Genomic DNA, 143,009 nt, shown 5'->3' on the forward strand with positions numbered 1-143,009 from the left:
TATTAATCCTAATGGAGACAGATTATATTATTTGTTTTGTTCCCCAATTGTTGGCAGATACCAGATCAGACATAAGCAATTAGACAAGCACCATATTACCATTGTGTGGTTTATCTTAAAACCACATTTTAAATCACTATCCTTGTGGTCTGAAGGAAGCGATTTTATTTATCTGAGCCAAAAGAAAGCTTTGGCTTTGATTGATTCAGTTTGAGCTGAACTAAGTTTGCCTTAGCTGGAAGTTGCCTCTTCATCTCTTGTAACTGGTATATGACAATGACTTTACATTGTCAAAATTATTTTACTGGAGCTCTCTGTAGAAAATTTTATGCAGTCAGTCAAGCCTGAGAAAGATACATCTATTTGAGTTTTATGACACTTATGACAAGGGAATTTTCAAACAATTATAAGACTGTTAATAATCAGATATGGAAAGAAGCAAAAAAGCAAAATGAAACCACTAACAAGATGGTTTATTAGGTGATGAGCTTTCGTGGGCCAGACCCACTTCCTCAGATCAAATAGTGGAAGAAAACTGGCACAACCATATATATGTTGGTATATATGGTTGTGCCAATTTTCTTCCACTATTTGATCTGAGGAAGTGGGTCTGGCCCACGAAAGCTTATCACCTAATAAACCATCTTGTTAGTCTTTAAAGTGCTACATAGTCCTGTTTTTTAATATACTAAACTCTAGAGTAAGTGTACCCAAAGATTTCTTAGGATGAGGAAATAAGATTTGGTTATTTCCAAATCTTAGGTAGAACCTGAATTGAGCAGTGCTAAGGCCCTATAAAATATCTACACTAGGGTTCCAGGCCCACTTACGGGATGGGCAAAAGGGGCAGTTGCCCCGGGGCCCAGCAATTCAAAAGGGCCTCGGGCTCCCAGCCTTTATCGCTGCTACTGCAGCAGCTGGAGCCACGGGTCTTTAAATCACCACCTGAGTGCAGAGCCGCCCTCACCGTGCCTAGGATTCCATGGAGCCTGTCAGCTCTCCCATAGGATCTGTAGCACGTGCTATGTTCTAGTGCAGTGTTTCTCAAACTGTGCTCCATGGAGCCCCAGGGCTCTGCGAGACATCTCCAGGGGCTCCATGAGATTGACAAACTGAAAACATCGATAGGTACAACACATACAATCAGTGGACCGCTGGGGCTCTGCATAAAATTTTTATGCATGTAAAGGGCTCCAGAGCCCAACAAGTTTGAGAACCGCTGTTCCAGTGTACCAAATCCATGGTCCATCTGCTTTTCTGCTCTTCAGCGTATCCATGTTATATCAAACTATTCGCTTAGCTTTACACGTATAGCTTAGCTGTTAGCTACTGAATGGACCTTCTACTTATTTGGGCATGCCTGGGAAGAGGCTGGTCCTCTGTTCCTTAACATCAGGTCTTCAAGGAAAGGTGTAAGTATGCCAGGCTAAACAATCCTTTATCTTAGAAATGTTGCCAGAGGGAGTCCTAGGATTGTATTAAGTTCTTGGCATCTTTTATTTCCTGAGGTTTGGTATTCTTTCATTTGTTTTAATAAAGGTTTTAACTAATCAGCATTATCCTCAGTTCAAGTGCCCTTGCCATGCACACTAAGAATCCTTTTCTGAAACAGAGTTCTCGGGGTTCTCTCTCACTCTGTAGCCTGTTTTGGGATAAGAACCTAAATATCTTCTGGTTAGATGTGTCCTGTGGCAAGCCATAAGCCATAGCCCATAAATTCAGGTTAACAGGACTGACGCTTGATTGTGCCAAGTGTTATACAAATATAAACATGCTGGAAAATATGAGTCAAATAGTTTCTAAGGCCACATTACACTAAAGCCTTATATTGGTATAACTGCATTGCTTGATGAAGCTATCTGCAGTGGTTAAGATATACTAACCAAAACCCCCACTGCAGATAGCTTCTCCTACTATCAACATATCTACAGTCTTTTATGGAGGTGGATTAACTATGCTGACGAGTAAAAGATGGTATATAATGTACCAGTGCAGCACTTTAAGTGCAGACCTTCCTTAAGAAGAGAAGTTACTTAAGAAGCCTGGGGATAGAGGGATGCAAAGAAACATATGCCACCAACACAATATCTATAGACAGTTGAAAATATTTATCTACATAATATTCTAGGAATGTCATTCTGAAGCCTAAAATGCCTGTGCAGTAAGTATGAAGTGGTGGAAGCAACTACCAGCACATCTAAGAGCTTTTCCTGTTCATAATATCACCAACTTCAATCATCAGTAGGTTTTGCAGTCAGTTACTGTCCAGTTTCTACATTCTCAGCAATTTTGACATTACAAATTGCATCCATGTGGCATACAAATACAATTACAGTAATGCAACACTAAGGCTGTGTCTAGACTGATCGCGAAAATGGCGATCAGGGCTTTTTTGCGCAAAAGCGCGTCTCGATTGGCCACGGATGCTTTTCCGCAAAAAGTGTTTTTGCGGAAAAGCGTCCATGCCAATCTAGACGCTCTTTTCCGAAAATGCTTTTAACGGAAAACTTTTCTGTTAAAAGTATTTCCGGAAAATCATGCCAGTCTAAACGTAGCCTAAGAGATGATGATTGCTCTATGGGAGTAGCTGAAAATGTTGCTGTTCAGGGATTATGGGTAGAGCACAAATCTGAGGATAACATCAAGACCATCCCTACCAATACTGGTGCCTTATGCAGCCCAGCATCAACATGCCCCCCTCCCCCGCACTTCCATCCTGGATGGAGGACTGGCCATTCTGCAAACAGGGGAAGACGGCTTTGGGAGCAGCTGTGGGGGGCAGGAGTTGCAAACTCTCCTGGATCAGATAACATTGCCGCAAATGGTGTCTGGTCTGCCTGTTTGGGAGAACTGACAGTCCTAGGCAGGAGCAGAGCAGAATGGGAGCCTCACCTGAAAGCCTCAGGTGAGCAGATGGGCGACATGGGTAGCAGCAAGCAGCATGAATGCACACCATAGGAGCAGAGTGCAGCTTCACAGCCCATGTTCATGCTGCTCCTGGCAGTCTGGTGAGTGGGAGCTGGGCCTGACCACAGGAGCTAATGCAGAGCCTGCAGGTGGTAGGGCCTCCAGGTGATAGGGCTGAGGGCCATCAGGGCTGATATGCAGCACCCCAACTGCATAGAGCACCGTGAAATTTGGAGCAATTTTAAGTCCCGAATTTTGTGGTGTCCAATACAGATGTTTTTCGTATTGGTAAGAACCACACTGGATATCCACTTCATATCTGTGAGTAGCTACATCCATCAGGAAATATGTGACAGGAGAGGGATCACGTGAGGATTACCTGTTGTGTTCCCTCCCTCTTGAACATCTGGCAATGACCACAGTCAGCAGACAGGATGGACCTTTGGTCTGACTTAGTATGGCCGTTCTTATGTTGATTTTTTTTTGCAGATCAGTGTGGACACAGATTCTATTTTTGTATTTAGTGCCCTGCTGATATCCATGGATTATTTTTGCAGATTGTAAATTGGATGTGGATGTAGATTTTTCATCTGCTTAGGCCTCTAGAAATGGAGGAAGCAGTTAGAGCCAAATAGCACAGGGACACTTTTAAAAGTGGAACATTCTCCTCATTTCTAAATGGCTTTTTAGAAAGAAAAGTGAGACCGAATATCGACAGCAAATTCTTAGCAGCTCCATGTAGGGTTGCAAAACGCCATTTAATTGGTTAACTGATAAAAGGGGGAGCAGGTGGGAGGGCCACTCCAGCCCCCCTTCTAGCCCCAATCCCCCGCAGGCAGGGGCTGCTCTAGCCCTGGGGGAAGACCCCGGCGGGGCTGGAGCTGCCCCGGCCCCCACCGGTTAACGTTTAACTGGCAACGCTGCGCTGGTTGCCCATTCACGACCCTAGCGCCATCGCGCCTCCAACAGCTCGTGACGCTCGCAGGCGGCCAAGGCGGGATCCAGCTGCTTCCCTGCCGCAGCGGCCCGACTGCTTCAGGCAGCATCGTTTGGACTCAGCACAGGAGGGGCGGCGAACGGTTCGCTGAGGGCGGGTGTGGGACCCTCCTTCCCCGCGCGGCCGCGAGAGGGGGCGTTTCCCAAACAACGGCTGGGGCCCGCCCGGCCGTGCGGGGTGTGACGCGTCCAGCGCGGCAGCCAATCGCGGGGGGCGCGGCGCATTCGAACAGGCACGGGCGCTGAGAGCGGCTGCTGAGGCGTAGCTTGGGGGCCGGTAAGTGAGGCTGCGGCGCGGGGCGCGCTAGTTGCCCCTTCCCGAGCGGAAGTGGCCTGCCAGTTGCCTTGCTCGGCGCTAGCCCGGAAATGGGGGTTGGTAGCCCTGGGGCCGGCCGCCCTCCCCAGCAGGGACCTGGGGTCCCCGGGGGCGCAGGCTGTGGCCGGACTAGACCCTCTCTCCGCTGAGGGGAACGGCCCGGTAGCTCGTGCCTGCTGGGAGCGCCCCGTCACTTGCCCCTGCTCCGACACACCCGGGCAGGGGCTGGCAACCCCCTCGCGGCCCTGCTTTGCCCACTCCGGGGAGCCGGCGCAGGGCAGTTGGGTGGTGCGTTCCCCTGCCCGGAAAAACAGGAGCGCACGGTGTATGGGAGGCCGTTAACCACGGAGGCAGCTTGGAAGGGACATAGTGTTAACCTGGCCTGCCCAAGCCAGGCACTCACAGCCAACAATGACACGTTTATGTAGGAAATGTTTGCAAACAAACAACCATTGCCAGTACTGGGATCTTCGTTTTGTTAAAACTTAGTTTTGGGAGGGAGGCGGGAAGTTGATAGCTTTGACAAGTCATGGCCAAAGGTTGTGTCTTTAGAAACGAGTGCTAGTATTGGGGATATTCATAGATTTGCACCCGTGCATTTGTGCACAGTTGGAGGGGTAGCTGTTTTGGGGAGCATAAAAGGGAAAGTTTATAATTATAAAAATTTGCAACAAATTGTCTAACAGTCTTTTTCTAAAGAGAATGGTTTTGTTTGTCATGGTAATAGCCTGTTGATCTCTAAGTTTAACCTAATTTTAAGCACTTAAACTTGATATTTAAATTAAATATCTCATTTATAAATGTATATTTTCTGTATTACGTAACTTTCAAAAATTCATAAAATGGAGGCAGCTAGAAACAGATTAATCTTGCTGCAGAAGTAATATTCTTTAACAAGCTATGTTACTTTTCCTGATCCTATGAAGCTGTATCTTCAATCCAAAGCATTTAAAAAAAACACATTAAAATGACATAAGGATAATGTAGAAGTAGCTGCCACTGGTTCCTGCCTCTCCCCTCTGCCCCGTGTATGTAAATGTGTAACTGCTGAAATTTCCAGTGGTTACCCATTTACACCAATACCTGATAGTTAACATCTCTACTAGCTATATCAGTAGCTCTCAACCTTTCCAGATAACTGTTCCCCTTACTGGTGTCTAATTTGTTATACCTCACTTAAACTACTTGCTTCCAGAATCACAAAAATACATGCTATTACTGAAAAATTGCTTATTGTCTCATTTTTACCATATAATGGCAAAAAAAAAACCAATATAAATGTTATAATTAAATTTCAATATATCTTGCATGGTGCAGTAGAAATAAGTTAGTTTATGAAAGTTGAGTTTGTACTGACTTCTCTAGTTGTTTTTTATGTATCCTCTTGTGTAACTAGGCAAATAGCTAGCTAAGTTGATGTATTCTTTCGAAGAGCTGTACATGCCCCCATGGGTAGACTTAGCCCTATTTGAGAACCACTGAGCTAGTTTCAAGTAGGGATGTTAGATACTGATTAATAATTGCGGTTACATTATTATTCAATAGTTCCCTGCTCCTGGCCCCACTCCTGGGGAGCCCTCTGTGACCCCACGCTGCTGTCTCTGAATTAGAGGCGTCGGGGGGACTTGATTCATGCAGGGAGCTGGTGGCTCCCCATGCATCTTGGTCCCTGCCTGCTGCCCCGCACTGCTGCCACTGCTGCTCGAGTTCCCCATAGACAGAGGCTGCCTCCTTCCACATTCGCCCCCGCTCTGCTGCCTCGGATAGGAGGCAGTGGGGGAGGAGGAGAGAGAGGGTTGGTAGGCTTGAAAGCCAGTTTGTTGAGTGTACTGGCTCCCGCTTGCCTCCCTTAGGCTCTGCGCTGCTGCCTATCTATGAGAGGCAGCAGTGCGGGAGTGGGGGGACAGGTGGCTCCATGGGATCCCGTACTCACAGGGAGCTGGCTTAAAAGCTGTCTACCCATGGGCACTACTCCTGCCTCCCCACTCTCTTTGCTCCCTTTGGAATGGAGGCAGCAAAGGGGGGGAGTGCATGTAGTTGATAAGCTTAGGCTTAATGGTTAACCTTATCAGTTAATTGTGTAGTCAGCTAGAAATTGACATCCCTAGTTTAAAGCTAGTAGAGGTATGGGTATGTGAACTGCAAATCATACCTATCACTGCAGTGTAGACATACTCTTAGACATGAATTGCTAATGAATGTCTCAGTTTGGCCAAATCTGCATCCAAACAAAGTGAGGTGCAATGTTGAGGCCAGTAGCAGTGTAATAAAATATATTTATTGTATCTTTTTTCAAGTGAGGTAGAAGGAGAATACCATTTGTGTTAATCACCAGACTGAATATATATTGCCCAACAAAGGACTTGAATACATTGCAGTAAAAATAACATTCTTCTGGATAAAAATAAAGATGTTTGCTTTGCTTTACAGATTCCATGTAAAAACTGGATGGCAGCTCATTCTGTTGTAGAGAAGATAACAATGAAAACAAGTTTATTTTGTGGCAGTAGCTTGAGTTATATATTTAAAATCCTAAAATTGAAACGTGCGTGAAGCCAAAATGCCCATATACACAGTTCCTAGTAGAAACAACACCAATGTGCTTGGTGTTTCTCCTTTCCCAAAAAATCCTCAACCAAATACCTTTGCTAAAAGCATCAGTTTTGGACAGCAGCTTAAATCACTGATACCAGAAAATAAAAAAGATAGTTCACTGTCTGTGTCTCTGTCTAAAACCAGTGAAATAAATAGGACCTATGTGATATCTGCCTGTAAAAATGTGGGTGATACGTCAGCTGTGTTTAAACCTGAAAGTAGGTTAACACTCCAGAGAAGAATTGGAGCAAGCAAAAAATCCACTTCTACTGATAAACAGTTGGAAGAAAACACAACACAGGATGTTGAAAATACCCAAGTAGATGGAAGACTTACCTTGCAGAGACGTAAGAGGATTGGATCAACAGAGAAACATAAAACAAGTAAGAACAGTGACCCTGAGACAGAAAAAAGTGATTCTTTTGCACGGCCAAACAACAAAAGTATGTTCCCACCAGGCATTAGTAGTAATAACACCCATTATGTTAAATCTTGTACTCACTTAGCTGATGGTCAGACAAATGGAAAGAGCTGCTCTGATCTGAAAAATAAAGATTCCCTTGCTAATCTTAATGCTTCAAGTGGAAATGGGTATAGTAAATGTTTGAAATATAGGGAAACTATTGCTGATGCCCAAATTCAAAATGACGTTCCTGGATCAGCACATGTAATAGCAACAAAACTTGTTAACAGGACCCCAGGGGTGAAGCTGGAAGAAAAAGATAATTTTAATGAACTATCTGGAAAGGAAAGGATACAAAATTCAGTTGCTAAATATGGCAGTTTGGAAACACAAAGAATATCCAGGAAAGGTAGTACAGTAGGAGGAGTGAAGGCTACACCACTTCTGGATACCAAAAGTTCAGCTACAACTACTCTTCAGAACAGGAAACCTTGTTTTCAAGTTATACAGAAAAGAACCCCAAATACATCAAACTCTTTATCCATTAGTAGAAGTACCAGGGCAGAAGAAAGTCAAATATTTATGCGACCTGCCACACTCAATGTAGAAACTACAGCTCAGAACACTTGCTCAGAGCAAAATCCTATTACAGCAGAAAACAGTAAAGTGACTGTGGCTGTGCGAATAAGACCCTTCAGTGACAGGTTTGTAATCAACTGTTTTCAGAGATTGCTTTGGACAATTTTATACAATTTATACGGTAAATATTCAATAGAATTGTTCTAATGGTATAAGTAATATAGTTTTTAATTTATTAGTAATGTTTAATTGTTGGTATTTACTGTATCATTTCAGTAGTCTAGGCAGACAGAATGCATGGTTCAAAAAGATATAGAAAGTATTTTATTTGACAGTATTAAAAATCTTCAGCTTGACTTTAATGTCTGCCTTTAATTTCATCATAGGTCTGTTTTACACACTAAACTGAATTAAATTAGTGGTATCATAAACCTAAACATTTTTATATATATCAGGTAGGCAGCATGCTCTTTCTCTTAACATATAATGTATGTTGAAAGGTCTGAAAGGTGTTAAGAGAAAAAGCTTTAACAAGCACATGGATGTGGTTCAGGCTAGAGGCTTGGAAACCACTGGTAGAAAATGTTACAGGTCACTGCTCCATGTAAAAGTCTTATTTTTTTTCTGCAAAATAAAGCAGTTTTTATTAGATGATGATCTACAGAAAATAACTGATTACAAAATACAATTGACGTGACCATCCTAATGTACTTTGTTTCTAATGCTATATTTATCTGTAAGGTTTGTTTTTGTATCTTATTCAGAGAGAGAAAAGAAAAAACTTTCCAGGTGGTGTCCGTGAGTGGTCCAGAGACAGTAGTACAACATCCAGAAACAAAACAAGTGTACCACTTCATTTATGACTTTTCGTTCTGGTCTTTTGACAATTGTCATCCTAACTTTGCAAGTCAGGAGATGATATATAAAGCACTGGCAGTACCACTCCTAGAAAGAGCCTTTGAGGGCTACAACACCTGTCTTTTTGCTTATGGACAGACTGGTTCTGGAAAATCATATACGTAAGTTTCTTTGCAAATGGCATGATTTGGAAACATTTTTGTTGGAGATGAATATATGTCACCTGGACTTGCTAAAAAAGGCCTAGTTTAAATTGATTTGTAAATTACTGAGTTCTTAATTTCTATTAAAAGTGTTATATTTAAAACAGATGTTCAAAAGCTTAAGATAATCAGAGTTGGACAATTACTATTAACATAATACATTATTATGCTAATATATCAAGGGCAATATTACTTCCATTGTTTGAGCAAGCAATTAAAGTCTAAGGCATTGGTTTCAGTTGAAGCAGAATTAATATAGTATGGCCAGACAATATTGAGAGAACCATAATGAAAAAATCAGTAAAAAATGTATGTCTCCTAAGAATCGTGTTGTAGATGTGATAATGAAATATGTATCATTGTGTCTAAAGGATACTGATAGCACTTGGCAGGCAGATTTATCAAATCCACAGAAGCTTTTGGAGAGAACTGCTTCCAATCTGAAAACTTTATTAGCTTTATAAAGTAGTAAAGTAATGTGGGATTTTCAAGCACGTTATCATTGGCTTAACTTGGTTCAGTGAAGTTAGTAGGAACGTTTTGGTTAAGCTAAGCACTTCTGAAAATCTGACACTTGTTTATTGTAGTTTGTCATTTTTTGGTGAAACTGATGTCACGGAGAGCGTGGTGCTTACTAAAGAAGCCCTTCAAAAGGAAATAGTTATGGCTGTTGTTGCTCTGGTAGGAAAGGAAGGAATGATTTAAGGTTTTCCTGGTCTTTTTAAAACACTAACAAACAACTCCCCCTCCCAATATTTAAAGAAAGTCAATGGGAATTTTATGAAAGACATTTTTATCTTGAAATCTAGTCATTTTAAAAAATATATATACTGTATCTCCCACTGAGTTTTTTCCTAGCCTATTGTTGTGGGTTTTACAGTCAAATATTAGGCTGTCTTCACTAGAAATGCTGCAGCTATGCTACTAGTTCTTTAGTGTAGACCCTTGCTACAGCAACAGGAGGGTTCGCTGTTACTGTAGTTCTTTGACCTCAGAGATGGTAGCTGGAGCAACAGAAAAGTTCTTCTGTTGATCTAGCATTGTCTACAGTGTGAGTTTGGTCAGCTTAATTTTTGGTGTAGGCTTTCCTTAATCCATGTTTACGCTACGAGACAAGGTTGAATCTAGAAAAGTTGATTTCTGGTCACCCACTTTTGCGAAGTTCAAGGTCCACATCCCTGCTGTGCACAGGAGTTCAACGTAGTTCAAACTAGCACATCCCCATTAGGGAGATTGCTGTTGACTTTCAGCACAAAGTACTGTAGGTAGCTATCCCACAGTGCCTGCACTGATTTGCATTCTGGTTTATGCTCCCTGTGTACACTTGGACAAAACTGTAGCGGGTGGTTATGGCTCATGTTGTCAGTGTCCCATAATGCACTCTTTCCCCCACTTGCTTGAGATCAAAGGGAAACAGCCATTTCACACCCTTTTCAGTCCTGGTTACCTGCACACATGCCATACCAGCACGAACATGGCCCTCTTGTGGGTCCTGTTTTGCGTCAAATCATTGTGATGTTGGTGTCTCTCTTGATGCACCTAATGGTACAGTATTTCAAGAGCCTAAGCATGTCACTTCACCAGGAAGAGGACAAGGAGGAAGCGCTTCCATGTTGAGGTGCTATGGGCATACTGTACAGGCAAACCCGTGTGTTGAGCTAATTGGAAACGCAGTCAGCAATCAATCCTCTGGAAACAGTGGAATGTTGAGTCTGGTGTTGTTAGACAAGCAAAGACTGATGGGACTGCAGATTGTTGTAGGAATGGGATGATCAGCAGTGGCTGCAAAACTTGTGAATGCACGTGACCCCTTTCATGGAATTTTGCAAATCCCTTTCCCCTGCCCTAAAGTGCAGGGACACCTGAATGAGGCACGCTGTGACAGTGGAGAAGTGCATGGCAATTGCCCAGTGGAAGCCTGCAATGCCAGACAGTTACTGGTTGGTTGGAAATCAGTGCGGAGTGGGGAAATCTACAGTGGGGGCTGTTGTTGTACAAGTAGCAAAGGCAATCAATACCAGTCTGATACAGAGGATAGTGACTGGGAAACGTGGATGGCTTTGCCACGATGGACTTCCCTAATTGCAGTGAGGCGATAGATGGAATGCAAATCCCCATCTTGGGCCCCAGCCATCTTGCCAAGGAGTACATAAACCACAAGAGGTACTTCTTGATGGCGCTGCAGGGGCTGGGGATCACAGAATCAGTGGGACATCGATGTGGGATGGTTAGGAAAGGTGCATAACTGTGTGTATCTTTAGGAACTCCTGCCTCTTCAGAAAGATGCACGCTGGAACTTTTTCCCCCAGACCAGAAATCAGAAATGCCAAAAGTGCTCCTTGTTGACCCAACCTATCCCTTGTTCATGAAGCTGAAGGTAGACAACCTGGACTGCAGTAAGGAGCAGTTAACTACAGGTTGAGCAAGTGCAGAATGGTGGTTGAATGTGCTTTTGGTCATTTAAAGGAAAGGTTTAGGAGTCCCCTGACTAGGATAGAACTCAGTGACTGCAACATTCCCTTTGTAGTGGCAGCCTGGTGTGTGCTCCATGATATTTGTGAGAGTGGGGGGGGGGGGGAGGGGGAGGAAGCTATCTGTCAGGGTAGGGGGGCTGAGGCAGAGCACATAGCTAGAGATTTTGAGTAGGCAGACACCAGGATGATGAGGAGAAGACAGCACAGGGCAGTGTGAATCAGAGAGGCTTTGAAAGAAAGTTTTTGTGAATGACCAGTTTTGAGACTGATGCATGTTGCTCTCAACAGGGTGCCCCCACATTCATTGTCTGTAATCCCCCACCCCACCTCTGCAATACAAGCAGTTAAGATACTGTTGTTTCATGCATTTTTATTTAGGGAAGACAGCAGGGACAGAAAAGAAGTCCATGATGCGACCCAAAAGTGGGGAGAGATCAGAAATGTGAGGATGACAGCCTTTTGCCTCCCCAGGCCCTAGAGGTTGAGTGTGAGGCTGCTCTTGAGTTCTTCCCTCCTCCCTCTGTGTCCTCGAGCCCCTGGGGGAGGAGGATATGGAACTCGGGAAGGAGGGAAAGTTGTTTTGCATGGGGTGGAGGTACGGTTGGGGTTCCACTCCACACTCCATCACAGTCTTCAGGGATGAAAAGAGATTGTCCTGATGCTTCGCTTGCAGGTCCCTGCATGCTTTCCGGCTGCTCTGCTACTCTCTCCTGCTACTCTGTCCCCATCTTCTCCAGGAATGTATTCCTCTACTCCATTTACTCCTTGAACATATTTTCTCTTGCCTGTTTTTGTCTGTGAAATGGTGCAAGGCAGACAACTGCTGGAGTGGGCGAGTACAGAGCAAGCTGCCTGCTGTTCCTGCTGTAACAAAAAGTTAAAAGGGCACACATTGCAGGAGATATATTGTGTTAAATCTATCCCTAATCCAGTGTTTCCCAATTTTATTTGGCCGAGGAACCCTTTTCAGCTTTTCAAGGAACCCCTAGGTTTTTCAAACAAAAATAAAATAAAGGGGGGCTGGGGAGGAGAGAGGGACCCACCAATGCATGAAAATCACATTCCTTCCCCAAGACACCCCCCGCCCCCACTCCTCACCGCTCTTCCTGGAGGCCTCATCCGCTCTGTTCCTCTTCTCTCCATCACTTGCTATCCCCAGGCCTTATACACTCTCAGTAGGTTGAGACAGGAGGTGTGGGGTGGGAATGAGGGATTTGGGTGTGGGAAGAGGTGAGAAGTACAAGCTCTGGGAGGGAGTTTAGATGCAGCAGAAGGGGATGCTGTCTCGGGGAGGGGGCTCTAGGCTGGGGAGTGTTGGGCTCAGGTGGAAGGCTGGGGTGCTGAACAAGCTATGGGCTTGTGGATGTGAGGGTGCAGGAGTTTGGGCTGGATATGTGAGGGACTCGGGGCAAGAAGATTGTGAGTATGATGGGCTCAGGACACAGATTTGTGATGTGTAGATGGTGGAGGAATGTTATGGTAGAAGACGGAGGATGTGGAGACGCAGGAGTTGGGTGATTTTAAGAGGCTCAGGACGGGGTTCCAGGGTATGATAGACTCAGATTTGGGGTCAGGTGTGCACGAGTGTTATGCTGCAGTGAGATGGGGGGTTTGGTCCCAGTTGGGGGCTTGTTGGCCAGGCTTCATTTTTAAATAAAATATTATGTCAAACTCAAAAGGTTTTAGCATTGTCTTTATTTATGAGAGGGGCAGGGAACCTGTTTTGAGTCAAGGGTCACTGATTCACAGAAAAGTCAGTTGGGGCCACACAAGTGAGATGCAAAAAAACCCAAACAACTCTCCAAAAACCCCCAAGCCTCACTAATATGGTCCCAAACGTGCTGGTGGGGGCGGGGGACAGAGTGCTAGTGGGTGCTGGGGCTATGGAGAGGGTGCTGCTGGGTGGAAGGATGCTGGCTCAGGTGGTGGGGTGCTGGGGAAAGCAGGTGGCAGGGTGCTGGGGTCAGGGACATGGTACTGCTGGGCACTAGGGTCACTGGCAGGGTGCTGAGATAAGAAACAGGGTGGTGCTGAGTCCTGGGGTGTGAGGCAGGGTGCTGAGGCCAGGGTGGTGCTAGGGTGGATGGCAGGGCTGCCAAGGAGCAGGATAGGGATGGGGTGCAGGATCCGGGAAGGAGGTCGGGGGCGGAAGGGGTCAAGGTCTGGGTGGTAGGTAGGGTGCAGAAGCAGGCTGGGTGTAGGGTGTCTGGCCAGGGGGAGGGAGCAGGAGCAGATTGGGTGTAGGGTGTCTGGCTACGAAGGAGGGTGCAAGGAGGGGACTTGGGTAGGAGCTGGACTTCCCTGATCTGGTGCCCTCTGGACCTAACTGGTCCCAGATGAGGGATTTTTGGACCAGGGGAGGTCACTTCAGGGTTCCTGGTTCCCCGTCTCTCCCCCTCTCCCCACTAGGCTTCTTTGCACCTCTATCCCCTGCAACCCAACTGAGCTGCCCACTCCTTCTGGTTCCCTGCACCTCCCCCAGAACCATCCCCCACAATCCAAGGGAGTGGAGCACCAGTTCCCTGCAGCCCCTCACAACCCAGCTGAGCTGCCCATCTGTATGCCTTCCCGCATCCACCTCAGCCCAGCTGAGCCCTGCACTGGTTCCCTCAATGCCTCCCGCACAGCACAGCTGAGCCCCGTTTCCCTGCACCTCCCCAAAGCCCCACAAAACTGCTGAGCTAAGCGCCCATTCCCCGCCCCTCCCTCCCCTTGAGTCTAGCCCCGGTTCCTGGCACCTCCCTCCTCTTGCAGCCAAACAGCACCACACACACACACCCCACTCCACAGCCCAGCTCAGCTCCCTGGACCTTCCCTCTCTGCAACCCAGCTGAGCTCAATTTCCCTGTACCTTCCCCCAAACCATGCAGACATGCTGAGCCAGCCCCGATTCCCTGCCTCCCTCCCTCCTCTTGGCTGTGTCTACACTGGCGCGATCTTGCACCAAAGCGGCTGCTCTTTCACAAAAACTTACTGCCTGTCTACATTGGCCGGTGTTCTTGGGCAAGTACACTGACGTTCTCATGTATGAAATCAGGGTTTCTTGCGCAAGAACTATGATGCTCCTGCTCAGGAATAAGCCCCTTGGCGCAACTGTTCTTGTGCAAGAGGCCAGTGTAGACAGGCAACATGAATTTCTTGCGCAAGAAAGCCCTATGGTTAAAATGGCCATCAGCACTTTCCTGGGCAAGAGAGCGTCCACACTGCCATAGATGCTCTTGTGCAAAAGCATAGCTCGCACATGGCAGTGTGGACATGTTCTTGCACAAGAAGTCTTGTGCAAGAAACCACCAGTGTAGATATAGGTGAAGAGTTTCCTCGCATGAGCAAAATGAATTTTGTGTTGTGCACCAGTACTGAGTTCATGTGGCTTCTTTGGATGTGCCGCTGTGGCACCCAAGTTATTAATAAATATTTTTAAACCTTTACCTTTGCCCTCTGCTGCCATGTCTCTTCCCCTTGTTCCATCAGGTCCCCTGGTGCCTGTTGCCCCCCACACCCTTCACCCTCCTTTGCTGTCCTGACTCCTGCCCTTCTCACTGTCCTCAGCCCTCCTGCAACCTTCCCCCCTCCACCAGCCCTTCTCTCCTCCCTGTGCCCACTCCTCCAGTAGCCCCACTCTGATCATGTGAGCTACCCCTCCTCATCCCCTCTTCTAACACCTCCCTCTACACACCTGCCCTGCCTCTCTCCTCTGGTGCTGGTCTCTCCCCTGCAGGTGTCTGCCCATCTGTTTCACTCCCAGAATCCCCTGGCACTTGCACCTTCTCTTACTCCTGTAGCCTCCTGTTGCCTCCCGCTTTCCTCACTGCTCCTGCCCCTTTTTTCCCTGAAGCCCACCCCCTCACCACCCTCTGCCCCCATTCCTCTCATGCCCCAGTGCCCTTACACATGACTTGCTCCATCCCTGCCTTCCTCATGCCTACCCCTTCTTTCAAGCCTTCTCCCAGCACTTCCCCCTCCCCCTATTAGCCCCCAATGCCCTTATCCTCTCCCCTCCCAGCATCACCCTGTCCCCCTCCCACTGACACTTCCCCTCCTGCCTTTTTCTTCATTGTCTGCACTTGGCCCCCTGTCATTTGTCTCTCCTCCACCCTGTTCCTTTGGTGCCTTCCTCTCCTCCTTCCCCTCTGCACAAGCCCCTTTCTCTCCCAGCCCTCCCCTACCTTCTGCCTTCCACTTTGCGGGGCTGGAGCCTGTGCTCCGTCCCCGGCCTCTGAACCCGCAACTCAGCCGTGCGGCACAATGCAGCGCCCAGTAGTTTTAAAATCCCGGGCCATCACGTCCGGGTGTCTCCCCACCCACTGGTTTGAGCACACCACGCAGGGCAGCAGCAGCCAGCAAGGGGGAGCTCAGAGAAGGTTGCGCACAGCAGGGATGGGACAGGGGATAGATGCTCTGGGTTTGGGGTAGGAGGTTGCACAGGGGGCCGGGGCCAGCTCCAGCTCCAAATATTGCTGGAGCATGGGCACCATGAGCCCATACAACTTGCCGCCCATGCCTCTGCTGGCTAGCTGGCTCGCTCTCTTTTTCAGAGGGGGGCGGGGGAGTGCTGGCTCCTCGCGGAACCCCTAGTTTTGCTTCGCAGAACCCCAGGGTTCCGCGGAGCACCAATTGGGAAACACTGCCCTAATCTGTTAACATACAGAGACCTTTGCTGTAAAGACAATGGAGATGTGTTCTGGTGCAAGGCCAAAGTTATGCTGTAAAATGGTCACGGTACAGTAGGTACACAGCTTGTTTTCAAGGGAACATCTGGACTGATGCATTTTGGAGGCAGGCATGGTCAAGGGCCTGCCAAGACTTGATCCTGCAGGCAAGTGGAGGGGACAGGGTTCAGTTCCTACCTGTACCATGGCTATTCTATGTGATTTTTTTTTTTTTTTTTTTTTTACAATTTTTTCAGTAGCTGTTGGGGAGGAGATTGAAGAGGACAGTACTCATCTTCATGTTAAACTAGGTCACATTTTACTGCATTGTTTTAATGTTTGACATAAACTAGTCCACCGTTGGGATTGTAATTCCAGCACAGATTTCTTTATACTGTACTACTGTGACTATCCATGTAAACACTTACCAGCTGGATTCATGTCTTTTTCTTTTCAAACGGAGGCTAAAACTAAATTCAACTAAAGATGCAGTATATTGAAGTTGAGACTATGACTAAAGTAAATTAAGAGGATTATGAACTGAAAATGGTGAGGTTTAATATAGCAACAATCATGCCAGATTTATTTTGAATAGTGGTGATTTTCAAGTGAACTGGTCTCTGTGCATTGATTTATATTTTTTAAATAAATTTTGGTGTACTTTGAAATATGTTAAATATGACTTTCATAAAATTAGTACACTGCAGTAATGAGTTCAAGAAATTGGACTGATAGGAATGACTTGAAAGAGAGCCTCATAAACTTCAATTTAGAATTGGGGGAATAAATTGGGTGGTGTATACTAGAGTTGAAAGGTCACATAGTAGTAACTTTTTTTCTGATCCTTAAATGTGTGTCTGATTTATTTCTATAATGATTTGAATAATTCAGAAATACATCTGGGGATTTTAACAACTGTAACGTGGTCTTACCTACAACATGATTAATATTTACATAAGACAAATATAAATTATCCTCTTTAAAAAAACTACATTGTTTTCTAATTACAGTATGATGGGATTTGGTGAAGAATTGGGAATAATCCCAAGATTTTGTGAAGATCTTTTTACTCAAATAGCACAAATGGATTCACAGAAGGTATTGTCAGAATGTTTGTTTATTGTGAATATATTGAATTAGAAAGCAACCTGTATATTGTTGTCAAGGTTTTGAATATTTATTCTTGTCACTCTACTCTTTAGTGCTATTTTACTTCCTTCAGTACTATGCTTCTGCCTTTAAATTTAATTTTAAAAATTTAAAACCACGGATGTTTCCAGATCAGAGAGACCTGGATTTAGGCAGTTCAATCTGTACTACAGCTTCTATAATGTTTGCTTTTGAATCTTTGTAAGGAAATCTAGCAAAAGGGTTGCCAGGGCAATTGAGCAGGTTAAGATGCTAATTGCTAATCTGTATGTGGTGCTATGTGGTAACTTGGTATGTATACACCTATACTATATATAGAGAAGGACAGAATGAGGTCTTATTTAGTGATTCTTATTAGGGATGTGTATAGTTAACTGGTTGGGCCTGGAGCAGTTCCCCCCTCTCCCTCTCCACTGCAGGCATGGGGCTGTTCCAGCCCTGCATGGCCCACTGTGGGTGGAAGACACTCCAGCCTGACTGGAGCAGCTTCTGTCAGCGGTAGCCCTGGCCCAAGTGTGCTGCAGATCAACTGGAACAATCACTGCAGGCAAGGGTGGACCACTCCAGGCCAGCTGGGCTTGAGCGGCACTCTCTCCGCAGCTGCTCCCCTTCAATCAGTTAACTCGTTAAACATTAGATCCGAACCATATTCTTATCACTAGGAGTTCTTTTGGAGATGTGCTTTGCTTGTTTCTGTGGCTATTGGGATTCATGCTTTGCTAAGATTGAATTTCTAATAATTCTGTGGACAGAGCTTTTTTTCTTCAATTTAAAAATTGAGTTTTGAGAAGTTTTTTTTGGCATTGAAGGAGATATTATGTACAGAGAATTGCTTATAGGACAGAAAAGGCTGCACATAAGTCTTTGGAGACTAAACGTTACATTTTTGTAGGCAAGCTATAAAATAGCTATGATATTTTTCAGAGAAATAGGAAGATTCTTTAACTGACCTAGAATTTCATTATCTATTGCCAAAGTGTTGTTCAGCACATAAGCATACATAAACACATTAGTATTTGCAGCTGCGAAACAGAATTTATAAAAGGATTGTTAGGCATTGAGGAAACTAAGAAGTATATTGCTGAATTCAGCAATAAAGCATATTAAATTATAATTTCTAACGAATACTGGTATGGTCAATGTGACTGTATTATATGCTTATGGGCTTTTAAGTGATTCTGTTGCTATAAATCATTTAAATTCTGTTTTTCTGTGTCAGTTTTTTTCTTTACTTGCCTTTGCTCCTTAACACATTTCAATTTTATAAGTACTAATATTATATATATGAGTTTGAGAAATGGGTTAGTACTTTAATGGAAAAACCTCATTCAACAAATTAAGGTAGTTATACGAGTATGGCTACGAGTTATAACAATGCATGTCCCTTTTTCGATGTAATGTAAAAAATCACCCAAGTGTGCTGACAACACCAGTCACAACCGTTATTTCATGCATTGCATGTATCATACTGTGGAAGCTTAGATTATAAAGGAATATGGGACACCTGCAGGAGTGAATAAAACATTTTTTGTGTATTAAAAGCACAATGTTGACATTTCAGAGACATTTTGCAGCTGTGGGAAGCAGCAGATGGGAAGTGTAGTAAGTTAAAATTTCTTGTCTGGAATCTTGTTACTGTTGGAAGATGACTTCAAAGTGACATCTTGCAACAGTGATGTAGAATACTTGCATGTTACCTTCAATTTATTGACTGGAAATGACAAAAGAAGTCTGGCGTAATATCAGATGTTATTTATATTAGATTTTGTATCATCTCGAAGTGAGCTATTTTGAAGTCTACAATGAGAAAATTCATGATTTGCTCATCTTTAAAGCTGAAAATGGACAGAAGAAACAACCTGTAAGTTACCATTCATAATATATACCTGTAATATATTCTGTCAATATACAACTTGTAGTGGTACCTGCCTTCGAGGATATGGCAAGCTTCCTGTCTGGGAAGCTTGGAAGTTGCTGGATAGGTGGATCATGTAGCAACATTGTTAAATGCTCATTGCTTTCTTCTTGCTTGCTCATCTCCAAATATTTATCTTTTTATAAATGCTCCTACTGAAGGTGGTACACACTAGATTGCTATGAATCATTTTTAGCTATTGTACTCACTGCCTAGAATGTATACTGGTGTGAATTTTAAAAATAGATATGCTAAGTCCATTAGAATATTGTCAAGTTTTAAGATTATTATTCAGCTGTTATTTAACAACCTTAAATTGAGATTGGACTTCCCTAGTCCAGCACCCTTGGAACCTGAGTGGTCCTGAAGGAGGGATTTTGCTGTACCAGGAGATGTGGTTTCTGCCCCCCTCCCGCCCCCCCAGCCCAGCTCTGCTTCTAGCCTGAGCTCCTGGCAGACTATTTTAGAGCTTCCAGAAATTAAAGATCAATCCTTAATTTAAAAATTGTCATGTGATGAAACACCCAGGAATACATCCAACCAAAACCTGCAATCCTATTCCATGCCAAGGTGCTTGAAACCGATAGTTAAACTGTTTCTTTCAAATGCTATCTAATTAATCCCTTCCCCAAAATTGCGATTTGATACTTGGCAGTGGCGACTGCTAGAGAGGGTCCCAAAGTGGGCGCTGGTCACATGACTCCCCTCTCTAGCTCCATTCTTAGCCTGGGAGAGGGCCCTGAGTTGCCTGTCCCCACTCCACCTTATATCCCACCTTCACTCCATGCCTTCCCTCAAGACCCCTTGATGTGGACTTGTACATTTGTGGAGGGGCATGGTGCCAGCAGCAGGGATTCTCATCAACTGCACTCACTTGTGTCGAAGGTGAGTAGAGTGACCTGGCCCCAGCCTGCTCCATTCCCTCAATTTCCAGCCATGTCACTCCGCTTCCTGATGCTGGAGAGTGGAGGGGGTGGTTCCACCCTTTCCTCCAGCCCCTTCCACACATGCAATGTATCGGGGAGCAGAGCGGGCTTGGGCCAGGTCACTCTGCTTTTCAGGGCTGCGTCAAGACACTTGTATCTCCCTCCCCTTTAGAGCTGCACCAGCTAGGTGCCCCCATTCCTTACTCCTCCTGCCCAGTTCCCGCACCCTAAGCCTGCTCCTGCACCTTCCTTCCCTTCCAGACCTTCCCCAGCTCGTTCTTGCACCCTATCTCACAAAACAGAGAGATACAAGAGAGAGTAAATAATTTGACAGGAATGGAAGAAACAGGAGAGGGAGATGACAAAATAAAGAAATGCTGAGAATAAGAAGAAACTCTCTGCCCTTCAATACAAAGCATTTATTAGTGAAATGCATTCATTTGTATTGAGCACTTTTTAAGCACCCCACAGCTCTGTTAAATTGGGAGGGTTATGTTGGATGTTGATTTTAGTAAAATACCAATTAGCTTATGGACTTGAGCTAATTTTTTGTTCAGTCTTAGGAATGTAACTAAGTGCATTGCAGGTATTTTTAAGACTTCAGTGTCAAAGTAGTAAAAAGTGTTTATAGCATATCCCAGTTATGAATTTTCCTCACTCTTTTTCTATCCAAGCATTGTTGCATCTTTGGCTCCATCTTGTAAGCAACAGTATATTTCAGTTTGTGAAGTATTTTGGCTTGGTTACTTTTGTAACTGAGAACTCATTTTTAGTTATCATCCTGGTAAGATAATATAACTATGTTGCTTTAGAGCATGTGTTGATATTTTTTTTTGTAAGACATAGCCTATCCAGCCCCTAAAAAACATTCATAGCATGGCATATAGGAAAAAATGATTTTTTCACTTAGGTATTTTTTATGAAATTGTTTCATAATTGTGACAAATTTAATATATTTGAAGAGCTTTTTCTTTTACAATTATTTTCAACAGCTCCGTGTAAGAGAACATCCAGTATTTGGGCCATATGTGGAAGACTTGACAGCGTAAGCCTTAACTATTATCGTTATGGTAAATATATTGGTCCCATACTGTAATGTGCTAGTTATGGTTCTTGTACCTTTATGCAGTCTCATTGACTTAATTGAGATTCTCTAGCAGGGCTCTTGATCCTTCAAAGACTTGTGCACATGTTTACCTTTTAAAACTGTAAATAATCTTATTGAGGCCATTAGAATTGTTCACTCTCAGTAAAATTAAGCGTGAATGCAAATATTTTCAGAGTCAAGGTCTAAGATCTTGCCCAGTCTCGCTGGGGTAGTCACTTTGGCTCTCATGGTGTCTTGATGAAGTTAGGCCTTAATGTATGTTTTTTTGTCCGTCCATAATTCAGTAAATATTTTTGAAAAATTAATTTTTTAATTACTTTTGTAAAAATAAAATGAATTGGTTTGAACCAGAGCTATTTATTTGTTTTATAGGAACATGGTCAGTTCTTATTCTGATATCCAGGTAAGATGATGGTGATGATGAGGAGTAAATATTAAAAATCAGTCTTTTAAAAGCTGCAGGTAAAAATCTCTTTTTGCTTCTTGATTGGTCCTTTCTTTCTCCTGAATGCCTGTTTTTGTTGATGGTAAAGATAAGAGCTTACATTAGCCTCTGGCATCTGATCTTGAAGCTGACAGCGTAGGCAGACCCTTGTATCCATGTGAAGTTACTTGCAGGATTGGGGCCTAAACTTGTTTAAGTTTAGACAAAAGTAGTAGTAGTTCTGTTTTTCCTTTTGCTAGCTCCAGGGTCTCATTTTGGCCCCGTGATCAGAGGTGAAAATGCATTTAAAAAAAAAAAGTAAAATGTATCAATAATGCTCAAAATGTTGATTAAGTTTGGTACTCTACATAATTTACATCTCAAAAGTGTTTATTGGGCTACCAAAATTTTCTACACTCCTGCCAATACCAGTGTATTCGTTTATTTTACAGATTTCTTTAAACTTTTGTGTTAGCTACTCACAGAATCTTTTTACTTTGTCTTGTTTCTTATCTCTATTATCAGAGTTGGCTTGAGCTAGGAAATAAACAGAGAGCAACTGCTGCTACAGGCATGAATGACAAAAGCTCTAGATCACATTCTGTCCTCACCCTTGTGATGACCCAGACAAAGGTATAGTGTGGGTTAATTTTTCATATTATTGCAATAGTGTAGTTGTGGAAAAATAAATTATCTATTACCTAAAATAATGAAGGGGAGAAGGGTTGTGTTAAACATAGTGGGTTGAATAAAGAAGTAGCCTTGCTTTCTAAGCAGCCAAGTCAGTTTTGTTTTATATACTCTCAGTACTACATTTTAACAAAAGTGCATTCTAAACATATTTAAGCCGTACTGTAAACTTTTAAGGACACTGCTTTTCTAATATTTCTGCACTATATATACTAGTGGCACTATACAAATATTCATGGTTCAGTTACAGCAAGGGAAGAAAATCCTATTATACTCAATTTTGAATGTCTAAGTCACATGTTGTCTCCCACTTACATGATCTGGATGAAGTTTGAGATAATGCAGAGGATTTTGTTGGGTCCTGTTAAATGAGAAGCTGTTGAAACACACATCTGTGCACTCAGGTCAGGAACAGACAGCAGACATGGGCTTCGTGCTCCTCCACCCCCCATTGTTTTGTATAAAGGAGACCAGCATCCTCCACAGAGAGATGAGAGTAGAGAAGGAGGCAAAGTAGATAGATCTCTTCCCAAGTCTATGGGCCTCAATTTTTTTCCCCTCCACAAACTGAGTTGGCCTGGGATAAAAAACAGTTGCCCTGTCTTCTCTATCAGGTCAGCCTATATGTTAGTGTCCTTTTCACTTACTAATGGTTTAGTCTTGCACCAGTGAAGGTCAGCGACAACTACTAGCGACTTCAGTGCATGCTGGGTTGAAGCTCAAGTGAGTAGTAGTCTTGACATGCTCCTGTGCAGAAGTAGCAAAACATACTATAAGTCTATCTTTCCCTTTTCACTAATTCTTATGCTTCCATGCTTGTGTGTGTGTGTGTGTGTGTGTGTGTGTGTGTGTGTTACCAGAAGTCCTCAGGCATTGCTGTCTATTTAATATCCTCACCTTACTCTTTTCTTGTTGAAACTTATACCATATCTTAGATGAGACTACCATTAAAAAAGTGAAATGAGAAAATGTCTGTCTAATTTATTGTTAAAAGTGAATAGCATGATAGAGTTGACTCTTCATGTCGCTTTTATTTTGGTGATGTAATTGAAAAACATTTAATTTTGCAGACTAAGTACAGTAATCTCTTTTTTTTTTCTAGACAGAGTTTGTGGAAGAAGAGGAGCATGATCATAGGATTATCAGTCGCATAAATCTAGTAGATCTAGCAGGCAGTGAACGTTGTAGTTCAACTCATACCAGTGAAGAGAGATTGAAGGTAAACTGCATTTACAGTTTTGTGACAAATGGTTTGTCCCAAATGGCACAGTTGTGTGAGTCCATGAAATGAAAATGCTTTAGGTCTGCACTTGAGAGAAGACCTGTTGGTCTTGGTGTTGAATGAATCTTGATGTAGCAGTATTTTTGCATTGCGCGCGCTCTCTCTCTCTCTCTCTCTCTCTCTCTCTCATATTTTATTTTTCTTGTCTTGTTTTAAAAAAAAAAAGAATGTAGTGTCTGGTGAACCTTCTGTACTATTAATAGTTCACTTCTTGATTTGTTTGCATATCAGTTTCATAAGCATAATTCCCATGACTTAACTTGCTTTCTCTAGAATCTTACACTTTTCCATCTAGAACTTTATTTTTCACCAGTTTTTACTGTTTTAAAATGTATATGAATGTAAATTAGAATTGACCTGTGTGTCACATTACATGTTCCGTATAAATAGCGAATTAACATGGAAAATATCGCATCTGCTTTAACTTGATTTGATTATACCTAAATAAGCATTAAAAAAAAAAGACAGGAGAAGGTGGTTCTCAGTGTGGTTTTTGCATTGGAGGCTTGAACATTTGTGGTTTGTAGTCTAGTGGTCTTCCAAAATGCTAGATATTAAATGCTTGCTTTAACTTTTATCTCATATGTCACACACTCTTTCTAATTTACAAAGCTGAATATTCTTATGTCTGACGCTAAGGATAAACACTTACTTACCTCTAACAAAAAACAGGACAATGTAGCACTTTAAAGACTAACAAGATGGTTTATTAGATGATGAGCTTTCATGGGCCAGACCCACTTCCTCAGATCAAATAGTGGAAGAAAATTGTCACAACCATATATACCAAAGGATACAATTAAAAAAAATGAACACATATGAAAAGGACAAATCACGTTTCAGAACAGGAGGGGGATGGGGGGGAGAGAGGGAAGGGAGGGAAGGTAAATGTCTGTGAGCTAATGATATTAGAGGTGATAATTGGGGAAGCTATCTTTGTAATGAGTAAGATAACTCACTTGGTTAGGTCCTAAGTTATAAGATCAAGAACACATCTTCCTGCTCATTCAGAAATATAATTTATGCTATCATGTGCCGAAAGTGTCTGTCTGCTATGTACATTGGACAAACGTCTCAGACACTTCGCCAAAGAATCAATTCCCACAAAACAGATATTAGACAGGATCACAAAGAAAAAACAGTTTCTTGCCATTTCAACCAGAAAGGACATTGTCTCAACGACTTGATTACCTGCATCCTGCTTCAAAGACCTTTTCAGACCACACTTCAAAGAGAATCCTCTGAACTGTCATTCATGCTTAAATTCGACACTTTATGCCTAAGTTTAAACAAAGACATTAATTATCTTACCCATTACAAAGATAGCTTTCCCCAATTATCACCTCTAATATTATTAGCTCACAGACATTTACCTCTTCTCCCCCCCCCCCCTCCCCCCATCTCCCTTCTGTTCTGAAACTTGATTTGTCATTTTCATATGTGTTCATTTTTTTTTAAATTGTATTCTTTGGCATATATGGTTGTAACAATTTTCTTCCACTATTTGATCTGAGGAAGTGGGTCTGGCCCACGAAAGCTCATCACCTAATAAACCATCTTGTTAGTCTTTAAAGTGCTACATAGTCCTGTTTTTTGTTTCAGCTACACCGGACTAACCCGGCTACATTTCTATCACTTGCTTACCTCTGTTTTTCATAATTCAAAGAAGCTAGAAAGTACAGGAGTGGGGGAGTGATCTGTGTGCGCAAGTATCATTTCTAACTTGCTTTAAAAGTGTCTATACACTGCACAGTCAGAATTCACTCCTTCCTGAGGTTTGGCTTCATTAACAAAAACACATTTTATCTTTTTGTAAACTTATCTAGGTCTTCTCCCTAGCCTTCTCCAGTGTTGCTCCTTGGAACTGCTTAGTCCAAAACACAAGTCTTCATGGCATCAGATTGAAGCTCTTTCTGGGCTACTCTTGTGTCCTTTACATCAGTAGTGGATTTAGTACGCTAGATCTGCATCAGTGAATTAGCATGTCTCAGTAAGGCCACATCTACACTTGCCACGCCAGAGGATTAATCTTCTGGGTTTTGATTTAGTGGATCTAGTTAAGGCCCATTAAATTGAACACTGAGCGTGGTGTCGGTTGATGCTAGTACTCCTTGCAGTTGCGAGGAGTAAGGGAAGCCAATGGGAGCATTTGCTCATGTTGGCCTTCCTCGGTGAAGATGGTGCCAAACTCAGTTTCAGCTAAGCAGGCTCCAGCTACATATTTTACATAGCTGGAGTTGTACACCTTAATCAGACCTTCCAGATCTATTGTAGACCTGGACTTAGCATCTTCCGATAGGACTAGTGCCACCTATTAACAGGGTGGGTTCACAGGAGAACACTGCCAGCTTGTTAGGCTCTGTTTTATCAATTTGTCAGTTTAAAAAATGTTTAGTAATGTTTTATATTCAGAATGATGCATTTTTTTAAATTCTGCTTTATATAGGAGGGTGTGAGTATTAATAAATCACTGCTGACTCTGGGGAAAGTTATTTCTGCACTTTCTGAGCAATCTCTGAACAAAAGGAGAGCTTTTATTCCTTATCGGGAATCTGTCCTTACGTGGTATGTATATTTCATGAAGAGCTATTATGAAGAAATTGGTAAATTCTGTGGAGAACAAAGAAACAGATGAGTCTTAGCAGATTCATGCATCTATAGACTCTCACTTCTACAAATTGTATGAAAAAAAAGTAATCTTGAAAAATATTTTTTCATATTTTGTTAACCATGGGTGTCTATTGTGGGACCAATATATTCTTCCTCAGTTTTCTGTACTGTAGATGAGGAAATGATTATGATGCCTTTTCTTCTCTCAGCAGTGCCCTCACCTCACTCATACAGGCAGTCCCCGGGTTACGTACAAGATAGGGACTGTAGGTTTGTTCTTAAGTTGAATCTGTCTGTAAGTTGGAACTGGCATCAGCTGCTGCTGAAACTGATCAGTTTCAACCGCGGCTGAATCTGGACACCAATTCTGACTTACATACAGATTCAACTTAAGAAACCCAGGCGTCCCCAAGTCAGCTGCTGCTGAAACTGATCAGCGGCTGATTCCAGGAAGCCTGGGGCAGAGCAACTCTGCCTCGGGCTTCCTGTAGTCAGCCGCTGGTCAGTTTCAGCAGTGGCTGACTTGGGGACGCCTGGGGCAGAGCAGCTGGGGTGCTGCCGGGTTAGTCCGGAGCGGCGCTGCGGGACCAACCCGGCAGCCCCCAGCTGCTCTGCCCCAGGGGTAGGCAAGAAAAGCCTGGTCTGCTGGGGGGGGGGGGGGGGCACTAGCTGCACCCCTCTTCCCCCCCCCCCCCCCCAGCAGACCAGGGAGACGGCGGTGGCGGGACCGCCCAAGTCCTCCACGGCTTTGCTCCGTCTCCCTGGTCTGCTGACCTGGGAGACGCGGAGCAAAGCCGCAGAGCACGCGGGCAGCGGAATAGTCCAGGCACGCTTGAGCTGTCCCCCTGCGGGCGTGCTCCAAGGCTTTGCTCCCCGTCTCCCTGCAGACCAGGGAGACGGGGAGCAGCTTTTCTCGCCCCGGAGGATGGGGGCAGCGGACCGCGGTGCATTTGGGCGTCCCGCTGCTCCCGTCCTCCGGGGCGAGAAAAGCCCCGTTCGTAACTGCGGATCCGACATAAGTCGGATCCGCGTAACTCGGGGACTCCCTGTATTCCCTTTTTCTCTCCGCACTGAAGAGATGTCTTTCACATTTCTGGCATCTGTTGAACACCAAATCTCCCTCCCCCAAGAGAGGAAACTGTATTGAATATTCTGTTTGCTGGCCTTGCCTTTTTGTCTCCATGATGACTTATTTCCTCCTAAAGACAGATCTGTCAGCAAGTTGCCAGGCTGATTGAACTAGTTATGGGGAAGGCAGGTCACATTAGACACACAGTTCACGAGAGGAGCTATGGGTAGGACTCTGTGGTCTTACTCCCTTCCCTGCCTCCCACAGCCAGTACCCTTCCTCTATCATTGACATAACACACTCCCTATTCTCCTCACTGGTACTGAACTAGTTCCACAGTGTCATGCACTGGGAATCAGCTAATTTTTTTAAAGATGAAGAACAAACCTTAAAACTATGAATGAGTAGTTCTTATGGTACCATTCGTCTGTCTCCTATAGATCAGCTTATCGAGGCAAATGGCCTGTGCTTATACATGCTTGACACTTGAATTTTAGTCAGAACAGGACTTTCTGTAAATCAAGGGCTTTAGTAGCAATTGCTATAAATACTAAATCTGGAGTGGGAAAAATATAAAAATGCATAGGGAAAGAAGCTTTATTTTTTTATTTTATTTTTTTTTAAATTCAGAAATGGGAAAAACTTGTGCATAGTGTTAACTATTTGTCCTCTCACAGTCCACTGTGATAGCAAGGTCTACTGTCTTGTAAATTGCTCAAAGAACTAGAAATCATTGGCAAATTTTAGAGACCACATAAATTGTATAATTTATGAGATGATGAGACGAAAGTTGGAGAAATGTATTGCTATCAGAATTTGCTGTTAACTGTCATCTGAATTTTAAACCTATTTTAATGCAGTTTTGTCACTAAGAAATTAAAGCAATTAATTGATATGTGACCTACACCCATAACTCGCAATACATTTCATCTGAAATCTTCCATGGTGTTGATGTGCTAGTGAAAATATAAGTTGTCAGGCATTTTTGTTCTGTTATCTTTGAGATGTATGTTTTCTAAAAACAGGAGGGCTTAAATGGAAAACAGAAATGCTTACGTATAATAGTTTCTGTGGCTTGTAAGAGTGTTAAAATATAAAAGGGAGAAGCTATTCAGATGTGTTAAGTAGATGATTGAATTCTCTCAAAGCATAAGAAAAACTTGCTTTGTATCTGTAAGCAGGAGCAGCCACATGATCTGGATTTGGATATCTGTTTGAAATTCATCTTAAAATTAATAGTAAATCATGCAGCCTTTTTTTATTTAATCTTTTTTATTTAATTGTATTATGAATTGTAAGAAATGAATTTGGTTTCAGTCCTGGAAATAACTTTTATTTTCTTATCAATGGAGGTTATTAAAGGAAAGTCTCGGTGGAAATTCAAAAACAACTATGATTGCCACAATAAGCCCTGCTGCCAGCAATGTGGAGGAAACTCTTAGCACTCTTCGATATGCAAAACAAGCTCGCTTGATAATCAACACTGCTAAAGTAAACGAAGATGTGAATGCTAAATTAATTAGAGGTAGGGTGGGATTCTTTCAACTTAATTGTGTATGATAGAGGTTGTTATAGTACTAGCAGTAGGATTGTGGTAATTAGGGTGTAAAATTAGCATTACCCTCATATTTCTACTTTCCCTCCCTCCTTGTTCGGTTTACTGATGGGATTGGGTTACCACTGCTAATTATTTTTGGTATTCATATAGATGTGGTTTTATGTAGAGAGATAATGGGACTGATGACAAAGTAGGATTTTTTTTTTTTTACTTATTAGGTGACTGCTTTTTTTCTTTGTTTACATTAAAAATAAAAATATAAGTAGGTATGAACTCTGCAGAAGAAATAAATATAAACAAAATAAGTATTTAACTGGAATGAAAAATAAAAAGACCCATGATGTAATATGAGAGAGCAAACCAGTTATTGTTTTATAAATTAATAGTTCTTGAAAAACATTTATGCAGATTTAAAAAACCTGGCAATACTTAACTGCAATCTGTCTATATGATCAATTGAAATCTGATGTGTAGTATAATAAACTACCTTCAACTCTCTGGTTGATCAGTTAATTTAGCTAATCCTTCCTTGATACATTTTCAATTGGTGGGACCTGTGTGTTTCAGAGAATGGTGCAATATAAAAGTGAAGTGTTGACTAACGAAAGTGGTTTGCCATATATTAAGCATGCAGTTTAGGAGATTATTTCATCTCTCACGTTTCAGGAATAGTCATGTTAAATAAAAAGTGTCTCTCTCCCTAAAAATAACAACAAATGCAGACTTTTGTGTAGGGATGCAATAGTGTAGTTGATTAACCAATAAGCAAAAGCTTATAGGTTAATACTATGGACCAGTGGTTCTCAACCTTTTCAAGCTTATGGAACTGTTTTCAGTGTATTAACATTTCACAGACCTCCCCTCCCTGTAGGAGTAAGGAAAGGAAAAGAAAAGTAAGGATTGGGCCCACAGGTTGGGAACCACAGTTACAGACTATATGCATCTTCCCCTCCCCCTTCCCCGGGCCAGTACATTTTTTAGTGGCATGGCCAGCAGCCTATGTCAGTCCTGGCTTGTGATGGGTCCAGGACCTTCCCATGCTGCAGCTCTGCATTTAAGAGGTGATAGGCAGCTGGTCCACGAGGGGAGCTTGTTTTCAAACTGGCTTCCCTCGTGGACCAGCTCCTACCCTGGCACTCCACACTGCTGCCTCTGATAACAGAGGCAGCAGTGTGGAGTGGCAAGGGCTCCTTCAGGAATGGGGCTGGATTGCACTGGCTGCCAGCACCTGCCCCGCTCCCGGGGACTATAGAATAGTTGAGGAACCTATAAGAATTCATGAGGTTACTTGACTATTGATTTAACCAGTATTTAACATCCCTACTATTGTGCCTGGAGGGTTGTATTAAAGCTTAGAAAGGATACTTTCTAAATAACACACATTCTCTGGTATTTTGCTAAAATTAGGATAAAATCCTCACACTTTGTGTTTTAAATTTTTTTTTTACTTATTAAAATAATGCTTAATGTAAGATACGATGTTTAGTAAAAAAGATGTTATGTTTTTGTTTTTCACCTGTAGAACTGAAAGCAGAAATTGAGAAACTGAAAACAGCTCGGAAAAGTACTCTTAATTCAGATCCTGAGAAATATAGCCAGTGTCTTCAAGAAATAACATCGCTAAGGGTAAAACTACACCAACAGGAGAGGGATATGGCAGAAATGCAAAGGTGCAGTAGTCATTAACATCTTCTGAATAGTAAGCAGCAGTCTTGTAGATCAGGGATATTTTATTCCAATAAGTAATTTATTTTTATTTCTTTTCCTAATATGCTAAGGGCTTGGAAAGAAAAGTTGGAACAAGCAGAACGGAGGAAATTTGAAGAAACAAAGGAGTTGCAGGTACACTTTATCCACAAAAATTAAACCAGTATAGATTGTTTACCACCAATAAACCTCTTAATGTATAGAACTGGGGTTGTACTAAGAATCACTTTTCTAATCTATATTCCTTTTTTGTGCAAGAAGCAGTTAATAATGTTCATGGTCTTCAGTGCCTTAAAATTAAATACCTACAGCACAGTAGGCTGTCTTTAATGATGTACTTTTGATAAATGTACACAAACTAGAAGACTTACCCAACATTGCTTGGGTCCTTAATTATTTTTTATTTTTTGTTCTTCATTTAAATCATTGCTCTGGGGATGAGGGGTTCTGTATGCTGGCTTCCCTAGGGAGACAGGACTACCCTAGCCATCTCTCACCGCAGCAGGTTGGGGTCAGGTGAGAAGCACCTCTTCATGGCCACTGCAGCTCCAAGAGTACAGCCGCAGGAGGGGTACTTGTTCCCCCGGTGAGGGCAGGTACAGGTTCGTCTGCTCCCTGCACTCCCCAGCCTGACTGCGGAATGTACTTCATCTCACTCTCTGGTAAAGAGGAACAGCTGACAATGTTCCTGTTGAAATTGGGAGTGGGGGAGAGGAAAAGCTGAAGCCCCCTCTATCCTCCCTAAAAGACGCCTGGTGGGTAGGAGGCTCGAGCTTGGGGCAGTCCCAGACTGGGATGAGGTGGGGGAGGCTGCACAACCCCCTGCACAACCAAACCCATAATTGCTTTTAGGTTATGCTAAGAGGATGCTACATATCAAACATGGTGGTCCTAGCTTTTGTAATTTAGAATGCGTTCTTGAAAAAACTGACAGATTGACAGACTTGCTCACTTACAGACAAACTCTCTCAAATGTATAGTAGCTAAATCTCTAATGTTTTCTTTCTGAATCCATCACATAGAAAGCAGGAATTACATTCAAGATGGACAATCGTTTGCCAAACCTTGTCAATCTCAATGAAGATCCCCAGCTCTCTGAGATGCTGTTGTATATGATAAAAGAAGGACAAACTACAGTTGGAAAATACAAACCAAATTCTCATCATGATATCCAGCTCTCTGGAGTGCTTATTGCTGATGATCACTGGTACGTGGTGCCCCACAATGAAAGGTCCTTCATGTGGCTATGTGGGCCCTTATTGCCCCCCACTCCCACCCAAGGCTGGTTCCACTCTGGCTCCCTGAGAGCAGGACTGGTAGGGGCAGCCAGCCCCGCTCCTGGGGAGGCAGCTTTGCTGCCTCAGCGAAGCTACCTCCCTGGGAGCAGGGTTGGCAGCAGCCCTTGCTGCCTGGCTCCTAGGGAGGTGGCTTCTCTGCCTGCAATGCATGTAAGCGCTGTGATTTTTAGTGGTTTCACAGTTGCATTTTTACATCCCTAGTCTCACTATAGAGCAGTGGTCTCCAACCTTTTTACACCCAAGATCACTTTTTAAGTCTCAGAACAGGCGAAGATCTACTGCCCCGCCCCTTCCTTGAAGCCCCGCCTACATTACATGAGGAAATCTAATGTAAATGCACTGCGCAGGTGCGCAGTTCAGAGAGGGCTCAAGAGCTACTCTTGGAGCCCCTGAGATCTACCGGTAGATCGCGATCTACTGGTTGGTGACCACGGCTATAGAGTGAACCTGGGCTAGCTTAGCATAGCTGGAGTCTTCCCACTGTAAAGGGCTATCTGTGACAGACCCATGTAAATGCATTCACAATGGTGCTGTATTAGCCAGTCATAAGGAAGTGGATTTCTCATGGGATATCTTATGCCTCATATTGCTGCATTAACCTGGACTGCTGTGTGAAATAATTTACAAGGTGCTCATCTTGTATCTCTCATCTCACATGGAGCTGCTGTTTGCCCAGGATGACAGCCATTATGTGGCCTCTTTTTGGGGATTCAGTGAAAGTCACTCTGTGTTGGTATAAAAAACTATTTAAAAAGATTCAATATATGTATATACGTACATATATAAGTATATGTATATAAGTAGAGAGATGTGCATTCTTATATAAGAATATCAGGATATGTATATGCGGTTCATTTTCAGTCAACAGGTTTCAGTCTCTCCTCAGTTATGAATTACATTGATTGAAACTCCCCAGATGAAATAAATTTAATTTCTGAGGTGGAGTTTTATCTTCGCCAAATTATAGAAATACTGTGTAATGTGCAGCTCTCGTGTTCCCTAGAACCACTTATGTAATACTGTACAAGAAATGTAAACATTTCCACATTTAAAAAAAAAAAAAAAAAGCATCTGAAGAAATGTGGTATAATGTGAAGTCCTCTTCATAAAATTTTCCATAACCTCCTCTATTTTAGCAGCAAAGTGTGTTTAGATGCAAAATCACCTCATTCCAAAGTGATGATTGCTAAAAATCCATGTTGTTGAGTCATATAGTGCAATATCAGAATAGTGTGAACTGTATAATCAATATTCGGGGGTGGGAAGAAATTCAATGTCATATTATTTAAAGCGTGAATTTTATGGATATGTAGCTTAATGCTAGCTTTTTTTTTTTTTTTTTTTTGGTTTTGTTTAAGATTAGTTATTGCTGTCATATCTGATGTTTCTCACTTTCAGTGTTATCAAAAATATTGACGGTAGGGTGAGTATTATGCCACTGGGAGAAGCAAAGACATATGTTAACGGGAAACACATTTCAGAGTCAACAGTTATGCATCATGTAAGTTATCCATTGTTGCTATAGAAATATATTTATGCATGGCTTTGCAGACACCTGACATGAATGGTAAATTATCTGTTGATTACTGATATGAGAGAGCTCTTGAATTGCTCATCATGACAGATAATTCAATATTTTTACTTTTTTCTAATTTTGATGCATTATATAGTTGATTTTAAGGTTAGAGACTGATAGTGTGTGTCTATTTTGCAGGGTGACCGAGTGATTCTTGGTGGAGACCATTATTTCAGGTTTAATCACCCAATAGAGGTTCAGAAAGTAAAAATACCGTCTTGTGGAACTGTTCTTTCGTGTGACGGTCCAAAAGATTTTGAATTCGCAAAAAATGAACTTTTGGTTGCACAGAGGTCGCAGTAAGTAGTATGGCATTTTCAGATTAAAAATAAACTACTCATCTGCTGATGCATCATGCTGTCCTCAAGAAATATAAAATATGGGCATATAAACTGCACAAAAATAAATGAAAGTAAAAAAAAAAAAAAAAAAAAAAAAAAAAAGACAAGACAAGGACACTTTTTCCTTCTCCTAAAATCCAAAATTGAAGTTGAATACTCACACAATATTACAATTCTAGTCATGAAATATTTATTATTATATGTAATTAATACATAATTCTTATTATGACACGTTTCCATGATGAGCCTGAATTTTACTCTGAAATCTTTTTCTCACATAGAATCTTTTTGCTTGCCAAAGGAGTAAATTGGGAATCTATTTCACTATGAAATCAGACATTCATAGAGGGTTATTCCAAATACGGATTATGATATGTTTAATGCAATGCAAAATGGGTAAATGTGAAGCTGAGGGATAGCTTCTTTAATTTCAGGAAGTTGGCAGTGGCTTTCAATATTTTTCTGTTTCTGGGGTCATTGGAAGCACACAGATGAGTGGTGGTGACGGCTCTCCCAGGAACTGCAAATAGACAGGGAAGATACGGGGTAGCTATTCATAGGCTTCCTCTAATCAACACCCAATTGAGTTTTGGCTGCAGGCTTTCTCTTTCCACTCTGATGAGGTCAGTGTAGGAACACAAAATACTTTTTACCCACCTTTTGATATAGCAGCAACAGCACTGGGAGAATGTTGAACAACATTTGTGTCCAGCTGTAGATGGTAGCATGAGGTGCTGAGGTGAGACTAGTTTGTGTGATGTGGTATCCTATTGGCCCATTGAAAACATTGCATCAGCACACGAGCCCCACCCAGGACATTTGAAATTCTTTGTTGACTTAAACTTGGATTCTTACAATCCATATGCCTATAGATTTGTGTGTTTCTATAGCAGATGCTATTTTAGAACTGGTCTTGATAAAACAATTCTTGAAATCATGTGTAGTGTAAAAGGCATAAAATAAGGAGGCTGAGTCTTTTTTTTTTTTTTTTCCTTCCTTCGTGTGTGTATATGTGTGGTTTTTTTTTTTTTTTTTTCCCCCTGTGGGAGATGGTTGATGAAGGGGTAGAATGGAAGGGAGAACATATAATCAATAAACTACAAAAACTTAGAATACAGATGACAATTAAAATGAGATACTAAGAAAGGGGAAAAGCTAACATTTTTCATTTAAATTGCTCGCTACTAGACTAGAATCAGAAATTGAAGAGGCACGACTGAAAGCCAAGGAAGAAATGATGCAAGATATCCAAGTTGCGAAAGAGATGGCTCAACAAGAACTTATTTCTCAAAAAAAAATCTATGAATGCAAGATAAAATCACTAGAAGCAGAACTGGTAAGATGCTCTTGCTTCGATGGACTATGTAATTTTCATGCTATCTCTCTCATGCCTCAACATCTGAATCTGTGGCTTTATCTTTACTCTCCTTTGAAGCACTTACAAAAGTCCACTTATTGCACAAAATATTCTGTAATAATGTACTCTTTTTGCATAGGGGTTTCATTCTTTCTCATATTTGCTATTCTGCTAGTCTACGTGTACCTTGGAACAAGGTCTGTTACAAGCAGACTACAATTTTCAGGGTATGCTGGTTCTTCGAGTGCTTGCTCATGTCCATTCCATGTAGGTGTGTATGCGGAAACTTTTTCTCTCATCAGTACGCATTGGACCAGCCAGGGTGCGGCACTGCTACATTGGTGCGTATATACCCCTGCTGGCCCTCCACCACCTCAGTTCCTTCTTGCCGCCCACTATGCTTGCTGGAACTCTTCTCGCTTGCACTGCAAGTGCCTCCTTAGCGGTTCACTTGTAAATGGTTTGCATTTAAATAGTTAATTGTAGTGCACTAGTTCAGTTAGTGTTAGCAGAAGTCTCCCATGATCGTTCCCCCTCCTCCCCTTGAGGGGGTTGCCTGTGCCGCAGTTTCAAGCCTTGTTCTCAGTGCCTAGGACCAAAAGAGAGGGATTCCAGACTCCAACTCCTACTTATAGAGTTGGCTTTCCAACCTTCGGCACTGGCTTCAGCTCCGGTTTGAAGTGCACCAGCATCAGTGTGTAAACTGTCAGCAACTCTGAGACCTTCGGTGGCACTGGGCCCCAGTATGGCACCTCAGCACCACTCTCAATCACCGGTGCTGCAGAAGAAGACCCACAAAGGCAGATCTCCATCCTGGTATGAGCACAGAGCACGTCTGCAAGTAGGACACTCCGTAGCTCCATCATGGCTGATGCATCTGGGTGCTTCTATGCTGGTTAGGTGTCAGTCAAGCTCGGTGAGGGTGGGCAGTCTGGACTTACAGGACATGCCTGTGGAGGATGCAGCCCTCCGTACTGGGCACCTTTGCTGCTGCTTGAAATTTAATAGAGCTGACGTCGTCACCAGGCTCGGCACTGACAGGAGCCCTGTGCCTTGTCACCACAGACAGACATTCAGTACTGATGACCTCACCTACCCATCTGGCACTGGTGCTTCAGACACTGCCACAATCTCCATCCCTATCACCAGGCACTCCTCAGATACACATGCTGCCTCCATCTCCACTGTTCCATAACTGGGGCAAACCAATGGCCATGGCCCACCATCAGGCTTGGCACTGCTCACCGGCATCATCATATGCATCAGCTTTGGTCAGTCTCAAAATAATCTTCAGAGGTAGAGTCAGTGCTACTGAGAACCTCATCCCGCAGGTCTCAATCGCGATACTATAGCTTAGCATCTCACCAGGCATTGGCCCCCACAGTGGCAGCCTCAAAGTCCAGTGGCCATTTTGGACCCCATGGGCCTATCCTCAAACCTAGAGGCAGACAGTTTCTGGTGGGGTCTGCTCTTGGCACTTAGCCTAAGGGCAGATACAATCTTGGATAGGGTGCCTCTGGAGTAAAAGCAGACCCTATCAATTATACCCCTTCCTCAGGCACAAGCATCAGAACGCTGACCGAGCCTGTAGAAGGAGGATGGCAGATCCACCCAGGCCATGTCTAGCCTGGCAACAGTCCTGGTCCCTCCTGAGACCTAAGAAAGCCATCAGGGTAGGGTACAGCTGTCACCTGGGGAAATTATGGAGGACTTGGACCCTATGGTGGACACTCTTACGATGGATGCTCCTGCTAACACTCTTACGATGGATGCTCCTGCTAACATTTTTCATTTAAATTGCTCGCTACTAGACTAGAATCTACAGGGTGGCACTCCTGCTGAATAAGACAGCCAAAATCTCCAAAATGCTGTGGCAAACCTCCACAGAAGGAGGTGGAGCGATGGTATTATGTGCCACAATCTGGCCCACCTAGCAGCACTTTTGGCTTTTCATCCGGGAAAGTGGGGTGGAAAGGTTTTCACAAATGTTTGTTGGGCCATTCCTGAAGGGGACGGAGAGGTTGAACCCCCATGTCCAAGAGCCCCTACTACAGTTGGATCTTAACCTGGTTCTCACAAGACTCATGGGCACCTGGTTTGAGCCATTAGCTACATGCTCCCTAATGCACCTCTCCTGGAAGGTTGTTTTCCTGGTGGTCATCACGTCAGCTAGAAGGGTATCAGAGTTAAGGGTCCTCACATTGTACACAGTGTTCTTTAAGGACAAAGTTAAGCTATGTCCTCACCTAGAATTCCTGTGCAAGGTGGTATCACCATTCCACGTGTCGCAGGACATTTTCTTACAGGTGTTCTACCCAAAACCTCATTCCGCTCACAAAGAACAGGGGTTACATGCATTAGATGTGAGGGGAGTGTTAGCGTTTTATTTGGAAAGGACAAAACCATTTTGTAGGTGCATGCAGCAATTTGTTTCAATAGCAATGATGATGAAGGGCCTTCCAGTATTGACCCAGTATCTATTATCATGTTTTACATCGTGCATGCTATGACCTGGCAAAAAGACCGGCCCCTCCGATCACAGCCCGTTCCACTAGGGCACAAGCCTTGTTTGGCCTTCCTGGTGCAAGTACCCATCCTAGATATCTGCAGGGCAGCCACTTGGTTGTTAGTGCACACATTTACCAACCATTATGCAATTGTGCAGCAGGCCATGGATGAGACAGCCCTTGGTTGGGCGGTATTCCAGTCCATATCTATTTAGTCTCTGATCCTATTTCCATAGGTAGAGCTTGAGAATCACCTACATGGAATGGACATGAGCAAGCACTCAAAGGAGAAAAAATGGTTATTTACCTCTCCTAACCGTTGTTCTTCAAGATGTGTTTCTTATGTCCATTCTAAATCCCACCTGCCTCCTCTTCATCAGAGATTTCTGGCAAGAAGGACTGAGAGGGTGGAGGGCAAACACAGGTATATATGTGCCAATATAGTGGTGCAACTCCAGGAGGCTCCCTGCCTGGCCAAATGGGTAATACTGAGGGAGAAAGCTTCCAGAACTCATGCATGTGGTGCGTGCACATCTACATGTGTTGCTCATGTCTATTCCATGTTGAACAACAGTTATGAGAGGTAAATAACCATTTATTTTAATATAACCAAGCATAATGTATGGTGGCAAAGATATACATTTATGATGCTTTATTGCTCTGCAAGTGTTCTATTCGATAATACAAGTTGAACCTCTCTGGTCCAGCAACATCAGTGGTCTGGCATGGTTTTAGTTAGCTGGATGTCCACTTACCATGGGTGTGGCCAAGTGTTCTGCGGTCCCATACAATTTGTTTACAGCCACCAGTTCTGGCTCTCTGTGTTCTGTGATTGCTCTCATTTTCCCCTAAATGTCTTCTAAAAGCTCAGTAAACAGCGAAAGTGTTTATAATGTTGCTAGACAATATTGATCTCCCATGGGTCGGCAAATTCTTTGGTTCAGCACTGGTCAGGTCCCAACAATGCTGGACTAGAAAGGCTCAACCTGTAGTTGATGTTTGTTGACTGGGATATAACCTCCCATTGCAGAGAGTGTATTTCTCTCTTAATTTATAGTGATCATTAATCTCTTATGGACTGAAAGAACGGACTTTAATATCCATCTTTAGTGGATGGGTTGACATGATTTTTTTTTTCCGGTATCCCATTCATTCTGTCCTTTGATTTTCTAGAGAGAAGAATCTCATAAGAAGCAAATTCAGGAAATGAATAACCAACAGAGTGCTAACAAAATACAAGAACTGGAAAAAGCAAAGCAACATCTTGAGTTGGAAGTACATTTCAGCAAGAAGCGTCTGGAAATGGAGACACTAGCCACCAGACAGGTAATCTGAAAACCATGAATTTTGTCTGATAAATCATATATTTAAACAAACCATTGCATTTTTATTTAACTTAATTGGCTCTCTTAAAAATAGTCCTCTTCAAAATGATTTTAGTATAGATATATCATTTACCCTATGGAGCTCCCCTCTTATTAAATCAGCTGCTATTTTGGGAAATGAGAAATAACGAGGTCTATAATCTCTGTCTATATATAAAAAAGTTTTTCCTGCCAGATGACAGAATATTCCTGCCTGGCAACAGAATGACGTAGTTACGTCATCAGCGTCAACAGGCTGTGTGAAACAAGTGGCTAGAGGGGGAAGTTGGTGAGTGTAGCTAGCAGAGGGTGCAGCCCCCTAGTTGTATGTAATGGTGGCTCATTCGCTTATCTTCCAAATTTAGGGGAATGTTGAGTTTCCCAAAAATGATAGCCTCAGTCGTAAGTATGTAGCCATGCAGATACAATGCCTAGAATGCTCAGTATTTGGAAATATCCGAGAGAGCCAGAATATTTTCAAAAATTGTTTAATTGGATAAAAACATGAAAGGAGGTTGGATAGCACTCCTGAAAATGAAGGATTAATTCTAAATAGCATGAATAGATATAATATCTTACCTTACATTTTGACCCATGTTAGGTTTCTATACGTGCTAAATACAGTAGACACTAAAACTTAATTATTTTTCATAACTAGTGCAAGTTTTTTCATCTTCCAACTTCTGGGATAATTATTTTAAAAAGAAAAGAATCAATATAAAATTTTGTTCCCTTTTTCTTGAATTCAGTAGTTTACTTTTAATAATAAATGCTCCAAGAGATGCATCTGAGCAAGAAATGAAAATTGACAATATTTATGAGGCTTAACTGATGCAGAAGATGGATCAGATTAGAGAACTGTATGGTAGAGCTTGTACCACCACTATCTTGTGTTTCTTTTAAAAGCATTTTCATGTACTTCTCTTATTTAGGCCTTAGAAGATCATACTATTCGTCATGCAAAGATTCTTGAAGCTTTGGAGGCTGAGAAGCAGAAAATTGCCAAAGAAATAGAAACTGTCCAGCAGAATCGCGGAAATGGGAATAAAACTAGTACGTGGTGCGGTGGGAGTGTAGTTGTGTGTAGTGTAACTTTCATTCCATTTATTATTTCCTCTCCTGCCAGGCAGTGGAGAGGCTTTCAGTCCTTCTCTTCCCACTTTGTGGGAGGTTTACTTCTGACAGAGAGATCTCTTTAGACTCAGTTTTCACCATACTTCTTGTGAGAAAAATGCTGCACTTCTGGCTGAGATGGGATTCAAGTAGCTTACTCTCTGATCCTAACATGTTCTCTGTTGTGTTTAAGTTACAAGATCTTTACTTCATTGTTAGGAAGCAGTCCTTGTCCTTCTTGAAACATGCACATCAGGCGGGGCTAGAGTGATATTTTGATCACATTTGGTTTGGCTGGGTGAACATACAAAAATATGTACATTAGTGTACTTCCTCAGCAGACCTAAAGATTCTTCCATTATCAAAGAGCAGGAAACAAAGTTATGGAAGGTGGATCACGAGAGCAAGAAGGCAGAATATATTTTTCTGAAACTATGCTGATAAAATATCTGCCATGATTTATATAGCATTCCAGTTTTGAAATATCCTTTGAAAATGTTAGCTGTCTTTTTTGTGTTTTCAGTTCCATGAGACTGCCTTGTCCACTGAACTCACTCCTTTAAAGGTTTCCTTTTGGGGGGGGGGAGGGGGCTGGGCTGTAATTATTTCATTATATTTCATCGAATTGTCCATAAATGTATGTACTCTTTTTTTATTTAGTTAAGCCTAACTGGGATTCCATGAAACTCTCTCTCATGATCAAGGAGGCCAATGCCATTAGTAGCAAATTAGGAAAGCACACAGTTTTCCGCAGGTGAGTTATCTAATTCATTCATAGGGCACATGTAAAAAATAAACTTTGTTGGATGTGGAATGAGCTTTTTTTTTTTTTTTTTTTCTTTGTAAGACTTTTGCTTAATTGTTCTTAATTCAAACCTGTTCTTCAAACTAGCTTTCCCATGTTGAAACAAAGTATATATTATGCCCTGCTGGTTTGCAAGCTGTTTTGAGTAAACTGATTCGTAATAAGTACACAACAAAATCTTATCTTTAAGGCTTGTCAAGAGCCAGGATCTTGTGTGTTGTTTTGGAATTTCTCCCTTGAATCTGACTACAATAAAAGTAAATTTTACAGAATTAACTTGATTTTAATTAGCCCTTAATATTATTTGTTATTTGATTAGGATAAATTTCTCAAAAGTAATCTTTGTCTGCTTTGATACATTATTAGCTTCTTAGTATTCAACTATTACATGCTTTTGTTAATTTTGGTGATGATGGTTTTTGTTTTTTTTGTAATTAGGTATGATATATCAGAAAAAGGAAATGGCACTGGATCTTCTATTCAAGTGCAGGTTTGTAACATCAAGCTGGGAATTGCAACTTTTTGGAGCCTGGAAAAATTTGAATACAAACTAGCAACAATGAAAGAAGTCTATGAGGTCTGTAACAATTGAAGAAAACTTCACTAATTGTAACTGTTTAGCTTAAGATACTGATGAAATCAAACAGGAATAGAGTCCAGAATTTGTCAGGTTTTAATGAACCAAGCGTCTCTTTATGTAGGGTTGGGGAAATCCTAATTTTTAGTAAGTTGTATGCATTTTAGTTTATACTCCATCCTTTCTCCAGGAAATGATTTCTGGACTAGGATCTCATCTTTGTAGCTGGTATCTGTGTGTATGTGCACAAACTCATACATTCTGGAAAAAAAACAACCAATTGTAAAAGGTCTCATGCAGCGTTGCCTCTAATATTTTCCTACCCCCTGAGCAGAATGAAATTTCTTATGTGCACTGACGTAAAGCTGGTGTATCACACATCATCTTCATATTGGTGCACATAACAAAATTCATGTGGCAGTAGTAGGGTCCAGGGGTTCTGAGTGTGGGAGGGTACTCGGGGCTAAGGTGCACGAGTGTGAGGGTTCTGGATGGGAGTGCAGGGTCTAGGGTGGGGCTGAAGTTGAGGGGTTTGGGGGGTTCTGGCTGAGGGTGAAGGATTTGGGGTTGGGCCGGGAATGAGAGGTTTGAAGTGCAAGATGGGCCCCAGTTTCGGAGAGGGGCTCAAGGCTGGGAATTGGTGTACAGTCTCTGGGCTGAGTGTGAGAGCTTTGAGGTGGGGCCTGGGATGAGGGCTTTGGGATGCAGGGTGGGGCCTCAAGTTGGGACAGGGGTTTAGAACTTAGCTGGGCAGCTCCCAGCTGAGGATGGGAAGGAGGGGCCCCTTTCCTTGGGCTGCAGCAGATCCATGCTAGGGCCAGCCCTGGCAGCTTCTCGGCTTGGGGAGAAAGATCTCTTCTCTGCTACAGCCTCGAGCCTCTGTGTGGGGCTTCATGAGAAGTTGCATTACTGAACAGATTGCGGGGAACTTGGGTCTCGAGTTGGGTATCTTTTTTTTTTCCAAATTTTCTTGGAACTCACTGGGAGTGCTTGTGTCAGTGTGCAATGAACCATGGGGACATATCCCAGTGTGTAATCCACCATTATTCAGTGCCCTCTTTTGGGTGGTAATGGCAATGCAAGTTGGCAGAAATGCAGAAATGAATTCAAGACATAATAGGTGTAATGTACACAACATAACCTTATAAGCAAGAATACATTTTAAAAAGCAAATGCAAGTGTTAAAGACAATGTACTTGCTTTACAAATCAGTTATAAATGTTTATTACACTATTTCTCTTTTAACATAGCTAAAATAACTGGATTTCCTTCTCCTTTCAGAGTATTGGTAGTAACAAAGCTGATGATGTATTTTATGATCCTGATGATGAGTGGGAACCTGACCTTCGTACTACAAACGTTTCTTCCTTTTCCAGAAGGCGGTAATTTTATTTTTTGAATTTATTAATTACAAAATAACATTTTCAAAACTTTGTTGATTGGTATAATCAAATGTCTGAACAAACATGCATGTTCTGTTCTATTCTATTTTGCACGCATGGCAATAGTAATACAATAAATCAAAGTTCAAGTAGTTGTAGAATGGTTGCAGTATGCTTTTATTGCATATCCGTGACTTTCCTGTTGTGAATGTGATATACTTAGAGAGACCTAAAGGGGGAAAAAAAGGATTACTCCTTCACTTGTTACTTTGTCATATGTAGGAGGACTGAAAGATGTAGGCTTTTCTAATGCTTTTTTCCTTTTTTTCCGTACAAATATTCAGAATGTTGAGTCCACGGGTCCTTTCAGAACCCATTCACCTTATGCACACTATACCATCAAACATCTTTTCACTTGTCCTGTCTTAAAATCACAGCCCACACTTTATTTTCCACCAGTAGCGGCCAATCTCTATTGCAGGAAGATCACGGGCCCTGCTAGTGACACAAGCAACACAATGCAGTGATGAAATGAGGAATACTGAGTTTGTGAAGGACGCATGCACCTCATTCTTATGATTACATGCACAGGGCTCATACCAATTCCAAAGGGTCGCAGTCTTCCAGGTCCCATCATATCACAATCACAGCTCTTCGACCTATTACAGCTTTCCTTCTCCATTCAGTACAGCTATTCTAAATGCAGTGAATAAAGCTTGAGTACGTGTAGATAATTCCACTGCCAGCTCTGAGGGGCAAGGTTAAGGTTTTGTGGGCATTTAACTTGTACCTGAATTTTGGGGGGGAAAAATTTCCACACGACAACTTCAGGCCACATTGATACATCATAGATGGGGGTGGGATGGGGTGGGAAGGTGGAGAAAGGGAGACATCTTTAAAGGCAGACTTACTGTATTTAGGTAAAGTATAGTTTTGGGGGTTTTTTTCTATTGGGCATTTTAAAGCTTTAATATAATATTATCAAGTAAGCAGTACATTTAACTACAGAGATTAGTTATCATTTGCGTACAGCGGTTACTTTATAGTCCTACGGTTTGAAGCTGTGTGAGATTGTTTTTTGGGGGAAGGAGGAGAAAGAAGGGGAAACCATCACAGAAATGTATTATGATCTAAACCAAAACTTTTATTTTCAAATAAGGTGTTTAGGTATCAGCAGTACAAAACAGTGTCTCATTCAGAAGGTTCATTTACAATTATATAATTTAAAAGAATCAGTTTAAAAAAAAAAGTAAATTGTGTCTGAGCCAAGACCTTGCACATGAAGTTGTAACCTTGTAACATAATTTGACTGATTTGCAAACTCCTGCAAATAGTAGCTTATAATGGAAATGCTGACAGATCCTTAATTATAGCTTTGCTACTGTGCACAGATATGATACTGTTATTTCTTAGTAAAGCAGTATAGTTCAGCTGCTGTAAATCTTTATATGCATTGTTGACAGCCCAAAGTAAATTCTACCCTGGGGTTAAATAGAACATTATTCTAACCAATATTTAGACTAGAAATAAAGAAACTGACTGTCAGAATCTTTTTAAAGAACTTCTAACAGCAATATTTTTCTCATCTGAAGTCACTTACTGGACAGTACTGGAATGTTATTCCTGTGCACTGTCAGTCTGCTGTGTATTTAATCTGTTTTAAAAAACCAATACCCTGTATAAAGGTGAATTGAAAGAAAAAGCTCTTGACCTGTCAACACCTGAGTTCAAGGTTCTGTGTGTTTTCAGTAACTCTTGGTGACATCACAAATGGTGAAGGAGACTGAATTCAACATGCGTTACAGGGATTTGTGATGTTGCTTACTATAGCAGGGGAAAAAGAATACTAAAGATCCTGGCATTCAGAGCAAGTAAGGATTCATTTTAAAATGTGTAGATTTACATCACACATTTGGAAAAGAATTCTGTGTACTTTTGCACTCTCCCAAAAACATGATGTTAGGTTGGTCAACCAGCAAATAAATCATTGCTCTAGGGTGGGGCTGTAGGTGACTGATCTAGTATGCAGGGTGCCCCAGGGAGAGAGGACAATCCCATCCCTTTCTCACCACAGCAGTTTGGGGCCAGGTGAGAAGCATCTGTCCATGGCAGCTGCAGCAGGCACAGCAAGTGGGAGGGGTGCATATGTGTCTCTCTCTGTCTCTGTCTCTCTCTCGGATAAATAGTAGATAGCTGTCCTTTTCTCCACACCTGCCCCCTGCTATCGCAGTTAGTTATAGCTGTCCTGGTTCCCATTTCTGGCCCCTTGCTTGCCCCTCTGTGGTAATTAGACAGTACACCCAAATAGCATAACTAAACCCTGACCTTATTTTAAGTTCTGATAATAGGAAGCTGCATACCAAATTTGGTGGTCCTAGCTCTTGCTGTCGAGGAGAAGTTCTTGAGCAAACAGATTGACTGACATGCACATACATTCTCAAATATATAGTAGAACTAGAAGTCTTATCTGGCGTTGCCTGGGCCCTTCAGGGAAAATGTGGAAGGATCAGGGTACGAGGATGGGGAGTGCAGCAGTCAGGATGGGCGGTTGAGGAGGGGCTCAGGAAGGGGGGCTGGGAATGTGGGGGTGGTGTATGAGAGGGTTGGGGGGTAAGGAGATGCAGGAATCAGGGGATTGGGAGGAGGGGGAGTTTAGGGCAGGAGGTGGGGGGTGACCATTGGCTTGTCCCCAGGATAAGGGGGACTGCATACCCTGCCTGTCTGCTTGTCCCGAGGGGGCCATGCTGGGAAGGAGAGGCCCAGTGTGGTAGGGCACATAGGCTGGGCCTGATGGTGTTTCCCAGACCAGAGGGCAGAAGTAGGCAGGGGAGAAGGGGGAGTGCACTGGCTGGCCTGTTGCTCCCCTTCCCCCGGCCTGGTCTAGGGCTGGAGAGAAGAGGTATCTCACAGGCCAACTGAGAGGGCGGATGTGCTGCGTGGTGCTGTGCGGGGTGGGTTGTGGCTCCTTCCCCACCCCACCACTGTGGTTTGGCAGGGGCCTTGTATCTTTTCAGGGAATGTAAGAAAGAAGGTTGAGGGGAGTGGGGCTTTACCGCATGTTCGCAAGGAGGTCGCCTAGGGTTTATCTTGCCCAGCAAACATGAAAACTTACAACTGCCTTTTCAGCACTAGGATTTTCCATGTAGTAGATATCATATATTAGCTAAGACGGAGGGTTTGAAAAACAAAACTGCTTTTCTTAGAGGAGACACGATCTCCGTGGTTAGTCTAGCCCAGTGGTCTCCAACCTTTTTATGCATGAGATCACTTGAATTTAAGTGCAAGCCAAGATCTACCTCAAACCGAAATACCCTTGCCCCCACCTCCTTTGTGCCCCTTCTCCGAGGCTCCACCACTGCTCACTCCATCCTCCCTCCCTCCCTCCCTCTCTCCTCCATTCTCCTTCACTTTCACCAGGCTGGAGCAGCAGGTTAGGGTGCAGACTCTAGTCTTCAATTAAGGGATTTGGAGTGCAAGAGGGGCACTGAGCTGATCTTGGGGCAGGCAGCTGGGGTGCAGGAAGGGGTTCTAGGTGCAGGCTGGGAGGATGTTTGGATGCAGGGGTGCTTGGGGCTAGGGCAGGGATATGAAGGGCAGGAGGGGGTTTATGACTGGAGTAGGGTTTCAGGACACGGGCTCCGACTGGACCCTGCTTACCTTAGGTGGTTCCTGAGTGGTGGTACAGTGGGGCTAAAGCAGGCTCACACCTGCCCTGCATTATCACTCCCAAAAGCATCCAGCAAACTCCATCCCAAGTCCTGTTGTGCCCCCAGCCCTGCTCTGTGGATATAGGATACAGGGTGGGAGAGTGCTTGACATCAGTGCTCCTCTTCTCCCTCCCCTGCCTTGGACAGGCTTCCAGGGATGGGGGAGGCAGCTCCAAGGCAAAGGGCAGGAGTTGCACAGCAGTAGTGGGGAGGTGCAGCTGCAATGCTGGTACTCAATGGCCTCTTGGCCAAACTAGTCAGGAACACCTGTCAGAAGCTTCAAGACCTACCAGTAGATCCCAATCCACTGGTTGGTGACCACTGGTCTAGCCTCTTCCCTGAATGCCTGCTATTGTTCAGAACCTAAGGTCTGTGCTGTGCAGGCACAGAAAGAAAAGTCATATTCCTGTTTCCTGTGACTTGATGAAGACAGCCACCCTCTTAAAGAATTCTAGGATGAGGGTGAGACTTGTAGATAAGGTGGAGTGTAGTCTAATACATTATTCATTTGATGGGAAGGAATTGAACTTGGAGGAAGCAGACTGTTGAACGTAAATTCTAGTACAGGCAGTCCCAGGGTTACGTACAAGATAGGGACTGTAGGTTTGTTCTTAAGTTGAATCTGTATGTAAGTCGGAACTGGCGTCCAGATTCAGCCGCTGCTGAAACTGACCGCCAGTTCTGACTTACATACAGAATCAACTTAAGAACCCCAAGCGTCCCCAAGTCAGCTGCTGCTGAAACTGATCAGCAGCTGATTCCAGGAAGCCCGGGGCAGAGCAACTCTGCCTCGGGCTTCCTGTAGTCAGCGCTGGTCAGTTTCAGCAGCGGCTGAATCAGGACGCCTGGGGCAGAGCAGCTGGGGTGCTCCAGTAGCGCCGAGGAGCGGCGCTACTGGACCAACCCAGCAGCACCCCATCTGCTCTGCCCCAGGCGTCCTGATTCAGCCGCTGCTGAAACTGACCAGCAGCGGCTGAATCAGGACCAGAGCAGCTGGGGTGCTGCTGGGTTGGTCCAGTAGCGCCCAGAGCGGCGCTGCGGGACCAACCAGCAGCACCCCAGCTGCTCTGTCACAGGCGTCCGGAGAAAAGCCTAGTCTGCTTGGGGGGGGGGGGGGGGGGGCATACTAGCTGCGCCCCCCCCTCCCCACCCCAGCAGACCAGGAAGACACGGGCGGCGGACCGAGACGCACCGCGGTCCCGCCGCCTGGGTCCTCCGCGGCTTTGCTCCCTGTCTCCCTGGTCTGCTGGAGACCAGCAGACCAGGGAGACGGGGAGCAAAGCATCTGAGGACGCCGGCAGCGGGACAGCCGTGGGAGTCTGGGCTGTCCCGCTGCCGGCTTCCCCCGCGGCTTTGCAAAGCTTCAGGGAAGCCGGCAGTGGAGCAGCCCAGGCGCGCCTGGGTTGCCTCGCCGCCCGAGCCCCCCCGCGGCTTTGTAAAGCCTCGGGGAAGCTGGCAGCGGAGCAGCCCAGGCGCGCCTTGGTTGCCCCGCTCCCCGAGCCCCCCCGCGGCTTTGCAAAGCCTCGGGGAAGCCGGCAGCGGAGCAGCCCAGGCGCGCCTGGGTTGCCCTGCTGCCCGAGCCCCCCCGCGGCTTTGCTCCACGTCTTCCTGGTCTGCAGACCAGGGAGACGCGGAGCAGGTTTTCTCGCCCGGAGTACACGGGCGGCGGGACCGCGAGGTCCCGCAGTCCGTGTACTCCGGGTCAGCCCCGTTCGTAACTGCGGATCCGACGTAAGTCGGGGACTGCCTGTACAGTAAAACCTGCACTTTCTGGAACTTAAGCATAGTTAAACTGTATTGGAAAACTGTAGAAAGTGGCAAATTTTTGACGCCGGGAAAAGCAAAGCAAAACAAAAAAAAAAAAAAAGGAAACTGGTCGTTTAAGTGCTGGGCCACTCCTCAGACAAGTGTGCAGCACATACCTGGGGGAGGGGCAAACGGCAGCTTGAAGCAAGCAGCAAGCATCTTGGCTCCCCCCACAGCTCCTGGCACCCCCAGCAGGCCAGCCTTCCTGCGGCTCCCCTCCCACTCCTGACAGGCCATCTCCTCCTCCCTCCCCCCCCCACACTCCTGGCTTCAACCCCCTTTTACCAGGCCGCCTCCCTGGCGCTTTTCCATCCATGAGCGGAGTGAGTTTTGTCTTGTGCACCACTATTGAAGTCACGTGCGCTTGTTTGGACGTGTGCCACCGTGGCACCAGTTAATAAGCATTTTAAATCTCTCCCTTTTCCTCTCTGCTGCCATGTCTCCAACCTTGCTCTCCCCCCATCTGCTCCTGTGGAGCATGCTGCTGCCACCCCACCCTTCACCTTCCTCTGTTGTCCTGGCACCTGCCCTTCTTAGTCCCCTTAGCCCTCCTGGGACATGCCTCCCTCCCCATTCTCTCTGACCCCTGCACCCACCTTTTCTTCCCCCCTCCTTTAGCCCCACTCTGATGATCCGTAGCTGCCATCTCCATCCTCTCTCCTCTAACACCTCCCTCTACCTACCTGCCCTGCCACTCTCCTCTGCCCTAACCCTCCTCTTGACACTCATAAGTGTCTGCCCTTCTGCTTCACCCCCACAATCCCTTGACATCTGCACCTTCCCTTACCCCCTGTACCTTCCTGGTGCCTCCCTCTTCCCTGACTTCGCCTGCCCTCCCAACACCTGCCCTCCTTGCCCTCTTCCTCCCTGGTGCCCGCCCCCTCACCACCCTCTGTCCCAGTTTTCCTCACCCCTCTGCACCCTCACACATGACTTGCTCCATCCCCTGCCTTCCTCATGCCCACAGCTCCGTTCAATCCCTCTTCTCCCAGCACCCACTCCTCCCCTCTTTTCTTCCTTCCTCTTGCTCCCATTGCCCCCTTTCCTCTCCCAGCATCACCCTATCCCCTCCCTACTCCCACTGACACCTTACCCGCCCCTTGCCCTTTCCTCTCATTGCTGCCTCTTGGCCCCCTGGCATTTGTCTCTCCACTGTCCTGCCCCTTAGTGCCTTCCCCTTTCTTCTGCCCTAGCCCCTTCTCCTCACCCTTAGTTCTCTCCCTGCCCCTTCACTTACCTTCTGCCTTCCTAACCTCTGCCCCTGCTGTGGGGCGGCCACATGGCAGGCGGCTGCCCCCTGTGCTGGGGTTGGAGCCAGGGCCGTGATGCTATTTTTCATACCACATCCCAGGCCTAGTACATGCAGCAGCCTCCTGCAATGCAGCCCCACCTTGGGAACAGCTGGGGCTGGGGCCAGGGCTGCTGTACTAAGAATAGCACCATGGTCTTGGCTCCAGTTCTGGCGCACACAGCAGCTGCGTGTGGCCACGTCCTGTGTACCAGGACTGGAACCAGGGCCATGGTGATATTTTTAGGACCATGGTCCTGGCCACAAACTGCCACGCAGCCCCAGCTGTTCCCGGGGAGGGGTCACAGGGCGGGTGACTGCCACATGTACCGGGACTAGAGACTGGTTGTGGTGTTATTTTTAGTACTGTGGCCCAGGCTTCAGCTCCCATGACTGCCATGCAGCCCATCCTGGCTGAAGCTCCAGTCCTGCGGAAGGGCTGTAGCTAAGGCCAGAGCTAGGGCCACATTGTGACTACCCAGCTGCTTCTGGACAAGGCAGCTGCCCACTATTCAGCCCTGCCTTGGAGCAGCTGAGTCAAATTGTTGGTGTGCGCCTATGCAGGTGCACCCCTTAGAGGGAACTACCACAATCACTACTGGTTCATCTAGAGACTGCTGTTTTGATCCAGTCAGTGCAATATAAGTGGGATTCTCACTAATCTTTGAGGCAGATGTCTGTAGTTTTCCATTGCCCTTCTGGAATAAATGTAAATAAAGACCTATTTCTCTCTTGTGTTTCCATTCCACACTGTCTCATTCTAGGAGCAGAAGTTTCATGATGAACAAGAGAATTTCTGGATGTTTGTCTGACATAAAATTGCAGTCGCTCCAAAATCTACAGACATCACACTTAACAGGTGGTTTTTCTGTTGTATGGCAGATTACCTTTTATTTTAAACTGAGAACCTGGAAACATATAGCTTACTAATAGTAATTTATGCATGTGTAAGAATTTATTGTATAGAAAATGCGAAGTCTGATGTTTTCGAAGTAAAATATCCATATTTGTAGTGGGTGGTTCTGTGGCTGCTTGAAGATATCACAGCAGTGATGGGCAACCTGTGGCCCAGGTCTTCATGCAGCCCATCAAGGTTATGTGTGTGGCCTAGGACACATTTTGTTTACTGTTGGCAATGCATCGGGTTGCCAGATTCTGTTGGTTTCTGTCCATGTAGTTTTTTTTCCTACTGGTTTTACCAGAGTGACACACATGTAGAACAAGGGCCCATTAAAGTCAGGGGCATGGTGATTGCACACAATATAGACTGAGAGCCATGTACTCCTTCCACATCCAATCAAAGGACTGCTGTGGTTCTAACAGCACACCCTTCAGGTTCTAGGTACACAAGCGCAGTTAGCAAAACTACCCTATCCCGAGAGAACATCCTGGTTATGACAGTCTTGTGGCTCACTAAGATGGAGGGCCATTCATGCTACCCACTATCTATCCTTGGTTACCCATCACTGCCTTACAGCATTCTTTGCCTAAAAATCTGTCATCTTTTTTTGAGGGTAAAACCCTCTTGAACAGGGCTTCTTGCCTAACACATGGAGGTGTTTGACTGGAAACTTGCTATATTTAGTTAGGCTTGAAGGTTATGTCGATGCTGTCATCAAGCCTTCCCACCAAGTGGGAAAGCCTTTGCACAGAGACAATCCCACTCTCTCGGCCTCAGAAGTTGGAATCCAGTGGAAAAAATCATTACTTCTGGAGACTACCTTGGCTGCATTGGATGGCCATGTCATCTTAAATGCTCTGACATGCCCCACGCACTCCATAGTGCGCTGCTACAATGCCTTCTCAGCCATTAAATCATGGATTTCCTCCGCCTGATCCATCGAAACAGTCTTCCCATGCTGGGATGAGCAGGTCCCTAACTCACCGAGGGTTTCAGACCCATCGGCTACCTTCACCTAGTTTAGCCGGCCTGTCAAAGCCGTTGCCCGGGGTGTGGCTGTTGCCACGTGCAAAGCAACTTTGCGGAGCCACAGGTGAGAGCTGGCTGCCAGTAAAAATGGGCCACTCCCAAAGAAGTGCGACAAGCCCTCTTTTAGAGGTACTACCCAATTAGAGGTAGTACCATGCAACCCCGTACACCCCTATACACACTATGGTATTGATATCGCTGCCTTGAGTGAAACCAAGCTTGCTGAAGAAGGATTTCTCACTGAACTAGCTAGTGGTTATACCTTCTTCTGGAAACGGAAAGCGCAGAATGAGGATAGGATCCATGGAGTCGGCCTGGCCGTCAAGACTAGTCTGATGAAACAACTTTTGGACCTACCTGTCAGTATTAACGAGAGGCTCATGAAGCTACGCCTACCCCTTAGTCACAAGCAGTATGCAGTAGTCATCAGTGCATACATTCCCCCCGTGAACAGCACAGAGGAGACAATTGAGCAGTTTTATATTGACTTCAGTTCTGTTCTAGTCTCAGTGCTGACCAAAGACAAGTTGATCTTGTTGAGAGACTTCAACGCCCGAGTTGGCTGTGACCAGAGTTGATGGGAGGGAGTGCTAGGGAAACATGGCATGGGCATGATGAACAGCAACGGCTTATTGCTGCTGAGCAAATGTGCAGAACATTACCTTTTCATCAAGAACAGTGTTCAGGATGGCAAACAAATACAAGACTACCTGGATGCACCCTAGATCGAAACAGTGGCACATGATAGATTGTCATTGTTTGTCAGCCTGATATTCAGGATGTCCTTATCACCAGAGCCATGCGAGGAGCAGAGTGCTGGACTGACAATAGGCTTGTCCGCACCATTTTCAAAATACACATTGCTCAGCACTGCCCAAAGTTCATCCAAACAGCCTTTAACATTGCCAGATTCCAGCAGCCTTCTCATCTGCGCGAGTTCCAGTCAAGCCTTGATGAAAAGTTGACTGCCAATGGACCATTGATTGCAGGTCCAATTCAGAAGTGGAGCCAGTTTAGAGAAATGGGGATGGAGACAGCGAAGTCAGTGCTTGGTCCCGAGAGAGGCACCCTGAGAACAACAGTGCTATTGAGGACCTGCTTGCCAAAAACAAGGCATTTGTGGAGTGGCAGAATGACCCAGACTCCATCTCTAAGAGAGACAGGTTTAAGTTCTTCCAGGCCCAGGCTCAGCGAGAAATCCGCAAAATGTACGATCAGTGGTGGGAGAAGAAAGCTGAAGAGGTGCAACACTATGCTGACTTAAACAACCCAAGGGAGTTTTTCAGCTCCATCAAGTCAGTCTATGGTCCTTCTAAGTCTGGCTCTGCCCCCTTGTTGTCTGTAGATGGAGCCATGTTATTCAGGGGTAAGGCTGACATTAATAACGGATGGAAAGAATATTTGTCAGCTCCTGAATCATTCATCATCAGTTGATCAATCAGCACTGGAACAGATTCCTCAGAAGCCAACCCTTGAAGACCTGGGAGATCCTCCATTTATTGATGAAGTTAGAAAGGCCATCAGGCAGATGAGTTGTGGCAAGGCATCCGGCAAAGATGGAATTCTCGCAGAACTGTACAAGGCATTTAATGAGGAGTCACTTAAGGTTTTTCATAATGTCTTGACCAGTATTTGGATAGAGGAAGAAATGCCATCTGACCTCCGTGATGCTGTGATAGTTGCTCTATACAAGAATAAGGGTGCAAGAGCCAACTGCGGGAACTACAGAGATATCTGGCTGCTTTCCGTTGCCGGGAAAATCTTTGCCCACATCATCCTGAATAGGCTGATTTCAACAGTTTCAGAAATGAGTCTCCCTGAGTCACATTGTGGCTTCCGCCCTAATCGCAGTACTGTCGATATGATCTTCGTAATGAGACAGGTGCAAGAGAAGTGCCTTGAGCAGAAGATGAACCTCTAATCTGTCTTCATTGATCTGACAAAGGCTTTCGACACGGTTAACAGAGATGCATTGTGGATCATCCTCAGGAAGCTGGGTTGCCCACCGAAGTTATCTCACTCATCAAGCTGTTTCATGATGACATGATAGGAGAGGTGCTCTCGGATGGTGTGCCATCTGAGAAATTTAACATCTCCAATGGCGTGAAGCAGGGCTGCGTATTCACCCTGGTGCTTTTTAACTTGTTCTTCACTCAAGTCCTCATGCATGCTGTCAGAGACACAGATCTTGGTATTTACATCAGATACCGTTTGGATGGTTCACTGTTTGATTTGCGACGTCTTACTGCAAATACCAAGACACTTATCACTGAAGCACTGTTTGCTGATGACTGCGCCCTTATGGCACACCAAGAGAACCACCTGCAGACCATGATTGACAGGTTCTCTGAAGCATCCAAACTGTTCGGTCTCACAATTAGCCTCGGAAAGACAGAAGTCCTCTTCCAGCCTGCACCAAACAGTGTTCCTCCACAGCCATGCATCACTATTGACGGCTCACAACTGAAGTTAGTAGATAGCTTTAAGTACCCGGGCAGCACAATATCAAGTGATGGATCCCTTGACAAAGAGATTACAACAAGGATCCAGAAAGCCAGTCAGGCACTTGGGAGAGTGCGTATTAAAGTTCTTCAGCACAGAGATATTCGCCTTTCAACTAAACTCAAGGTATATAATGCCATGGTCCTCACCTCTCTCTTGCATGGCTGTGAAACATGGACCCTGTACTGTAAGCACATCAAGTGGATGGAGCAGTTTCACATGCACTTCCTACGATCAATCATGCAAGTACGTTGGCAGGACCGAATTACTAACCAAGAAGTGCTTGATAGAACTAGTTCTACAAGCATTGAAGTCAAGGTCCTCCAAACTCAGCTTTGATGGTCTGGCCATGTTCTCTGCATGGACGAAAGCAGGATCCTGAGGCTGCTGTTCTACGGGGAGCTGGTACGTGGTAGTTGCAAACAGGGATGCCCGAGGAAGAGGAATAAGGACAGCCTGAAGACCAACTTGCAGAGGACAGACCTTCAACCTCCACAATTTGAACTAGCTGCTTCAGAAAGGACTAACTGGTGTTCCCTTATGAGGAAAGCAGTGACAAAGTTTGAGGATGACCGCTGCCAACACCTTGTAGCTGCACGTGAAAGATGACATAGAGCTGCATTCTCTTCTGTCTTGACAACCGGCGCCCCATGCCCTATCTGTAACCGCATGTGTGTTTCGACCTTTTGGCTCTGGAGCCACGTGCGTTTCCACAAATGAAATGCACAACATGTCTTCCTCGGCTCCTGAGAGACCCCCAGCACCACCAAAAAGCTGTCACCAAGCACCTAATGTTGGCTGTATCAGACTGTTGATTCCAATAAAGCCATTAAGTGTTTCTTTGCTTGAGATGTTGCTACTTACTCAACTTCTGACATTGTCTGGTTTGTTGTTTAGGTGCTACAATTTTGGAAATTAAAAATGTAAAACATATGTTTTTCATATATAAAGTTATTTGAATCTCCCAAATATGTATACTTGTATGTATTCCCTCATTTTAGATCAGCTATGCTTTTATTTGATCATAGCTACTGATAAGTGCAATTGGAAATAAATAGTTTTGTGACAGTACATATTATTACTGTAAATTTCCTTTCAAAAATGTTTATTTTCTTGGCATACTTTTTTCATTTAGCTAATAGAAATTTTTATGTACAGGTTGGACCTCCCTGGTCCAGCTCCTAGGGGCCTGAGCTGTCCCGGACCAGGGAGTTTGCTGGACCAGGGCAGGTCAGTGCTCTCCTGATGCCTGTCCTGCTCTGGGCTTCTCTCCTTGGTGCTCCCTGCTCTGCTGCTGACCCCACTAATGCTGGCCCAGCATGGCTCTCCACCCTGCTATCTTTGGGCTTCCTGGCAGGGACCGTTTGGCCACTGCCGGCCTTGCTGCTGCGGGCTGTTCCCTGACTAGGGCCAGTTGGCTGTTGCAGTCCCCAGCTGCGGCCACCCAGTTACACCCCGCCCCCCCCCGGTGCTGCTAGGGCTGCCCCACTGCCACTGGGAATTCTGGGGGTTTCCTGGCTGGGGCCACCAGCCCCACTTCAGCTGGGGGGTTCCCCGGTAGAAGCTGCCTGGTCACTCTGGCCCCACTGGCACTGGGGTTGCCAGCAACAAACCCCTGGGTTGGCCTGGAACTCCTTGGCTACCTGGCCCTACTGACGCCAGGGGTTCCCTGGCCAGAGCGCAAGCTCCACAGTCGCTATCTGGCCCCGCTGAAGAGGGGGGTGGGTGATGTCCCTGGCCAAATTGGGCACTCCCCAGGTGCTGCCTGGCCGAGCTGGGGCTCACCAGCCTCTACGTTCTCAGCTAGCTCCAGGACTTGTTGATCCAGCAAGATCCGTGGCCCTGCCAGATCTCAGATATTGCCAGACCAGAGTCTCCTGGATTTGGGAGGTTCAACCTGTGTATTAAATTTTCTAAACAGAAGTATATCAATTTTTTTCCTAATTATTTTCATCCTTCAGGTTAGATAATAGAGGCAGAAGCAAACCAACATGAAATTATTATAAAAGGTTACATTTGTCTAACAGACCCACTACTTTTATAAGAGACATTTTAATTCATGTTGCTTTTCTATTAATACAGGTCCAGTCAATAAATCTAACAGCATATGTTCCAGTTCTTCTGAATCATTTCTACCTGGAATTTGCAAAGAATTGATTGGCTCTGCATTGGATTTACTAGGACAGAATCATGAAGAAGAAATGTTTATAGCAAATAGTCTTCTGGCCAATTTATTTACTATTTATAGTGGAGTAACTACCATTTCAAATGCCTATGAACAACAAGATGAAGAAAGTCAAGAGAATTGTAAGCATAATATCCTGCACTCTGTTTAATCTGTCATATCTTACATATAGGAAGTATAAATGTTCCTGCTGTTGTTTGCAGACCTGTGATTCTGATTAATCTTCCCCCTCTTTTTTTGTAGTTTTCTCTCTTGATCGTGCTACTCAGTCCTGCAGCATCAGAATTACCTCTGCTTTTGAACAACTTGTGATTCTAAGCAAGCATTGGCTTAATAGTTTACAAAAATGCACTGATTCCATAAAAATTGATGAAGAATTGAGACAGAATATAAAAAACTTGGGAAGTTACCTCCAGTTACTGTTGCAGGTAACGTGGCAGAGCTCCGTCCTCACCTCGGGTCCTGTACTTATAGGCGGATAGTGTTTGCCTCAGGCTTGCTGTGGCCCTCCACATCGTCTCTTGCCCTTTACTGGAGGCAAAGGTCACAGCCTACTGAGCCAGCCTCATCATGGGCCAGTCAAATAGGTTTGAAATGAACCCTTAATGTCAGTTTTAATTAATCCTCTCCATGAATTCTTTATGGATGTATAGGAATACCCTACTTTATACAACTATATTCAGTTATTACTTTCTTTTTAAATAATTGTCTGTTCAGATATTTTTAATTTGATAGGCTTGTCAAAGTCATTCTATAGACACTATGGGTGTTTTCAACTCATTTGTTATTCCATCTTGCTATTCTAACATGTGTTTGCAGTCATAGTTTTTAATCCTGCACTGTAATTGTAGTAGTGGTCACAACGTTTGCTCTGTGTTCGGTTGAAATAATGACTCAGCCACTTACAGTAATACAAGAATATGATGTTGGTAAAGCTTCAAGATAATTTAAACACTTGCATGTGCAATTGAAAACATTTACACTTTCATTGTGGAAGTTTTCTAAATCATATTAAATTACATCATATCAATTATTAAATCATAATTTTCATTTCTCAGGGCTGTTTTTCAGATATATCCTCAATGGTAACAGAAGCACACAACAAAATAATCCAAATAGTGAAACAAACAGGAAAACATATAGGACACTTGACAGCACTTACAGGATCTGACCTACATCTCTCTGAAGAGAACAAAGAAGATGCAACTGTCTCACAGGTAAATACAATACTTAGTTGAATACAACAACTTCTGTAGTTTATATCAGAATTTCTTTTGTACTATGACTACATTAGGTCAAAATAAAGGTGTCTTCTGAATACTATAGAAAGTATACTCTTCACAGTATAATCTTCTACACAAATTTTCTCTTACACTGTGTTAATGTATTAAATACTCCTCTTTATCACTTCAATGTATTATCTACAGCATGGCTACTCAACTTTGGAAGCCCCAGGGGCCACAATGATACAGCACAGGCTGAGGGCTGCAACTTAAGTGCGGTTGCATATATATGCAAATAGCTTTTCACACTGACGGACATGAATACAAAGCACTTCCCACAATGCCCTTGTGCTCCTGGTACCACCTCCCTGGGGCCTAGAAATGCCGACACCCTGTACCTGTCTTTTCCAGCCAGCCTGTTGTTTGCATCTTTCAAAGCAGGGCCGCCCCGAGGCATTCTGGTGCCCCGGGCATGGGTGTGCGGCACCGTCCCCAGGCGCATGCACGGGCCCGCCTGTGGGGAGCGGGCTTGCCCCCCATGGGTGCGCAGGCCCTCCCCGGGGCGCACGGCGCATGCTCGCCCCAGCTACGGCTGCTGACGTAGGCTATGCCCCCGGGGCGCATAGTGCAAGTGCGGCCCATTCCAGCCCAGACGGGCCGTGTAGGGCCCCGCAGCCATGGGGGGAAGGGTGTTGCTGGTCGGCGCCGCAGGGATGCGGGCGGGCCAGCGCTGCGGGAGCCGGGCGCACAGCGCCTGATGGCAGCTGTAAGGGACACTGCGCGCCTCTTACAGCTGCCATCAGGCGCCCCCCATCGGTTGGCACCCAGCTCGCCCATTCCATCCGGCTCTGCCTGGGAGACACCTCACCATTGTGGAGCATGTTCCCAGTGGAGGCCATGTTCAGAGGATCCCACCCACAGGCCGCATGTTGAACCCTGTGTAAACCCAAACCGCACTGCAGGCCGCAAACAAACGGGCTGTGGGCTGCATGCAGTCCATGGGCCACATGTTGAGTAGCCCTGATCTGTAGCATAAAATTTGGCTTTATATAGCATCTTTTGAATGTAGAGTGTTTCTCAAGTCAAGGACTTAGACCCTTTTTATAACCCTGTAGTCATTTAACTGTACTGATACAGCTAAAGTAGAACAACCTCTCTAGATTCAGACTAACACGGCTACCCCTCTGATACTTAACCTCTCTAGTGTGTCTGAAATTATACTGCGAGAAGTATACTTATAATTATTTTTGTATAATCTATTCCTGTATGGGAACAGGAATAAATATCTTTTATAGTGATATATAACAGTAACTATTGTGGCAAAATTCTTACCTCTAACCGAAATAGATGTGCCAGTACAAAATGTGTGGGTAGATAGGCTTCAGCTGTGACAAAGCAGTTTTTGTGTGTTTACAGTGGGTCCAAGGTATTAAAAATTGTTTTACCATTCAAAGGTTAAAACAGGTCAATAGAGCTAAACTTAACTTTTTTTTTGACCTCTATATTGGCAACCTATGTTGAAAGCTTGAAATGAATAAATAATTTTTTGTGAGGTTTTTTTGACTAATATTCTCATTGTAAAAGTCTGTATCAAAAAAAGAATTCTCAGAAACCCAAATAAAAGTTGAAGATAGATTTTTTTTTTTTAAAGGGGAAAGAATTATCAGAACCCTGTTGACTATATTAGTTCTAATTTGGGCATAAATGTTGGTCTGTCTGTGTTGAACCATTTGCTTAATATAGCCAAGTGTTACAAATTCATTGATGCAAAGGTCAGTTTTTAAATAACTCTTGGAATTTTGAATATTTTAGAAAGATTTTATACTTGCCATTTATGATGGAGTAGGCTCAGGACTGAAGAGGCTCTTGGATTCTGTACAGAAAAAAATAAGAGAGATGCAGAAAGAACTTTTGAAACAGTATCCACAAAATGAGGTGAGTGTGTGTTTGTGGCTTGAGGCTGTTTGTTTTTAGTGCTATCTGCTACACTATAGCTCTGTGCCCCCTGGTTGTTTGCTACATTTGCTGACCCCTCCCTCCCTGTTTGAGGGTAGGTGTCTGTGTCTGGCTGGGAGAAGGGTGTGGGAATGGGTTGCAGCCAGGGTGTTTGGCCTGGGGGGAGAGGGTGCAAGAGTAGGGGAGGGGGCCAGGAGGAGTGCACAACAGGAAGATTGGTGCAGTTGTGCCAGTGTTTTTTTTTTCTCAACCAGCCTTGATTCCAGTCAGAAGCATTTACTCTGCCTACCTCTCCTTCTCTACAACCCAATGTTGAGCCTCCCACAACTGGCTCTGTTTCCAGGGAATTTAAACTCTCCCTATTACCAACCAGTAAAATTTGTATTTTTATTTTTTTGTCAAAGGTGGGCATTCATCAGCTCACTTCTTGTAGCAGAGAAGTATGGAACCATAAGGTTCTAATATATGCTGCCCTTCAGTGAAGCTAACAAGCATCGGAGAGAAGACAAGGGGCTTAATGCTAACACTGAGAATTATGATGATGGTGATTCAATCCAAGTGGTCACTTTGCTTAGAAAAACTTTAAAGAGTACTCTGTTGACTTGCTCCTAGAATAAAGTCTAATGTAGACCTATTGATATGTTTTCATTATTGCAAATTATGGTAGAAAATTCATCATTCAGTTATTGCTTGTGCTGTAATTCTCTTTTGAACACTTCCCTTTGTGATTATATGTGCTAATTTTCTTGTCTCTGAGATATGCTTTTACACATTTTGCATTCAAAGTATAGGGAAAAAATGCATCAAAATAATAATTAAAATGTCCTTTGATAGGTCCAAAATCAAATCAAGAATAATGCTATGGCTTTTGCCAGATCCCTTGAAAATACAGTATTGGACTGCAAAAAGGTAAAGAAACCCATTCACAAAATTACATTGTTTAAATGTTAACTTTAAAATTTTTTTTTTAAAGTGTAATGAGAGAGAATAATAAAAATTACTACCTGTATGCATTTATGGACAAGCTAATCTTGCTGTATGAACTTTACATTTTGCATTTTTTTACTTAATTATCTTAACTATTTCATGGCTGTATAAATATTATTTTTGCATTTATTATAATGAAATTTGGTTCATTCTTCTGTTTTACAAATTTTAAATCAAACCTCCATAATACTTGAATTCTTTTGTGTGTGCCAACAAAATGGTGGAAAAACAAGATGTAATTTATTTGGTCTTTATAAATTTTTTCTTACAAAGTCTCTAGTGAGAGGCTAGTAAGAAAACTATGTGGTCGTGAGGTCAGAAATTAAGTATTATTATGGGTTAGAAGCTGCTTCAGTAACAAACACTTAGGAATAAATTGCTACTTCTCAAAATGGCAAAACTAGGTTAGGCGACTAAGGTTTTGGGGTTGCCTGTTGTTAATCTGATAAAATGGATGATGTAGAGGTAGCAGAATTTGTGGGTGGAATTTTTGAAGTTATTTCTTACTAGAAACGAGTGAGGATCTCCAGAGGGACTTAAAGTTTAGATGTTTGGTTATTGTGTGGTGGATTGAAATTCAGTGCTGACAAATGAAAGATAATATACATTGGAAAAAATAATTTGAATTGCTCATAGACATTTTGAGTTCTAAATAGACTATACTGACTTAAGGAAAACACTTGAGGAGACCTTCAAAGGTACCTGTGCCTTTGAAAATTACCTTCCCCCACACACTGTCTCTCTGGACAGTCCTGTAAATTAATCTGCTAGTTGTGTAGCTGCAATTAAAAAAAAAATTTTTTTTTCTAAAGATACATTGATAATGGTGTGATAACATTGTCTAATCTGTTTCATGCTTACCTGGCACAGTATGTCCAGTTCTGGTCATCTCACCTTTGAAATTATACAGCAGAAATGCATGTGGTTTAGTGGCAGGCAACCAAAATAAAACACTGCCAATACAAAGTAAGATGGTTTTGGTTTGTATTGAGTTCATCTGGAATTGATGAATTAAATTATATGTAAATCAATTACAACACTTTGAAATAAATAAAAATGTGTTAGATACTAGGAGTTATACTCACAATGTGCAATAGCTTATGGTCTTGACTGTTAGCACCTTGATTTATTTTGAGTCAAGAATGTAATATTGACCAAGATATGTAAATTATCTATCCCTTGAATGTCAAAAAATGTTCCAGGATCTTATAGTTCCAGCTGGTAACTTTAAGGCTGGCAGGAACTGCAATTCTTGCTAAAACTGTATTTTGAAACATAATCTCTCCAACCACACAACATCCCCAGAATACTTAGCAACAATGAAATACAAAACTGTGAACACTGGTGTGAGAATTGAACCCATGACCACATTTATCATTAAAATTCTAAACAGTAATCATTACTGATATATATTATAGCTTTCAAATAAACTGCTGTTTATTAATACAGAAAGAATTGGGATCTCAATTAATAAAAGAGGAATCTGTCCACCAGGAAATAAAGAAGGCAACTAATCTTGCTTCTGAATACTTGGAATTAGAACAGTGCATAGATAAAGTCTCTCAGATCATTACTACTTCATTACAAGGTATGTAACTGAGCTGCTGTTGTATCAGTAAATTAAACACTAAAGAAGACCTGCAAAGTGAGATGTTGTGCTCTTTTTTTGATTCTTTATTTGGTGGATGTTGGAGATCATAAACAGTGGTTGTTTTTTTTTAATTTGCTTGGTTATTTTTATTAGTTTTTTTTCAAGTAGACGCAGACACATATTCCACTTAGGTATGTACATTCCCAGTGCACCAGAGCTGGAGATATTTGCCTACCAGTAGCCACAGAGAGTTGTTACTTGCACCTCATGGCCATAGTCCCTCCTTTGGCTACCTGAAGCAGTGATTCCCCAACCATCCCACAGTTTTTTCTTGCAGCTTGTGCCAGGAGTCACAATTCTGGGATCTTAGCTTCACAGCCTCTCATATAGTTTTGTATCTTTCCCTTTATGTAGTTAGGACACTTAGTTTTACCTGTAATACTTTGTTTCCCTTGGTATTGCCCTCACTTGAGTTTAAGCATTGTTCTTTGTGTGGGGTGATGCCCATGAAGTGTTTTCCTCTGCCTTCAGGCACACATCAATGTTGCATGTCCTACAGATCATTTAAAAAAATGGGGTTAGTCTGTCCCTACCATCTGGGAGAGACTCACTGTTCTATCCTCAGCAGGGAGCTGCTGCTGTCGCTGAGGGAGAAGTGCCTCACCTGCACCCAGGCAGCTGTATGCATGGAGCCCTGAGCCCCTGGCTAGGTGTGGGGCTGTTTAAGCAGCTGTGGGGCATGCTGCTTCGCAGCCTAGATGTACCCTTGGTTGGGACCTTCACCTGAAGCAGCAGCTGCTTGGACATGGCTCCTGATGCTTTAGTACTGTTGGGTTGGTGATCACCCTCGGGTTCCAAGTGTGGTTCTGTTTCACAGTCCAGAGAATTCATTCTTATTCAAAGAAACACAAGAGCTGTTGACTGCACTGAGGAAAAGGTTGCATAAGATCAATTGAAACTTCTCCTGAAATCCAGGTGACTCTTCTGCCTTCCCCATAAAAATTGTGGACTGCCATGGTGCAAATACCTCTAGTCTTTCTATGACTTCAGTTCCCACTATCTATTGTCTACAGTATCAGAGATGGAGATGACAGTACTGACTATTTCCGTATCAGCAGCATATCAGGCAATTACAGACTTTCTTCACCTTTTGGTTTTGATTTGTCCTTTGGTCCAAGACTTTGCCGGACACTGTCATTATAGCTCCATTGATTGATTGAATGAGCAACTAACCCCACTGGTCTGTTTGGACTGCACCACAGTGTTCCCCTTTCACAGATTATGTAAGCAAGGCTAGTATGGGAAAGGAATCTCCTTGGTACCGCTACATTCATAATCACAAGTTTCTGTGGCCTTTCACCACCCTCAACATCAATATTGTCAGATGCTTCAGCATTGCTGTTCGCGTGCAAGACTGGCATGCTTTGTATTGATGGTATCACTTCTCGCTTCATTATGGGCAATGATCATCTTGCATTGTCTAGTCAGACATATTGTTTCCTGTCCATTTGAACAGTACTCAAACGTACCGTTTGTTCAGCATTCAAGTTAAATTTAATTCAACAATAACATAATCTGATTAATATCCTTCCATGAAGAATTTTTTTCTTTTAATAGCAAGAATATCATAAACTTATTAGCTCTCCAGTGACTGATAAAGATAAACAAGACCCAAATTTCTGAGGTGGTGATAAGCAGGAGAGAGAGATTTTAGTGGGAAAATACTTACAAGCATAAAGAAGCAAGTCATGCAGCTCCATGCGTCACATAACGCAGCTGAATGAGAAGGAAGAGCAGTGTTTATTGGCTGTTAAAAAAGTCACCCTACCAAGATGGCCTATTCACTGAAGATCACTTCTATTTCACTGTGGTCACTAGCTTGAGGAGACGAGCATTGATTGGATTCTATCCAGGACATTTTGATGTACTTTCTACACCTTCAGTAGTCGGGTTAGTATTGAGTTCATTGAGAGTGCACCTGGTAGTGATTATAGGAAACCCTTGCCATTCATGGCGGATGCATTCCTGGCACCACTGTGAATAGCAAAATCCACGAATATTGGGGGCCATGGCTCCTGGCCCCTGGCACGAGTTTTCTGCAGCTCCTGAAACCATCGGCACTCCTGACAGCCACGGGAAACTCACTACAGGGGTTTGGGAGCCTCAGCCATCTCCTTACACCATTCCAGGAGACACCAGCGAATACGGGGAACCACAAATTGTGAGGATCTCCTGTACTGGAATTGTATTGCCATTCCCAACATTCAGAGAAGATTTGTCTTCTCCAATGACATGGTATCAAAATTCTTAAAAGGGGTTCCTTAGTCTACATCCATCCAGTCCATGAGCCAGTTCCTCTCTATAATCTTAAATCAATCCTTGCAGCATTAATGGGGGGCACCATCCAGTCCCGTGGCATCTGGTTCCTTTTTGCTGTTGTGTTAGAAAACAGCATTCCTGGTAGCAATAACATCTGCATGGAGAGTGTGAGAGTTGCATGCTATGTGGGCAGGGCCTGGTTCTGCACAATTGTTCAAAGACAAAGTGACTTTATAGCCACAACTGAAATGTTTGTCTAAAGTGGCTTCTCAGTTTTATTTGAACCAGGTGGTCTATTTACCAGTACAGGTTGGACCTCCTTGGTCTGGTACCCTCGGGACGTGACCTGTTCTGAAAGAGGGAGTTTGCTAGACGGGGGGGGGGGGAGAGGAGGGTCAATTCTGGTCCCTCTGCTGATGGACTCCGAACTCTCTGGGTCCATCAGCAGACCCAGCCAAGCTCCCTTCCTGATCCCACCATTTGTTCAGCATTCAAATTAAATTTATTTCAACAATAACATCATCTGATTAATATCCCTCCATGAAGATGTTTTTTCTTTTAATAGTAAGAATATCAAATTACTAGCTCTCCAGTGACTGATAGATAAAGATAAACAAGATCCAAATTTCTAAGATGATGATAAGCAGGAGAAATATTTTGGTGGAAAAACCCTTTCAGGCATAAAGAAGCAAGTCACCTTTAAGAGAATTCAAAGTATTTGTTCCAACATTAAGAAAGAGAATGTACAAATATTAAGCCAGTTACAATCACTGACATAGTTAATTATTATGTTTTCAAGTTCTTGTTTCATATGACCAGAGTATCATAAGGTAATTTTTCTTTGCATCTAGGTTTCCTTATGTTTAATTATGTGTTGGGTAAGATACAGGAATCAGGCACAAATAAGAAAATTAAAACTATTATTCGCATGTTACTCTAAATTGATCCGGGAGGCTATATCAGCAATTTTTTGTTGTCTCTTCAAGAATTTAAAGATTCCTATGGAAAAATTAGGTTTTGTTAATACACATGGCTGAGGAAAAAACTTTACAAATAGTGGACCAAAAGAATGCTGCTTACTGGGTCTACAGACTAAAACAGTCTGGGGGGCACGTCAACACAACTGAAATATGGAGAAAACTGTATTTTTGTCTTAAGTTTTGCAGCACTATTACTTGTGTACTTTTTACACCCAAAAATTTCATTGCCTGCCCGGCTACAATTAGATTGTTTAACAAATGTGTTGCAATGGTAGAAAAAAATGTGTATCTCTGAAAACTGTAGGTACTGGGGATACTTATAATTAAAAAAAAATAATGGGTACGATATTAAAAAAAGGTTGAGAAACACTGGACTAAAACAATGTCTTTATTCTGTTGATTCACTGTTGATACCAATTCACTGTTGATTCTGAAACCTAATTAAAAAACCTAAGTGTTCACTTCAACCATTTCACTGCTGATCATGTTAAAGAAAACTCTAGCTAGCTTCTTTAGGATTGTAGGTGTACCTTGTGATTGATCAGTCTGGGACTATAGGCAAAGTCTTGATATTTCTCCCTGTCCCCCACCAACTTCTAATGCTAAGATAATAGTCTCACAGTAGATTTACTGAAGCTTCAGAGGGGTAGCCGAGTTAGTCTGTACAGGATAAACTTAAAAAAACAACAAATAGTCTGATAGTACTTCAAAGATTAACAAAACATGTGGATGGTATCATGAGCTTTTGTGGGCACAGCCCACTTGTTCAGTTGACCAGAGAGTTGGATGTCCAGGACCAAAATAAATAGGGGAGAAGAGGGGTGGGGGGTGGAAGAAGGAAAAAATGGGAGGGAGGGGTAACAAGAAGAGGCAGTGGGTAAAAAATATCAAGGGGAAAGCCGAGCTGGAATGAATAGGAGAAACAAATAGTTTCTAAGTACCTAAAGGCTCGATAGTCAAGAGGCAGATAAGAACCATTAATTAGCAAACAACAGATGGTCAGATAGCATTTAAAGATTGACAAAACATGTAGATGGTATCATGAGATTCTACATAGACAACGAACCATTGTCACCTTCATTGTTTACTAACATGCTTTCAAAATACATAATTATTTTTAACGTAAATGAAAGAAAAAGATGTGCGTGGAGGTAACATGCTGCTTAGTTTTTTGCTTTTGTACTCCACAGGATCATACAGAAACACAAATCCGCTTCGAAGCTATACAGAAAAGATTTGCATCTTAGTTGGACATTTTAATAATTACAGTAATTTACTTAGCTTGTCTTCTGCTTCACCAAACAGACCTACCCACACAACAGCCAAGTCATTTATGGTCACTTCTGAATTAGATTCTCAAGCGAAGTCACTCATCATAAGTTTTGAACTTCAACAAGGACATAATTCATTGGCATCTCAGGCCATTTGTATGCAAAATAACAAGACTGAAGAGAAACAACTTGAACTTGGTGAATCTACTTCGAAACCAAAAGGAATTCCAAAACGTGAATATAGACTTCAGACTTCAGCTACAGATTCAGGGGATCTTTCACCCAGTGGGATACAGTGGGTATAAAATTAAGGCATGAAATATTTTAGACTCCTGCATGTTGGAAAAAGTAAATATTATATGGGTTATATATTTTTTTTAAATGAACAAGAGATATGGAGAGCAAATCAGACTTTAGTTTTGGAAGGAAAAATAATATATTGATATATTTTATCATGAGTATAGACTGTATTGTATGAAACTGGAGGGCTTGGAGGTACAAAATGATATAGTATGCTGAGTTGCTTTCTCGATTTACATTTCTTCCAATGCATTACATTAGACTTTTATATTTAAGAAAATTACAAAGGTAAGTATTTTTATTGAAACCTATATCTAACTGTAGTAAATTATAGAGCAACAGACAAGTAGTAACCAGGCAATGAGTTAAAATCTAGTCCAGGAGAAAAATATATACATAAAAAAAAAAAGGTTGAGAGAAGTTAAGAAATTCAATATTAAAAATGGGAAGTCTATCCTCCATTCACAATGTAGCCTCACTTTAATGCATGATGATTTATTAAGAGTGCAGTTCATCCTTACTGTTATATTTTCTGGCTTTTTTAAATTTTTGGTTTGAAAATCTTAATATTTCTCAGAAGTTGTTGGTGTTTGTTTACTTAGGACAGATTTGAGAGGCTACAAAAATTGTGTGAAAAACACATTTGAGGGGATAATTTTGTATAGGTTTATAATCCCTTGGAAAATGTTAGTCAGGGAAGGTTGTAGAGCTGAAATAACATTAATGCAGATGGACTATATCGATGTTGAAAATTATAGCAAAAAAATCACGTTTCTTTGAAGTTTTAAATCTTTAGTACTGTGCATAGCAAGTTACACACACCACTTTCAAATATACAAATAAGTCGTCGTGTGAGTCACTTGAGAATTATGTTGACAATGCAGCCTATTCTTAATATGTTTGACTTGACATGAAAATTTTAGTATGAGACTAGCTCTTTGCAGGTTCACAAAGGAGAGGGAAGTATGCAAGACACTTTTCAAAGAACCTCTAAGCTCCTGCACAGGTTCAGGGCAGAATAATAGGACTCTGGGAAAATCCTATTTACCTTGACTTGAATAAGCTTACCAAACCGAGTGAGTACACAGCCATCTACTACTACTATTACTGCTGCTGCTAGATTTATAAGAATATCTTGGTAACTAGTTTACAGAACGCTCACTATAGTGTTTACTTTGCTTTGTGAGAGAAACTCCGTTGTGATTTTTCTGCAAGGATAAAAACGGATACCTTTGAGACTATTTCATTTTTGTGTGCTCCTATAGGATAGCCAGAGTAGTAGAAGCAAACACGTGGACCAAAATCAAGACCATAATGTATCAAATCTATAAGCAGCTTTTCCCCTCTCCTCTTTTGGGTGCGCTGTTGTTTTTAAAAGTTACAGTACTTACAGGAAAAGCTAATGATTGCTGTGAAAATCAAGGATAATGGTGCATTTGAGAAGTGTTGAACACTGGGAACTGAGAGATCATAATACAACATGTTCTAAACAGAGCACCTGATTTGCTCAGCAGTCCTAGGATGAATGACATTTAGTACCTAATATCAGACCTTTCAATTATTCCGTGATAGCATGTTTCTTCATAGTTTTTTCTTTTCAAGTGTAAAATTTCCCCTCAAAGATACCAAGTTATTTTGCTTGATTAATAAATTCAGTCACCATATCAATGCCATTTTTGTTCCTTTCTCAGCACTTCATTTGCTCTTGTTAGTCAGTGCTTTATTTGGTGATAGTGTGATGGAACAGAAATGTGCCACCCAACTGTGGATAGAATGGATAAAATCCCAGCCCCATTAAAGTCAATGGGAAAATTCCAGTTGACTTAAGTGAGGAATGGATTTACCACAGCAAACAGTGAAGTTTGAGTACACCAGAAATGATCCTCATTGAAGTGATATAATGGAACAAAAGGAGACAGTAACAGAATATAAAATATTTCTATCCTGTGACTTTACTAATTGGATGCTAAGGATTATTATACAATGAGGTTTTTATATTTAGGGAATTGTAGGATATAATCAAGGAAATATCAATATGCCAAAGACTATTTATTCCAATAAAATGGAAAAAAAACATACACTCCTCCTGTTGCAGTTATTTGTGAAATCATCTTGCAAAAAGATATGCAAAATGTGATTTGTACTGTATACAACAGCACCAGAACACTACATGACCTGAAAAATTGGCTGTAACTACAGTCAATAGAAAATTGATCACCTGTTTTGTCAACTAGACATTTGTTTTTCACTTTAAATATTGTCCAAATCTTTTGTGAACAGTAATTTCATGATTTTGACAATGACTATATAAATTGTTTCTCTGGTCTATGTTTCTCTGGTCTTTTGCTATTGGGGAAATAAAAGTTTTGCTTCAGTTGGCAATGCTGTCCTGAAATTTCATATACTTAACTTTTTCAGAATTGTTTTGCTGTGCAGTTATGTTTTGTCTGTGTTTTTAAACAACAATATTTTTACTGTTAGTAGCATTTGTCGTATAACACAAAATATGATATTGACTTAATATCAATAATTGACTTTCCATTTTCATTGAGAAGGAATGTAAGTTTATTCATAGCTTGATATAATATACTGTCAGGAAACCTTTGTGTGACGTAAAAATAATTAAAAATAGAATCAAACATATTACACCTTTTTAAAAAATGTTATTTTGTATTGGACCGTTTTTTTTAAAGAAAATAACTTGCTGTTCAGAATCATGTACTGTGTATATAACTGTAAACTACTGTAAAGTATAGAATCAGATTGTTAAACTGAGATTAAAATTTCCAAATTTAAGACGCTTTGTTTGTAAACGTATTAGTTTCCATTTTTATGATTGGGTTGAGACCTGCCTTTGGTACACCTGCTGCCAGCATAGCACAGCATGTTACAAAAGTCTGATAAATATTCCCCAGTAAGCTAAACAAATGTGCAGCGTGTTGGAGGGAGCGGGAGGCAGAGGTTGGGCTCATTGATATTGAAACAAGTTTCTTTAGTTTTGTTTCTGTTAACACACAGTATTGTCACATAGATGCAGGTTGGGGAGGCCGTTAGAAGTATGACTGTAAGTTAGATCATCGTACTCTAGACATAGCCTATCGGAAAAAGGTATGCAAATTGTGCTCAGCAATTTGCGTACCTTTTTCTGATAGTTTTTTTTTTAAAAGGGGCTTTCCTGAAATTTGGCCCGTGTACGCTGTGCCAAATTTCGAATGAACCTCCTCTTTTGGAAGAGCCCCCCCTTCCTCGTGGAAGGAGGAAAACAGGGACTTCTGAAAGTGTCTGCTCTTCCGCAAAAAAAGTGTTCCCTGGATGCAGTGGAGTTGTTACAGGATACTTCAGGTATCGCAGTAAAACCCCATAGTGTAGACATAGCCTTAATGTATGATGAAATCAGATCTGATTTTAATGTAACAATACCTGAGCTTTTTATATTTTGAGTCAAAATTCGTTGCTTTATTACAGCCTTAGAATCACATTGCAAAACTTTTCCTCTGTGTGCATCTGGGAAGCTAATTAAATCTTTGTTTGTTTGACGTCTCAGTAAAACTTCTTCCTGTGGAAAAGATTCTATCTTGTCTGAAATTCTGTAGCTAAAGCCTGGGATTATGAACACCGACAATTCTCACCAAAGTCAAGGGGAGCTACAAGTGCTTAGCATCTTTGAATATCAGGCCCAAGTATGTATTAGTTATCCTTTTGCAAACCTAATATTCAGCTTTATTAAAATGCAGTCACCAATGGTATGAAAGGGCAGCAGCTATAAAGACAACTGACACAGCAAATTTTGGCCAGTGTACTCTTAGCCTGGCATCAGCATGTTAGTGCTGTGTTCAGTTTTAGCCCATTGTGTTAATTAAATCTCTTGTTACAGTTATACATCACCAAAGTGCTTTACTCTGAGTGTATGTTGCAATTATACTGTAGGTCATTGGGGTGAACTAATGTTCTCATGACATATTGCATTTATATATCAAAAAGCTAGCTGTGGCTCTAGTAATGTATTAGTGTAATAGATCATCAAGGAGAGAAGGCGGGTTATGGTTAATCTATGGCTGTTGAAGTTTGGATCCGGCTAAACAGATTAGACTGATATGAACAGTGGTAAACCTGGGGATGAATAAAGTTCAGGTCAAGACAGGTGTTGATATGGTGGATATGGTATAGCTTGCCTGATGTAGGAAGGTCACCAATGTAGTAGGTCAGGAGTTACTGGCATGGTGTCCTGATAGGTCTCCTGATCTCAGTGATGAGAACCAGAAGGCTGTGTGCATGAGTGTTCAGTGAGGTGTGCCATGTTGACTTGCGCAATTAGTCAACACAACAGACTCAGAGCTCCCAAACACCGCAAATCAGATAAGGATCGGAGGTGCTTGGCCAGATTTATTGGTAAGTGAAGTACAGTAATAGTTGTCAGTTGACTCCTACAAACCACTACACATATGTACCCCTAACAATGGGTCAACTAGTGGGAGGTCCCACTGCCCCTTTGGCTGGACAAAGACTGTCCCTCCCCCCCCCCCCCCCGACACCATTTTATATACAGATACAAGTTACACATCATGCCACCCTCTGATGCTACTTAGATACCACCCATCACCTGGCACCTCGTGGTTGATTAGAACATCTCCATCCATCATGCTGTCAGTTTAGACCTTTCCCTGAGCCTGGGTCGGTATCTGTGGGGAGTGTGGGTACCAAGGTCTTTTTTAGTGAGTTGATGGTACTGTCCTTTTGGAATGTGCTTTCAACTTATGACCAGTACCAATTACTGTTCTAAACCTGGGCTTATTACCAATTAGTGTTTTGTGTACTCAGCCGAGTTTGTGCCAAGTTATGTGAGCAGGGGCCTGCCTCTTGCTCACAGCTTAGCTTTGCTTTCTATTAGCCAAGTTTTGTCTGTTTAGGCTTCAGACCTCAAACCAGGCCTGTGCAACATGGGCTTTTGTTTTAGGCCCTCATCTCTTATTACACCTGATATATTACAGGAATGAAGTAGAGACTGATATTTTCTCTTTGGTTTCTGTGATGCACTAGGCCTTAGTAAGATCATCAACTTATAAAACAAAATAGTCATAGTTAGTTTTTGTTTTTGTGGTGTGCTGGGCTGAGCCTAGAATCTACCTGGGCAGTCCAGTCCCCCTTTTTGTTTTTAAATTATGCATCTAAAATATATAGTACCTGGCCTCACTGAACAGTATAGTACAATTATTAATCAAGACTCACTTTTCCTTTCCCACGCAATACTGTACCATGAAGGGCTAATTAGATTCATGCATGTGACATGGCACAGGATATAATTGAGGAGTTTAATACCCATTAATTAATAAATGAATTAATAATTTTCAAGTAATTTGTGGAAGAAAAAGAATAGGATTTAGTTGGTTTGAATGCAAAGATTAATTCATTCCTGGCCCTATAGTTCTCGCTTGTTTTTGTATTTCCAAAAAGAGTCTACTACGTATTGGCACATAGAGAACCTTCCTAAATCATGACTCAAACTCCACAGTCAGTGAAGACACTGCTAAGTTCCTTGGATGCTGGTGAAAGAACTGCTAATATAAGCAAAGGGGAGTTTTGTTTTTTTTAATTTTGCACAGATACAAGAAGTGGAATATTATTTTTGCAGAATAGTTTAGAGAGGAATTTCTTTGTTTGAAAATGTAATGCTACTCGTTTTATAACTTCTCTAAGGGTAGTACAATTTTCTCCTTAACTGCAAGATAACCTTTTCAAAAATACAGATCCTGACATTTTAGCTGGCAGTAACATGACCCGAGGTGGCAGTAACATGCAGAGCTATAACACAAAGACATCAAGGGGTGAATTCATCTTCTGTGTAACTCCAAAGAAATTGGGGAAGTTAAACCAATCATAATTTTGGCCTACTGTGCCTGAAAAGCCTGTTTAAGTTTGTTTGACATGTGGACCATATTTCTGAAGTCTAGAGTGCTGTGATATCTCGGATGAAGATTCACTTTAACTGGAAGAAAAATGTGAGCAGGAACACCAGACTGGTGTAAAGTCCCTCAGTGTGTATCTTAAAGTACTTTGCAAACCTTTTTCTCTGTAAAAATAAAGCCAACACATTTATATAAAGGCAGTTCATAATTATACCTTTTTATAGAACATTCAGCAAGCTTTTCTAATTAGGGCACACCATTAATGCACTCACCAGTACCTAAACATTTTGAAGATGAAGTAAATCAGCAAATTGCAGCTTTACTTTCCTTTAGTTCAGTCATAGCACCCACAAGTCAAAGAGGAGATTACACTGTTGCATTTATTATTTTTACATTCCCTTAAGCTCTGGTGTGTGAAGGGAGGCCATGTAAGTGAGGTTGTGGGTGATAGTGGGTTTTTTTTTTCTTCCCAACTGTTTTTTCTGTGTGTCAGTGGCCCTGACTCAAAAAAAGGTTCTACCCTGCTAAATTAGACCATTCCTATTACTTTTAAAGTCTGTTTTTTCTTTCTTTTGTTCTCCATCTTTTTTCCACAATAAACTATATGAAGCTATGAGATTACAGCCACACAGAGCCTGATTCCAGGCACAGGTAGTGAGAGAGATGGGGGGGGGGGGGGGGGGGAAGAGTCATGGTGGTGCTGCCTCATATAGCCAGAGAAGGGGCCACAGCCATAATCAACAAGCACTGGCCCTCTACCACTATTTTTTTTTAAACTAGAAGCACCAGTTTATTAAAGAGAATTCAGACACATTTGGGGAGGATCCTGTCCTGCTGAGTCAGCCCATCTACTACATCAGCACGTTTCTAAATCCCCCACGCTCAGGCACCAGGGGCAGAAAACGATCAACTAACACTGCTTATAAGCAGCCTGAAAGAGCCTGTGTAAGTTTAGAAACACCCCTTTAGGAATGGTTAAAACAAAATGGTTTAGAAATATTTTAAAAGTTCCATAAAGGTCTGCCCTGCATAACTCTTCTTTTGGGGCTCTGTGATAAGACTGCTCTACCAGTGAAGGCCACAGGGAGGAGTCTTCTCATCTTTTGTGGCTTTCCAACAAGAAGGGTGGGATTTGAACATCAAAGTGGGGGCTATAAAGCCTCTCAAATGAAAAAGTACCCCACATGTCACCACTGGATGCCTGCAGGGAGACTTGTTTTGAAATGCTGGCTGCTCTTTGGATAAGACTAGCTATCTTCCCACAACTCCTCGACCCCGGACTGTTTCCAGGGTGCCAGACAAGCTATATATCCTCCAATGCCGTTCTCACAATTGTACCACCACGTTGTCAAGGTTCTTCAAGCGGTTACAGTGACACGGCCAGTAGACATGGGAATTCTGTGCTTCTATCATGCCCATGTAGAAGGGGATGACGGTGATTCTGCTATTCTTGGTGGTTTCTCGGTGCATGTCAGACAGCTCTAGCCAGGGATGATTCTTTTCCTACCATGTACATACCGTTTCCCTTGCTACGGAAGGCGGTACTTTTGTCTGGTTGTACATAAGAAACCTCTTAAAGAGTTCATGCTGGATTGGCACCTGATCAGTGATTACGTCTAGGCACAAGTGTCAGGTTCCAGTGCGCTGGGTGTTTGTTAAACACAAGTGGAATACACCTCTGCATCACATGTCAAAGAACCACACTTACAGTAAGTAACTGTTTCTTCATAGTGCTTGAGTAACTCTCCCATAACGAGACTGGCCATACTAAAATTCAGAGTGAACTTCAGGGAGCCTCTGACTCTTTTCCCATGCAAGGAAAGCTCTCTCTCTATAAAAGAGGATTGATTTTTTGGGTGAGGGCAGAGAAAGGAATGTGGATATTCACGTTCTGGTGATGGTGGTGGATAGTGTTGATCAAATAGCAAACACTCTGGTAAGACATTATGATGGACTAAAATCTCAACCCTCTGTGCTGGCTCAATTTCAGTAGTCTGTAGTTCTCATATAAACCACTAGATGGAAGTGTTTCACCATTCTATGCTAATTACAAGGCCTTTAAGAAATGTCTGTATTAACCTCATTCCTGGAAGAAATTTAACCACAACTAAAAAATTAACATTTGTAACGTAACAGCAGAAAGCAGCTTCTGTAAAGTCCTGTATTTTTATATATTATCAGGACGGTCCTTTTCTTTACATAGTTTTCCAAGTAATTATATGTAACACATAATAGCAATTACATGGAATAGCAGGATATACATGGAACAATCATAACCATTAGATAGAAAAATATATAGTGTTTACAAACAGACTGCAATAATACAAAAGAAATTCCTAGTGTTCTTGTTCTCTTTTGTTTGTAACCTAACACAACTGAGTGTATATGTCTATAGTAATTGTAACAAGACTGTCCAATATCACATCTTGTATCAGATTTCCAAATATTAAGCCTCACTACATAGAGCCTTAAGTAAGGACTTCCCTTGTGATACTTACTTAGCCAGTGTGCTAGTAAAATGTTAACTAGTTCTGTTTTACAGTTGGGGAAAGTGAACTATGGAGAGATGAAGCCAAGTATTAAAGCACATGCTTAGCTTTAAGCTCCTTCGCCTGTCATCCCTATTCATAAAGGGCTTAAATATGTCCTTCAGTTGTTTGCTGTACTGGGTTGGGGGACATCTATTTTGTACTTGCGCGCACAGTAAATCAATGATAGAGTGGGGAATAGAACCCGTGAATTTTGGAGCCAAATCACTGTTCTAACCATTAGATAACATCTCCTCCATTCAGAAAAAACAGAGGAGTTTGTGAGCTGTCTTGGACAAGTCGTTGTAAACATGAACTTGTTCTAAATGTTTTTATTCCTGGTGAAATAAAGGTTCATAAATGATTATATCTGAGTAACAAAGAAATATTATGAGGAGAGAGTTGAGTCTCACAAGGAACATTATTATGTAGATCTGTATCTTGTGTAACCTTTCCTTTATTCTTTATTTCAACATAAATTAAGACATCTGTTAACTTAATGTTGCATCATAATTAAATAGTTAATCCTTTAGCGCTAAAGCTACAAAGGTTTGAAATAAGCTCCATGTATCTCTTTCCAGCTTCAGCTATTCTCCTCAACAGACTGACATTATAAACCAGAGGTAGTCTGCATAGGGGTGGGACGTGGGAGGGACAGAGAGCAGGGGGAAGAGAGTGAGTTTTCGGATTGGTGAGAAATCTGCATTTATCCACATCATATACTTTGGACAAAAGTAGTCCAAACTGTCCATTGCTGTGCCTGCAAAAATTTAGACCAGGTGTTCAGAATCTAATTTGTTTATTGTGGTGGTGTGGGATTTTTCATGTATTGGTTTGGCTGCTTTTACCATCTGCCCTGTGAGATGAAAAGGTTAACAAAAATATAAAAACGAAATGAGATTGGCATGAAAAGGTGTATGGTGGTGTAGGATTTCTCTTCCTGATGGGTCTATTTGCTGTTTAATTTGCAGAGTAATTCAACTTCATATTGTATTTATCAGCAAATCAAGAACAGTCTGTTTTGGCGGTGTTAGTGTAGGGAGAGAATTTGTTACAATTTTTGTATGCCTGTCCTCTGGTCATTCTCCACAGACTGAGTGACCTAACCAAACACTGAGTGAGAAGGGTTGTTATCTGGCTTGTAGGGAAAGGTGTGTGGCTCCCTTAAAGGCTAGATGGCCATAATGTGACTTACTGGAGCAGCTACAGGCCAGATTAGTGGGGGAATGCTGACCCATCTTCCTTCCACCCCCAAGGTGGCCAGAAGAGAGCAGACATTAGTTAGGGCCACACTGACCCAGAAAAAGCCCTCTTTTACCTGGACCATTCAAAGCAAGCACCTGCCTCCTGTTCACGGATGTTGGTTATATACCAGGTTTTGTTATGATTTTCTGTTGGTTACTCTAGTTGCTGCTTTCTCAGGAGACTGAGAAGGACTTTTCCATTCCTGACAGACTGGCCAATGTGAGATGGGTTTTTTGCCTTCCCCACAACGGGTTGGATGTTTTAGTTGAGGCAGATGAGACATGGTGATTAGGCTAGGATTGTCATAACTGATTATTTAAATGGGGCAGATGTCCAGTGCAGTGCACTGCAGGGAAGGAATACGGTGATCAGATAAAGTAGACTGGTGAAGGATTTTAAAAAGTGTTCTTTAAAGGAGTAGAGACGGATGGGGGAGTGTGGAGACAGATGTGTGTGGGGGGGGTGTATGTGGGGAGGAATGTTCAGGGCTAATCCTATGGCCAAACGAGTAAAAAACTCCTTTAACCTTCATTGAAGTGGGGGTGGATGAATATCAGGTCCCAGTAGTGGGTTGATTGGGGGTAAGGATGGGTGAAGAGCAGCAGCATTCCTACTCTTGGGGATATGTAACTGATTATGAGACTTCCTGTGCTGTTCAGTTTTTCTGCTGGGTACTCCCTGACATTTAGGAATAATAAGCCTAATTAAACCATATCTAGCATCTCCTGTCCTCCTTCCAGCATAGCAAGACAATGCTTCAACTGTCTGTGTCCCTGAGGGTATGTTTACACTGTGGGGTTTTATTGGGATACTGGTGGTATCCCGGAAAAACTCCACCGCATCCAGGGAATGCGTTTGCTCTTCTGCTTTTTTTTTTGCGGAGGTGCAAACGCGCTGTTTCAGAAGCCATCTTCCTCATTCCATGAGGTTCTTCCAAAAGATGAGGATTTTTTAGGTAGACGGGCCAAATTTCAGAAAAGCCTCTTCTGGAAATTTTTTTTTGGAAAGAGCGCATTTTGCATAGCTTAAGAAAAAAAAAAAAAAGCTGTAGAATAGACCTAGCTTGGGTCAGCATCAAATTGTCACCCTTTCTCCACAACCGGGTGGAGGGTTGCTATGGTGGGAATGAGAAACATATATTTAGCATTTTTCATCTGTAGATCTCAAAGTACTATACAAAGGTGCGTAAATGCCATTATTTCCACATTATAGGTAGGGACACTGAGGCTATGTCTATACTGCAGCCTTCTTCCACAAAGGCTTATGCAAATGAAGTGCAGAGTAGAATATCACTGCACTTCATTTGCATAATTAATTCGCCATTTTTGCACAAAAAGCCTCTCTTGCACAAGAGCTGTTCTTGCTCATTTTTTCAGGAAGAATGGCTCTTACTCAAGAGGGTTTTTTGCACAAAAAGGAGCCGTCTACACAGCTTCTTTCTGCGCAAAAGCCACTTGCGCAAAAATGGCTGCTAATTAATTACGCAAAAGAAGCATAAGCTTTTGCGGAAGAAGGCTGCAGTATAGACGTAGCCTGAGAGAAAAGTTAACTGACTTGCAAAAGGTGAATCAAAGGAAGAACTGGGAATAGAATCTGTATCTAATTAATCTTTCTGAACAGCACTGATACAGGTTCTTCAGTTCACTTTAAATCTACAACATGTTCTGATCTTGACTAGTACAATTACCTTATATTATATTAATTATTGCAGCCTATAGGTCAGATGCACAATTATTGGTCTAAAGGTGCTTAAATTGGTATAATTTATTTCCAGAAACTCTGTAGAATAGTCCTTAGATACTATGATGACAGGTGAAGTAGAAATTACTGTATTGTTTTTTTTTTGTTACCCTGCAGTCTGAGAGTCCTGCACATAGGTTAGCCATGCAGTTTAGGTGGAGAACAGTTTAGCAGCAAGAACAACATGGTTTCTGGAATTCACTAGTAGCCGATATGACAGTACTAGGAACCCACAGAATTCAACTTTCTCTTTTGATGGCTTTTTTTTCTTTTCTGTATGTGAAAGTAGAGTTTGTTCCATACTAGCAGATGAACCCTGTGTTCCTTGGGTGGAAAGAGGGAAATAATGAAAAATATACAGGCTGTTGAGGTGGGGGTGAGGCACAGGGGGGCTTTCCATGGCCTTCAGCAGCCCCCTTGTGGACTGCAGGATGTTTGCGGGGAGGCTCTCAGGGCTGCCTCGCCATCCAGTGTCTCCCCCTCCCTACAGCCTGCAGGTTGTCTGGGGACTGCCCCCTTCTCCAACAGCACCGCCCTCCCAACGGCCTGCAGGCTGTTGGGGAGGCCACGCTCCTGGAGGCTTACAGGCTATTGTTGGGGGCAGGCTCAAGGGACTGCCCCTCCCTTCCAGTGGAACCCCCAGGGACTGCAGGCTGTCACTGGGTGTGTGTGTGGGGGGTGTTCCAGGGGCTGCCACTTCATCTAGTGATACCCCCCACCATGGAGAGCCTGCAGGGAAGAGGTATCAGGTTTGGGGCAAAGAGCTACTTACCCTCTGTGGAGGCAGATAAAATGGCGGCGCTCCAGCACGGTTTGCCACTCTCTTGGTTCTGAAGCTGCCGCCAGTGGCCACTCTCAGTATCCTGTGTCTCCTCTCTTGGCCCTCTTCCTTTTTGTGTAATGGAAAATGGTCCCATTCCTGGCACGTTTTCCAAGCACAACCAAACCCTGACCTTGGTTGAAGTTAGAGTAAGAGGAAGCTGCTTGCCAAATTTTGTGGTTCTAGCTCTTATACAGTTCAGGTGTTCTTGAAAAAATGGACTCTCAGATGGACAGACAGACAGAGGCACTCTAGTGTGAGTGAGTGAGTGAGTGAGTGATTGATTACAACAATTATGGCCCAGGGAAGATGAGACTTCTGTGAAAGATGCAATACATAAAACACATTTATGACACATGGCAGTGCTGTGTTGGTAGGTTATACTGTCCAGTGAACAAAGATAGTTCTATGTGCTACACACTACAGGCAACCAACACCATGTCCTCAAGGAGCATCTACATCCACAGCAGCCATCTGCATCCAGAAGTCTAGACATCAAAGACCCACTTTTCTCAAATGTGCGCGCACACATGCAAAACAGATCTCTTTAGAAAGCTTTTCTTTTTCCTTCTGATTTCTCAGCAGTCAGAGAGAAAAATCCACAGGCCTTTTAAAATTCATAAAGAAATCTCTAAACATTTTATGTTAAAGTAAAATGTAGTAGCAGACCCCAATGAAAGTTCACAACATTTTGAACATGCAAAGCATTAGAAAAGTGTTAAATAATATTGCAGTCGTTGTTTGGGAGACCGGATCTTGTACATGCACTAAACAACAAAGGAAGTTGCTTAGGATATCAGGGAATAATGTGACTTTTTTTTCTGAAAGTCTTCTCTTATGTCTATGCTTCTGGATATGAAATCTATGTATACCAGCTTGCTGGTGGTTGGTATTACCACACAATAATCATCCTAAATATGGAAAACAGAAATTCCCCTGTCATGGAAGGTCTGTTTTCTCTTATCTGTTGTGGGAAAGGACTCAGTTGCCAGGAATATTCAATGGGAACTTAACAATTCTCTTGATGATGTGTCAGTCAGGTAAGATTCCAGCTTGCTTTCCCATAGCTGCATTGACTCTGTAATCGCAGCAAGAAACAAGTACTAAAACTTACTTTAGCCTCTAAAATGTTGAGTAAGAAAGTACCATTTTTACAGTTGCTTTTCTATTCACAACAGCAGTTGAAGAGGTCTGCATTTCTATAAATCAAAATGTATATAAACATTTCCCTTGGGAGCACAGAGCTGTTCTTTTTATAGACAAAAAAGAGGTCAATAAAAGCCATATTCATACTGCATAGTAGTTTATGACTGAGTTATTAGACTCTTGTTAGATTCATCCAATCCTGGAATGCAATGGATCCCTAGTGGCATTATGTTTTCTTAGTAAATAGAAAGTAAAAAGCACATATTCGTGTGTGTGCACACGTTTGATCTTGTTTCTATTGCTTCTATATTTCCAAATGTCACAGTGTTCAGAGCATATTGCTGTATGCTATATTCCCAAGAAGCTAACAGCTAGGTCCACATTATCTTGTTTTTAGTCTGTTGGAAGCAGTATCCTTTGATTTTTTTTCATCTTTATTTTTTTATATCAAAAAATGTATAACCATTCATATTTTAGCCAAAAAGCAAGATCAGCTCTTATATTTGGCTCCTGGGGGTTTCTAACAATGTCACATGTCACTACCACATCTGTGTTAACAATTCTTCAGCCTAAGGATATTTTATATATTATTTAAATTGTGTTAGTGCCCACTATGTGGTAGGTATTTTCCAAACCCAGAGAAAGATGCTCTCTCTCCCTCAGAGTGCACAATATCTTTTTTAAATGGGAAAGGGTTAAAGCAGAAGTTGGCTTTTCTTCCCAGATCTGCTTCTGATAGATTTAATTCCTAGGTATAGCAGTCTCAGAAATTATGATAATCTGAATTGCATCACTTATCGGTTTGGAGGTGAGGCAAGGGGGTAAAATCTCTGAACAGCTCGTAGGCTTCTAAAATGTTACTTGCCTATCTGCTCACCATAATAATTCATTTCATTTTTAACTATGAGTATTTTCAGGCACCATATTATAATCTATTATTTTTATGATGGTAGCCCCCACAGGCTTCAAATGAGATCAGGGTTAGTTGATGAGTGTGTCCTTATTAAAAGACATTCATTATGCCAAAGAATGTATAATTTAAGTAGACTAATGAGGAAATGGAGGAATTGCTATACCCATTTTACAGATGAGGAACTGAGCCACAGATTAACTCATCTTAACTAAGAATTGATTCCAGGTTTTCTGATCAATGTTCAGTGCCTTAATTTCAAGACCATCGTTCATCTCTGTATTGCTAGGATAGTTTCGTAGGTAGTCATATAGAGATGCAGAAACTATTCTCATTCAAACTTTATAGCTAAAGAGATTGTCTATTATTGCACTTATAGTGAACCCAGCTCTTTACCTCCCCTCTGTAGCATTTATTTCTAGACCTTTTGTCAGCATTTATTCTGAGATACTCACAAGAATAAGACTCTTCAAAGATACTGGTTAAATGCCAACATTGATCCAGATACTTGAATGTATCTTAAGAACAGTAATATTATTTAAAGAGTGCCCAAAGTGAGCTATGACATGGAAAAAGTCAGAGAGAGAGAGAGAGAAATGCATTAGACAAAATGATAACCTTGCACCTATGGATTATTGGCAAATTCAGCAGAGACCCAATTCTATTTTCAGCGTGAATAGGGGTGCAACTCTGATTCTGGATTCTGACTTACGCAGCTGGATCTGGAAAAATGGCTGCAGTTCTCACCTTGGCCAGGGGAGGAAACTAGTGAGTTAAAGATTGTCATTCTAGTTTTTCCTGGTCCTTCTTACCATTATTCCTGCTCTGTCTGATAGTTCCTTTGCCCATGCTTTAAGTGCTTTCCTGTAGGAAGAGGAAAATGGATCCTTAGTTCCTATCCCAAAAACTGGCTTTCAAACCAGAGCACAGAGGTAAAGCACAACACGGGAGAACTGGTTTTTAACAAGGTACACTTGAGACAGATGAAGATGACCCACACAGATGTCAGATGGGAAGAGCAGAGTTTCCATCCATATCCCAGAAATAGACACTAGAGGGAGGAAGAAATCATATTGTCTAGCTCCCTGTCGTGGTTGACTGGAACAGGACAGAGAGCTGAGAGCATAGACACAAGGTAAGGAAGTACCAATGTGTTTTGTGGTGATGGATGGGGAGGATTGTCTTACCTGACGAGCCTTCTACAGAACCAGAGGAGCGCCTACAGATATTACACTGTTTATTTGAGCTGATCCCAAACACTGACATTTGGGGCCTCTCTCTGTCATTTAGCATGCATCTTCACAATGCAGTGTGCTTGCTTCTGAGACATTTTTGCCATTGTTGTTGTGATAAATCAACATTACCTATTGAGATGTCAGCACAAAAGAACCCCCCTGAAATTCACCAGGATGCGTAACCTGATTCTCCAGTGTCTGGCTCTTATGTGGAGCATTGTCCTTGTGTAAATGGTACAAATATTGTTGACCGTGTTCTGTGCTGCGTACCGTAATTATTTTACCATCTTCATTTTGCTGGTGTATAAGTAAACTGTATACTGTGCTAGTGTTGAAACTGTGTAGGAATTATCAGTTAAAGCAGGAGTTGCAGCCCTATAAATTGTATGAATATGCCATACAGTGTCTGGAAAGTAACCACACAATTGTGTGGAAACCAGAGTGATCCCTCAGATGCTGCCACAGGAATCTAGCACCATTACAACTTACGTACTCGTTCACTCAAATAAGGAATGATAGTGGACTAAAGGAGGACACAGTACACTACAAGAGTGTTGTAGTTGGGGGTGATTTTTGAAAGCAACAAAGGTATGTTGGACCACAAGTTTCATCAAAAGTTAATGGGCCTTGTGCTTCAAAATCTCTTTAGCCCTTTTGCTCCTGTGTTTTAAACATGATACTTCCGAGATATTCATGTAGTGCATTTCATCCTTCCAAGTGTGGTCTCCAGCAGCCAGGCTTCTGCCTAAGTTCTTTCTTTGATACCCAGGCAAGTTTTAAATCTTCAAGCTTGTCAACACAGGACAGAATCTGCCTCCATGCAAAACAACAGCAGAGCGAACAGATGCCCAAAGTTTATAACGATCTCTATTCATTGAGTTCTGAGTCCGTTCTGACTGTTGTTAAAGTTCATGGGATTATTTACCTTCCTGTCTGTGAACTACATGTAGAACTTGCAGACATATTGCATCAGTGTGTGGTCCAATGGTGCAAGACAGAAATATGAACACATTTTCTTTGGGTTGTCTGATTTATATCATTAAAACCTCATGAAGGTCCTGATCCTGCCATTGGTGCGGGCAGATCTAGGGTCAGCACAGGAAGGGCTAAAAGCACATTAATGATGTGTAAATTTGTGAGTGAGCCAACAAAAGATGGGGCTGCCTGCATGATTGGTATTTCAGGTGAACAAGTGTGATGTAACTAGATGCTGAGTAAACATCAGGTGGACAGTTTAAATGCTTACATATCAGCGTTGAGCCTATTATGTGTGTGATCATTGGGGACGGGTGTCCTTTCAAACCTTCTGTGCAGAAGGTAACTCCCATTGATATCACACATTCTGTGCATTCCGAGTCAGAATTTTCATTGCATGAGTCAGTTAATTTTTTAGATAGTTCTAAAAAACAGGATAGGATATTGGATTTTTTTCAATACCATTGTCAGAACATAGACATCAAATTAGCTGAACTAAAGATCAGCTTCCATTTCAGTACCAATAAACAGATGGAATTTCAGTTGTCTAAAATGAATACTGAAGCTTAGCTTAAATCAGAAGGTAAAGGTAGAATGTAGTCCTTTCATTTAAAATGATACAAAACGTTTTAGTAAGTGAAATTTTGATGGAAAATTAGATATCCAAGAAGAAAAGCCTGTGGCTGTTGACACTGTTGCGTCTATTATTTTTACATTCCCAAACCAATTTTAATATTAATCAAGTAAACAACACACTGTCCCTCTGATATTTACCTCAGATGAACAATTTTTCAAGAGGATTACAAGGCTGAGTAGTCAGTTTTTGAGAGGTGGAGTGTGGTTTAGTTGGTGGGCCTGCTGTGATTGGAATTGATTAATGGGTGTTGTGATAAGCATGGAAACAGATCAGTGGCAGCTTATCCTGCTTTCAGCTGTCACAGCTGTGCCTCTTCACTCTTCTTCTAGCCCTATAACGCTCCCTGGCAGCCTTTAAAGCACCCTCTTCCCTGTGGAATTTCTGCAAATCATTTATTCAGATGCCAAGATACCACAGAAGCAGCTGGTTCTGAGAAAAATTTGTTCAGGCTTACATATTTGTTGTGGATAAGAATACTATTCAAAAGAATCTTTTCTTATAGAAATAGAAAACATGTTATACCCTTTGGAGCATGTCAAACCATATTTCTAATGGCCTGATGCACTCCTAGTCAAAAACTTTCAACCTTGCCATGCTGAGTTTACAAGCAAGTTGACTAAATAATGCCATTGCTCCTGCTTGACAGGCACAGTAAAAAGCACCGAAAGTTAATTTTATTGCTAATGGCTTGATAGAAATAACATTACAGCCTTATTAAATCCTTCTGGCTGCCATATCTGAAGCAACGTTCAGAAAATGTTATAACTTATTCATATGTTCACATTTTGAATGTTCTGAGACAATAGTTAGCTGATTTATTTGTGACCTTTGACCTGAAAAAATTATCCCTGAAGCCCCGGTAGAAGACTAAGATTATTGTGGCTTCACAAAAAGGGCAGAATTAGGTGACTGAGAGCTACCAGACAGGGTAAGGACCTGAGTCTGTCAATGTGCAGATGCTTATCTTCACTCATATGAGTAGTCCCATTACCTTCACTGGGACTACTTTAGAGACTAAAGCTGCAGGAATGGGGTCCAAGAGTCTGAGGGAACTTTTCTTACAAATATCCCCAAAATGATTGAGGAACATAAATAAAATTTGTGGCTGAAGAAGCATAAATGATGAGGGTAATTGTAGCATTAGTCTGTATTTGTTACACTTCAGCATTGTTAGTATTTACATAATAAATAGTAAATCGTTTGCACATTAAATACCTAAGAGTGATGCAATAACATGATTTAATATTTTAGACTGGTGAACCGTTATGATCCTTCTCTTATGCTTTCAATGTTACCAGGAAATGCAAACTTTTAAAAAAAGAAATGCTTGTGCATAAACTTGATTTAAAAGGAAATCTATTTATTTCAGAAGGGAGATCTGTTAATTTTCCATTGCATGTGTGTGTTCTAGTTGTACTTGAATTGGTTGTTTATAAATGACCAAGACACATTTAGTGGAAAACCAATTCTCCAACAAACAAATACGGACATTTTGTTAACTTTTGGATTTAAAAAAATTACGGAGATGAACATGTTTAAGGACCTCTTGTTTTAAAATCATACTATTTATTTATTCTGCAATTTTACTGTGTGTCAGCTATATCTTGTGATGCCTTGTGTCATACAAAAGCAAACAAAGTCATGTTACATTAATGACTTGTCTGAGATCATATGACTGACTGGCTATAATTCCATGCCCCTTTGCTACAAAAAACATGACCCTGAATCTTAAATAGATTTTGAATAAAAGGACCTTCAATTATGATATGGTAACAAAGTTCACAGTATTTATAACTTTGCTATTTCAGTTTTCTTCATTTACTGGTTTGAACTTCAATTTTTTTCAATTTAAATCTTACCTGTTTTTTAATACACTTCAAATCACCAAAAGAATTCAGCGTTTGCACTTGATTAAAATAACAGGCAGATTTTTTTTCCCCTAGCTTTAATAGAAACTACAAAAACATAGTTCACTGTAAAGGGAATTAAATATTTGTAAAGAATTGCTTGTTAGGTACTCATTTCCGGGTCCATCCAGGAGCAGTTGGTGCAACAATGCAGTGTTGCTAAAGGCTGTGCTAAATGAAGATCTAAGTCAAAATCTGACACAAGCAATAGATTGAATTTGATCAGATATTATTCACATGAAATGTGAGTGTGTGGTTTTCTGCTGATGGGGGACAGGTTCTTCATGGCTTTAGTATGCACTTTTGTCCTTCCTGTGAGTTCTTATTTCAGGCTTGATAGAGAAAGCCTCTACTGTTGTGTCATTTCCTTCAGTGCTAACAGCTTTTATTCTATTCAACAAGTGTTTACAGAAAAGTGTTGATGCTTATTAATCTGTTTCTTGTCTTCCAAATGTGCTTATGCATGATTTGTGGTAAAATTGGCATTTCTGACAGCTCTCAATGTAATCTGCAGTGCACTAAAAGATTGTTACATTGAGCAGATGTGGCTTGGAGTTGTTATTCTTTGTAATTACCCTCATTAAGTGAAAGCATGTGTCAATCAACTTTGTACTTAAATAGACCAATCATTTGCAAAAGGCTTGCATCTGTATTTCAAATACAAATATCAAATATTTGTTCTGAGGTATTATTTTCTGTGGGATTTTAATTTTAATGTGATAGTGTATTAAACACATGAATACTCTAAAGAATGCTACAGTAACAAATTAACAGGTACAACAAAAGGCCCCTTTGGGGTCATTTGATTATGGTTATGTAGACATGTCCTCCCTTTGCTTCAGTAGAAGTGGGCATTTGCAGCTAATTTAACTGCTATTATTTACTCTCTGCTACATATCATCAAACATATCATGTTTCTCCAACTATAGAATTTGGTAGCTTATTTTGTGAGTCCCCTCTAAAGGGGCATCTCACCCAGTATCTTCTAGAATTTTTTTTAAAAGTCTGATAATTCTGGAGGGGGCAGTGAGAAGAACTAGTAACTGTAGATTAAGATAATGTGTGATCTTTTGCCCACTGAATAGGAAAGACCTGTTTGTAAGCTGGATCAAGGCCTGAATCTACAGTTTGAGTAGGCAGAAAGTAAACATATTTCTTAGCATGATTGCACAACAAATGACACTAAAGGCTTGACTTAAATTCATAAAAGAAGAGGAGTTTGAAGTTGATTTTTTTCTTGTTGTTTGTTACCACATTCTGCGTACTATATATATGGTGAGGGCCTGAAGTCTGTACATAATGGGCTTTATTATATGCTGAGCACCTTCAGCTCAGCACCAAGCAGGATCAGGCTTGCACGAGCAACAATACCTGGTTTAACATAACATGGATGGTGCTAAATTTATAAGGGACGTCCTGTGGGTTGCTAATAGAATATTTGTTCTGCACTTGCATTTGTATATTACTCAAAATACTGATTTCATTACTGTGTGTGTAAAATATAAAATAACGTCATAAATTACATAACATGTTATAGCAGAGTATGTAACCCATTATGGAACCTTTCATTTGATGATTTATGTGTTGAAAAGTTTTTTGGTTGCAGAAGAAAGACCAATACTAAGGCAAACATCTTTCTCTGAGATGAAAGAAAAGCTATCAGTAATTTTTCAATGGACTTAGAATATACTATGGCTCTGCAAAGAAGGGTCAATCCATAGATAAAAGGTATACAGTGAATGGTCTATGTTAGGCTGAAATCAAGGGGCCAAGCTAAAGAAATGAAGTCCTTGGAGTACTGTGGACAAAATATTCTGTATTAACAGATTTTTTTTTAAGGCCATAAGAGACCATTATGAACAGCCAGTCTGAATTTCTGCTTAAGAGGCCATAACTTCTGGTTGAATTAGAACCTATCTTTTTATAACGACATCTAATTTTGATTTAAAGCCTTTAACTGAGAGAGAATCTTACTAAGGGACGTGGTAGTGCTTCTAGTGGTTATCACCCCTTACAGTTAAAAGGTTCAGTTTTATTTCCAGTTTGTATTTGTCTAGCACTCTAGCTTCGACTTTTGGGCTTTAGATTTTGTGTTTATCTGCTATGTTAACGAGCCCTCTCCTATCTGTCCTGCTCTATCTGTATCTGTCGTCTTACCACCATTGAACTTTGTGCAACCACTTTCTTTTGGTCCTAACGTATGTTTAGCAATTAGGGGTGTAGCGTTTCATCTGAACGGTAGCTATTCCTTGGATATCTATATTCTAAATCTCAGGGACAAAGCGAAGAGTCAGGGCTGCTGGAACTGCAATCATTGTTACGGAGTCCTTTCAGAATTTGAAGGCTAGATTGAAAGAACAAATGCCGAAGAGCTAGAAAATGTCATTTCTAAAACAAAATGCTCGAAGCAAGGCTTCCCTTTGCCTAATCTACTGGCACAAACTCTCTAAGGAGCAAAGTCTGAAACCCCCAGAGCTGACCTATGGAGACAGTACTAAGCTATGTGAAAGTACTGATGTAGGTGGCTATAGGCTCCCTGATTTGGTGAGGCCAGAAATGTATGTGCTAACCACAACTAGTTCTCCTGTGGACAAAGGTGTATCCAAATAAACTGAAGGACAGATTTTGAATTACTGTTATGAGGACACCTGGAAGCCATGTTCAAAGGTCACTTGATAGTCATCTTGGAGCGGTTGTGTCTGTTGGAGAGCAGTGGCAGTAGAACTGTGCTATGCTGTCAGTTGGCAGATGAGCCAGGTCTTCTGCTTAGCAGACACTGAGGTCTCTGGTCCCAAGGATGGGTATTGCAGCAGAGGTGCGCATGGACTGACCAGAGAGCTCCTTGCACCCTAATTCTGGCTCGGACCTTCTCAGTGACTTGAATCAATTTCAGCTTGCTGCCTTCGTTTCCCCATCTGTGAATGGGGTAATACTTATCTGGTTCCTTCAGGGATTATGATAGCACTTGAAAAGTGCCTTAGAAGTGCTGAAATGCACCTGAATGCATGGTACAACTTTGGTAATGGGGGACTCCGCAGCCTTAATGTCTCTGGTTTATTTGCATAATTGTCCCTCACACAAGCCATTTTTCAGCTGTGCCCAGACCCCCCACCATAAACAGCAAGGCTCCCCTTCTGCAGTAAGAGATGGTAAGGAGGGGAGGTGGCAGTAGGAGTTAAGTTTGGTTATACTTCAGTTAATTATCTTGCTGAGGTTCTATGGCCAGCCCATCGCAGGGTGGTGTATGATCATAGTGAAGAATAAATAGTTATGTTAAATGATTTTTTTTCTAAAGGCCCACCCAAAAAGGCTAACATGAACACAAAATACCATTCTTGTGCCAAATGGATATATGAAGAATTTAGCTCCTATGTGTTAAGCTATTTTTTGAGTGAATGGCACATCCCTAAGGCAAAATGCCCATTAGGGATATGCACATGCACATTTTAAAGCTGCAGCTGCTTTGTGTAATGGGGGAGCAGGAGAGAGTCACACCCTCAACACTAGTTCAGTTTGTACTCAAAAGGCCAGATTCTGCCTCTGTGTCCTTTCTGACCTAAGACAAGGCTGAATATGGCCCAGGTTCAAAATAATTGAAATCAAATTTAGTGAAAAGTATCCTTCCTTCTTGAACTTGGACCATCTTATGGCTGCATATGAAGTCCTTGTAAACAAGCATCTTTAATGGAGATGCTGGTGTCCTAGAGCAAGGGTGGCCAACCCGGAGCTCATGAGCTGCATGTGGCTCTTCTCCCCAAAAAGTGTGGCTCGTGAAGCCGCTCCTATGGCCTCCCCTCCAAACACTCTATCCCCAGTGTCCCCGGCTCTCCCTGGGGTGGCAATTCAAAATGGTGCCCAAGATGGCATCCGTTGACGGGAGCCTACTATGGCAAAAAAGCCTACGCTCGTTTCTTAAAGGGGCAGCCTCTCTTTTTTTGTTGTTGTTTTTGCTTGACAATTCTGGCAGGGGACGGGACGGGGATGGTTCTTTACATTTTTTTCCGCCACTGTTTCGGCTCTTTGTTAAATGGGTTGGCCACCCCTGTCCTAGAGGAAGGTGTGTACAGTAGCCTAAGTGAGGAAAGGTCTCTCCCACACTTGTGCACACAACTGCACACAAATTCAGAGTGATGTCCAACTTCGTAGCATCAATATGTCACTTCATTTGATAGTTGAAAACTTTCCAACATCAGAATCTAATATGGTTGAAGTACAGCAGGGAAAAATTCAGTCCTTAAGTTGCTCTGTGTAATACCATAGAAGTTGGCATCAGAAAATGTCTTTTGAGCTATTTTTTGGCCCTACAAAACACTTCAAAAAAATTAGATATGTGGAAAGGTTCTTGCTCACACAGCCCAGGCACTTGGACTCACTGTTGTTTTTATTAGTATCATAGTAGTGCTTAGGAACTTCAGTCATGTGCCAGATGAAAAAAAAGAATTGATAAACTCAGTACCAGTTTGCATGCAGAAATACCTGTTTGGACTAGCCAGGAGACTAGTTTCTTATGAGGTTTTAGCCAGTCTAGTTTTAAGTGACCTACATATGGGGTTTCTAGCCTGTAAGAGGAGATTACATTGCATCTGTGATCTAAGTAGGGAACAGTGTGATTGAATGGTTTGGGCACCAGTACTTTAGGTGCAAGTCCTGATTTTTGTTCCTGCCATTTGCTCTGATTTGTTCTGTTCTCCTGGGCAAAGCATTACACTCTTGCTGTGCCTCAGTTTCCTCATCAGTAAGATGTGAAAAATGTTATCTGTTTTTTTGTCCTGTTCATTGTGATTTACAGATGAAAAATGGTCTCTAAAACGTTGATAAATAATTGATTAATTTTTCTCCAGTATGGAAATCTCAGTTAACTTTCAAAAGTTTCTAAACACGTATTATTCCAGATCAGTAATGGTTTTGTTTTATTTTAAAAGGAAGATGAGTTTTTTAAAAATGTGGGTGGATTGAATATTTTTAAATGCATATTTGTAAACTTTTTTGTAGAATTAGTTTGGCAGTTTTTTAGAGCCAAGTAAGTACCCTATAAACAAATAAAGCTCTCATCCTGCAATGAACTGCATGTGGGCAGGGGCTGTGCCCACATGGAGTTTCCCTGATGTCAATATGGCTCCATGCAGGTCCAGCTGTCCACCCATATATAATCAATTTTAAGATTGAGGCCTTAAAACAATTCAACGTCTGGCACCTTCTAAATGAAGTGGTAACTCCATGTTACTTATTTCTAGTCAGTGCTTTCTAACAAGAGACGCTGAGTCCTCTGGTTACATTATTTGATAAGTTTATACAAATTGCTGAAAGTAAATAAAAAAGATGCCTAGCTTTGAGCAGTGGTATCTATATTCAGTGAGTTCACGATGGGTTTTTTTTGTTTTGTTTTGATGTTTATGTTCTCAGAAGTTGGCTTACTTTGTTTTAAACTCTGCTTTATTTGGATGTGTTGCTTTTTAAAACAACTCTTATTAAAATGCAAAAAAACCCAAACAAACCCAAAACAAAACAGAGGCTTTTCCTCTTAGGCTATGTCTAGACTGCAAGCCTCTTTCGAAAGAGGCTCTTTCGAAAGATACTTTCGAAAGAGCCTCTTTCGAAAGAGAGCGTCTAGACTGCACGCGGAACTTTCGAAAAAGCGGCTTGCTTTTTCGAAAGAAAGCACCCAGTGAGTCTGGATGCTCTCTTTCGAAGAAGCCCTATTTACATTCAAGAACGCCTTCTTTCGAAAGAGGAACTTTCGAAAGAAGGCGTTCTTCCTCGTGCAATGAGGTTTACCGCCGTCGAAAGAAAAGCCGCATTCTTTCGATTTAATTTCGAAGGAACGCGGCTGCAGTCTAGACGCAGGTGAAGTTTTTTCGAAAAAAGGCTACTTTTTTTGAAAAAAACCCTGAGTCTGGACACAGCCTTAGAGAAACCCTGTTTACAAAATGGTAAAACTGAAGGAACAACAGAAGAAAAAAATTGTCATGATAAATACAGCATACAACTTATTCACTGCAAATTTGAATATATAATAATTTTTTTAACATTGGAGACTTTGACATTAAAGAACATGTAATTTCCTAAAAAGGCTGAAACCCCCTAATGTTTAATTTCATGCAGAAAGCATGCAAATTGCTGAGTGTTTGATCACTGAGTCTCTTTTGAAGTAGAAGAAGCAGCATGGAAAAGCCTTTTCTTTTTAAAAATGTTCCAGAACTTAACACATACAAACTTATATTGTTTATGGTTACTTAAAACAAGCAGAGGGTCAGTTTAAAAGACATTGAAAACAAGTTTGGCTTTTAGTTCATAAAAAGTGATGTAACACAAATCATTATTGAACAATGATTTATATCTTGTTAAACTTTGTAAATTGCCTTACGATATGGAAAGGATGGGTATCAATAACTTGGGCTTGACAAGTTTAGATTCATGGGAATGAGTTTGGAAGGAGGAAAAGAAAAGACACATACTACCAGAGAAATAATATTATCATTCTGAACTGATTATTTACGGTTTTCCTGGGAAAAAAGTCTGACTAGATTACACAGTGAAGGTTTTGTTTTCATGTACTTCTCATTTTGCCTTCAAGGAAATACTTCCGGAAAGCTTTTAAAATACACACAAATAAATTTAGAGCAATTGATTGAACTGCTCTACCATCACTGGAAGTAATTAAAAAAATTAGATGTGGACTCTTGATGTTTTTGTTTTGTTTTTTGCTTTTAAAAATATGTGGGAGTTCCTCAGGCGAGCAAAACTATTAAAATGTTCATCTTTTCTATGTAAGAAAGTGGTGTCATTTAAGTTCTTTTCAATAAAACACAAAGGTAATTGATATACTGAAAGATAATTATTTACTCTGCCCCTCACCCAATACATTTCTTGGATTCTACTGAGTCCCATGTAAGAAAATGCTTCTAGTAAAATAGGTTGCTGTTCTCTAACCTTTGTTTTGTTCAAAGATAGTATGATGTGTGGCATCAGTTTTTCTTTTACACATTTTAATTTTTTAATGTAGAACCACTAGCAATTTTAGCTATACCATATAGGACTGTTGTATGCCATAACAAAGGGATATGCTTGAAATGTGGACCAGGCAAGTGTTATGCTGTCTGTACAAATCAACACAGTGAGACATTTTCTCCCTCTGAGGTGCATATTTAACTTTCATTAACATTAATGAGAATTATGAAAATGTAGCCAAAGGAGGCTATATGCCAAAGTATATACTGCATACAGGATATTAACGTCCCATAGGGCCTGCACATTCTGTTACACACTAGAGTCCAGATATGCACAAAAGGCTATCCAGGACCATGACATTTAGTTTGTTAAATCCAACACAACTCACCTTTGACTGTAATTAGTTCCTTTTGACAAGCCAGTCTTTCTTCTCTTGTTGCAATGGGTAAGATGCTTGTTGTTAGTAGTACAAGTAATCAGTGAGAGCTGCAAAAGATGAACTGACAGTTAAAAATTGAGATTTCCTAATGTAATGTTTTACCTTCTATGCTAAAATTAATATTAGCAAGTATTTTAATTTTGGGTTTGAATTTTCCCAGGATCTGAATTTTAGCCTCATTTTGCTTGTTCACTGAAATTATCTTCAGCAAATCAATTGAGTGCTCAAAATTCTTTATTCTGTAGCTATCACTTAGACAGCTCCTTGGTTTAAGATAGATTCCAGAACGCGAAGGAAGTATTTTAGCTGAGGATAATGATACTTGACAATATCTGTGCTGCAGGAGGACATGAAATCACTATATTTAGAAAATAATATTTTTGCTACATATTCAGGTTAAATGTGCACATCTTGGTAGCTAGAACATCTGTTTCTATAGCTTGTTGTTCCTCTTGGCTGCTTTTCAATTGGATTTCCTCAAGCAGGTCCAAAGCTTGTCACCTTAGCCAGGGTCTGTTAACTATCACCACTGGGCCCACATTAAGTAGGAGGTTCAGGGCTAAGCTAATAACTCTTCTGCCTTTCTGACTGATCACAGTGATTCTCACTGTGGCTACTTATCATGCTGGGCTCCTTTGGGAGGGTTATCTTCTTTGTCTATACTCCTGGGTGGAATAGGTTTTGTTTTCTCTCATGCCTGGGGTTACATATGAAAATATTGAAAGCAATGTTGCTCTTATGAAGCAGCTGTTTGATCATTTTGCATTGTTTCCCCATCACTAGGATCTAACCCCCTCCCCCCCCCACTGTATTTTATGTCTAAATTGCTTTTTTCCTCTGCTGATTCCCCTAGGAGATACTGTAACCAGGACTTTTTGTCACTAATTTCATAGAAACCCAGACTCCAATTTAATGATAAGTTTACAACTGAACTGACTTTCATGGCCTTAGCTTAGGTAGACAACGGCACACATTATTTTAATAAGTCTTACATAATTTGGCAAGCTCAACTTTGTCTGTGTACAGTGTTTAACTAGTTAACAGAGCTGATCTCTGAAGGATGAGGAAGGGAAACTGAAGTATTAAATAAACGAGACTTTCCACCAATGTGTGAAGGAAGATGATCAGTCAGGGGCTTTGGTCCCTCACAAACTACAGGCCTGTGAAGTCAGTGGAATAACTCCATTGGAACAGGTCCAAAGTGAAAAGGTTACGCTTGTCATTCAATAGGTGACTTTTCAGAAGCAACTACTGCAGCACTGCTCTGTGGAATGATCAGTCATGGTGGTGCTGATTAGTCCATGCACATTCCATAATAGATGTGCATCATTAGGAAAGAATAAAACATGTGAGGAACAAATCTTATGTGGTTTCTCTCACTGCATTTCCATCATGTTTATCTGTAAGACTTCTCCAGGTGTTGGAAAATACTGCTCACATAAGTTGGGGGCAGAGACCTTTCTTTTCAAGTATTTGCAAAGTGCTATGGCATACCAGGTAAACAATAAATTGGCCATTCCCTTCATCTGTCCCCAACAGAGCAGACTGTCAGTTAGTTAGTTTTCAGATAGAATAACAGACATCTTTAAAAAGATCCTAAATCCCCCAGAACTTGTTTCTGCTTAAAGATTATAATTAGTTACAAACAAAATAGCAAACTAGTGTCCTGTCTGTCAAACCACTTTGTTGGCTATTACTCCTCATTATGATAACTCTCTGCCTTACATGTTAATTTGCAATGTTCATCATATCCCTCCATCTTATGAATTTAATAGAGAAGTAGTTCTGCCAAAGGGGTTGAAGGATACCATGCCCTGGCATGCAGCAGGTTGTGCTGTCTTGTTACCATCTTCAAGGAGAGGAAATTCTGTGTCTGAGTAGTAGAAATGAAACAGGCTTTCAAGTCAACATTAAGAGTGAAGTGGAAAATACCCTAATGTGAAATTGCTCTGGGGAAGATATGTGAAACATTAATTTGATGCTACAGTTACAGATTTGAGGTCTGCAACAGAAGCATACTGAGTTATGAATGGAGCTCTGCAGAGGACTGTTTTATTTTGCAAAGGATTGCAAGATACTAAAGTGTAGCGTAGTTCAGAATTTGCAGTGAAAACTGAACAGCTTTGAAATTCTCCACTTATTACAGGTTGGCTGAACATTGTGTTTTGATGTTGACTTTTATTTTCTATTGTAATACAAAATTTAAACATTCAAAATAGTTTCAAAACAAAATACTCAAAACCTTTTGTTCTAAAGTGTCAAAACAGGATATTTCAATGTTGTTAGGGCTTTTATCCAGTTTACTTCTAAAATGAAATTCCAGCAAAATCAACCCAATTCTACATTTAGATTTTAATGGAACTGCATAGTCTGATGGAATTTGTTTCAGTTGAAGTTTCTCCAACCAGAATGTCACATTTGCAATCAGTATGTCTCATTCTTTTTGGGATTTCATTGTGCTAAAGGCTGTAGGAAAAAAATGGTTTTGGTCCCAATCCTGCTGCCATTTACACGTGTGTAATTTCACACACGGGAGTAATCCCATTCACTTCAATTGGAGATAAGACCACATTTTCCACGTTAGTACAACCTTTAGTGGCACAGTAGACGTACTTCAGAAATTAAATATTTTCAGAACTGGGGTGTAGGAAATTCAGTAGTGCTCATGAGAGTCTACAGAAGCACGTTTCTCTCCACTTTTCTTTGTTTTACTGTCCTATTCTGTTACTTTGGGATGAGGCACTAAATGGAACCCAAAACTCATTACAAACAATGACACTGAGATGTAGCAACAAAGTGGATAGTGCTAGGACTCAATCCTGCCTGCTGTTGAGTGACTCTTAGCACTCTTTACCAATAGGCACTGTGGTGCCTCGGCACTCAGGAATTTCATGTTTCTGTAGGATTTAAAGCTGGAAATGTTACCCCATCCTAAGTGACAATCACAGCTTTAGGCCAAGACGTCAGCCCTGCTTGGCATCTTGCAGGGTGGTTTCCCCGATGCACAGCTATGGGGAGAATGGTAATTTTGGCCAAGTTCAGTGGGGAAAATGCAGCTCCTGCACAAAATGGTATGGGATCTTTAATGTATATATGAAGGAGATGGGTCCACAATATTTTTGAGAATTTCTGAGACCCGCCCATAGAAAATTAAGCTTATTTGCCTGGGGGAAACAAAAAGCTGATGCAAGCTAGGACAGGCACTTCCAACCTGAAGGGCACACCAGATTTTCTGCACTATCCCAAGTCTTCCCTCCACTCTGTGGTGCTACATGGCACAGCACCTTGGATACTCTATGACCGTTGCCAGGAAGCAGCAGGGAAGGAGAGGGACAAGATGATGTGTAGTACATGGCAGGGGGCTATAAGGGATGGATCACTTGATGGTTACCTGTAGGGATGAAAGTGAGTAGTCAACTAACTGTGAAACTTAAAGCTTATTGGATAGTCAAGTCGACTACCCGCTTCCCTCCCTTTGTCTCTATATCAGTGGCAGAAAGAGGAGGAAAACAGGAGCCGGTGCTGCAGGGAGCAGCTCCTGTTCATGGCGGCCTGGGCTGGCCACGAACTGGGGCTGCTGCCAGAGCAGCGTCTGCCTGCGGCTCGCCTGGCCCGCTGCAGACAGGGGCTGCTGGACCTGGCACAAGCTGGGACTGAGCAAATCCAGCTCAGTCCTGGCTTGTGCTGGTCCAGGACCACTGTAGCTCTGCCTTTTAAATGTAGTAAGAGTCGCCTAGCTCTTATCACATTCAAAATGCAGAACTGCAGTGGTCCTAGCCCTGTTCTGACTTGTGCTGGTCCAGGACCTACCCCCACTGCAGCTCTGCAGTTTAAATGAAGCAGGAACCAGGCTGCCTGCTCACCTGGCTCCTACTACATTCAAACTGTAGAGCCATAGCAGGGGTAGCTCCTGGATTGGCGCAAGCTGGGACAAAGTGCCTTCCCTTATCAACTAATCATGTAGTCAATACAATTTGTATTGATCACACAATTAGTCAATTACCTGCCTCTTAACATCCTTAGTTACCTGTTCTGGCTATTCCCTCTAGGTACCAGCTACTGTCAGCAGACAGGATACTGGGCTAGTATGGCTGCTATTATGTAACAAACAACTATGTCCCTAAAAGGGGAGCTGCAGGAGAGAACAGCATCCACGCTGGAGTGGGGAGACATTGTTTGGGATCAACCCAAATTTGGAGTGAGGGAGTGGCCCTGCAAAGAATGCCTCTGCACAATGTGGGGGGAGACCTAGTACGGGGCAACAGCAGACAGCTGGGACAGAAACTTGACAGAGAGAGAGAAAGGGAATGAAGAAAGAAAGTATGTTCAGGGAGAGAGGCTGTAGAGCAACATTTGAGAAATGAGGTAGGTAAAAAGAAAAATGAGGGGGGAGTGAATAAATAGGCAACCCCTCCCCCCAATGTATGAAACATTGCATGTGTGTTAGTGCAGTCAGCTGCTGCAATGTAAGGGCAGAAATGGAGAGTGAGAGCTGTTGTTCTAGGGAGCCTGATTCCAGAGTTGACTGAAACCAAGTGGAATTTAAGGGGTAGGAGTAAGGAAGAGGGGAAATCCTGTTGAATTTTCACTTCAAATTAGAAGAATAAAAAAAGAAGAAATATTATGAAGAGTCTAAAAACTTGCAACCCATATAGGAAGAGAAACCCGATTCTATTTTAACTCTCTCTGAGCCTGATCTGAATTCTCTCTGTAAAGGAGTCTATCGGGGCGCCCCCTGGTACCCCATACTCTCCGCCTGAGTCTCGTGCTCTCCTCACCCCGAGGTTCACCGTCTGGCGTCCCCAGTCAACTATCTTCTTGGCCCAGGGGCCCCTTTAACATCAGGGGTCTCCGGGCTTCCCATAGCAGGCAGAGGGGGGTCCGGGCCCGCCCCCTCTCACGGACCCCAGCCCAGGGCCCTAAGGACTCGGAACGCTTACGGCGTCCGGTCCGGCTCGTGGGGCATCTGCCGTAATGGGCCAGCCCTCAGGCTCCCTTCGCCTGCCCTGGGCTGCTTCCTCTCCCTGTTGCGGTGTCCCGCCAATGCGGGCGCTTACCTCCTCAGTTTGGGTCCGACCTCCCCCCCGCTCGGGTAGCCATGTCTGGCCTTTTAAATCCCCGCGCCGCTTGTGGCCGGGGGGTGGAGGGGCTCCGCCCCCTGTACGCGGATCTACTTCCGGCGGGGCAGCGCACCCGCCATCTGGTGCCGCCCCCCGCATGAGTCAGGCGTGGTCTCGGCGGGTGCAGGCGCGTTGTGGTCTCGGCGGGTGCAGGCGCATTGCCGCCTCTGTGGCCTGGGAGCACCTGGCGCATCGCCGCTCGCCCCACGCTGGGGCCGCCCAGTTTGTCCCCAGCGCCTCCGGTTCCTGCCCGCACGCCACCGCTCGTAGTGCGGCTAGTGCCGGGGCTTCTCGCTCCGACCCCTGGGTCGCCGCGAAGGCAACTTCCAGGGGGATCAGAGTGCGGGGCACCTCTGCCCCGTCACACTCTCAAATCAGGACAATGATCTATTTGGATTGGGCCCTTTAAGCACTACTCAGAAATGGAATTCTCTCTTTTTTTTTTTTTTTCTTCCTTTTAGAAACTTGCTGGAGACTGGGTGCCAAACTCAGACTCAGGGTAGTGGGTGCATCTCCATTGAAATCCCTGGGATTTCCCCCTTTAATACTGGTTTTAGATCTGGATGTTAGAATTCAACATAGTTTTAAGCCTGGGAAGTTTCTTTTTTCTTTTTTCATTGATTTAGGTGATCTATGGAATTAAAATAAATCTAGTTTAGTGAACTGGATAGTACATTTAAATACTACTAATAATGAAAACTAACTGAATATGCTCTAATGCTATTTCCTCTGTGAAACTGTTTCTTTTAATTTAAACATGCACAATATTGAAAATAGGTTCAAAATAAAATGATAGGTTTAGTTGTACATGCACTATAGATGTCTATGTATTTATACATCTGTGACCATATTAAGGAAAGAAAAGAAGGGGAATAAGGATGGAAAGAAAAGAGAGAGAGCAAGAAAAGTTATTAATAGGTCTGTAATGGTGTGAAGTTTATTCTAGGGGTGAGGTAAAACTTAATGGTTCATAAATAGCAAATTCATTATGTTTTTAATACTCAGGTTATATTAACACCATATAACATCTTTATGGTACCATTAGTACCGTTTAATCCCAACCTCAATTTAGAAATAAACATTTCCAAATCTTTTTCATGGAACAATTGGCCAAATAAATTTATTTAAAAATATTATTTGATTAGTGCATGGCTGGTTAGATCATAAACAGACTTATGAATGTTTTATGTCAGCTGTTACAAAGAGTTCTTAAATGTTAACAAATTAATTTATTTTAAAGGCCATATCAAGGTGAAAATGCCCAGGGCCCTGGGCAGCAGGACAATACATCACACCGCCATTTCTCATTCAGTCACAGTAATGGCAGAGGATATGTTAAGACATAAAACGTGATATGGTTTGTTAAATATTCATTTATAATTTGCATTCATGATTAAATCATGTGTTAGAACTAATCTTTAATCTTAAATACATAATATGTCAAGGCTTATTTGAAAACATAACTATAAATATTTAATGTTGTTCATGTTGCTTTTTAAAGGTTTACTAGAATATACCAAAATACTTGTTGTTAATGCTATTTAATTATTCCAAAGAGAATTGATCTGCATTGATGTTGATTTCAATAATTCATTTCTGCCTTTAGGTTAATATAAAATAAATACCTGTTTGGGGAGACAGCCTGTTCTATGATTAATGGTAAGTTAGCTCTTCAAACACTTCATGGCAATACTGTCACTCACTGAAATTCACTGAGAAGGCTTCAAACAGTATCTCCAAGGCTTATTGCATACTGATCTGTAATAGTCTGCATGATGACAATAAGCAAGTGTAGTTTTCTAAACATATTGTTGCATTGCTTGTGGATGTTGGAGGTTTTCAGTGTATGACACAATGCTTTAAATAATTAGAGTTGTGAAGTTGAGATGGGATGGACTGCAAAGTCATTTTCCCTATTAGGAAGTAGACCTCCTAAGTAACCTAATATCTGCCACGGTCCTATAGAACGGCTATTCAATTTGCATTTTGTAAACTAAAAAGTAAAGGCTGAATAAAACTGAATGTGACAGAGGAGTGATTTGTATTATACGAGAATGGGAGCTATCCAATGAACCATGTAAAAACAGTTCATTAAAATGTTTATGTGCTTGGCTGACTAATGCAAAGAAAGCTTTATTGCAGTCTTATAAAACCTTGGTAACTTCATGTGGGAGACGAGTCAATGCATTTGTAATAATTCAGACACATGTACAAACCAGGTAAGAACTTCTGAGAGAGGTTCAAGAGACAGTGCCGCTTCCTTGATTTGTGTAATTTTTTTTAACAAAATTAAAATGTGTATGAGTGTTTTGTTTCTTACAAATAATTGTTTCCAGCTCTTTACCAGAGATTCAAATTCTGATGAATAAGCTCCCTAAACTCACTGTTGTTTGTCCAACAGGTTGATCCCAAAGAGTGAGCTGAAAGTTGTATCGATGAGCTATTGAACCAGCTGAAAGCTCCTTTGCCAGAAACAAGTATGATACTGCCAAAATCATAAGATAATGTTAAGGAAGACATCACCATGTGATTTTTCTCTCCCCCCACCTTGCAGCCTTACCCCATAATGGATTTATTGTGACAAGAGAGGTACAAATCCAACAGGGGAAAGGCAACAACATGACAGCATGGTTACATTCTGCCAAAATAAATTCGATACTGTAGCAATCCATCCTGGATTACAAAGGCATTAGCCATGCAAAAAATGTCAAATGCCCACTTTCTGAACAGATCATATTAACTCTACTGCCATATTTACAGTACACAAACAAAAGTTAGGTCTGGGCTTTAATTTATAATGACAGGTTCCTAGCTTACAATCCATTCTAGTGAAGGAAGGCGGGGATCTGACTAGGGATGCTAGATAGTGATTAATTGAATATTCGTGTAACTGCACAAAATATTATCGGTTAAGTGACTATTGGATAGTCCCTGGGAGCATATTGTATCAGACGCAGCTTGAAAGCTGGCTTCCCGCATGTACTGGCTCCTACCTGCCCTCCTTACCTTCTGCACTGCTGCCTCTCTATCAGAGGCAACAGCATTGGAGTGGGGTGGGGAGGGCAAGTGGCTCCCTGGATTCAGTGCTCATGGGGAGCCTGCTTAAAAGTGGGATCCCCACAGGGACTGGCTCCTACTCCTTCCTACCTTGCTGTCTCTGATACAGAGGCAGCACGGTCGGGGAGAGGGGGATGTGTAGTCAATAAGATTACTGATAAGCCTAGACTTATCCCTAGACTTGATTGCAGTGTGGGGCCCCCAAAATTTGACAGTTGGGATGATTTCTACAGTTAGTGATAATTTGTTATTCAGCATGGGCTGAAATTGATGTTGCATGGAACAGAGCAAATAGGACATCCACTTACAATATCTCAGCAGAACAACAGTGAAATTGAAACTGATCAGCAATTTCCAAGGAATTTGGCATAGTAAGAAAGAAAAGAGCCCTCTAAAAGGTCTAGGGTCAGAAAAAAACATCCGCTTTCTAACTGGCCACAATCTCTCCTCATCATTCTGAAGAACATGGACTATCAATTTCTCTATAAGATGAAGGGGATGTAAAGCAGTGGTTTAGCATCCTATACATTATCTCATTTTTATGATTACAAATAGAGCACTTATGTGTATTGACCCGTATCTCATACCAGCCATCAGTAGCCAGATCCAGACTCAGCCTATTGTTCCAGCATTGGATTAGGCCCTAAAGTGAGATCAGGACCAAATTTATCTAACATGATCACTTGATTGTGACGTTTTTGTTATTGGCTTTGTATGTAAGGCTTGAATATCTGAGAGAGTGGGAGACAACAGTGGAGTATTTTGGTGCCCAACCTGAGCAAATATCAGTGTTTTTTTTATAAGTATCGGTAAAGGGGACTCTTGCTAGTTAAATTAAGCTTCCCCTCTGCTTGCAAGCTTAAAAAATTAGTTTGCTCCTCATACACGTTTCCCCATCTTTCAGCTATAATTGTAAGTTTAAATGACCCTCAGTTCTGCAGCATATCAACTTGATGTGTATAATTGATAGCCAAACATTTTTTACAGCCTGTTAAATTGTGAGGCTAAAATATAATATATATAATGTTGATTAAAGTGCTTTTATACAAAGGGGTCAGAGACATTAGCAAGTTAAAAGAAAGTGTGAGTTCTGTTGTTGTACTTTTAACCTGTATGCTTTTAGTTCTCGTAAGTGATACCACATGTCTACTCTAAGCAGTTCTTGTTAAGTTTCAGGTTGCAAATGTTAAATGCATTTGGAATACAACACACTTCTGGTGAGAACACTATTGCAGAGTGCTCAGCAATGTAGACTGCTGGGACTATAGTATTATAATTATTATAAAATAATTTAAATGACTACAGTAGCTTGTAATTGTATGATAAAATATAATTGTTTAGGTGAAAAACAGTAAATCTGAAATGGATTAAAACAGACATTCAAATGATAATTGCCATGTAATTTTGTTTTGGTTAAACTTTGTGGTGTTATTTTTATAACTGACATGACATGTAATATGTTTTTCAGGGTTCTGCAATAGCTAACTGACAAATGGAATATGTCACAAAATATTTGTAACTTGCCTTAGTGTTGAAGGTTCTCATGCTGTTAAAAGTACAAGTACAGACTGAAATATTTTCAGCATATATACTGATGAAATATTTTCTTAATGTATTAACTATGGACACCTGCAGTAGAACAACTTATTTTGCCCTCTTCTTAAAACAATCTGTTTTCATAACTAGTGGATGCAGTTCTCGTAACTTGAGGATTTCTTCGGGACATCTTTTTTAATGTACTGAAAGGTGCAAAAAACTCTTCCCCTTCCCCCCCAAATCTATGGCACTGGTACAACACGGGTTCACTGCCAGTCTTCAGCCTTCCCATGGTCCTCTGCCAATGTGTATCACAGCCCAAAACTAGAGGGGGTCTACCACAACAGTAGTTAAGTGGTTGGTCTTTCTGGGTCCTGTTAATGCCAGTAAAGAAGGATAATTGCTCTGATGTGTACATGTGTCAGTTGGGAACTGGACACAGACCAACAATTTATTTAATATACACTCCTGAAGAGCCATCAGATTAGTAACAACTGTCAGTCACTGCCAGTCTGGACTGGATTTGAATAGTGGTGAGAAAAAGTTCATATTTCATTTATCAAATAATACCCTGAATGCAAGGATAAGATTTTACTAATTTATATAGCAACATTATTGTGTTGGATCACTACAAATAGTTTCTTTGATCCTATTTTTCCTTTAAAATGACAAATTCTTATATTTTTAAAAAAATGTAATTCTTTAGATACTGGTTCAATTTATATGTTCATATAGCTATAAAATTTAAAATACAGCTTTCTTTTATTTCCATATGAAAACTGTTGCAAACAGATGAGAATATTTTTTGAGGGCAGAGTTTTGTGATTAGTATTACTGGCTGGCCATTTTTATTGATAATCATTTAACAAAAATGTATATCACAGACCTACTATTCCATATTTAGATTAGATTAGAGCTAATGATGTAAAACTTTAACAGGAGAGATTTAAGTTCACTTTCATAATGCTAGATAACTTACCTTCTATGTAGAGGAAGCTAAAACTCTGGTTACTTAAAGTGGTTCCAGTGTTTTCCTTCCATATCAGCATTTTTTTAATACGGCATGGACAATAATTTTTGTACATAGGTTTAATTCAAAATAGAACATTCACTATTTACCTATTAATTATTATCTGTAGAGTGCTATATGTATACTGGCACTTTACATGTGTATAAAAAGGAAAACTTAGATAAATAACCAGCAAATAATTCGCATTGTGCTAGGAATATAGCAGGAAGTCTGACAATAGTAAATGATAGGAAGTGAATACTTTTACTGGAGGGGTGTTGTCATTATTATTTTTTAATTTAATAGAAAACTCGTCATCTAGGTCTCAGATCATAGAATCCTAGAACTAGAAGGGACCTCAAGAGGTCATTGAGTCCAGTCCCCTACCTTCATGGTAGGACCATTTTTCTACTTTGTTTATTCTGTTATTTTGCCACTCTCACTCACTGGAAATTAGTGGTGGTTCTCACTGAATAATTTTCAACTCAGATTTCACCAGAGTTAAGCTTCTTTCTGAAAAGTTTTATTTAAGAAAGCTCAACAACACTGAAGTTAGAAATGTGTTTGTGTCTTTTTTTCTCTTCATGACTAGCCCATGTCTATTCTCTATGAAATTGATGTCAAAAAAGTATTATATATTTTCAGTGGGAAATAGAAGGCTGCCCTCTACTATCCTTGTCAGGACGTCGTATCCCTTTAATCATACTTTTCATTTCAGTACATTGAAATTTCCGTTACCAAGGACAACATCATAAATAAAAGTGTTTGTGAAATTTTTACCTGCAGCTTCCTAACTTTGTGCATTAAGCATGAGACTAGCAGAGAGGTGGTCAAATGTGAAAATTTATAATCATTTATTACGTACGGCTGAAGCGAGAAGGGAATAAAAGCGTGAAGGCATACATCTATAAACTGGAGCAGAAAAGCTTAAATGAAAAGTAAAGTGAATTTCTGTGTCTTGTCATAAAGTAATGAGAAGCTAGAGCTTTTATTCATAGCAACCCAAGATGCATTTACTCTCAATCTAGCTTTAGCAGTAAATGCTTCCCTGATGTATTGCTTTGGACTTACAAAGAAATATTTGTGCTCTACATAATAGTATAGTTAGGAGAATTACTGCATGGTTGAGAAGATTCTTATAAAGGTTTATAGCTGGTGGTCTTACTGTAATTTAATCACAATGTAGCTAATGCAGTACTTTAATATCACAGGTTACTTTTTTATTTACCATTTATTAGTTACTGACAGAGTCAATCATCACAACATCATAAACAAATCACAGAGAATTCCATAGGACTTCTAAAATTCCAGAACAGATGTATTGTAGCTCTTCTTTACAACATGTTCCATAATGTGTTAACCATCAAATTATTATTTAACTGTGTAATCATACAAGTTAGGGTTCTTGTTCTCAGTCCATCAGCTAAAGAAAATGCTGTGGACATTTCCTGCCATGAATACAATTAGTATTGCTTATTGTGTACACATACAAGAAATAAGTCATCAAGCCATTACCAGTTATACTGGGAGATGAGTTCTCAAGAATATTTGGAGCACTCCAGTAAAGACTGCTATGTTCCCTACAGTCTCACTGTATCTTGATGAGTTTATCTATATAGTTGAAAAATTATCCTACCTTACTCCCTGCCCACTTTCTTTCAACACTACATTGGGTTTATATCTCAAAGAAGGTGAATATAGTTTCCATCCATCAGCATTCAACTCTGATGTTCCATGAATGTTTATATCTCGATGTATTTCATGTGGTAGCAATGAGTTATATAAATGGCATTTTAAAATAGTGGTAACTAATTATTTTATACAAAATTTTCAGAATCATTTTTTTTTAATTTTAAGATATACTTTCAGAGCCAAATATCTTAAGTTTTGTGTCCACAATACATGATTCCAATGGGAAGGGAATATAATTTGGTGTGTGCAAATTCTATAATTTGGATATGTAATAACAAAATGTCACATGTACCCAGAGATCAAGCTGTTAAATGTCTAAATTAAAATTCAGGGAGAAATGATATTTTGCAATTTTGTACTTCTATTTGAGCAGGGGTCTAAAATTAGAAGCTGGCTTGTAGGCCCTTTGAAAATGTTGCCCGTTTTATAAACATAAATGTAAACACTGCATAAAAAGGAATGATTATGGCTTTATCATAGTCCCAAAAGGCTAAATATTACTTTTCTCAGACATAATATGATATATTAATACGGATATTAGATTTTAACTTTTTTTGGTTAGCTTTTGATTACTTTCAAGTTATAGTGGAATGACCAATCGCCACTACCAGAATGCAATGTGGATTAATACACATAGCAATATGTCACCCGAAGACACACAGGCTCTTGTCTTATGTCCTGGTTACATTGTCAAGAAAAAATCTGAAGACCAAATAGCTTCAATCATCTAAAAGGTTTACCAGTAAGTTTACTGGTGTACTCTATTGGTACTGGATAGTGTCAACTTGATTTTTTTTTTAAAATCTACTTGTTTTTAAAAGTCCAGCTTTGGATACAGGACCATGTAAATACTATTCCCAAAAACTATTCTAAAAAAATCCCATAACTTAAAACAATGCACGAGGGTTTTTCTGTTTCCTTGATGTTTGTAAGGGCCTTTGAGAGAGAGAGAACATGAATCACTAATGTCTGGATCCTGTACTTATTCCACATGTGTTGACATCTGTGCCCATGTAGATCTGAATGGAACAGGGGGTAGAAACTTCTTATGTTAAAGTTTCAGATAATCACTTGAATTATGATAAGTGAAAGAAGTAGTGGGAAACAATATTTGTCTTTTTAGTTTTACTTTTTACCTTTGACAAGAGGTTGTATATAGTCAGTTTCAGTTTCTTTGAGTAGTCCTTTAAGTCACAGTCCTGCAAGTCATGCTGCAAGGGTTGACTTCTATACCAGTGTGGAGTTCCACTGGCTTTTAGATGGAAATGTGATTCATTATCCTTTTAAGGTGTATTTTCTCTTTTAGTTAGACTAACAATGGCTGAGCTGCAATTACAAACTACTGCCTCAAGCTGAGGGTTTAGTATCACATGAAGTCAGTTGATACCTTACATGTTCACATTTCCTATTGATTGCTAATACTTCCTCTTGGACCATTTAGAGGAATTTTCTTTTCCTGATCAGCCCTTTAACATTCATCTAGATATCTAGGTCTGAGAGTGACAACATTTCTGACATTTTAATCCAGTTGTGATCTATCCCTTTTATATTGCACCCATTTGAGCACAGTGATGCAGTCCCCTACTTCACTTGCATCACCTTTCTTCCTCTCTTGGGCTATGTCTAGACTGCAAGCCTCTTTCGAAAGAGGCTTTTTCGAAAGATACTTTTGAAAAAGCCTCTTTCGAAAAAGAGCGTCTAGACTGCAAGATGTACTTTCGATAAAGCAAGCCACTTTTTCGAAAGAGAGCACCTAGGCAGTCTGGATGCTCTCTTTCGAAAAAGCCCTGTTTGCATTCAAGAATGCCTTTTTTTGAAAGAGCACTTTTGAAAAAAGGCGTTCTTCTTCGTGAAATGAGGAGTACCGCCGTCGAAAGAAAAGCCGCGTTCTTTCAATTTAATTTCAAAAGAACGCAGCTGTAGTCTAGATGCAGGTGATGTTTTTTCGAAAAAAGGCTACTTTTTTCGAAAAAACCCTGCATTCTAGACACAGCCACAGTGCCTGACCATATTATATCACTTTGTCTCTTCCTTTCTCCTTCTGTCTTCTGAGCTCTCCCTGTACTCCTTAGTATGGGAGTTTTCTTAATGTTGCCCCTGTCACAAGGTACCCAGGAAGTGATTATTTTCCCCTCTTGCTAATAGTGAGAACAGACAATTTGGGTGGTGTCTTTATAATAGAGGATGGGATAAGAATGTTGGAAATCATGTTCCATGACAGTTGTCCAAGGATGGGGATGTTTAGTTGTGACAGTGATAAGGGATCTCAATGGGAAGAAAAGAGATAGAAGGAAAAAAAGATACCAGCAGAAAAATAGGCTTAATGTGAAACCCACTGAGGTCCAGCTCTCTCTCTCTCTACTGAGCAGGAAATGCTACCTGGTTTAAATATAAAAAGAGCAACGAGGTCTCTAACATGTACTTGTTTTTAAATCTCCAGGCAGTTTTTGTACTTTTGCTCCAGCATCTAAATGTAACAGATTCCTGTCTACTTTCATGTATGGGACCAAGATAAGGATTTTCAGGAGTTAGTGAGTTGATGCTTTGGAATGTGCCTGGAACTTAGCTGACATAAGAACCATGGTGGATCTGGGGAGCTTTAGGTTTCTTCCATTCCTTCCCCCCCAAACTTCCAGCTGTGCTGGCACTTATAACAACTGTATTTGTAAACTTAACACGTGCATGGAAAAGACTTTGAGAACATAAACATGGAACCCCAGGAAACCATTTTCAGATTGGAATCTCATTTTAAGACTTAAAAAAAACCCCTCAGATCTATTTGAGAACAACCATAGGGAAAACTTTGGGATCATCACAGTTCTTTTGTGTGCTACTGGAATTATAGTTCTTCGCAAAAATTAAATGCCAACTTTATAAGTGTAATATTGGGGTTTGTAACTCTGACTTTACAGTAGTTATGAAATACAGGTCCCCATCTTGTAAGGAGGATTCTGCTCATACTGCTGGTCACAGTTGCGAATGGCGAGTGCAGCTTTTCAGGGCTCAGGCTCATTAAAACATATCTTCAGTCGACAACGGCCAATGAGAGACTGACATTGTTTGCTATGTTATTGCATGACAATTGCATTGGCCAGTCTTTGGAGCTCTCTTCAGTGAGATTGTTCATGTCAGTAAGTGTTGGAGAACTGTCCCAATAATGTAATAGAAGAAAATGATTGAAAGGTTTTAAAGGATTTGATTAAATAGTATACCAATGTAGGCCTGCCAAAAAATGTCCCTCAGCTCTGCACCACGAATGAACTGGAGAATTTGGAGTGGAGAATGCTTCCCATGTTGCAAAATGTGATGGATGTTGTTCAATACAACCTAGAGGTCTTTATCATTGAAGTCAAAACACTCTCAATGGGTCTATTCTTCTCCGCACCAAGTTTTTTCGTGGTGCTTCATTTGTCCAAACTTTTCTTCAATTGACATTTGAGCAGTGTCAATGAACAAGCAAAAACTCCCTCCTGAATTTTTCTTCCGAGCTTCCAATCACCTCATCTCTGCCTGTGGGACCAAACAGCCTTAGCTTCTGATGAATAGGTGTTTCCTTGAAGATAGGCTCAACTCTTACGTTTTCCACCATTTCTTTGGCAGTAGTGATGACATCATCAAATCTATTGTCTCTGCTGTAGGTTTCAACAAAATCAAGGCAGCTTCTCATCAAAGAGGAGTGGTCATGATCTCTGCTGACTGAGTGTATAATGCCTTGCTTACAGCATTCACTTGGGACAGGATATAATGTCAAATTGTTACTGAGACCAGAAGTTTGAAATCAGAGAGATCTGGTTTGCCAGGCTTTGCACCTCATATGCGACTCTGACCTCAGCTTAACTTGACTGTGCCAATTCCTTTGGGGGTGTTGTAATCTTCAATCACTTGATACCTCACCAACCTTATGCTGTCAATGTGACTCTCCCAGTAAGTGTCACTTAGCACCTTCACAATCAGATTTGTAATGTTGTCCATGAGAATCTTCCACCTGAGAGTTGATGCTGAAACCAAGACTTGAATCCTTTGCAGTACTCTGAGGAAAGATACCGACTCTAAAGATGATGTTATATCTGACACAACCAGGTTGAGGGAATAGCTGTCACAAAGCACAGCAAAAGCTCCTGGATTCAGCACAACAGTCCTTTCCTGGATGTCTCTATTTCAATGTTTTTGCCATTGTCATAGTCTTGGCCATAGCAGTCTTGAAGCTTTATTTTTTTCCTCTTTCAGAACATTCATAAACAGTTTTGTAAGGTATTTTCCAGTAGAATCATCAGACCTTAAGCAGATAATGTTCCTTCACTTGGATACAGCCATCTTTGTTGTAAAAAAATCTTACTATAAATGACATCTTTACATTGTGACTAATAGCAGGCGTGCAGTCTCTTATTAACGGTGCAGTAGTTCACTTTGTCGAACTGCATAATATGTTATGAAGCACCTTGCCGTAAGGTCAATCAATTCGTTTTGAATTGTTTTGCTGCAGCAATGGTCCATGGCTTCTTTACTAACTACTGAATATAGGTTCTCACACATGACATTGTCGTATTTCCCAAAGAGCTCTACCAAACCAAGGAAATTACCATTATGTTCAGTGAACAACTTATCCAACGAGCCCTAGGAAGCCAAATTATTCTTTGCAAGGAAAAGGGTAATTGAGATCTGACGCTTGAGCACGTTCCTCCTGTGCTTTGTTTCTACATTAATAATGCACTGATTTTCTGCATCTGTGCATTTATTCACTTTGAGCCTTAACTCGACCGCCATCCATTTGGAGTAAGCCATAAAATGGCTGGGTGACTTCTCATGTTGCTTCAGAGCATCAGTTAAGTTATGCAAGTAACTGTGCGCAGAAAGTGCAAGCAACAATTTGGCATTCTTGTTAAATATTTTGCAATGAAAACAGAACACTGTCACTTGATTCCAAGTAAACTAGCCAACACCAGGTCAGTTTCTCACCATTCTCTAGCACTCTTTTGCAGTGTGATTTTGAGAAGTATGATTTCTGCTTATTTACTGGAAACATCATAGCCTCAATTTTTCTTGGCACATTCAAAATCCTATGATTAATATGGGCAGAGTTTAGGATTGCCCACCATAAGCAGGATCTGATGTATCGATTTGGAGTACACAGTTTTTTTCAGAACTGTTTTTGTCATCATGCGAGGGTGATTCTTCTTTATTGTTTCTCCCCTTTTCATGTAAACCAGATTTCTTTGTCATTAATCTCCTTTTCATGCGAGCCACATTCTTCTCATTCTCCTTTATATTGCCAGGAAAACTGGATGATTCTCCATCACTTTGATCACCTTTCTGTTCCTTACCTTTAGTTAAATCTGCTAATTCCTCAGTAGGAATTCTATCATTAACATTTTACTCCTCAAATTTTTTCTGCACTGGAACAATTACAACTGCTTGAAGTCCAGTCTATCATATTCCGCTTTAGATATTTTCCCATCAAATTTCCCTCTTGCCGCAACCTAGATTACAACTGAGCTTTTCACGTCCTATCCTGATCTCCTGAAGGCTTCCTCAGGGGCATCTTTCATTTTCTATGGGGGAAAACAGACGGTATTAGGAAGAATATAAGTCTGTTTTGCAGTCTCAGAAAGTTATCAAACGTGTTAAGCCTGACAAGAAGTAAGAGTATCTCTTTTATATTATTGCATAGGTAGAGGTTTGGTGGATATCTCTGGCATTTTATTCAATATGTCCTTTATTAGTTGCTACTTACATCCTTCAAGTCTTAGAATACACATATGCTTTCACAATTACACAATAAAACTAAGTTCATAATACTATAGCTGGAGTCTCACTTCACTTCACTTTGTTCTTGTATCTCAGCATCTGTGAGGACACGGCTGACAACATTTTAGGAAACAGCTCAAAGAAAATGTAATTCTCACAAAATCTGGAATGTTCCATGAGATTGTACAAAGGTCCAGAAAATTCTAGGATCTTAATGAAACATACATCTACATACAGAATGCCTGAAACGTTTTACTGCACACATTCTATTTTTCCTTTTGTTGCTAACAAAAACAGCACCCAGAGCCTGCACTGTGCAAACCTGGCAGCTCTCTCTAAATCTAGTGGTGATTGCTTCCAACCCAAAGAGACTAAATCTGGGTTATGAAAAATGAGGACAAGAATATGGCAAAACTGTTGAATCACTTGACGTTAGCTCTACAGGAAACAACATCTAGCAAGAACTGAGATGGAAAGATTTCATAAATTATATCTATGCCTCACTAATGAAACATAAAATGGCTAACCCTCTGTATGTTTTTGTCAAAAAATAAATTCATATTTCTAGAGCTACAAGGTTGTTTCAATGGTCTGAATTCTGACCAAAAACACATTTCAGAAAAGGTATATATACAATTTGCACTAGATCCAATTTACTTTCCTATCAACCCTTTAATTAGTCATAAGAATGGCCATACTGGGTCAGACCAAAGATCCATCTAGCCCATTATCCTGTTGGGTGACAGTGGCCAATACCAGATGCCCCAGAGGGAGGGAACACAGGTAATCATCACATAATCCCTCTCGTGTCACCCACCTCTAGAGAAACAGAGGCTAGGGACACAATTCCTACCCATCCTGGCTAATAGTCATTGATGGAACTAACCTCCATGAATCTATCTAGCTCTTTTTTGAACCCTGTTAAAGTTCTAGCTTTCACTGTATCCTCTTGTCAGGAGTTCCACAGGTTGACTATGCGCTGAGTGGAAAAAAAACCCCTTCCTTTTGTTTGTTTTAAACCTTCTGCCTATTAATTTAATTTGGTGACCTGTAGTTCTTACACTGTGGGAATAAGTAAATAACTTTTCCTTATTCATTTTTTCCACTCCAGTCATGATTTTATAGACCTCTATCATATCCCCCCTTAGTCTCCTCTTCTCTAAGCTGAAAAGTCCAACTCTTTTTATTCTCTCTTCATATAGGACCCGTTCCAAACCCCTAATCATTTTAGTTGCCCTTTTCTGAACCTTTTCCAATGCCAATATATCTTTTTTGAGATAAGGGGACCACAGTATTCAAGAGGTGGTTGTACCATGGTTTTATATAGAAGCAATAAGATATTCTGTCTTATTCTCTATCCTTTTTAAAGATTCCTAACATTCTATTTGCTTTTTTGACTGCTGCTTCACTCTGAGTGGATGTTTTCAGAGAATCATCCACAATGACTCCAAGATAGTTGTAGCTAAATTATTCCCCATCATATTGTATGCACAGTTCGGTTTATTTTTTCCAATGTGCATTACTTTACATGTATCAACATCAAATTTCATTTGCCATTTTGTTGCCCAATCACTTAGTTTGGTGAGTTCTTTTTGAAGATCTTCGCAGTTTGCTTTGGCTTTAATTATCTTGAGTAGTTTGGTATCATCTGCTAATTTTGCCACCTCACTGTTTACCCCTTTTTCTAGATCATTTATAAATAAATTGAATAGGATTGGTCCCTGAACAGAGCCTTGGGGGACCCCACTAGTTATCTCTCTCCACTCTGAAAACTTACTATTTATTCCTACCCTTTGTTTCTCCTGTCTTTTAACCAGTTATCAATCCTTGACAGGATCTTCCTTCTTATCTCATGACAACTTACTTTACTTAAGGGCCTTTGGTGAGGGACCTTGTCAAAGGCTTTCTGGAAATCTAAGTATATTATATCTACTGGAACCCCCTTGTCCACATGTTTTTGTAACGTTTTTGTTATAATAGTATTAAAGTGTATTATATTACATTAGTTTAATCCAACCTTTAGATATTAAGAACTTAATACAAAAAATCAAATCAATGGAAAAATTCCCATTGATTTGAATTAGCTCTGGCCCTAAATTATTAGGCAACAAAAGGAGGGACATGTTTGGGTGGCATGTGAAATGGCTGCTGCATTTTGATATATTGTCAGGACCTTCTGCAGAAAATAGACTTATCTGTAGATCCAAGGTAAACAAATACCTGGAAGTATGGAACTGTACCTGACAGAAACATTTGGATCACATTTCGAATGCATCAGTGTACGCCTATACTGTGACATCTGTGTGTCTCAGTAATAATTTTAAACCTTCCATCTCCCATGAGCCAAAGTCTGTCTAACTTACTCACATTAAATAGTACCTTACTCCATGAATTGTCTCATTGAAATTAATGGCATTAATTATGTATAAGGTAATACTAAAGGTGAGCAGGGATAGCAGAATTTGGGTGTATGTGATATTTATGACAATAGCCTGGCAGATGAGTTTTCTCCCTCATTTATAAATCTCATTTATTTCTATAGGAATTTCCATGAAGCCCATTAGGAGCACTTGTTTCTGACGAAGATGTTTGCTGCTGCAGTCTAGATAATTGTTTTTGTCTACCGTTGCAAGGTATGGATCATCCCTTGGCTATAACTTAGTACTCTTCAACAGATGTTACCTCTTTTCCTTTGAATGGGTTCACTCAACCTTTACTAAAGAGTCAAGGACAGAATTTGTCCTCTGACATAGGCCGGGCTGTTTAAAGTTTTGTTCTGTTTTAGATCTTCTCAAGTACTGGGTATATTTGTCCCCACAGCAATATGCATAGGGCAGACTTGAGGGGGGGCGGGGGGGGGGGGTGCAAAGGCTTTATTCTTGCGGTGGGAGAGTGAGCCAGAATGTGACTTGATGTGACTATTAAATCTTTGATCATTTAAAAAAAAGTCTAGTTTTTATGGTTATGAAGAAAACCTTCTGAATGTGAATGCAGATGGACAGATTTGCTCAATAGCCACTAGATGTGAGCTGTTTCTATGGATGTCTGTGAAGCACTAACTTTGAAGCTTTTTAATGTAATTTTAAATGGCAACATGGTTCTGTTAGAACCAATATTTTGGACAAGCTAATGGAAGTACTTTTTTAATTTGAGTGGCAAAAGCCTGTGCTTTTGGAATTCAGGCTATTAGGTTCTATCCCTGATGCTGCAAGGCCATGCACAAGCTAGTGACTATGAAGCCTGGTCCTGGAATGGTAAAAATTTTCTATAGCCTTGTCAAGGACAAGAGTTGATGTAATTTATCTGATTTTAAGGAGATTGCTCAATCCCAGCAGGTAGCTTTTTGCAATCCAATCCATACATGCCTACTGCAATAAAACATGCAGCCATTTCTTACACATGGAATATATAAGCATAATTAATTCAGTATGTTGTCAGGTGAAGTGTTCTCTCTTTCTTTGTTTTCTCACTGTATGTATATTACAGAGTTTATTACAACACAGAGAATTATTTCTATAATGAAAGGTTTTGATAAGTTAATGCTAGATGCATATGTTAAAGTATTTGTTGTCATCCCAGGAATTTACATAGTAAAACTACAGTTCAAATATTTTAATTCCTTCACATTGCATCAGTGATAAACTTTGATTTACAATTTATTTTCTAATATATTTAATCCACTGAAGTCTTTCTGTTTTCAGTTCTTGAGAATTTTTAGTTGATCGCTTTTATTTCTATGTTAAGCAAATGAAACTGCAAATGCCTCACAAATGTAACTATTACAGGTAAATAATGATATAATACCATACACACTGAAGGATGATAGATCCAACAAAAAAAGTCCGATACAGGGAATATTTAAAACAATGTTGACATAACACCAAAAATGAATATAAAGTGTGTTATGCAATGTTTAACAGATGTTGACACTACATAATTTAAGTTTTTCAAATCTTACAAATATGTTGTCAATAAAGAAAAGCTTTTAGCAAATTTCAAATAGCAGCCGTTTGAAGGAAGAAATGATAAATCATGAGGTTAATGTTCTGATAGAGGAACTGGGCCTCAGGCTTCTCTTGACTAAAGCCAAATAGACTATTGATATGAGCTCAAACTAGCTACAGACATAAAGGGAAACAAGAAGATTTTCTATAAATATATTAGAAGCAAGAGGAAGACCAAGGACAGGGTAGGCCCATTGCTTAGTGAGGAGGGAGAAACAGTAACAGGAAACTTGGAAATGGCAGAGGTGCTTAACGACTTCTTTGTTTTGGTCTTCACCAAGAAGTCTGATGAAGGAATGCCTAACATAGTGAATACTAGTCGGAATGGGGTAGGTTTAGAAGATAAAATAAAAAAAGAACAAGTTAAATATCACTTAGAAACTTTATATGTCTGCAAGTCACCAGAGCCTGATGAAATGCATCCTAGAATACTCAAGGAGCTGATGGAGGATGTATCTGAGCCTTTAGCTGTCATCTTTAAAAAATCAAGGAAGATGGGAGAGATGCCAGAAGATTGGAAAAGGGCAGTTAGAGTGCCTGCTTATAAAAAGGGAAATATGAACAACCCAGAAAACTACAGATCAGTCAGTTTAACTTCTGTTCCAGGGAAGATAATGGAGAAAGTAATTAAGAAATTAATCTGTAAACACCTGAAAGAAAATAAGGTGATAGGTAACAGCCAGCATGGATCAAACCAATCTGATAACTTTCTTTGAGATGATAACGAGTCTTGTGGATAAGGGAGAAATGTAGGATGTGGTATACCTAGACTTTAGTAAGGCATTTGATACAGTCTCGCATGATCTTCTTATCAATAAACTAGGCAAATACAACTTAGCTGGGGCTGCTATAAGGTGGGTGCATAACAAGCTGGATAGCCATTCTCAGAAAGTAGTTATTAACGGTTCACGATCCTGCTGGAAGGGCATAACAAGTGGGATTCCGCAAGGGTCTGTTTTGGGACCGGTTCTGTTCAATATCTTCATAAACTATTTAGATATTGGCATAGAGAGTACGCTTATTAAGTTTGCAGATGATACCAGGCTGGGAGGGGTTGCAACTGCTTTGTAGGATTGGGACATAATTCAAAATGATTTGGACAAACTGGAGATATGGTCTGAGGCAAATAGGATGAAGTTTAATAAGGACAAATGCAAAGTACTCCACTTAGGAAGGAACAATCAGTTTAACAAACAGAGAATGGGAAGCGATTATTTAGGAAGGAGTACTGCAGAAAAGGATCTAGGGTCATACTGGACCACCAACTAAATATGAGTCAACATTGTGATGCTGTTGTAAAAAAATCACACGATTCTGGGATGCATTTACAGCAGTGTTGTGAGCAAGACATGAGAAATCATTCTTCTACTCTACTCTGCGCTGATTAGGCCTGAGTTGGAGTATTGAGTCCAGTTCTGGGTATCACATTTCAAGAAAGATGTGGAGAAATCAGAGAAGGTCCAGAGAAGAGCAACAATAATGATTAAAGGTCTAGAGAACATGACCTATGAAGGAAAACTGTGAAAAAATTGGACTTGTTTAGTTTGGAAAGGAGAAGACAGAGGGACATGATAGCCGTTTTCAGGTTTCTAAAAGGGTGTCACAAGGAGGAGGGAGCTAAATTTTCTCCTCGGCCTCTGAGAATAGGATAAGAAGCAATGGGCTCAAATTGCAGGAAGAGAGGTTTAGGTTGGTCATTAGGAAAAACTGCCTAACTGTCAGGGTGGTTAAACACTGGAATAAGTTGCCTAGGGAGGTTGTGGAATCTCCATTTCTGGAGATATTTAAGAGCAGGTTAGATAGACATCTATCAGGGATGGTCTAGAGATGGTACTCAGTCCTGCCACGAGGACAGGGGACTGGACTCAATGACCTCTCAAGGTCCCTTCTAGTTCTAGTGTTCTATGATTCTGAGAGTCAGCTATTACTAACCATGCTAGAACATATTTTGAGAAATAATTAAAACTGCCCATGGGCTGTCTTATCAAAGGTAGGAAAAGACAATTTTGATTACAACAGTTGAGGTTTCAAGATGAATGACTGATTTACATCAAAGAGAGAGTCAGTTAAAGAGGGTTTCTGAGTAAACACTGGACAGGGCAAAAATAGTTTTGTTTTTCAAAGTCCAGAAAGTAGTAGCCTTTATCTAATCTGAAGGACTGGTGTGAACTTGTAGGTAAAACAACAGAGTAAAAGTGTCACACATTTCTGTTGAACTCCTACTGCTTCCCTTGTGTCAACTCATTTTTCTTGCCCCTTTTCACCCATTCCCTGTACTCCTGTGTGGAAGAGAAGTATCAGGAGTTCAGCTCCTGCTTTTACACTTGCAACAGAAAGCCTAGAGGTATCTTACTCCTCCTCTTAGGCCTGAGCAGCTACATGGGTTCAGTACATAAATAACACACCAAAAAAAAAGTAACTTTTGTCTTAATGTTGATAAATGTCCAAAACAGATTTCAGTACTAATTGACATGAGTCTGTATAAAGTATCCATGTTTATATAATAATTCAGTGCGCAGAATATTAGAAAAAAGTGAAATAATGTTTGAGCTTTGTAACAATTGTGATACTTCTTGGATTACTGCATATCACATTCATCAAATTGGACAACATTCAGAGAAGAACAACAAAAATGATTAAAGGTCTAGAAAACACGAGCTATGAGGAAAGATGAAAGAATTAGGTTTGTTTAGTCTGGAAAAGAGAAGACCTGAGAGGGGACAAGAAAACACTTAGGGCACATCTAAACTACATTCCACCTGAAAAAATGAGGTGTATGAGTTCTTTCAAGAGAGTTTTTTTTTAAAGAACCCCATCTAGACTGTTTCTTTTTCGAAAAACCCTTTTTCTAAAAGGTGTGCTCTCACGATTATGCAAATGAACCGTGAGATTTGTAATCCACATTTCATTTGCATTTTCGATTGGGCTCATTTACATTCCTCTTTCAGAAGAGGAATGTGGTTTAGACGTAGTCTTAGTCTAGAATCTTAAAGGTTGTAATAAGTAGGAGGAGGAGGGAGAAAACTTGTTGTTCTTAACTTCTAAGGATAGGACAAGACCCAATGGGCTTAAATTGCAGCAAGGGAGGTTTAGATTAGACATTGGGGAAAAACTTCCTGTCAGGGTGATTATGCACTGCAACAAATTGCATCGGGAGGTTGTGGAACCTCCATGACTAGAGATTAAGAGCAGGTTAGACAAACACCTGTCAAAATGGTCTAGATTAGTGGTGGGTAACTTACAGTTTGAGGGCTGCATGCGGCCCACTGGGGTTCTATATTTGGCCAGTGAGACGTTTTCTTTACTGTTGCCCATGTGCAAGATTGCTAGCTTCTGCTGGTTTCTGTCCATGTAGGTTTTTTTCCTACTGATATTAAAGTGACACACACTTAAAGCAAGGGCATGTAATGTGAGGCGCATACTGATTGCACACCACATTGACTATAAAAGCTGCATACTCCCTTTGCATTGAATCAAAATGCTGCTATGGTTCAATCAGCATACTAAAAATTCTAGGTATGAAAACATAGTTAGCAAAACTACCCTATCGCAGGAAACTGTAGTGGATATGACAATTTTGTGGCCCACTGAGATGGAGAGCCACTCATGTAGCCCTCACACTAGTTTAGGTTATCCATCACTGGTCCAGATGGTGCTTGGTCCTTCCATGGGTTCAGGGGCCTGCACTTGATGACTTGTAGAGGTCCTTTCCAGTTCTATGATTCACTTCATTTGATTATTAGTTATTCAAATTTTGAACACTGAATTTAAATTTCATAGATTATTATTTATTACTTGTTACTATATATCCTGTAACCATCATTATTTTACTTTCTATAACTATATTTCATTCATATTTGAATTTTACTTCAGTTGATGAAATATGTAATTTCAAACCAATCTAGTCTTTAGTCTAAGGAACATGGATTTCAAATTCTTCTGTGATAGAAGTCAGAGTTCACTAAAAACTTAATTAACCCTTGTCTTTTACACTATGTTCCACATAAGGAATTTTACGCTCATCCTCATTTGAAAGTAAAATTAGGACCCAGTTTTGCAAGCACTTACTCATGTAAGTAACTTCATTTATATTAATTGTCATGTTTTCAGAATCGGTCACTTATTTTGCCAACAACCACAATATAAAATTTCAGAAAACTCAATACTGAATGTAGGACATAGCTAGAACCAGGTGTCTATCCTTTGCATCAGTCTATATTAAAGAGACTGCTTTCATCAGGATTAGAAACACTCCAGAAAGTGTTTATTATTATAAATTAATTAAGCAATCTTATTCTCCCCCTCAGGAGTTTAACTTCAATGCTGTGTAATCTGGAGAAATAATAAATCTGCATAATCTCCCTTATAGTTCAATGTCTCTTGGTTCAGTAATGCTGAGGATGAAGTAACTGCAGAAATACTGTTGCAGTGTTTAAATCATTTGTACACAGAACTTAAAACTTGTAACATCTTTTGTTATTTTCTATTCTGTTTGAGAAAACTTCATGTGTTACAGGCAGCTAGTACATGCCAATGGAACTCAAAGCAAACAAACAAAAAAGATTTTATTATAATATGAATTCATCTGAATTCAAATGTCTGTTGTGCAAATATAAGATTTTTTTATTTTTTCAAGATAATTAAACCATAAGTGTTGAACTGAAGTTACTGAAAAGTTTCCTGAAGAAACTACTTTTACAATTTTATAAAAATTTTTTCTGATTTGCCATGTTCCTAATTTACGTATTTTGCTCATATTTTGGAGACTCTTATCTACAGTTGATCTCTGGAAGAATTAACAGTATGTTAATTCAGCCCTTGATCTTCCAAATAGATTCCTGTGAAAAGACCACACAGAGTCCCATTGAAGTCAGGAATGTCTTTTTGTTTACTCATTGTCTTATGATAGTCAGTTTTGAATAAGTTTATAAAATACATTTCCTTTGATAAATCAGAATTAATATCTACTGTTCTGTAATATTTTGTATTTTCTCTGCTATTAGAGTTCTCTGCTCCCTAAGAGAGAACTCTCTGATTAATGAAATATGGAACAACTTAGCTATTCATTTTTGTTACCTTTCTTTATACTTTTTCATATAATCCTACATCTATAATTATCTATTTTAATTTATTACAAAAAGTTGAGTATTTGTGCATGCATCTATAATAAATTTTTATTATGCAACATATAGTAATAAACACTGATAAAGTTTTTACTGATTTGCATTTTAAAAGATGTTTAGAAATATAAATATTTGCTCTCTTCTTAGTTTGTTTTAATAACATTTTTATTGTGTTTTATTTCATGTTCAAGACACCATTCAGGTATGACATACATTTTTCTAATTAACATTTTAAATTCTTTGGTCCTGAATATTTTATAGCCAAACAGTTGAATAGCACGAATACTGTAAGCAATGTACTCCCACGTTATCAAATAAATGCTCAAGGAACAGCTTATAATGTTGAAAAATAGAAAAATAAATTGACCTTGATGAAGTGTGTCTTCTTTTGTCTGTTCCCAGGAAAGTTTATTTCAGGTATTTCTACTGCTGAAATGATTAGAGTTAACAGCTTTTTCCCTCCATTTTATTTTACAGGGTCTCTTCATCTTCCTGATATATGGGGTGTACAACACAGAGGTAAGTCTGCTTGGAGTATCTCAAGGCTGACAGAGTGAATGAGAGAAATGACAGGTTTCTTATCTTGATAACTGAGGGACAAAGTTGGCTTTCCATATGAGTGTCCTACTGCCCTTCATGCTTGGACTAGCTTATATGCATCCCATCTTACCATTAAACATAGACACCCTGAATAAAGGGACAGACTCATTTCTCATAGGCATTGACTAATATTTTACTGCTGCTTTAAGTTTTTGAATTCCTAGTCTGTCTTTTAACACTCAGCTACACTTGACAGTATTAAACTTTCACAATTCAAGTTGGTTTTTACAGATAAATAAGTTTGTTTGCATGCAGCTTAGATGAAACTGCATTTACACTTACATGAAATGTAGCAAGAACTAGTCTTTCTTAATAACTGACTTTAAAATTCTGTAGGGTATGAAACTTATGTTCCAGTTTTAATATTTATATCTTTCATATATTTTGAAAGACTTTTAAAATCTACTGCAAGGCTTTTCAATAATTGCAGACAAGTCTATGGACATTACTTGATCATTAGGTGATATAATCAGTATTAGCAAATGGAATATAAAATTATCCTAATTTTATCATAGTTTGTGACCACTATAGTTCCATTAAAAAATAGTTTTAATCGCTTCATTAAAAAGTTACTAAAGCACCTGTGTGTGTATTAATTTTCAAATGACCATTAAAATCCCATAGAAATGAATAATAAAAAAGCTTTGGGAATCAACTGTTGGAAATGAAACACAATTTTATTCAAAACTTATTCATAGTGAAGGCTACATATGTAGCTTAGCAACACAAGTGAAAATGAAAATAAAAATAGAAAGTCAGCTTTAATCTTTCATGGATATATATTTTTTTTAAATTAAAGTGTTTGTGAATGTGTCTTTGGAGTTGCATTAGTCTATATAATTACATTTGAAAGGATTATATTTTTACCAGTAAATGTCAGTTAATGTTGATTTCCCTGAAAACACAAACTGATGAAAAATTATTTCTACCACTAATAATAGCAATTTACAGATAAGCAAAGAGAAATGCTGGCTGACAACTTATTAAAGTTTAATTTAATTATATTTATGTTGTATATGCTCATGTGATGTTGGCAATTTGTTTTAATAGTTTTAAAGCTATAACTTTTTATATCTTTCTACTGTCATTAAATATTAGTCACTGGCCCCTGTAATTCCCAGTAATTGTGAACATTTAAATAGATAAGAATTGAATAAAATACTTAAAATATACATTGATATGTCAAAATTACAAAAAGATACTCCAATTCTGCCAAATATAATAGTGAAGAGATTTTCATATGTTCAGTTAAAATGGCAAAAAGCATGTCAGGCACGTGCAGGCTTGTTGTAACTGTGTGCGCCAAAGTGTGTTGCAATTGGGCTGCACTGATCCAAGAGGGATTACATAGCGGTTTTCAAGTATATTAACTATCAGTTCTCTAAAGGTACAGTACATCTCTTTAACTGAGCTGTCTTACTCTATGCTATTTGTTTTCAGAAGACAGGGTCAGTTACCTAGGTGTGTTATCCAGTTTGCACCCCCTCAAAGAAGTGGTTCCATTAATGCTAATGAAGTCAGGGCACTATGCTAACCTCAATAAGGGTATCAGAATCTGGTGCCATATAAACACACATAATTTGTAAAATCCTTCAGAGGAGTAGTCAAATTCGTCTGTCATCTGAAGAAGTAGGCTGCGTCCATGAAAGCTCATAACATCTACATGTTTTGTTAGTCTTTTAGGTGCTACCAGTCTATTTGTTGTTTTTTAAAATTCTTGTGTATAGAAGGGACTTAATAAAGGGTATCAAAGTAATTATTTGAGTTTGGCAACGCAACCCATAAACAGATTTGTCTGTCCCCCTTAGGCCTCGTGCTGGTGGGCTAAAGGGTGTGATTTCCCCTCCTGCCCCATTAATTCATCTAAGTTAGTTGAGACATGTGTGAGAAGCACTGTTACATTTCAGGCTCCAAACGGGCCATCCTCTCCGTTCTCAAGCGGGTGGCACTCTCAGGCCTGTCGGCAGGGCTGCAAGGAGGCTAGTTAACAGCGATCTTGCGCCCAAACAGGGAGCGCTCCCCCGACCTGTGGCAGGGCCGGGCTTTCCCCTCCTGCCATGCTAACGGGACAGGGTGCACAAGGCCAGCCGAGTGCTGCCCAGGCGCACGACACAGTGCAGGGCAGGATGTCAGGGGCAGGCCGTGGCTGTCGCGTGCACGGCGCCTGCGGCAGCCCCTGGGTGCAGCGCACAGACGTGCACAACTGGGTCCTGCCTGAGCACAGGAAGGGCCGCTGCACTTCGCCCTCCCCCGGGACCACGGTGTAATTTCCTCTCTCCCCCCCCCCCCCCGCCTCTGTCCCCGGGTGCAGCCCAGGCGTGAGTGGCTGCAGGGCAGAGATGGCTGATGGGTGCCGGGAGGGGAGGGGGTGTAAATCTCTCTTACGCCTGCGCACTGCTGGCCCAGCGCTGCCCTCCTGGCCGGGCCGTTCCCAGCAGGCCGCGCGCCGCGCATGTGCAGTGCCGCGCTCGGGGGCTGCTAATTCCATTGTGGAGCGGACGCGGCGTTATTTTTGACTGGCGGCGGCGGCGGGAGCCGTAAGTGCAGCCTGGGCCGGGTGCTGCCAGTCGGCGCGGGCGGGGCGGTGACGATGCGCCCGGGCGGGGCCGGCGCGGGGAACGGGCGCTGAGCGGCGAGCGGCGTCCGGCTGCGGGCGGGCGAGCGGCGGGTCCCGCAGCCCCTCTGGGCCGCGCCTCCTCCCGGCCCGGCTTCCTGGGGGATGAAACTCGGCAGCGGCTTCCTCGGCGGCGGCGGCGGCAAGCGGGCGGCGGCCATGGAGCCCACCTTCCCCCCCAGCATGGTCATGTTCAACCACCGCCTCCCGCCGGTCACCAGCTTCACCCGCGCGGCCGCGCCCCCGCCGGCGGCCCAGCACCCCTCGCAGTGCGTCTTGCCGCCGCCCCCCTCCTCCGCCGCCGCCGCCTCGTCTTCCTCTGCGGCGGCCGAGCCGGCCCCCCCCCAGGACGTGACTTTCAAGAAGGAGCCGGCTGGGGCTTTCCCCTCCTCTTCCTCCTCGCAGAGGAGCCCCTGGGGCTTCCTCCAGTCCCTGGTGAGCATCAAGCAGGAGAAGCCTAGCGAGGAGGAGCAGCAGCAGCACTACGGGGGGCTCTTCGGAGGGGCTGGGGAAGAGCGGCACCCAGGCCTGGGCAGTGGCAGCGGGGAAGGAGCCAGCCAGAGTGTGATTCAGGACCTCAGCCTTCTCCACCACCTGCATCACCGGGACATGTTACTGAGCGGCAGGAGCGAGGGTGCCCTGGGGGGCTCCGATGAGCCAAAGCACGACGCCCATGGCAAGAAGGTGAAGAGGCCAAAGGCAGAATCTCAGGGAATCAAAGCCAAGCGCAAGCAGAGCACCTCATCCAAACCCCCACTGATGGGAGACACAGAAGCTGCCATTCTGTCCCCAAGTCAGAAACCTCATGTCTGTGAACACTGCAGTGCGGCCTTCAGGAGTTCCTATCACTTGCGCAGACATGTGCTCATTCACACTGGGGAAAGGCCTTTCCAGTGCAGCCAATGCAGCATGGGTTTCATCCAGAAGTACTTGCTCCAGAGACATGAGAAGATCCATAGTAGGGAGAAGCCATTTGGATGTGACCAGTGCAGCATGAAATTCATCCAGAAGTATCATATGGAGAGACACAAGAGAACACATAGCGGAGAAAAGCCATACAAATGTGACACTTGTCAGCAGTATTTTTCAAGGACTGATAGATTGTTGAAGCACAGACGAACATGCGGTGAAGCCATAGGTAAAACAGGTGCTGGAATGGAACCTGGGTCATCAAATCATAACATGGGGAGCCTGGCTGTGTTGTCTCAGGGAAATACAAGTTCTTCAAGGAGAAAAAGTAAAATAAAAAGTATATCCACTGAAAACAAAGGGCATAAGTCTAGTAATAAAGTAACTGAATCACAAATTGCGAGTAATATGAGCATGCAGAATTATGCAGTAGAAATACCTGTTGTGTCTTCCAGTGGTGGGTTAGTTGGCGCTGGCATGGAAGAATTACAAAAAAAGGTGCCAAAGCTGATCTTCAAAAAAGGAAACAGAAAACATTCAGACAAAAATTACCTTAATTTTGTGTCTCCATTACCAGATATTATTGGGCAAAAACCAATACCTGGGAAACAGAGTGGCTCTCTTGGTATAGTAACCAATACTGGTGTAGAAGCTGTTGGCCTTCTCCAAAATGCAGGTGGGAAACCAGGTCAAATAAGTAGTAACTATGATGATGCCATGCAGTTCTCAAAGAAAAGAAGATATTTACAAACTGCCAGCAATAACAGTGCCTTTTCTATAAATGTTGGACATATGGCCTCCCAGCAGTCTGTCATCCAATCTGCAGGTGTCAGTGTTATGGATAATGAAGCCCCTTTATCTCTTATTGATTCAGCATCTCTAAATACAGAAATGAAATCTTGCCATGACAAGTCTGGAATTCCTGATGAAGTTTTGCAAAGTCTCTTGGACCAGTACTCTCACAAGTCAGAAGGCCAGAAGGAAGATCCTTTCAGCATAACTGAACAGCGTGTAGACATGCACACCTCTGGAGAACATTCAGAGATGGTTCAAGAAGAAAATTTGAGCCCAAACTCTCAAACAGCTTCAAATGACAAGGCAAGCATGTTGCAAGAATACTCTAAATACCTCCAACAAGCTTTTGAAAGAACAACCAATAGCACTGGTTTTGCTTTTGGACCCAGCTTCCAATTTGTTAGTTTGTCTTCAACTCTCCATAACCACACTTTGTTCCAAGACAAACAGATATACACTACGTCCCCACTTGAGTGTGGCTTCAGCCAGTCTGTTACCTCAGTGTTGCCAACTGCATTGCCAAAGCCTCCATTTGGGATGTTGCTTGGATCTCAACCAGGTTTTTATTTATCTGCTTTGGAGGCACATCAACAGTTGACTCCTTCTCAAGAGCTGGATGATCTGATAGATTCACAGAAAAATTTAGAGACTTCATCAAACTACCAGTCTACATCTCAGAAACTGAGTAGCCAGAAGGAACAGAAAAATTTAGACTCTTCAACAAGCTTTCAGATTCCACCTCAGGAGTTAGCTAGTCAGATAGATCCCCAGAAGGATGTAGAGCCTAGAGCAACATACCAGATTGAGAACTTTGCACAGGCATTTGGTTCTCAATTTAAGTCGGGCAGCAGGGTGCCAATGACTTTTATCACTAACTCTAATGGAGAAGTGGACCATAGAGTAAGGACTTCAGTGTCAGATTTCTCAGGGTATACAAATATGATGTCTGATGTAAATGAGCCATGTAGTACAAGAGTAAAGACCCCTACCAGCCAAAGTTACAGGTAAGGTCCCAAGTGTGACCAGGCTGTGGGGTCTTTTTAATGTAATTTTGTTTTATTTTGATAACACTGCCATTGGAATGTTTCTACATGGTCCTGTTAAGAATAATGTAACATGCCCTTTCAATGCAACTTTTCATATTTAGTTTATTTTGTTAGTGTAATTTTTTTTTAGGTCTGTTTATTATGGGTTTTAATCAAAAAAACAATAGATTAAAATAGTTTTTTGTTCAAATGACAATGTTTAGCAATCAAATTTACATGTGTAGCACGTCAGGGAATAGCCCAAAAGTTTAAAATGCAAAAAAAAATAACTTTGTTCCTAGGATTAAGGTTTATTCTAATTGCTTTACTCTCAGGAAAGTGTAACGAAGCATGGAAATTCTACGCACCATTAGTGTACTGGAACTTCCAATTTACAGATAGTGATAAATATATTTCAGCATTTAAGGAAGGGATCTAAGACATTTTCAGAATGCTGTCTTTTGTATCTAGGCTGATCCAAAATTCTGAGATTTTCGCTACTTGCATCTTGATGGAGCTTTAATGTGCTCCTCTTCTTCCAAGTGACTCATTCCATATTGGCAGGGCAAACATTCTTGGATCCGTGCTAAATGCTTGGAATGGTAGCTTTAATATAAACAATAATGTACCCTGAATTCCTGTATAAGGCTGTAATTCCATAAAGAGATTCTAATGACATCAGCCCTGAGAATAAAAATTAAGTGTCTGGTTCATGTCATTAAAACCCCAATTTGAAGTACAGCCATAAGTTATACACACTTTTGGGATACATTATTTATTATACATGGTTTAAAACAAATCAGTGTTTTGCCCTTCTCTTCCATCTCTTCTTCTGTTAGTGTACTAAGTCCCATTTTTGCATATTTTTTTGTCCTCCCTGATTCAGTCCTACATGGTTAGTGGTCCTTCCCTGGTTACTTGCCATCTTAACAGTTGGAATTTGAAAAGATTTACATTCCAGAAAGTACGTATGATATGTACTTACGTTGTCTTGTGACATCAGGTACAGAAAAAATGTAAACACCCATTTATTTTATAATTCTGTTAAGGTTTCCATGTACAATAAGAAATAATATACTCCCAATTGTACATAGTTAGGCTCTGATGCTGCATTGGGATTTAACACGGACATCTGTATCCAACAGATCCCAATAACTTCAGTGGGTTTCTGTATTTCACTGCAGACTTGGGGCCTAAGGCTGCAATTCCATCAAAGGTTTCTAGTGATGTTATATACCACAAGGGTAGAGCTTGAGTGGCTTGTTAATGTCACCAGAACCCTTCCTGGAATTATTGCCTTACTTTATGTATATTTTGTGGTACATTATTTATTATATGTGAATCCTGATGAATGCCTGTGGAGCCACGGAAACCCAGAATTGCCAGTGGCGGTTTGAAGCTGCTGAAAGGCAGTGGCACTGCTCTAAACCACTTTTTTGAAAATGTTTTTTTTTCTGCTTAGTTTTTTATGTAATTTTTGGTGATGTTTATGCTAATGGTTTTTTATGTACTCTTGGTGATGTTTCAGTCTTACGTACTTCTCTGGTGTCAGAAAAGTACCGTGGTTGTTTGCAGTCTTATTGTGTAATCAGCCTATTACAGGCTTCCATGTATAATAAAGTAATTAACATTGTGCAAGTGTAAAACACTTCTGATATGAAAGTGGTGTTTTGAAAACTATGGAATTATTAAACAAATTGTTAAAAAAATTGGGTAATTTATCTCCCATTGTCCACCACCCCTCCCAAAAAACAAACCTAAACCCTGTTTCTGTAAGTGAATTATCACCTTTTTACTATTAATGGGCTTGCTTCCACAGAATTAATCTCATTAACTTTCTCTATGCTTGATTATGCATTTCATTCTTATTTCAATTTAGTGCAGTAAGTTCTTCTGATTGCCAGACATAGAACCCAGTCTGTCTTTGAGGGATAGAGTAGACCATAACTTTTGTAGGCCTTGTGCTTTTTATCATCTCTTGTTTTGCAGAGGTTATGATTTATTTTCTTTATATTGTGTGTACTGGATATTGCGTATGTATTCTGATTGCTTTAGCTTAATAATAAAAACCTATTACTCACAAACTCATAAAGAAAGAAAATATCACTTATATTATCCAGTCACACTGCTAAGACATTTTTATTAAGAAAATTTGATAAGATGTTTTAAATAGCATTGCAGAAGCAACATTATAGCTTGATGCATATTTTAAGGTATTTTTATTGTAAGGTTTTGTTCTTTTAGATCAATAAAAATACTCTTGGTATATTAATCATGCAGACTTAAATACTTTATGCTTTTAGATTATTAATTTGTTTGGAAATCTTATTTGAATATACTATTTAAAAAATTGAACTACATTGTACCATTAACGTTTAACTTTCCTTTCAGATCAGTTAGATTTTGCTTAAACTACATTCACAACTTGACTATGTTGCATATGACTCTGTACAGGAGAACTGCACATAATGTTGTTTGAGTATGTGTTATAATTTTTGTTGACAATTGAGCCAAAATTTCTGTAGATTTTATACAAAATTAATGTTCTAAGATAAGATATTCTGTTAGCTGCTTTTTTGTAGCAAAACCACTGTTCAGACGAGCAGTAGATAGTATAAGGGTATGTCTACACTTAAACTGACACAGCTGCACCACGATAGTGCTTCTGTGTAGACACAGTGTATGCTGATGGAAGGGATTCTCCCACCAGTGAAAGTAATCTGTCACTCTGGAAGGGGATAGGTTTTTTCATTGGCCCAATGCTGTCTATGCTGGGGATTATGTTGGCATAGTGTCCTCTCTCTAGCATGTTCGTTTATCATGCTTTGGAGAGACATACCTATGCTAATGTAAGTTCCCAGTGTAGACCAGCCCTGAGTCTATGTTCTGTGATTCCTTAATAGGTTTATCTCTTGTATCATAAACTTGCTTGTAGAAAGTAAGTGCAATAGTGCTAAAAGTCCCACAGTTTGAAAAGAGTAGTAGTGAAATTGAAGTCTCCAGTAATTTAATGTAGGCAAATGTAAGAAGATATCAGTATGCCAAAAGAGTAACAGAATGTTAACTACAGGCAAAACCCAAACTACTATATGATCACAAAGTACTTACACAATTAATTTAGATCATATGCAGAGGGATTGGCAAGTGCCCTTGTAGAAGATTGAGAGATGCAAACTATTAAGCGTCACACTCTGGTAATTATGCAATTACTTGAAAATGTGTTTGAGTAGAACCTAGATATTTTTCCCAGCTAGCCACTGGACTCAAATTTCTATCCAAGACAGCATTCAGTGTACTAAATTTATATGCTTGGATTCCTAATATTGAGCACTTGCTAAATTTTAAGAAGCTGGTGTTTCTGCTAAACACACTACCCCCAAATTAGCTATTGTTATAGCAAGGGGAAGCAACATACGTCCCAAAGGTAAATTAATTAGTGTCTGGAAGTATATTTTGAAAAGGAGGTTGGAAAGGAATTAAACCCTATTTCCTATTCCCAAGTGGGGAGTCTAGGTTGAAGGTAGTGAAGGGGAATTGTGTTCAAGGAAATGATTAAGAAGTGGGTATGCATAATAAGAAATTATACATACATATATTGAAGCATTTATTTTCCACTAAATGTAGCTCACATCTCAGAACCAATGTTGAAGCAGACAGATTAGTGTGGTCCTCTTTTCTCCAAATGATGAGTGGATGTAAACCAGCAAAACTCAGTGTTGTGCTCCAGAGTTTTTAAAACTTAAAATAAACAGCTGAAACTGGTAATATTTGAATATAAATTAAAACAGGAGGCACTTTCGGAACAGCAAATTGGGAGGGAGGGAAGGGACTTAATGAAAATTTAACCATATTTCAAGATTTTCTGGAATCATGAAGCAAGCTTGCGCTTTCCAAAAGAGTTTCTGCAGCGTGTAATACAATGAATTTGTTCTTACATGTGTATAGTTCTCAGCCTTGGCAAGTGAAATCATCATCTAATTCCTGTTGAGTTGATGAAGTGCTCAGTGTTAAAGTGTCTCACCACACATACTCAAATCAAGAGCAGACAAATTGGCACAAAAGGCAGAATTTAGTGCTAACAAGGATTTTGTCTTTTTTGGCATTTAAACAGAGAACCCCTGAGACAAACAGTACCTCCTTATTAGACTGGAGAGAGGGTTCCCTTATAAGAATTCTAGTGTCTGGATGCTTTATAATGTAGAGTAGAAATTCAATTACTGCTTAGATCAACTTAGTACAGTTTTTACATATTTACTGTTGTGATAGTGCTTTGGTTTTTAAAACTATCTGATAGATACTGTGGTATCCAACCAGTTCTGAAGCAGTAGCCACCATAGTGGCTACTGCTGTAGTGAACAAGCCACACTCAAGCGGCTAAATAGCAACATTACAAGCCAACTAGCCACACTCAACCAGCCAAATAACCACATGTGGCTAGAATGTTGGACATCGCAGTGATAGAAAGAGCAGAATGTGAAAAAGTCTTTAATATTTTTGTTTATAGATTGCCCCCTGGTATTGTAAAATATGGCAACTCACCAATTTTCTTTTGCTCCAAGGAGATGATAAAAAGCTGCTGATGCCTCCTGAAAACCTTGAAAAGATTTTGAAACAATTCAGCTAGTCATTTTCTCTAGTCTTATCTCTTATTATTACTAACAACATTTGCATGAAAACAATCTTTGGTTGCACTTTGCTTTTAATATTCCTCCCACTAGAAATGAGTCTTCTAAGTAATGCAATGTGAAAGGCATTTCAGCCTTTGCTTCCTGCAATCTCTATTTAGTATAGACTGGTAGCCAGATACTTTTCATTATAAAATCTTCTTTTCAACTGCTTATAAATTCACCAAATTTTAACCATTTTGGGCTGAAATTTTCTTGCTGGGTATTTGACACAGCCTGGATTTTGTGGAAAATGTAAGAAAAAAAGTTATCCTTTTCCCTAGAACAAAATTAGGTTGAAATAGTGTCTCTTCCCACATTAAAAAAAAATCTTACTACCATTTAATTGAAAAACTGTAGCACCTCCATGCTTTATAGCTGGTGTTTGACATTTGCCATGGGAATTGCTCTTACGTCAGGGATGTGCCTTTTGTAATCCTTGAGAAAATCTGGCCTAGTTATGAGCATCTGAAAAATCTGTTTGCATATGCTCAGTAGAAATTTGAGAGTCTAGCAGCTAAATTCTCATATGATTCTGTCTGTGCTGGATATGATCTAGCACAGTGGTTTTTACATAATCCATTGAAAGAAAATGTATGCCCTCGACCCAACATAATTTTGACTAGAGTGTGGGCTCTGGGATGGGATTGAGGATGAAGTGATTGGGTTGCAAGAGGGGGCTGTGGGTTTGGGGGCAATTCAGGGCTGGGGCAAAGGGTTGGGGAATGGAGTTGAGGCACAGGCTTACCTCCAGCAGTTCCTGGGCAGCAATGCAGCAGAGGTGTTATAGCAGGCCTCCTACCTATTCTAGACCAGTGGTGCTCAACCTTTTTTCATTTGTTACCCCCTGGAGGTGGGAAAATGTTTGTTGAGAGAAAAAAAACCCCCACTCTTGGAACATTTTGTTGCGGCCCCTTTAATTTAAAGCGCCGGTCTGCTCCTCTGTCACTCACCCTATCCCCGCCATGTGTACATGGGGCACTGAGCCAGGAAGAGAAAATACCAGCCAGCCCAGATCAAAGCACTACAACCCCCCCAGGAAGACGGCTGCAACCCATGGGTTTAGCTGCCACAAACCATGGTGCAATCTGCGGCTTGTCCAATTCCTAAGTGAAAGTGAGCTTTATGCACAGCTCTTGGCTGCAGACATCATCACCCATCATCTCCCATTGGCTGGGAATTGCACCTTGAACCTGAATCTAATGCTAGCCACTTCTGGGGCACAGCACAGTCAGTGGTGCCAGGACAGGCAGGAGAGCCTCCCTTAGCACCTAGTCATCCTATAGCAAGGCGACCCAGTACTTGGTAGTGACCCATACTTTCAAAGCTACTGATCTAGCATGAACAGAGGCTGAACAGGACTTTTCACTGAAATTTGTTCTTTGACAGCAAGGAGATGCTGTGACATTGATAACAAGAACTGTGAGCAGGATGATGTTCTCTTGTATTCTGTATTTCTGCTGCTGATACAGTCAGTAAGGTGGGAGAGGAAACAGCCTGATTCAAATGCAGAGGAATGGGGAGCTGGGCCTTGAGGTCTGGGGGTCACAGGCTGGGCTGAGATACCGATTTCAGGCAGTCTGGGACAAGGATAGACCGAAGGTCTAGGGACAGAGAGAGCCTGAGGTCAGGGAGACATTACAGAAGCAAAAGTCTGTAACCATTAAGTGCTCCCCTCAGAGCTAGGATGTAAACAGTTAACCATTACCCAGGAGCAGTCCATCCGGACCGCAAGGACCACGGATGTTGCTGAACTAGAGAGCCCCAGCAGAGAGGTTGCCCGTGGCCGGGAACAGTGCTGGCCATAAGGGCACCAGAGCATCGAAGGGCTGGGGAGACAGCAGAGCTTGCAGCAGCCAGGGCTGGAAAAGGGAAGGGGCTGTAGAGCTCACAGGTGGTGTGGCGGCGAGCACTGTTATGGCTGCTGGGGCTACAGGTTGCCTGCAGGGCTGCTGCAGCCTGGGTGTTGGGGCAGTAGTGGTAGGTAGCTGGGGAGTGGAGCTCAGTGGAGATGCTGGTGCCCTTCCCTCCTCCAACTTTCCCTGGTCTGGAAAACTCCCTCATCCAGGACTGGTCAGGTCTGAGGGAACTGGACCAGAGAGATCCAATCTGTATACGTATCTCTGACTTGCATTAGTGGATAAAGAAGCACTATACCAAGACGTAGAAATTTTTTCTTAATCTGTATATTATGTAAATGTTAACATTAGCTTTAATAAAATTTTAAAATCTGTTTTATAGCATTTTGCATGTTTAAAGTACAGCTCTTACTGAGTTGCAGGTCCAAATTCTCAACACTTATCAGACCCCAGAAGTTGCGTAATCAGAAAATGAAGAAATATGAGGAAATACGGCTATCTATGAAAAGTTTAGTTCATGTGACTTGTCCACAATCACACAGGAACTTTGTTGTTTGCAGTGGTTTTGTAGCCATGTTGGTTCCAGGATATTAGTGACACAAGATGGGTAAGATGTAATATCTTTTATTGGACCAACTTCTGTTGGTGAAATAAGTTTTCAAGCTTCACAGAGTCCTCCTTAAAAATGGCAAAGCCAGGGATGGAATTCAGTTTGCTTTGTGACAGTCAGCCGCCTCAGCTGCAAGATCATCCTTGCTCTTTCTACAGCCCTTCCAACTTCTGCAACAAAGGTAGTTGGGGGCCAATAGACAACAGTCTAAATTTAAGTACACAACCAAGATTCATTCCCTGAGCATTGTATATCCTCTGCATTGACAGGCAGGGTCCTGTGGGGAAAAAACATGTGATTTGTGTAACTAGAAACTGTCATAATGCATATATATAAGGCAGTTGTATAACTGTTCTACAGACAATCTTTATTCTGGCATTTTCTAACTTCTGAGTACTTTCCAACCTTGTTCTTTCAATGTAACTATGTAATATAGTAGTCTGAGATCTAATTTTGGTGGGTATAAATTGGGAGTTTATTATATTTACTACAAGTTTGTTTAATTTACACAGTCCTTAGCCTGTCATAGAACACTAGAACTGGAGGGGACCTTGAGAAGTCATCAAGTCTAGTTCTCTGCTCTCATGGTAGGACCAAGCACTGTCTAGATAGTCCCTGACAGGTGTCTGTTTATCCTGCTCTTAAATATCTCCAGTGATGGGAGATTCCACAACCTCCTTCCTCCCCGGCAAGTTATTCCACTGTTTAACCACCCTGACAGGACTTTTTCCTAATGTCCAACCTAAACCTCCCTTGTTGCAGTTTAAGCCCATTCCTGCTTGTCCTATCCTCAGAGGCCAAGGAGAACAATTTTTCTTCTCCTCCTTATAACACCCTTTTTTCTAATATTTTTCTAATGGTATGTTAGAGATCTGCCTTAGAGATGTTAATTTTTGATTAATCAGCTAATTGAGTAATTGATGGGATTTCCATTGGCTACTTGATTAGTCAATAACGGGCGGTGGCATTCACTATTCCTGCTGCACCTCTGCCTCTTAAATGTAGTATGAGCTGCCTGTGGCTCTTACTGTATTTAAAAGCCAGAGGTGCAGTGGGGAACCCGGGGTGAGCGGGGACTCAAGCAGTCCCTGCTTGTGCCAGGTTCTGACTGCTGTGCCTCTGCCTTTGAAATGTAGTAAGAGCCCCGTGGGGTTCTTTAAAAAGCAGGTACACAGTGGGGAACCCAGGGTGAATAGGGACTCAAGCAGTTCCCACTTACGCTGTTTCCCCGTTGAGTCTCTGACTTGCCTTCCCTCCTGTGGAGACGGTGATGGAGGAGCAAAGGGGGGAGGGGGAAGCAGTTAGTCAATTAGTGATTTGACTACACTTATTGTGTGGTCCACTAGTCGCTTACATCCCTAGGCTGCCTGCATATTTAGTAATTAGGTTCCCTGAGATCTTTACGTTTTTTTTTGTAGCCCATCACCAGGACTTGGTTAAAGGATCCTCATTTTGATGTCTTGTCCAAGGCCAAAGGACAGTCTGGCTAGGTTAGCATTCTCAGAATTCCTCCCTGTCCTGCACTTCTCTGTCCACCTAGGTTACATTTTGATTGTGTGGATTGGGGACGGGTTTCCTTTTGGGGAACTTTTAGCATGGATGCATGATTCATACCAGTGATACAGATAGTCATCAAGTTATTTCCAGTGTCTGCCAAAAGACAAACACAGTTTTTCCAAACATGAAAAGAGAAAGGGCTCTGATACTAAGGTGGCGAGCAGTTCTATAAAATCTTAAAATATCTAAGAGTTGAAAAGAATAGTCATATATAACCTCCTAAGTGAAAGTGACTAGATCAGTTTAATTCACCTTTGCAAAAAATGGAGCATATATTGGTCTCTAATAAAATATATATCACACCAAAGTGCTTTAAAATGGCACACAAAGTATGCCTAGGGATTTCTTCATCTGCTGGTAAAAGTGCATCCATCTATAGAATGAAATGTGAATGATTTAAAAGATGCTTACCAATACTGCAGAAGAAGACAGAAAAGGACTAGTTTATGCAACTGAAGAAAGCATTTTGATGTCATAATGTAATGATCTAAATTGGATCTACAGGGTCTGGGAGGGGATTGTAACCTTGGGTAGGAGTGAAAGGGGGGGTGCAGGGATTTGGGCTGTGACCAGGGATAGCAGTTTGAGGTGCAGGGTCTGGGAGGGGGTTGTGATCTGAAAAGGAGTGTAGGAGGGGATGTAGCATCTGGGAAGATGTATGGGGACTGGAACAGGGGTGCAGGAGGTTTGGGTTACATGGCATAAGGTTGCAGGAGGGGGGCAGAAGGTGGAGGGAGGGAGGAAAGGGCTGGGTGCCAGAGGCAGGCTCTGGCTGGGAGACCTTACCTGGGTGGCTCCCAGCCAGTAGCCCAGCAGGTTCCTTAACCAGAGTTCCTGCCTTGCACACCCGTGTACTCCTCACAGCAGCTAAAAGGGTTATGTGAGCCCATGAGATGAGGGGGAGGGGCACTTCATATGCTGCCTGTCCTGCAAACAGACAGCTGCTGTTGGCCAGAAACTAGCCAATGGGAGCTACTAGGGTGGGAGCAATTTTAGAAGCCTCTGCCCCCTCTCCTGGACCCTCCGCATTCACAGAAGCCACATGGTCGTGCAGCAGCCATCTTCACTGAGTGCTCAGCGTGAGCGGAGCAGGCAGGAGATGTCAGAGTCTCGTGGGTCAGATGCAGTGGCTTGGCGGACCAGATCTGACCTGCAGATCATATTTTGCTCAGTCCTGGTATATAGTCAGAGATAGAAAATAAATAGGAAGTGGATCAAATAGATGGTGTAACCCATCAGCTGTACCTATCTTATTAAAGCAGTTTATTTTGATTTTTGATTTTCTTTGCTTGACATTGTAATACTCCTCTCATGTAACCAGTGTCTATAGTTGTTCAGAAGGATGGTGGCTCATGAAAGGACTGGCGTAGAAGATGCTGGCACCAACAGCAGAAGTTGGACCCCTCTCCACGTTCACCACAGTGGCAGGAGGCAGAGCAATAGGCCCCAGTTTGCTGTGCTCCCTTGAGCCCAGCTTCCAGCTGTGTTCTACAGAAGGCAGTAGAGCTGGCTGGGGGTCAGGGTGCTCCACATCCCACTGCGATGAAGTGGAGCAGCCTAGCTGGGCGAGGGTAAAGCAGAGAGTCACTCTGCTTCCCATGGCTCCTGCCACCACTGGTGAGTGCGGAGGTGGGCCCAGCTCCTGCTCTTGGTGCCAGGTCCCCTTTGATAATACCCAAGGTGCCTTAGGCTCCAACCCCCCAAAGGACAGGGCCTGAGGTTGCCCCCCTAAACCACCCAGTGGCTCTGTGTATAAATAAGATCTCTCAAAGGCTTGAATTTGGGCAGATTTTTACAGTGACTACAAAAAGCAGTGTAGTCATCCCCAAAGCACGAGAGTGGGAGAGTTTTGAAGGAAAAGATCTCAAGCATTTTTAACATGAGCAGAACAATGTCTTTTTCTCTAGTCTTGTTCTCGTACATAATAGAACTTTTTTGGCTGATTTTTTTCCTAAAAATATTCAGCCTGAGGCAGCCATCTGCCATGTACATTTTTAGCACAAATTTTAAAGTTTAGCAAAGTGATAAGCAACTGAAAACAAGGCCTTATTATGGGAAATGAAAGGCAATCCTACAACAGGCACGGTTGCCAGCCCTACCTAGAATATATAATACATTAGTTAATGTAGTACTAAATAGGTGTATTGGGGTTTTTTCAGTTCTTTTTGAAGCATTTGGAATTCCACTGCCAGAGGTAAGTTATGTGCCTAAATGGATCATTCATTTTATCTGGTGTAGCTAGTGCTGTATGTCTATAGATGAGCTATTACTACAAATTATCTATTTACAACATAGTAATCCTGAGACATCTGCTCTTAGTGAAGTTTGATACTATATAGAATGAGATTCAGCATGAAATAATTGTATAGTTCCAGTGTGTGTGTGCACACGTGTGTGCGCGCATATGGTTGTCATGAGAAGAACTAGCCTTGGGAATTTCTGATGAGACTGTATTTCAGTGCTAAAAGTGGGTTGCCACATATAAAGATGGGAGAGTTTTAATAGAAGACTTCAATCTAGGAGCTATTTGACTCTCTTCGGTTCATTTAATTTCTTTAAAATACAGGGCAAAAATCTGTTTTCTGCCCACTGGTGATGGGTGAGAGAGGTGATCTTCTCTCCTAGCATTAGATGGACAAGAGAAGCTAGAATTTAGAGCTAATTAGTTTTACTCTTTCTTTTATCTTCACTGATGTATTTCTTCAATAGGTACCACTCTCAAACTACTTTAGTATTCACCAGATTCTCAGCTTTCATTTTTAAAAGAAATAGTTGTTATAGTTATGAAGAAAAATGTGAACTGAATGTTACTGATGCACGAAGGACTGACTCTGCAGAGAGCCCGAAGAACAGCTCCCAGAGTTGTGAACTTAGTTGCTTGATGTTGATTTAAATGCTAACATTAGTAATTCTTTCTTTCCTCATGTAAGTAAGGGCGGGGAGGGGGAAATCACCAATCTGCACAATTTGCTCTGCGGTCCGGTCTGCACCAGGACTTGCTGTCAAATTTAGCCACATATGGTTGATTTTCTAAACAGTGCTTCCACACTACCAAGGCTGTCAGGTTGAACTTAGGGGCTCCTGAAGTCCATGTTGGTTACTCTTGATTTCATGAGGAGTAAACGCTATTCCTGCCCTTGCGTGGCTGAGTTTACTGCAGTGTAGCCACAGGATTGGCAAAATTCGAGGCTGTTGGCCTCCTGGAGGCATCCCACAGTGCCCCACCCTGGCCAGAACTTGCACCTTTACTGCTCTCTAGGTGAACAGGAAAAGCCCTGAGAAATTAGAGTTGCATTTGCTGTATGGCCAGCATTGTGAGCACATCTTGGAGCGGGCAGCTCAGTGCGGCACGCGTGGCCATGACTTCTAATGGCTCAAATTCTTCCATGATTTCAAATGTTTCTAGTCCCCATATTTCTCCAGTTCCCAGGGGCACAGAAGAATGCCAGCGTGGGGTGTCTGAAATATCTAGGAGCTCATTGAAGCATGGGGTGAGGAATCCATTTTCTCCGAGCACTGAACAAGCAAACAAAATGTGGACATTCATGCAAAGATTGCCTGATGGCTAAAGGATATTCTAGGGATGCCCAGCAGTGCAGAGTGAAAATAGAGGAGCTGAGGCAGTCCTACCACAAGGTGAAGGAGGCTAACAGATGGCCTGGTGCAGCACTGCACACATGAAGGTTCTACGAATGCGATTCTGGGGGTGGGGAAACCCTGACCAGTTTCCCAAGCCTGATTGTGGAGTCCAGCCAAGACACTCCTGCCATCAGTGTGGAGGACAGCATGGTGGTGGAGGAAGAAGAAAAGGGAAAAGAGAATGGCCTGGCTAGCTGGCGATCCTGGAGAGCCAAGATCCGTTCATTACGTTGGAGCCAGTCCCCTCCTCCCAAGATGTTTCCCAGTCAAATGCCGACCCTGTGAAGGGCACTTCTGGTAAGTTAACAATTTTTTTCATACTACAAGCACATTAAGGCAATTGGGTGTGATATGCGGCTTGGTCTGTGTCAACAAGGCGCAGGAGGCCAAGAACAGCTTGTTAATGTGTTTGCAGATGGAGCGGGAGTCTCTTCCCTGTGCTGCTCCATGAAGCTCTCAGTTAGGAACTTTTGATCCTTATCACTAGGTTTTTGGGGAAACCAGCCTTATTCCATCCTCCATGGTAGACCTCTTCCCATGCCAAGCCACCAGTAAGTGGTCTGGCATCGTTGAACCACAAAGCATTGCAGCAAAAGGCCCAGGTTTGTGGCCACATTGTCAGCATCCACTCCTGATCACTCTGTGTGATTCAGTGAAAACTGATATCTTGCATGGCAACCTGGATGAAGGAGGAGGGAAGTTATTAGCACTCTCCCCAGAAAGCAGCGTGTGCTAGACATAGATTCCCCTACCTCCTTCCCGACTGCAGACTCCTGTGGGCTGGGAAAATAGCATTTCACACAAAGCCACGTGTGCCGCACCTGGCATGTGCTGCATACAGAGGGAAGCTACCCTGCCCTTTTCCCCGCCTCTGCCCTGGCAGGCCCCTTACCATGCCTGCTTTCCTCTGACTTGCATGTGTCCAGATGCTCCCTTGAGAACTCTGTGTACCTGTTGTACTGTGGCTGCTTTAAAGCAAAAATTTGGCCTTGCACAGAACACATCTCCATTGTCTCTACAGAGACGTTTGCTGCATGCTAACAGATTAGGGTTAGGCTTAACACAGTGTATCTTCTGTAATGTGTTCCCTTGTAACTTTTCATTACAGTGGGAACAGCAGCCAGCTTGCCACTCGCTCCCCCGGCTCTAGCATCTGTCTGCTTGGCGCTGATCCACAGGTGAAAACGGACAGGGGAGGACATGTTCAAGGAGCAGATGGAGTGCATGAACACCCTCGTGGAGGAGATGCAGGCAGAATGCTAGGACAGGATCAAAGAATGCCAGGAGAGAAGAGCCTGCAGGGAGCGGTAGGAGAGAGGCAGCTGGAGACCATCTTTGCTTCCCTGACAACTGTGATGGAGCACCTGGCTGCATGTCTGAGAAGACCTCCTTCTAGAACCCTTTCTGTCCCGATTAAACACCTGTCCCTTCTTCCCCAGCTCATTTGCTTTTACCCCCAAGGTCTGCCAGAGCCCCAAGGCATGGGGGCAGAGGGATCTAAGGGCAACCTTACTCTCTAGGACCTTAGGAAGCAAAAGACTATCTTTCGTGCATTTCTGAAGCGCCCCCCCCCCCCTTCAGGTACCCTCTTCTTTTCCCTGCTGTTTCCCCTAAATTAAAATGCATGTTCTGTGAACAAGTCTTTTTTATTGATTGTACTGCAGGGGTGGGGTGTGGGATTAAAGGCAAACACAGTGAATGTAGGGGCAACTTGTTGAGAGCAACATCATGAATCTCAAAACTGGTTATTCATAAAACTGTCCTTCAAAGCTTCCCTGATATGCCCCATGCTGTGCTCTCCTTATCGCCCTGGTGTCTGGCTGCTCACAATCTCTGGCTAGACGCTCTGCCTCAGCATCCCACCCTGCCAGATAAGTTTCCCTCTTGCTCTCACCAAGATTATTGAGCACACAACGGGCTGACACCACAAAGGCAATGTTGCATTCGCTGAGGTCCAACCTAGTCAGGAGACTCCTAAACCTATCTTTTAAACATTCAAAGGCACATTCAGCCACCATTCTTCACTTGCACAGCCTGTAGTTGAACTGCTCCTTTACTGCGGTCCAGGTTGTCCATGTACAGCTTCATGAGCCATAGAAGCAAGGCGTAGGCTGGGTCACCAAGGATCACTATTGTCATTTCCACATCTCCGATTCTGATTTTGCTGTCTAGGAAAAAAGTTCCAGTGTACATCTTTCAGAAGAGGCAGGAGTTCCTATAGATGCGTGTGTCATGCACCTTTTCTGACCATCCCACGTTGATATTGGTGAAACGGCCCTTGTGATCCACCAGCACCTGCAGCACTATGGAGAAGTACTCCGTAGCAAGGTGGTTGGGGGCCAAGAGGGGTGTGTGTCTTCCGTCTATCACCCCACTGTAATTAGGGAACCCCATCATGGTAAAGCCATCCACTATGGTATCCACATTTTCCAGAGTGTCAACTCTCCATAGCAGAATAGTATTGATTGCCTTGGCTACTTTTATAACAGCAGCCCGCACTGTAGATTTCCCCAGTCCAAATTGATGCCCACCTGAATAGTAGCTGTCTGGTGTTGCAGGCTTCCAGAGGGCTATTGCCATGCGCTCCTTCATTGTCATAGTGGGTCTCACTTGGGTGTCCCTGCACTTCAGGGAAGGGGACAGCCATTCGCACAGTTCCAAGAAAGTGGCTTTGTGCATTCGGAGGTTTCGCAGTCACTGCTGATTGTCCCATCTCTGCATCACGGTGTGGTCCCACCAATCTGTGCTTGGCTCATGGTGCCAGTACTGGCATTTCACTGTGCCCACAGGGTTGACTGGAGGCTGTGCTTGCATCAGCGCAAGGGCTTGCATGAGCAGCAACCAGAATTTCCTCTAAGTTGCGCGGCAGCACAGCTTCACAGGTGATTAATAAGCCCCACCCAGTCAGAGGCTCAGGGCTCTGTGTACAGAGCTGACTGAGCGAGGCTTATTAATCACCTGTAAAGCTGTGCTGCCATGCAGCTTAGAGGGTACCCTGGCAGCAACTCCATGCCAAATCAAGATTCATCCTCGTCCTCTTCCTGGCAGAGCAGCACATTACATTCTTGAAGTACTGCACCATTAGGAGCACCAAAGTAGACATCAGCATGACAATGGTATTCTACAGCATGGGAGCCATGCTTGTGCTCTACGGTGTCTGCGTAGGCAACCAGGGCAAAAAAGAGAGCACAAAGATGGCTTCCTGTTGATCTCAAGCAAGGCGGTAGGGACTACGTGAGTGTATTATGGGATGCAGACAACAGGTACCCATAACCTCCTGTTGCACAGTTTTTGTCCCAACTGGCACCAGGAGTATAACCCAGAATGCAAAGCTACCCACTGTGCATCGCTCTCTGAGTCGACTGTAGGCTCCCTAATGAGGACACGCTACTTCGGACTATATTCGATTCTTCCCCACAGAGAGGACATGGACCTTCAACTTTGCAAAATTGGGTGACCAGAAATCAACCATAAAAGGGTTGACCTTATCCTGTAGTGTAGCCCTTGCCCGAGTGACATCTTGTTGTAGTGCCACAAGTGGGATAGTCGGGAGATACCACAGCTTACTACATTTCCCCCCATTAAAGAAGGTGCCAAAGCCAAGGAGACTAGAAAAGGCCTCGGGCATCTTCTGGCCCAACTGAAATTCACTGAAGATGTTTCTGACCCTCTTGTCAAGTGGTCTGTGATGGGGTGAATCTATCCCACACTGTAGGGCAGAGAGTCGCCCTGGCCCAGCTGGCCGAAAAAGTCCCACCCCTATAGCCCTGCTGGGCATGCTCCCAGAGGGGCCAGGGTATAAAAGCTCAAGGGCCACTCAGTTGGGGCTGACTGCTGGAGGGGAAGGAGCACAGTCCAGAGATCCTACTCAGCCCCTGGAGCAGCCGCTGCCACCCAAGGGACAGCAGCACCAGTCGCCGCAGCAGCCCCTGCAGCAGCAGCCCCAACAGCAGTTGCCGCATCTGCAACCCTAGACTCCCCAGGAGCAAAACATCCACAGTCCCAGCAACTGCCCTAACCCAGAAGGCTGACTACTGGGATACGACCTGCCAAGCAACACCCGGGGAGTGGAGCAACCCGCTGGGAGTGGTAGGAAGCAGCCTAGGGTGGAGGATTGTCCCCCGGGAGCTCTGCCTACAGGGCCCTGGGCTGGGACCGGTAGATGAGGAGGGCCTACCTCCTCACCCCACAACCAAAGGCGGGGAGTGGCTTGCTGGTGACTAGGCCTCAGGGCC

The 143,009-nt window shown here is 41.7% G+C and overlaps 2 protein-coding genes, 1 long non-coding RNA gene and 1 pseudogene across 5 annotated transcripts; 3 read left to right on the plus strand and 1 right to left on the minus strand.

Annotated features, from left to right (window-relative positions):
• Positions 1 to 3,638: 3,638 nt before the first annotated feature.
• On the plus strand, positions 3,639 to 69,579 carry KIF14 (kinesin family member 14). 3 transcript variants are annotated; one of them, XM_006135392.4, is made up of 30 exons: positions 3,639 to 4,180; positions 6,650 to 7,921; positions 8,561 to 8,815; positions 16,991 to 17,078; positions 18,892 to 18,990; positions 20,963 to 21,015; positions 21,451 to 21,481; positions 22,028 to 22,135; positions 23,295 to 23,411; positions 25,921 to 26,039; positions 28,506 to 28,678; positions 30,234 to 30,381; positions 30,490 to 30,553; positions 31,441 to 31,625; positions 33,115 to 33,217; positions 33,431 to 33,591; positions 34,822 to 34,969; positions 38,671 to 38,823; positions 39,794 to 39,914; positions 40,635 to 40,728; positions 41,218 to 41,356; positions 42,638 to 42,738; positions 50,304 to 50,398; positions 56,054 to 56,278; positions 56,400 to 56,584; positions 57,215 to 57,373; positions 59,192 to 59,314; positions 60,170 to 60,244; positions 61,772 to 61,910; positions 66,403 to 69,579. In XM_006135392.4, the coding sequence occupies exons 2-30, from the start codon at positions 6,780 to 6,782 to the stop codon at positions 66,786 to 66,788; spliced, it is 4,989 nt and encodes a 1,662-aa protein (XP_006135454.2). In that variant the 5' UTR covers positions 3,639 to 4,180; positions 6,650 to 6,779; the 3' UTR covers positions 66,789 to 69,579. The 3 variants fall into 3 exon arrangements, with proteins under 3 accessions (XP_006135454.2, XP_075792794.1, XP_006135455.2); XM_075936679.1 differs by having other exon boundaries at positions 66,518 to 66,711; XM_006135393.4 differs by lacking the exons at positions 59,192 to 59,314; positions 60,170 to 60,244; positions 61,772 to 61,910; positions 66,403 to 69,579 and having other exon boundaries at positions 57,228 to 57,373.
• Positions 69,580 to 73,751: 4,172 nt separating this feature from the next.
• On the minus strand, positions 73,752 to 74,437 carry LOC106732832 (polymerase delta-interacting protein 2 pseudogene; annotated as a pseudogene).
• Positions 74,438 to 99,574: 25,137 nt separating this feature from the next.
• On the plus strand, positions 99,575 to 102,761 carry LOC142830674 (uncharacterized). Its single transcript, XR_012906122.1, has 3 exons — positions 99,575 to 99,693; positions 99,943 to 99,995; positions 100,738 to 102,761. It is a non-coding gene; the product is annotated as an uncharacterized LOC142830674 (long non-coding RNA).
• Positions 102,762 to 123,624: 20,863 nt separating this feature from the next.
• On the plus strand, positions 123,625 to 128,078 carry ZNF281 (zinc finger protein 281). The gene has a single exon (XM_006135396.4). It carries the CDS (start codon positions 123,822 to 123,824, stop codon positions 126,426 to 126,428), a length of 2,607 nt encoding a protein of 868 aa, XP_006135458.3. The 5' UTR covers positions 123,625 to 123,821; the 3' UTR covers positions 126,429 to 128,078.
• The last annotated feature ends 14,931 nt before the right edge of the window (positions 128,079 to 143,009 follow it).

Source organism: Pelodiscus sinensis, chromosome 9 (assembly GCF_049634645.1).
Source record: "Pelodiscus sinensis isolate JC-2024 chromosome 9, ASM4963464v1, whole genome shotgun sequence".
NCBI classification, from domain to species: Eukaryota; Metazoa; Chordata; order Testudines; family Trionychidae; genus Pelodiscus; species Pelodiscus sinensis.

What these genes read in the sequence shown, in the direction of transcription:
- KIF14 (XM_006135392.4), top strand. Translation starts at nt 6,780, where the DNA reads ATGCCCATATACACAGTTCCTAGTAGAAACAACACCAATGTGCTTGGT. An exon ending in ATAAGACCCTTCAGTGACAG is followed by an intron (nt 7,922 to 8,560) that starts GTTTGTAATCAA and finishes TATCTTATTCAG; the next exon opens with AGAGAGAAAAGAAAAAACTT. An exon ending in ACAGACATCACACTTAACAG is followed by an intron (nt 50,399 to 56,053) that starts GTGGTTTTTCTG and finishes CTATTAATACAG; the next exon opens with GTCCAGTCAATAAATCTAAC.
- ZNF281 (XM_006135396.4), top strand. Translation starts at nt 123,822, where the DNA reads ATGAAACTCGGCAGCGGCTTCCTCGGCGGCGGCGGCGGCAAGCGGGCG.